Here is a 141,126-nt window from a genome sequence, read left to right on the forward strand (position 1 = left end):
CTTCCTTCGTCATTTTAACATGTCATGTCTTTTCTAAATATTCATGAGAAGTGAAATTTTAAGAGATGGTGGTCCAATGGCGGACCACAAGTGGCACACCACCGGCTATCTGCCTATCGGATTTTGCTATCTTGGAAAATATCTATCTATCAACATTAATTAAACGATCTGTGTATTAACTTCCATATTTGCACACCATGCATTAAATGATTGGGCTATCAACAACTTTAGAACTATCTGCATTCAACTTTAAAAACTATCACCTTTCATTAAACTATGCAACCACCATGTCTATCTTAGCAACACCTTGTCACTCATCTCTGCATTATCTGTTTTAACATTACATTTTACATCACAATTTTTGCATTTTCATGGACACTTCTAGTTTATCTCTAGTTTATTTCTTTTTCACTTTTCTCCCATTCATCCGTGTGCTTTCTCTTGTCCTGCTGCAGATGTTTGTGCGTCTCTTTGTGGATGAGAACCTGGACCGCATGGTGCCCATCTCCAAGCAGCCTAAGGAGAAGATCCAGGCCATCATCGAGTCATGCAGTCGCCAGTTCCCTGAGTTCCAGGAGCGCGCCCGCAAGCGTATACGCACCTACCTCAAGTCCTGCCGCCGCATGAAGAAGAGTGGCTTTGAGGTAAGAAAAAAAATAATGGAGGCACACACACACACACACACACACACACACACACAGACACACACACACACACACACACAGACACACACACACACACACACACACACACACACACACACACACACACACACACACACACACACACACAGGCTTTTCCCCTTGGAACATGAAATTTCGTTGCTCAATCTAAAATTCTCCCTGTTGTTTGAATTCAAAAGATTCTGGATACTGTAGGAAAGACTGTTCTCCATACATTATTGAAATGCACATTTGGGAAGCACACTCCTGCCCTCTAGTGGCAGCCTTGACTTAACTTATGGATTATTTAATGTGTTTATGGTCACTCAGGCAATGGGCTGCATTTCAATGCTCATGCACATTGCTTGGGGGTGGGGTGGTAACTGTAGGCCTATTCGTTTACATATTCACAGATACAGACTAGTACGCTGTTGTACTTTAGGCGGTTGTTGGATTGGTGCATTTCTCATAACCGAATTTAATGTGCATTCCTTTCCCCCACCACTTTGTTTTCCTTGCCATGCTCTCCTCTCCTGTTTTGTCATCACCCCCTCCCCCCCACCCCAGACTCGTCCCACACCTCCCCACCTCACCTCTGCCATGGCTGAGAATATCCTGGCTGCTGCCTGTGAGAATGAGTCACGCAATGCTGCCAAGAGGATGCGACTAGACATCTACCAGACCAATGTAAGTGCATATGCACTGTATGGGAATATGGGCAAATTGCTATGTGGGTGCATACCAGATAAGTGGTGAATGGTTGTGTGTGTGTTTGTGAGTGAGTGAGTGAGTGAGTGTGTGTGTGTGTGTGTGTGTGTGTGTGTGTGTGTGTGTGTGTGTGTGTGTGTGTGTGTGTGTGTGTGTGTGTGTGTCTGTGTCTGTGTCTGTGTCTGTGTGTGTGTGTGTGTGTGTGTGAGTGCGTGCGTGCATGTGCGTGCGTGCATGCCTGCTTGTAGGATTGTGCGCCTACTTTTGTAACCCTCGGCTGTTTTGTGTCGACTTTTGAAGTCGCCCTGACAGCATATTTAAAGTCCCTCCTTTCTCTCTGTCTCTCCCCCCCTCAGGACGAGCAGATCTCCATAGATAAGCCCAGCTCCAGGGACCCGGCCGCTCTGGCCCACTCAGGCTTTGCTCTGGCCGCCTCTGCCTACTCCCAGGACCAGCTCTACACCAACGGTGGGCTCAATTACAGTTTCCGTGGTTACGGGGCCCTTGGTGGCAGCCTGCAGAACAGCGGCACAACACAGAGCAATGGTGATTGGCTGTTACTCCGCCTGGTCGAGGGAATGAGAGGGTTTGTTTGACGAGGAGGGGGAGCAAGAGTATGTGTGTGTGTGTGTGTGTGTGTGTGTGTGTGTGTCTGTGCATCCATCCATGCACACAAGTGTGTGTGTCTAATGCATGTGTCCTTACAAAAGCGAAAGAGTGTGTGTATGTATCTGTGTGTGAATGTGTGTATAGGTAGGTAGTTGGCCGTAGTCCCATATCCTGACAAACATCAAGTCTGAGATGTAGCGCCGTAGCAGATCTTCTAATTTCGATAGAGCTGCTCTTTCCCTGATGTAGCGGATCTCTCCCTGAATCCCTCTCGTTCCCTCTTGTTCCCTCCCAGGACCTCCCTCAACCCTGAAGCCTCAGCTTTATAGACAGTCTCATTTAGCTACTGTGAAGCTAATACTGCGTTTAATACTGAAATGTCCTGCACTCTCTTGCTTTCAAGCCTTTTTGTTGTTTACTCACTCTTGCTTTCTCTTATTTCCCCCATCTTTCTCTCCCTCCCTCTCTCTCTCTCTCTCTCTCTCCCCCTCTCTTTCTCTCTTTCCCTCTTTCTCTCTCTCCCCCTCTCTCTCCCTCTCTTTCTCTCTTTCTCTCTCTCTCTCTCTCTCCTAATTTATTTCTCCAGGTCCCACAGATCTAAGTATGAAGTCCCTGGCCTCCAACTCCTCCACCTCCTCCAGTTCCAACAGTCATGGTCAGGGTGGGGGTGGGGGCGGGGCTTCCGCCCAGCTGAGTGCTCCCGAGGTGACGGCCGTGCGACAGCTCATCGCCGGCTACCGCGAGTCTGCCGCCTTCCTGCTTCGCTCCGCCGACGAGCTCGAGAACCTGATCCTCCAGCAGAACTGAGCCCGGGGCGCACCCATACACACTCTCAAACAGACACACACACACACACACACATTATACACGCCGGACCAAACCGAGCCAATTCGTGCCGAACCGAACCACTCCGAACGTGGTGGTGACCTGGTGTCAGCCTGCCTCTCGTTCCACACACACGCACGCACACACACGCTCTGTCTCACTCATTTTTTTTTTTTGCCCGGACGTTTACGTGTGACAGTGACGGAGTCGGAGTGAAGACACACAAGCACACAGATGCACGCGTTCAGAAACAGTCCTCTCTCTCTCTCTCTCTCTCTCTCTCTCTCTCTCTCTCTCTTTCTCTATGTATTCCATCTTTGCCATCACCACGGTCATTGCAAGCCAACTCTTGTTTTCTGGAGAGGAGGGGAAGAGCAAAAAGAAAAAGAAAAGCCTCTCTCCCACCTCGAAGAGAACAGGAAGAGATGATAGGTGAAGAGGATGAGGTGGTACTGTAGGTGAAGAGGAGGAGGTGCTGTTTGGCTTTCACACTCAAAACAAACAGTTTTTTTTTTAAGAAAAAAAAACAAATACTCAGACTGTTCTCGCCACTTCCAGCTCTCTCAGCCTCTCGTTGCTTTGGTTCCCTGCTGGGCTCAGAGGTGGATGTGCAGCTCCTCGCTCGTGGACCTATGCATTGCACTCAGCACCGTTACGATAGAAACACAAGCCGACCCCCCCCCCCCACACACACACACACACATACACACGCTCGGTCTTCTGACAATCCCGTGGCATCTCATTGGACCAGACCATCGCCTTGTACGTGTAGCACAGCTGCTGTCCTCCCCAGATCACTACCGCGAAATGACACATCTCGTAGACAGGGCCGAGATAGCTGTTCCAGACCCAGATCCTCAGATGTAAAGGGGGAAATAGAGGCAGGGTGGAAGGCTCAACAACAAACCTGTGAAATCAACAGAAAGAAAAAACAGATGGTGTGGATACAGCCAGGGTGAGATGTAGTGCAGGTTTCAGCAGTCTGTCTTCTGTCATAAAGACTTAAATGTAGCTCTAGATTGATTCCATAGCCCTTTAACTCATCATTGCATCCATCGTCATCCTCTAATGATGTTTTGGGTGACGGGTCTTGATTCATGCCTCATTCTCAGTCGTCTTTTTGTTTTGTATAGTTTATCACTTTTGAATTCATGCATTGAACTTTTCTCTGTTGTTTTCTGGACTCTGCTGCTACCAACCTGAACAGCTGGCACATTTGGACCACAAGCCTCTTAACCTACGAATGCCAGAGACATTTACAAACAAAAGACCAAGATAAAAAAAAACAAAAAACAAGAAAAGTGCAAAACGGACAGAACAGCTGGCTCACTCTCTGTGCCACTACTTCAGGACTTTGGACTTTGAAACTCTTGTCTCTTTGGGGCAGGACTTTTTCCCGGCTGTAAGGATTCCGGTAAGGACTGTAATTGTGACCACTCCCCCCCCCCCCCCCCACACACACTCACCTCGGATGCCATCTGTCATTGGACTTGATTGCAGGCATGCAAGGCCTCACAGAGAAGCTTCCCAGATGGCGTGTGACTCTAAAGGGGAAACCAGCAGAGTCATCGGCCTGTACAAGGCTTTGCAGTTCAAGTGCCCGGCCCTCTTAGGTTAACTGCTGCCATAAGTCAAACTCTCTTTCTCTCTCTCTCTCTTTCTCTCTCTCTCTGTCAGTCACACCCAAAATGCCATAACTGAAGAAATGCCGTATTTTTTTGCAGATTGTAGCGTAGGCCTGAAGGATTTTCTTAGGTTAACGGATACTACTCCATTAGAGCCTTTTGTATTGTTTAGTACCATTGAAGCCAGAAGAATGAGACGTCAGACGTGGCAATGCTCCACACCGGGGCTTGCCAATAGTAAGCCTAGATGTAGTTTCGTGTTGATGGGTCACAAGCGCCCAAGTGCCATGTTCATAACCACCATCCTTACTGCCTGTATCTCACCAACTGTTCACGGTCACCCACTACTTAAAGACCTACTACTTTTTTTTGCTGTTGCTACAGTCATATTTTTTTTTATGGCTGTTGTTACCATTCAGCACTTCAGCGCAATTGTTTCCAGTTATTTGTCAGTGGTCACAGACTAAACACATAGCACATTTTGCAGAGGGTTCCCCTGGCATGACACATTGCACACTATTCTGTTTCTGTGGTAAGAAGCCACGTGTCCCTTTTTGATGGGGGGATTTAAGGATGCGTATACTCTGGGATATGGGACAGGGAAGAGAAATGGGAATTATGACAGTGCTCACTAGTGAAAGCCATGGTCTTTGACCACTCTGTAACACAAAGTACATTTACAATTTAGCTAATCTAATCAACAGGAGCTGACAATGCTATTGAAGTAGACGTGCAATCCAGATGATAATCAACAGAGATTTGGCGGATGCTGAATGAACATTCCTTTCACATACACCAAACTCGAAACATGCACACATGCCTACATTTAGCATGGTAGCTGTACCCATAAACACACACACACACACACACACAGACACAATTAGTTGGATTGTGACTGACTGTTAGTATATAGCTAGACTGTCCCATTCCAAGTTAGTTGGTCAGTTTGGCTGTAAGAGTTTATATGCAAAAGGAGCTATGCTAATGGACCAGCTGCAGCAAGTTTAGTGTCATAGTACCTGACACTTCCACCCCACCATCCCAGACAGAGTACAGTACTCTCATAAACCACTGTGAAACTCAACCCCTCGTGAGAGCATCTTATTTCTTAGATGGAAATCGGACAAATCATCCCACAACTACAAATGACTACAGCTCCCATGATACATTGCAATGTATATACATGCATTGCATTTATATTCTTGTGTTGCGAAAGCTGCTTCTTCTCCTGACCTCATGACTGAGTCACTTTCATTAGCAAAAAAAAAAAAAGAAACAAAGAAAGAATTTTGGGATTAATCAGTTGGATGGAGTTAAATGCACGCATTGGTTAACAATAAAACAGATATTGTTTTATTTTAAGTGATGAAAGAACCAAATGTGAATCTCCAGATTACCATTCGGTAGTGCCACAGCACCACGCTACCCAGACAGTGACTCGAGTGAGAGCAGTCCCTGATAGGCATGGTAGCTCATTGCAATGTTGGACCCAGACGAGGTCTATGTAGACTTCCATTACTACTTTCGTATGCCAGGCGTTATTCTTTGTCATGGTGGAGTTTCTAACAGTGCTCCGGTAACAGTCTCATTTCTCCTGTTGGTTTGCACATACTCGGACCACATCGCAGCACAGCACACCCCACATGTGAGGGGGGGAAAAAAACGACAACAAAAATCAACAAAAAACAAAGCAAAAGACAATCCTGGAATATGAGTCATTTTATGACAGTTGAAATTCCCAGGTAACAGCTAGATAAATTAGAGGTCTTTCTGAGTCTATGTAAGGTAGTGTGTCGGTGAGGATTTGTAATAGAAGGGGACAAACAGCATATTTAATGACAGAGGGTGGGGTGGGTTCTTGTCGGCAGAGCACTCATCACTGAATAGATGTAGACGTGTATCTGATTTCTAGCTCTATTTTTGTTATCGATGTTTGCCATTGTTATTAATGAGACATTTTGGTTATCTTGTATTTGTTGTGTAAAGTATAAAGTGGTCTTTTCCAAGCTTTTTGTACATCACTGACATATTCATGATTTGCCCTGTGCGTCCACAGTCAGCATTCAAGGACTGAGACTCAATGGCAATCACCTTGGCCACTACTTTATCATGCAGTTCAATCTGACCCTATACAGTAGAAATTCTTAGATATAATTTAAAAACGGCATTACTCATTGTTTGGTTTAACACTAAAATGGGAAGATGTGACATTAAATTATGTGTCTGCTAAAGCTAAACAAACTGTTCCAAATGCCACCATAAGGACAGTAGGCCTATGTCCAGTAGAGGGTAACATGGTTTATTTTGTTTCACAACAAAGTTGTGATGCCATCATTTAAAACAACCTCCTACTTTGGTGAATTATTACATATAACAGCAAATTTGTCATTTTTTTCCCAGTGTTTCCTCTGTAATGTCTATGGCCAGGATGATTACCAATGAGCATTTGTGTAGAGAAGGGCACCAAGGGCTTAATCTCTGAAAACTTGAACCCAGGGAAAGTGTTCATTTGGTCACACCATTACACGTCTCTCAATCAGCCTCACGAGGCACATCAATGTTACTGTGTGTGTATGTTTGCCGTGGTGAGTCCAATAGAACACTCTCTGGTCCCTGAGTGTCTTCTTGTTTAGTATTTCATTTCACATTTTAGTTCAATTGCCAGTGAGATTCACATTTTAAATGACAGATGTAATGTAATTTTTTATTTTTTTTAAATAGAGGTTAAGCCCTGGGTGTCCGTGAGTTGCATTTCACATCCAAGGTGCAACTCAGAATTTTAAAAAGCTTAAAATGAAGAGAGGAAAAAAAGATGTTAAAACAATTTTTTTTTCAATTGCCGCCTAATGCAGCAGCAGTCGAATATGGTTCTAACCATTGCCTGTGTTATGTTTTGTTTTCTTTTTTGTGGTGCTTTGTATAATTATTATGATTAATTATTATTATTATTGTTAATGTTATTATTTTGTTTGTTTCTACTTCTGTACCTTCTAGGAACAGCAGACCTATGCTCAGTTTCTCTTTGTATACCCATGTGAAGCTTTGTATTTTTTCCTTCTGGTTTTTGACTCAGTGAAAGTGTGATGTTTACATGTACAGATTTTAAACTAATTTTTCCTCCACTCCATGCCCGCCTCCCCCTCCCCCCTTTCGCTACCTTCCTCTCTCTTACCCAGCCCAGATAACTGTAATCAGACTCCAATCCCATGCTTTGAAAGGAAAGAGGGCTTCTTTTTAGATGCAGAGAAGTCACATTCATGTTATTTGAACTGCATTTGAGGCCCTTGCACTCTATAGTCAGTAATATTTTTGCACAAAAAAAAGCACAGCTGTGCTCAATGCTTTTCATGACTAAAAGTATACGTCTCTTCTAAAACCTCTCACAACCTCCTGAACCATCTGTAATCCATCGCCTTGTGATGGAGGCTGTCACTACTTTGGTCGAGTATGTCAACAGACAACCACACCGACAAGCCTGGCCCTTTTTTTGGGAATGTGGTGAAAGTGTATGGCTTTAACCCAGGAGACCTGAGTTTAGGGCGCACGGGGGTGGTTGCCATCTGCCTTTACCACACGCTGTCTCTGAAGTGCTGTAACAAACAAATCAAACCCAATACCAACTCCCGTAGATGTTTTACCTCCTCAACCTTAAGGAGGAATGAAAAATCATCCTACTTTCTAGCGCCTTATGTTGTAATTCTCACAGCGAGATATAGCATTTAGGGTACAACTAAAGGCTTTGCAGACCAGGGGAGGGGGGCAAAGGATGCAGAAATCACACCTGGAGCCTGTGCAAGGGCCTTTTACATTAGACTCAGCGATTTCTGGCTTCCAACCTTGGGATGATGGCTTCAGACTGGGGGACTAGAGAGAGAAGGAGCTTCACATGGTGTCAAAGTGCACTATTCATACCTCTGCCCAACAATGCAAACAAGACACTTGTTAAAGACGGTTAAGCTAAGGTGGCCATCCAAGATTTAAAAAAAAAAAAAAAAGTTTGTAGTTTTGACAATTCTTTCAGTATAGTGTTTGGCATATTGTGGACTTTTTGTGTGTTTTTGGGATTCTGATGTTTAATGGAAACGCCTTCAAAGGATCATTGTCTCTCTCTTTCTGCATGTCAGACCAAAGCTTTTTCCTGGGTTTGTAGATGCCGCGGCAGAGGCATGTCCTGGGGTGCGCTTTGACCTCTTGTAAAAGCTCCTTAGTGATGTAAAAGCCATTTCCCTCCCTCGGATAGTCTTAACAGGGGAACACAAGAACCTCAGGAAATGTTGAATCTCTGAGTTTGTTTTATATCGAGGCACATTTGTCTTGACTTAACAGTCCACGTTCTCTCTCGGATTCCATGTCATTTGTATTGGATTTACTATTGTTCCTTTTTTATATTTATTATTGTGATTTAAAAGTGAAACATTTTTTTCCAGTACTTGTGGCTGAATATTTTAATTCTTTAGAAAAGTGTTGATAAATATAAATATATATAAATATAAATATATGTGATGCGAAAAATGGCGGGAAGATTCATGTCTGTTTGTTCCATGTAAAGAAGAAGAAAAAAAAACAAAACAAAAAGAGGCTGAAAAATGGTCTGCCTCCTACATATCACTTTAAATGAGAGACTCCTACCCTTTCTGAGGTGACACTTTGACTTTTCAGTGTGATGTCGACGCTACAGTAAACTTGTTGGTTTCCCAACAGCCGCAGCATTGCTAGGTTCTTTCCTTGTGAGGTGTCTGTCACAAAGCTGAGTAAATGAATAAAACAGTGCCCTGAGATATCCAATGGAAACATGCTTCCACCTGCGTTTTTTTCTGCGTGTGTGTGTGTGTGTGTGTGTGTGTGTGTGTGTGTGTGTGTGTGTGTGTGTGTGTGTGTGTGTGTGTGTGTGTGTTTAGGGGATGATTTTTGGTGTGTACAAAGTCTGTCTATAATCTCACATGTCATTAAGATAGTATATTTATGATATACATTATTAGTTTCTGCTTGTTAGTCTAATACATTGTAATTATACATCTAGACATAACATTAAGTAAAGACATTTGGATTTAATAAGATTAACTAAGTATTTGGGTACAAACACTTTAGTTCACTTTCATCATAGGGGTTTGATTTGTTTTAAGAGAATTTATATAATTTGTTTTTCCTCAATGAATTTCCATCAGCGATTCCTGGGACACTGAAAGACTGGGCTGCATGAAACTGTATGGGCATGTAGCTCCACAAGGATATGGGACTGTTGTTGGATCGTTTAGATCCATCGCTCACCCGCTGCACCGGGACCCCAGAAAGGAGGGTAGAGGGGAGACACTTTTCTATGAATATCTCGAGAACCGTAGGGCCTTGGATAACCAACCTTTTTTTTGTATGTTGGTCTTAAGGGGCCATGTCAACCCATCCCCTATCCCCTATTTGAGGTATAGCACACCTGGTTAAAAAATTAAAAGCAAAAACGAGGCATTGTAATCACAGGTATCTTTGGCTGACATGTTCAAAACTGCACAAAATTATATTAAAAAAAATAAATAAAAAAAAAGATCAGCTACACACACAGACAAAAATACACACACACATACATGCACACACACAAATAAAGACACACACACACACACACACCTCCACCCCCCCCTCCCCACACACACACACACACACACACACACATGCATGCAAGCAGGCGCGCGCGCACACACACACACACACACACACACACCCACACACACACCCCATTACCACCACCCCACAAACAAACACACGCTATGCACCCATTCATTTACACAAACATTTGAGTAGGATATAGACATCAATTGGCAAGCGTGATTTATTTTTGTCTAGAGAGAGTGCAGATTTGGACAGCGGTCATGTTTTGTACCGCTCTGCAGTAGCCTACATGTTTTGTGAGGGTTAGACTATTGCTAAATGAGACGTAGTTGGCTACATTGGTCCGAAGTGAAGAGGACTAGTGAAGACAGTAGCCTATGGTACATGCCCTCAGTCTATTTATAACTTGCCAGGTTCATTTCCTGGTTTCAGTGATGTTACGCTTACCTATCGCATGGATTCCACCCCTGTCCGCCTTTTAAGAGACGCCCGGCACTTGTCAGTTGACACCTCCGAGTCTGTCAATCCAGGAGAGTGCGTGTGGACCATGCACTAGCAATATGCCTTTTAACTTGACAACAATACGTGATTTTTGTTCAAATTGTCCTCCCTGGAAACATAAAAAAGACGGAGAAAACGGAGACAACCCTGAGGCAAATGGCAGAGACAACAACAGTTTTGCATGTTCAGAGTCAGAGTATGGAGAGGAAGACGCCGAGGAAGAGCCTGAACCCATTAAGTATTTCCCTCACAACTCCACAAAGCAAGTGAAGCCGCTGCCACTGCCACCATCGGATGATACTGTAGGCATCTACAAGGCGCTGTGGCCATTCGATGCGCGGGCAGGGGAGGAATTGTCTTTTGAGACGAACGACTTGTTCAGAGTTACAGAGCGGTCGGGGGACTGGTGGAAAGCGGAGAAACTCGTCAATGGACAGGTGGTGGCCAGCGGTGTTGTACCCTATAATTATCTTGTTAAAGGAGAGACATTAGAATCTCAGCCGTGAGTAAATTCTGTTTCAATTTAGTTCTAGTGTGGTTATTTTTTTACGACACGATAGGCCAATGACTATTATAAGTGGTGTTGTTTTTCCTTAAAAAGTCAAATATGGGGTATGTCCAAATCACTCAGAATTTTGCACAATTGAATGACTATCTGTATGGACCATCCAAAACTGATTACGCTATTCATGCCCATATTCGCCATCGAGGATACGAGGTCCTTTTTCCACGCAGTCTTCGGATAGCCTTACATTATGAGAGAAAAAAAGATATACAGCTCATTATCAAGACTGTCCTGATACAGCATCTGCAGCTGACAATGCAAATTGATGTAATAAATATGTGTCTATTGGGCGTTGGTAATAATTTGGTAGTCATAAGGTTAGCAAATAATGAAAGTCTGACTACACAGCTATATGCAGACTAGTGGTTATTAATTATGGACAGAGGGAATAAAATCTTCTCTTCCCTCTGTGAATTAGGAATTCACAGGAATTGTGTCAGGAACACAGAGTTCTTGGGAAAGATACAATAAAAATGTGCAGCATCAGAAGTGCCCAAGAGCGTCTATAGCCTTCATCATTCTCAAATTAAAGAAATGTAGAACCATCAACAGTTTGCCCAACCAAACAGAATAATTGAGGCTGAAGAGCCAACACAAGAGAACCTTACAGATGGGCAACTATCGGTGCTTGACTGTGTCGGGGATTGGTCAGGAGAGAGGGAACGATGGCTGCAGAAAGATATAGAGCAATCATGAGTGAAAACCTCCAGCTGCTCAGCATGGGGTGAATGTTTACATTTCAACAAGACACCAACCTGAAGCATCTGGAGAGGCCTGGAAATGGCTACACCTATGCAGTTCAAGTTGGTTGAGCTTGAATGATTCAGCCAAGAAAAGAAAAGAGTGCTAAACTTTTTATTGGGGCTGTTATTACTCACAAAAGTGCTTTAGCCAACTATTAAGTGAAGGATCCGAATACTAATTGAGAAAGAAACACTTTTTGTTATTGCGTGTGTATTTTGTGTGTATTTTGTTATTGTAGAGTATTGCCTGCAGATTAAAAAAAATTACAATGTAGAACATTTCAGAATTTACAATATTTTGCAATTGCTAAGGTGAAGTTAAATCCTCAAGAGGACGGCTTCATTGTCACATAATGTTTAATCACTGTAACTTTGACTAGTTTAAACTTGTGATGTATTTCCCAGGTGGTATTTTGGAAAGCTAAGTCGGTTTGAGACCCAAAACCTCCTTATCACTTCTACAAATCCTGAAGGTGCATTCCTGGTACGACGCAGTGAGAAGGATGATGTGGGATATGTCTTATCTGGTACTTTGGACTTTCCACTTCATAAAGCATAAGAGTATACAGTAAACAGTCAATGGCTTTCCAGCAAATGTCAGTAATGAGTAACAAAAGGGGCTCTTTGTAGATCTTATCAGACATTATCAAACTACCGTAAACTGTTAATATTGCTCTACATTTACAGTAAACGTGCGTGGATCAGCGCATTTTATTGTCATGCAATATGTCCTTTCATGTCTTCTGTGACCCTGATTACAGTATCATGATACAGCAACCACTGACCTTTTGCTTTTGAATCATTATAGCATCAATTAGATCAATTAGGCCTCCTTTGAGCCTCACTTCTCAGTCTAGGCCTGTAGATCTTGCCCATTCACACGTGTAGCAGTCATGTTTTTTTGTTTTGTTTTTTGCACCCTTGCAGTGAAGGCTGATGATAAGGCGAAGCATTTCCAGATCTTGCAGGGAGGGGGAGGGTTCTATGTGGTGGCCAATCGGGTGTTCCCAGATGTGGCGGCCCTGGTGACGCACTACAGAAGCAACTTGCTGTCCACCATCCAGATTACAGAGGCCTGTGTCCGGGTAAGACTGTGTGTGTGTGTGTGTGTGTGTGTAGTCCCTTTCCCACATGAGCTAGACATCCGGATGTCAAACGGAAATCAAACGGGTGGCTGTATGTGGGAACACAAAACTTGTGTATTTTCTTACACGGAACTCACCCTACTAGCCCCCTAACACTACTTCTAGTTACCCGGCTGCGCTTACGTGGGAACGTGTGTGTGTGTGTGTGTGTGTTTAGATGTGTTTGTGTGTGTGTGTGTCTGTGGCGGAGGGGGTGGGGGGCATATTAGGCCTTGATTGTGGCTGTGGTTGAACATTGTGGTTGAATGTTAGTCTTGACATCAACCTGCAACCTGCAGTAAGGGAGCACATACAGTAACATGGAGGCTGCTGTAATGAAAAAGATGAGGTCAGATGCAACATTGGCCCTCATTTCTTTACTGATAGCCATCTGTCATGAAGGGAAGGATAGCAACAGAACTGGTGACTTTGCCACTAGCACTCGAGCAATAGCTATAAACAGGTCAGGAATACCGTACATTCTGGGAAAAACAATGCCTTCTGTAAACATCAATGAGTCATGATTACGAAAGGCAGATTTAATCAGAAATCTCTTTCCTCATGTCTCACATGTACTGTAAGTCGTCACAGTATCATGTTGTGTATGTTGACAGATGAAGCCAGAGCCACAGGATCTTTCCCATATAACAGTGGAGAACTGGGAACGTCCCAAGACCGAGTTCACTCTTGGAGAGATGCTGGGCTCAGGTCACTTTGCTGAAGTGTACCGTGGAAAGTGGAAAGATGTTGCCAATGTTGCTATCAAGGTCCTGAAGAAAAATGGTATGTCAGTTGTATGGATATACTGTGTGTGTGAATTTGCTTAAATGTGTATGTGTGTGTGTGTGTGTGTGTGTGTGTGTGTGTGTGTGTGTGTGTGTGTGTGTTTGTGTGGTACATCTGAAGTGCATAACACAGATTTTACATGTCATAATTGTGACTTGTCAATTCTTTACCACTTCTTGTCTAATCTGCACAGATCATATGACTTGAGTCTGAGATTAAATTGAGTAGTTATATTAGATGTGGGAGCACTACATTGTGATTAGTAAAGAGAGAGTATGTGAGAGCGCAGTATGCTGATGACAAGACACCATGTGTGTCATTTTTTCCATGTTTGTTGAAACCTGACCGGGAGTAATGCAGACTTTCCAGTCCCCCCTGTCTTTCAGTAGCTCCTACTAACCAACCTACTATTACTCCTACTATAACCAACATCATTCAATGTCATCTTTCTTCATGCTTGCTTGAGATATGTGGGTGGATGAAATACTTCTTTTTCAAGCACAGACCGTAAAGTTGAGGTTGGAAGGTACAGAATCTCATAAAAGGTCTAGTTGTAGTTATCTTGGGGTATAAAAGACATTGAAACAGAACTTACTATGGAATGAGTTTTGTGTCAAGTTCAAATCAGTTTGTATTTTCTGACTGTATATACTTTGATATATCAATTTCATGATTTCAAATGTCTATATGAAACTCACAGTGATAACAAGAAGCACTGAAGATATAAATATGAATGAGTTGCCTTCAACCCATCTTATATCAGATACACCGAAACTGACACCATTGGCTACAACTGTGCTAAATAGATTTTATATTTTACCACACTGATAACATAAATATAGACTTGATGCGTTGAAGAGCTCAGATGAATAGAACTTCTCTGACTTGTCTTGATCTCCTGCTCTCCTCCTGCTTTCTTTCTCGGTTGTGTGTCAGATGACCTGGACCACCGTGAGTTCCATCTGGAGGCACAGATTCTGAAGAAGCTCCGCCACAAGCACCTCATCTCACTCTTTGCCATCAGCACCGAAGCCATGCCCTTCTACATCATCACCGAGCTCATGGCGAAGGGCAACCTGCAGCTCTTCCTCAGAGGTAGTTGCCCCCCTCCTCCTTCCTTTAACCCCTTTAAGCTTCAGTGCTATCTTGTGTCAGTGGGATGTGGCACTGTTTGCCATGATGTCCACTGATCCAATTTAGAGTCCAGTTGTTCAGTTTCTGGTTGTATGCTCAGTTTCCGGTTTTATCCATTCAGGACGGTGTGAGGGGTGCAAAGACATTCTGATGGCACTGACAAGTTACCATAAACTACATAAACTAGTTAGCCTGGGTTTTCCCATACTGCCTTGCGCGGTGATTTCAATCCCGCTGCTAAGCCAGTCTGGAAACTAACGCCCAAATGTTCGCCTGATGTTGGCGAACCAATCACAGAACATCCGAGAAGTTTCCGTTGCCCTCTTGCGTCTACATTCGACGCCAAAGGATTTACGGCAGCCCTTAGCGTTGCATACAAACGAGTTGGGTGAGCTATGCGCATTTGATAGACATCCGTGGCGCCCAATGAACGGATCTCTACCATGTAGCAGATCTAACTTGATCTAACTGCAATTGGGAACACATCTTGAACATCCACGCGTTAGATAGAAAAAGAGGTTTCAAAACAGGTTCCAGCTAGCTTGCCATTAATGATATCTATAGGTGGGCCGCAGAAGATTTTCAGAATTGAAATTGGGCCTCAGCAGATCTAAATTTGGGAACCTCTGACGTATAGTTCAACTTCTCTGTAAGTATTTAAGAATTGATTTTGGTAACATTTGACTGGGTGTAATCATTCAGGTATCTCTGTCTCTGTTGCAGATCCAGAGGGACAGAATATGGACTTACTCTCCCTGACGGACATGGCCATTCAGGTGTCCGATGGCATGGCCTACCTCGAGTCAGAGAGCAGCATCCACCGTGACCTGGCCGCGCGGAACGTTCTGGTGGGAGAGGGAAACATCTGCAAAGTGGCAGACTTCGGCCTCGCTCGAGTCATCAAGGTCGTCCGACGGACAAACTTTCAGTCGCTCTTTTTGTTTCTTTGTTGCATAAAATAAAAGCACTATATATTTATGTTAAACCTATACATTTAGTGTTAAACCTGTACAATGAATTACCTTTTTTATCTCAACATTTGACCTCAGGAGCCATTTTATGTTTCGGATGACAAGACCATCCCGTATAAGTGGACTGCTCCGGAAGCCATCAGCCACGGAAAATTCTCGCACAAATCAGATGTCTGGTCGTTTGGAATACTGCTCTTTGAAATCTTCACTTATGGAGGCCATCCATACCCAAGTAATTGTTTGCACCAGCATGGTAGTGTAGCTGTATGCATGTGTCTGATACGTATTTCAGTACAGTAGTGTTGGGAGTTATTTTTGTTGACAGACATGGACACAGACAGAGAGATAGAAAGATATATATATAGATGGATACTGTAGATAGATAGATAGATAGATAATACATGATACAGGACATAAGCCCAACACTTCAGCTCTGTTGTTTGTGTCTTGCAGCTTATTCAAACCATCAGATATTCGAGCTCATCACCAGCGGATATCGGATGCCACGCCCATCCAAATGTTCAAGGCCCATTTATGACATCATGCAGAAATGCTGGGGCTGGTCACCAGAGGAACGACCCAAATTTAAGGAGCTCCGATCCGATTTGCAGTCCACACGTTCCTACGATGAGTGAATCCCATAGAGCTGTGTTGACGATCCGGAGGCAGTAGGGGGCAGTGATGAGTTAGAGACAGAGCAGGATGCAGACACAGCTCGGGAGCAACCACACGGTGGCAGCAGTTGGAGACGGGACACAAGTGAGTTTAAGAACTGGGGTGGTGGTGCCATGTGGGCTCTGTGGCAGAAACATACGTGACATCAACTTGTCAAACGACTGTGGCACATTCCTTTCAGTGGACTGAAGATGATGTGACATGTAGTGCTCTTTGGATCTGCTTGAGAATGCCTCTGGAACATGTGAACAATGTTTTTCCGGAAACATAATGTGACTTGAATTAGTTCTGAATTAGTATTACCAGAATGTGTTAAGAATTATTATTATATATATTATATAATGATTTTATTGTGATTATCATTACAGTGATCTTCTTTTCACTACCTTTTAATTGAGAACCCTCTGAATAAGTCATAAGTGTTTATACTGCTTGTGTAATATATTAACAGAAGGTAGGCCACCTTTGAGCCACTGCTGTCTGAAATGGGGCCTTGATAATGAATGAATTGATTTTATAGCTGTCATTATTGTATGTGCTTTTCCTCTTCATTCAGTCTGATTTCCTGCCAATGGCACACATTATTACAGTGCCAGTGCCACACATTATAAACAACCTCAGAAAATAGCTGTACTTGTAAACAAGTAAAGTACGTGCTGTGTATTTGCTGTTGTGGGCCCAGATTTGGTGTGGAGTGTCCCAGGTGATGTTTTTGCCAACGCCCTCCTCCCGCTAACAAACAGGGGAATACCTAGACCACTGACACTGCCATGTTCTCATCTGGGGGTCATGCTTGCGTGCAGTGCTGCCAGTCTCAGATGCTTCTGGCAAACGTGAGGGAAGAACCTGATATGTTGCCCTGTGGTTGAGGCTCAAGACATTTCCCAATCGCTTGGATCGAATGGGTTTTTCCACTCTTCACCACAAGGCTGCAGTGGCCTGCTTTGGCAACAGGGTGTCACTAGAGAGGAGTCTTTATCCAATCCAAGCAAATAGCTCAATCCAGAGCCTGGCACATGTCATTGCCCCTAGCTCATGTTCCAATTATAGTTAAAACAAGAAGATTAAAAAGAAATGACAGCTTAAGATAGATAGATGTAGATAGATACTGTTTCAACAAGATAAAGCTTGTGTTTCACACTTGACACTATGATGACATGACAAGAATAAAGCATACTGCTATAATTGCAAAGCCTTGTAGTACCCTTGGCCTAGTATTAGCACAATAATTGTGAATGCTGATAGTGATTTATAACAAAGTGTACAAATAGTGAATCTTGACGCAGATTGATAACAAAGTCCTTGAAACCATCTACAATTACAATGTTGCTTGTGAAATGTTTTAGCATGGCCCATTTCATCATTTCTTTTTACTATTGAGATGTTGTCATGCAGACCTGCCTCTCTTTCTCTCATTGCTCTGCTGGCTCACACGCACAGTCCCAGAACCAGATGGTCACATGACCATGCTTTGTGCATGCCCCCTATGCATGCTGCACCAAAAATAGACCCTCGGCTGGGCTGTTGCTTTTAATACAGCGGGCAGCCAGATAAACCCGTCTCAGCACCTCGCCAGAAATGGAACGGTGTAAATGTTACTTTTCGACTTTAATTGGCTTAGGTTACTTCCAGTAATATTCTCCCTTGGCTCCATCTCCTCCCTGACCACTGACCAGCAAGTAACCAGACACTTGGAGGAGTCCAGCTTGGGAAAGGTTAAGAGTAAGGCTTAGGAGTTGGGTAACCTTTTTTCAAACCAGGAGGCCCTGGGTCTTCCTCACAGGCCGGTAGGAGAGTGAGTATATGTTTTGAGAGCTCCCACAGGCAAGGAGAGTGAGTATAATGTTTTGTGAGCTCTCGCTGCGGCGTGAGTTAAATATGTCACAGTGCCACAACGGGGCAACAGAAGACAGCAGCCGCCACGATGTTGGCACCCCCCCCCCCACCATCCCCCTGGCCCCCAAAATTTGCCCCAGATTCCTCATTTACCCCCATGGCCCCGATGAAGCGTTGTGGAAAACGACTCTGCGGGGGGAAGAAATGCATCTCGGGGCTTGTCTGAGATCACCAACCAGAGAGCTACTGTACTGTAGTAGTAATGAGAGAGACAGGGCTAGTGGGCTACTACAGTAGTTTCTAACTTATGTTGAACATCCAGGGGCTTACGAATGTGGCAGTCCACCAGAGATTTCTATCTATCTATCTATCTATCTATCTATCTATCTGTCTATCTATCCATCTATCTATCTATCTATCTATCTATCTATCTATCTAGATTTGTCCCTGTATGCCCGATGACCAACACACCACTGGACACACTGCACCTGCTGGTGCGTTCTGGAAGAGCGTTCAGTCCGTAGGATGGGAAGAGGGGGAAATGGACACGAGTCTGATGAGTCACCCGGTTATGTCAGTCATAGCTACTTACTCTGACACACACACCTTGGTCATAAGCTGACAGCTCTTTTAATATTGTTCAGTGGGTCAAATAGGGTCACCGTGTTCCTCTTATCTCAATATTTCAATTGATATCTTTTTCATAACATATATCTACTAAAAGTCTCATCCTGTAAGTAGACAAAACAGAAGAAAATACAAAGTGTATTGATAGTGATTAGAATAGTTCATGACAGCAAGTTATTCCCTAAAACTCTTAAGCCCTAAAAAAAGCTTTCACCTTTCACACGGTTACGTGGAGTTGTTGTCAAAATCCGGGAATTTCTCCCCGTTTCCCTTCATTCAGAGTCATTGGGTGCGCCTCACCGAGACAGACGGGGACTTCTCCAGCCTGCCGTGCAGGTTTGACTAGAATACCTGTACCAATCAGAGCCCTCAATTTTTTTTTGTCATATAGGCCTAGACAGGGACTCTGAGGTTACCCTGTATAAAGGTGAACACGTGTTTTAAGGTTGGCGAAGCAGTGTGAATGTGTGTGTGTGTGTGTGTGTGTGTGTGTGTGTGTGTGTGTGTGTGTGTATGAGAGAGAAAGAGAATGTTGGAGATATGAGAGCTGTTTTTCACCTGTTGCCAAGCAGCAATAAACAGGATAGACAAACACACAAATAGTTCAACATCAAAAGGTGTTGAGCAAAGTTGATTATTGCTGTTGTTTTTTTTTGTTAAATCATAATGTGATGCTTCTTGTCACAGTGAAAGAATATTGATACAGTGACCAACAAATTCCTGTTCTGATAACTGTTAGCTTTCATTGGCTGCCAGACTTTGTTTTGACTGCAGCCCATTCAAATACTCTTGAGAATATATTGTTGTAGTCCAGGTGCTGTTTTTTTTCAGTTGATGTATACTCACATGATCCTGGCACTCTCAGTAGGCTACAAGGAACCACATTTGTCAGGAACTTAGAGTTAAACGTGGACTTAAAGCTTGGTGCTTCATGTCTGACTCTTTTGCTTTGAACATCAAAATAGATTAATAACAGCTGAAATAGTTACATAAATGAAAGTGAGAAAACATGAATATGAATATTGCATTTCAGTCATTAAGAGGTTGTTGCTCTTCCATGCAGTCAGTACATGCTTCTTCTGGGTGAGAGGTGATGGAGGTGCTTTCATCTGCACATTTTAACAACCAGGAGATCACTCTTCCCAAATAAGAACACATATCTAGCATGCAGATAGGGGAGGCCACTCACATTCACACATTCACATGCCCAGGGCATCACCGTGCCACGTGGCACTGCCACAACGTGACCGAGTAACCCCTTAGGATGCCACCCAAAACACACGTGCGACGTGCATGTTAAGACCCCCCCACCCCCACCCCAGTTTCACCGGAATGCCTTGCTGAGTGGATGCTGAGAATAGGAGCTGTTCTGATACATGTGAAACACAAGGTAGCATTAGTGAGCAATGGGTAGACATTGGCAAAAATAAGGAATACTCTAAAGGAATTGAGATTACACCCATGACCAGTTGCCAGTTAATTTCCTGTAAGCTATTGTTATTCAGACTACCCCCTATATGGCCCCCAATAGAAGATAGATTTTGATCTCCTCAGTAAGATTGTGTGAATTTGGTGACATTAACCAGAGAGTAGTTATAAGCTATATGTATGATGTGGACACCAGAGTTAACCTACTGTATTTGCTGATCTCCCCTCATGTTTTGAAGAAATAGAGGATAATGAGGGAGAGCATGTCATTGATTTAGGAGTTTAGTTCACAGAACTGCTGTGTAACAGGGGTGTGGACTTTGTCTCATCACACACTTAAATATAGCCCAAATATGTAGTTTTATTCAGTTCAAGTATTTGGAGCAACATGTAAGGCACTTGTGTGTGTTGTAGTCCATCGGAAAGAGAAGTGGACATTGGACAGTGAAGGGTTAAGCGAGGGTCGGTGGACATTTGTCCTCTCTTTGACCTCTCTTATACGAGGAAAAAATGCATTTGCCCTTTCAAATGACCTTCCACCCTCTGAATATGGTGCTACCTCTTGCATCATAATGGAAAGTATCTGAGACTGAACACTAAGTGTCTCTTGGTGGGCTTTGGCATGGAAGTCTTTTGAATTATTTGGCCTCCCATTCAACGGCATATTGCCCTTCATTTAAGAGCAGCAGGATGTGCCACTGGTCTCTGCTCTTCATTTTTCGAGACTGGGCCTGCAGTAGGAAAACCATAACGGTTCACCTGAAATGTATCACAATGTGCTCCCGATCAACAAACAAACTAGTGGGAACAGTTTGCACATCAGCCTCTTATCTGAAAGCACAGCATAGCCCTAGGTTGCACAACCAGGGATTATGTGTTTGAGACTGAAAGGGAAGGAAGATTGGGGTGAGGGCCTAGCAGTGGAAATAATAACAGATTAAGGAGATATAAATGTGTGAACGAGAGAACACAAACGGCCCTGAGTCTGTTGCAATGCCGTTCTTCCTGATCTAATCATTGTATCTAGGAATCTTGTGAAATAGATGTTCTAGCATGTGCTATGGAAACTTGTCCACTAAAGCTGTCAAAGGTTGTTTGTTTTTTAGTGGAACATTTTGATACAAAATTCAGCATTTCTTCTGGCTTTTGCCGAATATGTCTCATGTAAAGCAAGTCCTCAATCAACTGGTAACAAAATAGTTACAAAATAGTACTGGGAGTTAACAATAGCAATATCATGATGTTCACTGTAGGTAGCAAAGACTTCAAATTTGTAAATCCTGAGGATATGGTGTTAACTGTTAAGATGTGACACAGCACTGGCAAAGACGGGTTTTTTTTATTTGTTCACTGTTGAATTAATTATTGTATAGTTTTTATTTGTATGCCAAATAGCATAGCATAGCATAGCATGTACTTTTCTTCCCTCTGCCATATATTTCCCTCTTCCTCTCTGGTGGAAAGACCTTACACACTGACCTCCCTCCATTCACCCACCTCGCCTCCCAGCTATTTGCTCCTGGCTGTCTCACCAGCAGGTGTGGTGTTATATAAAGGGTATTAGTGACTAGTTTGGCTCTCATCTTAGCTAACTAGGTATTTCAATCATGTCCAGGAGCTTTAAAGCCACGCACTATCCGCTCAATCAAACAGATGGGTGAAGGCTAGTGGAAAACAAAGCTGACGTTAGTCAGTGTCTCCAGCTGGCAGAATAAGGGGCCACTCTGTACAATTAGATTGTTTTGTCTGTGTCATTGTAGCACACAGGTGATAGCGAAATAAAGTAGATCAACAACAACTTAATTAAGTAGATCAACAACAGCTTAATTGAACCATTACGGATATAGGAATCATTTGTCTAAATTTATTATATTATTAGTGTGTATTATACTTACAGGAGTAATAGTACTGTTCACATTACTGTCTGTGCTCCACTCAGTAGAATGTTAATAAAATATGCTAAATGTATTGACTTTATTAGCCTATAGTGTATAGTTAAACCTTCAGAGTTGTTTAATTTTTTATATATTATCAGTGTGTATTATACAGGAATAATAGTACTGTTCACATTACTGTCTGTATTGACTTTATTACAGCTAGTGTATAGTTAAACCTTCAGAGTTAATACAAATGAAACATGGTTATAACCAGTGTAAAAATAAGCAGATTGGCATATGTTGTATTTGACTGGACCTGGATCTGCCATGTCTGCAGATCCAATATCTAATATTTGTAATGGTAGCTTTAGAGGTGTGAATAAAATAGACTATAAGCAAATTCTGACTTTCCTAATTAAATGATAAGGCCTATAATCAGAGAAATCAATGTCGAAACCTGGCCACTCTGGTTATTGCTTTGACTAGACTAGAAGGTTTTGAAAAGACAACATGGTAAGCAGGAATAAGCTTCAAAAGCAACTTTATTCAATGCAAACATGATGACAATGTGAGCACAGTAACACATTATGCTCTACAGGCTTCAAGCCACAAAATGACAACTTTTTTGGCCTCTTTCACATTTTAATAGTAATTACAAAACCAAGGAAAAATACTTACAAATAGTTTTACAATAGTCTATCTACAGAGTAAAAAAAGCAAATATTTAAAACAGAGCCACCATCGCCTGTATCTTCCGGAGATGGCATCTGGGGGTTGACGGATGGGTAAGGTTAGGAGTACCAAGGGTCAAGCTTGGGGATCAGGGTGAACTGGCAAGAACAGGAGCAGGGTGTGTTAGGAGTTCCGGCCCGGGTGGTGTGGGGAGGGGTAGGGGTGGTGGTGTTTGGGTGGTGGGCTCACGGGGAGGGGGAAGTTCCTGCCTCCGCCTTCCCAGAGTCGCTGGTCTCGCTGGTCTGCCTCTTCAGCACCATCTCCCTGGCTATGCAGGTCACCTGCCCATTGGATACGGTGTAGGTCCCGTTCCTGTACACCATCAAGGAAAGACAAATGATCTATTAACTTGCATTACACTGTTGTTACATACAGTAGTAACTACCACTAGAGTCATGGTATTATCTGGCTGGCACCCTTTCAACATTCATTTTAGACTAGAGTCAGGCTCTCTAGAGGTTTCCATAGTATTTACGTGTTGACTTACATCTTTGAGTCGACAGCGTTGGGCATTCCAGGCTGGCCCTTTGCAAAGAAGAAGGAAGACCACCAGTGGCCTGAGTCCTGCCTGGTTACACCTGAAACAAGAAATGCAAATAAGTTAACGTACAGAAACTTTAGTAAAATCAAAATGGTAGTGCGCTAATTAGAAATCCATAATTTCAGTAGTCTGTATACTTTCAGTAATATGTAGCTTAGCATTGACTTTGCTGTCACTCTTACCTGGTGGGTGAGGAATGACCTCCCCTGAATACTCCGAACTGCTACAGGAACTGTTGCTAGATGTTGATCCTATGCGCCCTGTGAAAATGTATGAAAAATATGCATGAGAATGTGTACAAATTCAGTCTTAATAATATCTGTAACTCAATCCCATTATAATGTCACTTCTAGATATTACAGGGTAATCAAAATGATGTGAAGTAACGGATAACTGTTGCTGACTCATACTCACTACGGTAGTAGTCATGGGTGGCGATGAGAGATCCGCTGGATGGAATTGCTGCCATTTTTTCTGCAACTTTTACGTCAACCTCGCAAAGATGGAAAGCTGTAGGCAAAAATAGAGTGACCCACATCAGTGTTGGGAAATGACAGCAAAGAGATACAGACATGAGGTAACGGCTAGACATTTGAAGTCTTTCAGGCAGACAAGGAAAGGTTGCAACAGCGTTGAAACTCACGTCAGAGGATATAAGACTTTAACATGAGTTTTATTTGCAGTAGGCTAATTTAATCAGTCTTCAGAGCAGGGATAATGCAAAGCTTTATTGATTCATCATCACTAGAGCAGACTGGCATTAACAAGGCTTCTATCAACATTCTTTCAGCTTTGTAGGTAAGAAAAGGATTACAGCACAGAGTTGTATCTCTTTTGTAAGGAGCCACCATATCAGGTTAGTCTGCAACATTCAAGAGTTGGAGGCCCTTGAGAGGATGGGGTTTTGTGAATGCTTTAAGGGCACCGGGCCGCTATGGCCTCTGCCTTCTCCACATTCCTACAGAACCTGAGTTCTAGTTTTATGTGCAGACAGCTGGAGCAGGAGAAGGATTCTATTTTCCCTTCAGACTTCTGCCAACAGCTTAGGAGCCAGTTACTGCCAGGGCATGGGTGCGTGGGTGCGTGCGTGCGTGTGTGCGTGCACATGCATGCACAAGCTCCTATCATTAGGTACAGTATAGGCCTATTGAGCAAAACCAACTACTGTGCATAATACATTGCAGTATGAACCACCCCTACATGACAAGAGTATTTGGGGCTCCAACAATACCCTTGACATTTTACAAGCATTAACAGTAAAGACAATTTCATGATAAGTATAAATATCCCTCAAGGCACAAATTCTCCAAAGCCGTCTACTTCAGAAACAGTGGCTTCCATTTTTTTCCCCCATCAATTTTCCCCGTGCCTTTTCAATTGAATTGGGAAAATGTAGTGAGTGCTTTTGCATGGCCAATTGTCATTGAGGAGAGGGACAGGAAAGCGCCGGTGTCATACCAGATTGAGGCGGACTTTTAATACCGTGCGCGCGGGAAGGCTAATACCCGTTTGTGCCACATAGCGCACCTCTCAGGGATAAACCGACAGCTCTCACATCTACAGGGAAGTAGCATGCGCATGAAAGCCAAACCGCCTTAAAACAGCTAGATATCACACTGCCCACAGTTGGCTGGAAGGGGCGCACTTTCGCACGTGCCACGAACATTAAAAGTCGTTGGCACAACTGGGCACACACGTGACGCTTGCGAAGCAGAGACGGTACCTGTGATGCCAAGGAGGACGAGACGACGGCAGTTGACACAAGCAGGCATACTGAGGCCATGATTGCATTCGGATGCTTACCTCACAACAACCTTTTTCTGGTAGAGAACGTGTCAATTAACCTTGATATACTTCTTCGTCTAATGATATTCATACTATGATAAAGAACTGAAAAAGAACAAGAGAAAGAAAACAACGCGTATCTTAGTTTTAACCGACGAATCTGCTAAGTTGTTATAAAGAAATCACTGAGCTTCAGAATTTAAGAGAACACCTTCTTCACATAGGCCTAAAAAGTGATACGCCAGTATAAACTATAATCTATAATAACAGTACAGTGCATTTTCATGCACTGTAATAATTACAATAGCCTAGTGATATACGTAAATGCACGGTTCCTTCTTTAGCGATTTGCTTGTCTGTCTCAGTAGGCTACTAGATGAAGCTGTCCAGGTAAGGTCCGCACGAAAACATTTATGGAAAGACCTCTTATTACATTTGTGTAGGCCAGTGCTATGCCCCATAAACAAAGACCTATTGACAACAATTGGTTCTTATAATAACTTTAGCATGGTCCTGCAGGTCCATGCACACGCCAATATTCTAGTAGCCCACACTTGACTCAAATATCTTCCTTACCTTTTAAATGTGGTGAGCGATGATGTGGAAGGAACACCAATTGCGATTCAGGATGACGGTCGGTAGATGAGGCGAGTAAACGCTAAGCGACAGGGCCCATTTGATGAGTTTGTCAGGTGAGACCCGTTAGGTCCTTGTTTAGCTTCAGCCACAAGTTTGACATGGTACAGTGGGATGAACCACTTTATAGCTTAGGTTAACATGACGTCAAGCTACGATCCGCCTCCTGGGAGGCGCTAGGACTAGACAGGCACTGTCGTGTCAGCTTCCATGCACGAAGCTGTTGCCAAACGTGAGGAATGCAGCCAGCTGTCGCTCTGTGTAGGGAGAAAATTCAAGGACAGAGAGAAGCACGTAAACAACCTTTGCATGCAGCCCATGCGTGTTTGACAACATTGTGTCCGAGGCCACTGCTGGGCTGGGCAGGGCTATTTTCATTACCATTCTAAATTGATGGTAGCCTAACCTTTTTATTCATCATGGTTGTGATGAATGGGACTCATTTTCTCAATAAAACATGACCTTAAAGCACTACGAAATACATGGAATATATTTTTGTGTTCTTCGTCACTATGCACATCCCTGGTGGTCTAGTGGTTAGGATTCGGCGCTCTCACCGCCGCGGCCCGGGTTCGATTCCCGGTCAGGGAAGGGTTGTTTTGGTATCGTCCTGTTTAACAACATTGAATATACTTGTGTAAATTGTGTGATGTGTTGGAAATTTGTAAAGAAAGTAAAACGCACATTAAAAAGCTAGAAACAGCGGCACTGTAGCGCAATACATCTCCATTAGCAACAGGCTGCGTAACAACGTTGAAACAGCCAGTGGAACCTTATCGCCACCTATTGACACTTTAAAAAGATCTGTTCTGACTAACACAACTTTGACATAAAAAAAACCTCCCTAATAATTAGGCATATTCTAAATCCGCTTAAATGAGTCACTATACTTTTGTTGTGAAAAGTAATACCACAAAGACACAGGATACTGTTTTCTATCCTTTATTGAAGTCACCAAAAGCCAAAAAGCAATAAATATCCATTGTAACTTGAGTCAAAGTACTGTCAAAAATTAATATGTATACTAGTACTATCATCATTAAAATGTGATCCCCATGGTCATTGATTATGACACAACCCACCGACCTTACATCAGACACTTGACCTGTTTAACTGAGTGATTATGCAAAGTGTAGTTCCCACAAACGCTCCCAAGGCCGCTATTGTAATGTGTATTTCAACTATTCCTTAAAGTTTTGACTGAGAGGTAACGTCACTTTTTTCCCTGACAACAGTCTGATACAGCTTCTCCATAATAACAGAAAAGTCCATCTACACTGAGAAACAAGTTTTAACATAAATTCTGGCAAACATGATCTTGCCACCTTCAAAAGAAAAGAAAAGCCCTATGTGCATTTAGACATTTAAGTCACTGTGACTAGGTTTTTGCATAGAATAATAAACCATCCTGCTCTTCTGACATCACAGTGGGAGCTTCATGCACAGATTTTAAATGAGTGTAAAACAAATTGTTAAATGAGCCCTGTAGCAGCTTCCAAACAATGTAGTAATCACTAGTGTTTTTAAAGAACATTTGGTTCAAGACCACAAAGTGGCTTGCAAACTACACATAGCCCTTTTTACTGTCAAGCAATCCAAGTCATAAATGAGACACTGTACATTCAAGATAAACAAGTAACACTGTCTACAGGGGCTACAAATGTCGATTGCTGCGGCAGGTCAGTTGTAAGTGTGTAAGCAGTCTGGTCGTTTTAAAATGCCCTTGAAGACTGATCCTGGTATTCCAGATATTCCAGCAATTATATCCTTCAAAACAGTCTGAGGTCGGTACAAAGTCTAATAACATTCATCACTAAACATACAAGCCAAAAAGCAGACAGGGTAGATTGTAAAACTACATATATAAGAAGGGCCAATGTTCCTTTCCTAATATAAACGGAAACACAAACTGATACTAAATGTGAGTAAATGCCAGACTAACTCCAATGTTAATTTGCGGTTAAACAACCAGAATTCAGATTTCTTTCACAGAATATTCTTGTGACTGACAAAGAGGGTCATCCAGGATGTTCTTGGATTATTTTAGACATTAGGTTTGGACAACATATTTGAACTTCTGCTGCAAAATCTTAGCGTAGATTTCATATCATTAAGGCGGTGCAGCATTAAAAGTGAACTGTACAGAAATAAACAAAAAATAAATATATCTCTAAAGATGAGTTTATCCAAGACTCTAGAGATCTAGAGTTCAGTTGTGCTTGTCCCTTTTCCGTACACACATTTATTTGTACATTCACAACAGCTGGTTTAAGGAGTGCAGTTAAGAGGTTATCGAGGGGTGTTTTCACTGGAGGGCTTGATACCATCAGAGATCCTTCACCATGTCACCGGGCACAGGCTAGCTTTTTCTTTATCAGGAGTGAGAGAGAGCTGGGTCCTGGTTACTTCTGTGGAATGACAGAACAAACATTTACAGGAAATAAGCAAACAGTTCCTGGGTGGCTAGCGTACAACATGCCCTATATACTGTAGCTGTACGCCCCCCAAAACATCACAGTTTTTGAAAGACGAATTGCTGTACAGTATGCTTTTCCTCGTAATGTGTTTTTTTTTTTTTTTGTCAAGAAAAGCAAAAAGCAAGACATGGCAAACACTCTGGAATCCAATTCATGTCCAACTATTAAATTCTGACAGAAATGTGTCCCATGAGCACAGGAACGCTGATAACATTTTCTTTCCACTGGTGTTGTTGAAGAATGGCGTTAATGCACTGATAACAATCCAAATATGCCAATAGCAAGGTCATACACCACTAGGCAAGCTGTGGTGTATTAGAAGTAGAGGGGTAAATCGAAGACATGGCCAAGCTGAAGCAAGTCAGAGAAGACAGAGATAAGAAAGGCATCTCACCCTCAGGCTTCCCACCCGTTCCTCAAAGGACCTGAACGAGGGTGAGCTCCTGCGAAGAGCAAAGGGCGCACGTATGACAACTCTCTCTGTTTCTTTGGCAGTTACAGACACAGGCTAACAAACTAGCGCAGCCTTTCTTCAAATCAGACTGAACATCACATTCTCACTTTTCTCTACAGAATACAGTGTACGTGTAAATATATTACAAACTCATTAATTGCCCTAATAAATCTAGCAAAGAGCCTGTAATATGACAACATATAGTATAGTATAGAGCGATATAGTATAGTTCATAGTTTACTTCTGTTGTGAGTCTAAGTGAGATACTGTATGTTGTACAGGCAGTTGTGCGCACGGGTGATAGTGTTGTACGATAATGCTTTACCTCATCGATGGCATACTTAAGGAGTGATGCACGGAGTAACCAAGTCTTCAGTGCGGAGGAAGGCAGACAGAGGCAGCGTTAAGGCAAGCAGACGAGGTTAGAGCCCACAGGCACAGACAGTGGAAGACAGAGAGAGCAGAAGCCATGCAGCACATTCAGATCAATCAACAAAGCCTGACGAATCCCAATTCCCAATGTGAGGAAGAAGGCGTTAAGTTATGTTTAAAGCATTTGAAAGCATGGAAACAACTTCTGAGTGCATACTTTAGAGGAAAAGAGTTTTAGGGGTGTAATAAACCGCTGGAGTCTGTCTTTATGGGAGGTCCCACCGGCACTGTGGCAGGAGTAAGAAACATTATGCAATTCAGATCGATTTGGGCTTCCTCTCTCTTCAATGGGGACCGTCTCAAAAAGTTCAGCACAGTCAAGGTTCTATCTCCTTGCTACTGTGAACCATTTTTGTGTTAGCTACAGCAAGAGATGCATGGATAAAACCCCATGGAAGCACACAAAACTGTGCGGTTGAACTATCAGTATCGCCTGATAAACACCATCAAAAAAATGACCAAATGTGGTGGCCTGGTAAGCGAGAGATACAGTGGGTGGACAGTATGCACATATCAAAAATACCAATGAGCGACTAATGATCAGCTAACTAACAACAAATGAGAATGGAACACTGGGTGGCTGACTCCATTTTCTGTTTATGACCTCAAATCATGAACTTCAGGAAAAACTTGAAGCACAAATAGTGCACCACAACCCAGTAAAAGGCGAGTCACTATCGTTAGAAAGTATATCTTTGGTTAGACCAAACTAATTCACCAAGTTAATCCCTAATGACTGCACTGTGAGACAGACCCCTTGTGTAGAATGTACAGTTTCATAATGGCCACAGACAGACCACAGACCACACAATACAGATTCTTAAATACCATGCAACAAGTACTTCAGATCCAGTCTACAAAGATACAACAGTGTATTCCTAACAGTGGATTTGGTCAAACTCAACTAAACCCCTGTATTGTTTGCTGAACCGCCACACTGTCTTACCTAGGGGTGTTATTAAATGGCAGAGCCCTGGAGAGCCATCAGGCAGCATTAAAGGAAGGAAACATGGCAGTGAGTGAGAAAGAACATTTGTCACAAGGTTAAATGAAGACAAACAATGACACACACATACACACACGGGGACACACATGTGGACATGTGGGGTTGCCTGGGAGAGCAGAGGCAAACACACAACTGGTTCTGGAACACTGTGTATTAAGCCTAGCGTCATTGCATAAGCCTTAGTGCTCTTATAGTAGTGCTCACAATCCTCTCAGTGAACCAAAACAGAGATGCATAATAGAGCTGTGTGTTTGGTATTCTACTTCAATAAGAAGTGCCATATTTAGTTTATTTTCTCTCTTCATAGTAACAGTCTCTATCAGTTAAGTTTACTGTCTGAAGAGTTGAAGGACACGGAGCTGGACTGACCTACCAAAGCAGACAGGTCAAGGTGACATAATTCCCCACAATTCATCATTTATGTCATGTTAGAACATCATGTGTCATCTCCCCCAGACAAACCTAACTCACAGGCAAGATTCAGCGCCTTTGTGTCAAAGACAATATTATGATAATCAGAGCTTTCTTTAGCTTCACTAGCTTTCTTATCTTTAACAGTCCTGATAACTGTAATAGCTGTCTTTTTTTGTTACTGATCGCAGTCTTTGAAGATGATTAGTCATGAAACTGATATTGATTGTATCCAGGTAAACAAACCAATTTAGCAACATAAAAAAATCGTTTGGAAGGCTATACCCCCACCTCCTGGTTAGCAGAGCTCAATCACAGAGAACAGCACACACAGACATTAGTAGTATTAGGAGTACATCGGAGATTATAGCCTCTATAAAAAAATTACTTCATTAATATGCAGAGCCCATGACCCAAGGTGGAAAAGCGGTGACATTTGGAAAGACTGAGCGTTTAGATATGCTGAAGTCTCACCTCATGGTCCCAATTCTCTGGCTGATGGCTGCGCCCATGCTGGAAAAGGCTGCGGAGGTCACCTGGCCTGCCTGGGAGAGAGTCTCCTGGGTCTTCTTATACCTGCACAGTGGGAAACCACAGCGGCCAGACGCCAAGCAGGGGAGGCAGAAGACGAGGGGGATGAGGTGCACAGAGAAAGAGAGGGAGGAGAAACCAAGAGGGGAAAAAAAGACACAAACTTGATTTGTTTCTGTGAAGACTCGTAGCATTTTTTTTTTAAGTGTGACAGTGGTGTCTGCATCACAGTCAGTAGCGTTTTGTCCCATTCTGTATGAGGGAGTTGTGGTAGAATATCATAGTTGAAAATAACCTATGAAAGGCCTGTTTCATTCTAAATGAGTTGGGTTTGCACTTTGCACGACAGCTTCAGAACAGCTTGATTTTCATTGTAGTGCCCACATTAACAGGCAAGCTGTTCATGAAAATCTGTAAAGATCCATCCAGTGTGATACAGGCCTTAGGATAGAGGAACTTTTGTTGGCTCTCCTCTCGTACATTTGTACACATACTGTAACACAGGTGTTCACAGACGCTTTCTGTACACTGGTGTTCAATAACATCCTTATCAGAGAGCAGACAGAAAGGGAGAGGGTTAATGTGTTACCAAGAGGGGGAAAGTTGGGTTTCCAAGAAATCACATACTTTGTTTTGACATACTCTGCAAGAGCAACTTCTGAAACAACAGATCACCAAACCATCATCTTGGCAATACTGAGTAAAATCTAATTCTCTCATCACTGACAAAAAAGCAAATGTTTCAAAAGCCTAAACATTCAACTGAATTAACTAATCACTTTCCTCAATGACTCCTGAATGAATCACCCTCAGTCACACAAACAAAGCACTCATCTTCCCTCCCTGCGGTCCAAACACACATGGGTATCTTGCCCACGATGGGCTTAGTGGTTATAAATAAAGTACAGCACTTTGAGACTGCACAGCTTCAGTGAAAGTTGTAAACAGGCATGTGTAGACACACACTCACTAGAATCCTGCTTAGAACTTTTTTAGCATGGACTTCCCTGTCTCTGTGTGTGTGTGTGTGTGTGTGTGTGTGTGTTCCCTCCCTGGATACAGTTACGGTCTCCACGCTAATGTCATTACCTGTGTGCCTGGGCTATGCTAATCACAGTGCCCTGATCCAGGTTAACCTGCCAATCCAATCAGCTGTTCCCTCACTCTGTGCTCTCCCATGTGAGAGGAGGGAGGAGTGGTGCCACCATCAGGCCACCCCAGCTACCCATCCCGTCAGTCCTGTCCTCCCAGCCTGCCCTCCACAAGCCCTCTTGCGCTCACTCGAGTTACCCCAGTGGCTGAACACACCCAGCCCAGTAGGGAGCGGGGCAGGGGGGGGGCCTCGGGTTTCAGGTGGAGGGAACCGGTGTTCTCCCCTGTGCTGTACTAGAAAGCACATGCTAAGAAGCATGTAGGGGGATTAGGCATTTATGGCTCCTCGAGGGCAGAAGACTCACACACAGACTTAGTCATGAAGAGACTCGTTGCACAAACAGAGAGTTTCTCTGTGATCACATGGGCAAGCTCAGACGGGGGCAATCACAATGTCAAATAATATGTGTAGCTGATTTTGCTCAGAAGGTGCAATTGGATGATAACTTGGATGGTTATATCCTCCCTCCCTTTCTTTGCTTTTCTTTTCTTCTTCAATATTTCCTCATCTAAGGCCTATTATGCCAATTTCACTGCTCTGCCAAGCACACAAAGCCTGATACACCTGCCTCTAATTTCTTTAATTTCTAAGGTGAAACGCATGGGATCTGAGCATCTTGGACAGCGCTATATAAAATGTATGATCTATTATTATTATTAGTAGTAGTAGTGGTAGTAGTATTAGTAGTAGTAGTAGTATTAGTAGTAGTAGTAGTAGTATTATTAGTAGAGTTAGACACAGGAATAGTTCAGGTCCATTGTTTCAAGTTCTGACATTCAATATGCTAAAGTACAGGTCTCTTTACTAATGCACTAATTCAAAACCATCAGTACACCTACTAGTAATGTCAAAAACAAGTACAGTATAATTAAACTAATAGGGTTTATACTCAAAGAGAAGGTTAGCCTCAGATCTGAAACTAGTTCCTAGCTGCTGTAGTGTAGCCCTTTTCTGTTAGCATGTTAACCTCCACCCAAATGATGGCAGGGGAAATGAGAAGAACTCTAAACTAATACTGAAATAAAAACAACAACTAGCAGACAGATGAATCAAAACTCACGCGTCAGATCGGCTTATGTCGTCCAGAGTGGCAGAGGCTGTAAGGTAACTACAGACACACACAGATAGCACATTACAAGAGAAATGTCCTCCCACAAACACAGGCAGGGAATGGGTGTATGGACATAAACATTTACATGGGATTGTGGGAGGATAGAGAGAGGAAATCCTTGTTATGCTCTCTTATGTGTGCAATTCACTGTGCTAAACTGATACTACAGTACATACAGCATGACAAGGGAGAGCTACTGGAACAAAATAATGACTTCCCTTCCCTGGACAATTGCAAACTTGAGCTACTAATACATATATGCTGGCGTCAAGACGAAATATTATTCATGAGAGCAGGGCGAGCAAGCATGGATGGTGGCGCATAAATATTTTTGAGCCAATTAGGGGGAAAGATGGCAAAGGACTTTTCGTTCACTGTCCTGTGTGATGCACCATTATTCAAAATCCCATCATGCAAAAGTCTGTGCTTGCTCATAAAAGAGAGGTCTAGAGGGATATTAAGAATTGAAATACATAATTTCACTACTAAATCTTTTATAAATAGGACAGCTGGAGGAAAGTTTGTTGAATGCCATCAGTCAGCTAACATCTGTTCAGCACCTTGAAACAAGTTCAGCAGACAGCCAGCCTGATTGGTCAGGGGCATGATGTCAAGCCAGCAACACTTGAATTATTCTTGAATTTCCCCTTGGGGATCAATAAAGTATCAATCTATCATCTATCTATCTGGTGCCATTCTTAGGACAAGATTGGCTCAGATCTGACCATTGTCACCACACTCTCTTTCCACAGCACACTCATTATGTTTAAACAGTCGTCTGTGTTCTGGCCATGTGATGTGTGTGTATCCAAGGAGGAGGATCTTGACAAACTTAGTAGACCAGTTCCCGCACATGGTTTATCCTGTGTATCTTAATTGCAGCAGATGCAATGGTAACAGCCTGCTCACATTACATCACTCTGACATGCATGTGTCCAAGTGGCTCTACTCTGCTAAAGGAACGTCTGATCTAAGCCAACTTTAAACATTAGGGGGAAACGATACACGAATGAATTTAGCCAGCTAAATCTTTCTTTAATAGCAAATATTGGTAAATGTCCCTGTCCACATATTTTGGATGCATTAAATAATGGAATAGTACATTAGAAATACACAGGAACGGACTCCATGAACCAGACAGCAGTTAGGCGTTCAGTTGACTGTCCAGATTCACCAGAGTCTTTGTTTTAAGGGTGTGTCATGCAAGACAATACTGATGGTGGTAAACTGAGAATCTGTTGTAACTGAAAAGTCAGGTACTGTACACCAGCTGACTGCTGCTCTGTGCTTCAAGTGCTGCTGCTCTATATCAAGGGTTCTCAACCTTTTTGGGTCGAAGGCACACCAAAGGGCAAACTGAAACACCAAAGCACACCAACTTATGGTTACTGATTATAAATTATGTGACGTAGGCACAATAGGTATATGCTCGCACATCATGCTGACTGAGCTTTTTGATTAAGAAGTTGTGTCATGGATACATTTTAAAAAAAAAAACGTCATGAGCCTGTATGAAAACACGTTGGGCTCCTCAAAATTCCTTGGCATACTAGTTGAGAACCAATGCTCTATATAAGCATAGAGCAATGGAATGTGCCATTTCTGCTTTTGGCATATTTTACCATAGGCTCACCCTACAATCATTTTTTGTATGAGATTTAGCTGGTCAAATCCAAATAAGCACAAGTTGTGTATGCAACAAACAATAGAGGTCTTAAAGAAACACAGGTTCTGAGAAATACACTTATTTGCTGTCTACCCTAGAGTCAGAGAATTGGACACATAACCTTCTCCTGTCTGCTTAATTTAGCTAAATGCTAGTTATAAGTAAACTGATCTAACCAATTTCCAGTGAATGATGCTAAACTAGGCTAACGGTGTAAGACTGGATTATTGAATGCACAGAGAAGAGAAGGATATGGATCATCTTATCTGAGTCTGGGGTAGATGGCAAATAATATGATTTCCCAAAAAGTTGAGGTGGTCCTTTAAGAAAAGGGAGCTAAGCTGAAGTTAAAAGAAACGAAAATGGTGACTCACACATTTGAGTGGGTAATGCTTTCATTCCACTGTCCAAGTTTCTCTTTGGTTTGCACATAGCTAGAAATAAAAACCAAAACTACTTATTCTACAACTATGGTGGATATGGGAATTATTTTGTCTCTTAATTGCATCAGTTAACCAATTTAGAATTTATTTCTGATAATTTGAGAAACCTAAAAGATTGACCTTCCTAAAACCAGCCTCTCAATTGCCATGTACAATTGTTAACTTAAACTTGGTGTACAGCATGTTTGATGATATGTGACTTTACAAAGACAAATACAGTATACATAATAAAAGCAAGCATGTACTTAAGACATGTGACATAACACATATTCATATGTACATATCCTTAGGAGAGGCAAAGAATACTAGACATTTGTCAAGCAGTATGGACCCTAGACACTCCCCTACTATGGGAGGGACAGATCTGAGAGGAGAAGAACTCACGCATTGGAGGACTGGACATCCTGCCATCCCTTTGAGATGTTCTGTTTGATCTCATTGAGCGGACTGATGCCCAGTTGTCTCTTGATGTCTCCAGCGTGCCTCTCCTTGGCAGCCAACACCTGCCTTAAAGTCTGGATCTCATCCTCCACCTGCGACAGAGCAAGAGTGAGCCCCCCACAGTTACCCAAGGTAAGACTAGGCCGCCATCCTTATTTGTAGTGCACCAGCTCATGTCAACTGGAATCACTAGAAACTGTCTGTACAGTCTTTGAACACTGTATAAAAGCGATCCCTCTTAACACATCTGGGAGTCTACAGTATTGACATCCAGTACATACATGTAAACTTTCGCAGGGATGGAAACTACACCATACATCACATCCCATAATATCACCTTAGATAGTTCCACTCTCAACTCATCTGCTTCCTCTTCAGTGAGACCAGGGGGCAGGGTTCCACCCTCCATTGATCCAGTGGCACCCTCCATTGATCCAGCCATCCTGGCACTTCCAAACCCTTTCAACACAGAACATCAATTGTTTTTGGGAACATAGCCTACCATTCACAATCAACTTCAATCAAATCTCAGAGATGAACTGTCTAACAACGCAATTGCAACATCTGTCTATACTGCACCACCTGTTTTTACTTGTATATAACATTGCACTTTCTGTTTTTCTGCATTTCGTTCTTTGTACTTGTACTCTGCACAATGACAATAAAGTTGAACCTAATCTAATCTCATCTAAACAGTGATGACGGTACGCTGGAAGTTGAGCATTAGGCCTCCTTTCACTTTTGAATCACTTGAATTGTAATACATTTTATGTGTAACTTTCCATGCATACCAATAAGACTATTACTCGTTTCAAACCCATTAACGTGAATTGTTTTCCAACCAATATTAAAACGAGTTTGACAGTATATGTCTAACAAGTCAGCGTATTCGGCAGTCATCAAAAACGTACATACATGCCCTATTAAAGAACAGATGCAACAAAATTAATAGATAAAAAAATGCTGACTTCACTCGCTTTAACGTTGACTTGAGAACTAATATCGACTGTTTTTTTTTTTATTATCGAACGAAACCTCACTGCCTGCGTGATTTGAGTGTTTGTGAAGTCATTTTAATGTTAATGTTAATGTTCGACACTGACAACGTGAAAAGACAATAGAGAGTAAAAAATAGGAGAAGACACATGTTAATATTTTTCATTTACAAAGCTTACGTTAACTTACCTAGCAAGCTAACCGCGACAGCAGTCGCAGCAGCACCAGTTGCGTCAGCTACTTTCGAACGTAGCTATTTCGAATTTAGCGATTACTAGCTAACTAACGCGATATTCTAAAAATACTACCATTTAAACCACGACGAAAAGCCAAATAATATTAAACACCAAACGATGTATAACAATATATTGACAATAGATATTATGTTATGCAACGATAAATGTCGGCAAGCCAGCTAGCCAACGTCAAATCAAGTCGGCTAGGCAACTTAACCATAACGTACACATTATACCACCTAAAGTTAGCGAAGTTTCACTACTTTGAAGTCTTACCATTATTAACAGAATCCATACTTAGAGGGGTATCACCGAAACACTTGTCCCGAAGAGAAGGGGCTGTTACCGATTCAGTAAAACTGAAACAAGCCCGTGAATGAATATACAGACCTCACTGGAATGTTTACCTCTAACGTTGCCCGATTCAATTTAGAAAGCTGTCATCACTACGCGCCACTTTTCCGGAACACGATGATGACGTTTTAAAAAAACATCAGGATCTGTCATGGTGTCGGTGGACCTTTACTGATGGCATTTTGAAATGAAATAACAGAAGACATCTAGGAAAGGGTAATTATTCTATCTTTCTCGACAAGATTGCATCAAAAAAGCCGATCATGTTGCGATGGATTCTTGGTGGTCGTGAAGCACAGGGTGTAGTGGAGAAAAACTCCGTGCTGTTCAGTGGGGAAGAACAACCCAGAAACTGTTTCACGGAGCTGCAGGTCTTGAAAGGACACTTTGACATTGTTAGATATGTGGTGCAAATTGATGATATCAGATTTGCATCTGCCGGAGATGATGGTCTGGTGTTGGTGTGGAATGTGGAGACAGGAGAGCGACTGCTGGAGCTGAGAGGGCACACTCAGCAAATCACTGCAATGGTGACATACACCATCTCCCAAGAGGAAGCAACACACACGTTTCTTATCACAGCCTCATCTGACCGATCAGTCAGTCGTTGGGATCCAGACACTGGACATCGTGTTCAGACAGTATCTGACCTACAGTCTTCAATCAAGTGCCTCTTGGTGCTGGAGTGGAACAACATGTGGCTCTCTGGAGGAAATGACTTGTGTGTTTGGAATAAAGGTTTCCAGCTGCTTAGTAAGACCGAACATCACAGCGACACAGGAGTCACTGCCATGGTGGAGCTGCCCAGGAACTATGTAGCAGCTGCAGTCGATAGGGAGATAATCATTTATGAACTCAAGGCTTCATCCACAGGGTCAGATGTGTCAATCACAGCATTCCGACACTTGGCCAACCATCAGGACAGCATCAGAGCCCTTATCAATGTCAGTGATAAGCTATTTGCTAGTGGCTCTCATATGGGTGAACTCATCATATGGGATTCTATTGAATGGACCATTCATGCTGATGAAGTGATTGTTTTGGAGGAATTTCATTACGATGGGCCAGAGATCAGGCTGGGCTCCCAGAAACAGAGTGACATGTCCATCCAGCAACTTGTGTCTGATGGAGAGCTTGTTGTTGCAGCAGTGGGTAGCGCACTTTATGTTTATGATATCCAAAAAAAGTGTGTAGTGGCATACAGAAAGGTGGCCCATGATTCTGACATCTTACACATTAAGCTGCTATCTCCAAGCAAGCTGATATCTTGCTCAGAAGATGGAAATGTGAAGATATGGGAACTTCAGGACCTCCCACTCGCCGCAGAGCCTGCCTCAGCAGGCTTCTTTGGAATGTGGTCCTTCGGCCGGTCCAACAAGCAAGGTCCATCTCCAAAAAAGGTTCTGGAAGACCCAGGCCTCAAGACCCTGGAGTTCATGGGTGATTTAATAGGCCATTCTGGAGCTGTGCAGATGTTTCTGAACTTTGGCAAGAGAGGCTTGGTGACATGCTCCTCTGACCACTTGCTGATCATTTGGAGGGATGGGGAAATGCAGTCCCACTTGCGTAGTCTGGAGCTATTCCAGAAACTAGAAGATAATCAGGGTCTGTATTAAATAGAATTTCACAGACCACAACCAGCTCTCATAGTCTTGACCTTATCAGCATAAATCACTCCCTAGATTAATGTGCGCTCTCTTTGCAAAGAGACAAATTTGGTTAGCCTATGCCATGCATTTTTCATTTCTTTATGGACATATTTTATTATATTATTTGGTTTTACTTGTGTGTTGTATGCAGTGCCATAAATATACAAACATGCAGAAATTAATTTATGAAATGTTGGTAATTGTGATTTGTGCCTGAAGTTCATTTGAATATTGTAAATCAGTCTGATGTTATGGTAAAATATAATGATCGTCTGTATGCATTTTATTAACTGTTGAATCTAGAACTGAGTTGTGTTTAGATGGATTGCATTGTCTTCTCTATTGAATGAATGTTTAAATGAATGTATTAAATCTTATAATCAAAATGGTATTAAAACAATGAGATGCTACAGTCAATTCACATGTATGATTATTCCCCTTTTTATACACTTTCAAACTCACTTGTTATTGATTTCACTATAGGCTACACTGACAAGTGAGTGTTGCATATAACCCTACAAACAGACGTTCATAACAGGACTGGCATACACTATTAAAATGATGAGATTCAATGTTGTCGCAAGCAGTGATCATCAGGATCCAAGGACAATTACTTAGAGATTTAAAAACAAAAATGCAATATCCACAAATAAAGCCATCCAAAACCGCAGGTCAAAATCCCAGTTTTAAGCAGTTCTTGAAATATTTGAAAATATAGCCCTTATGTAAATAAAATGATAAAAGATAACAAAAAAAAAAAAAACACATCAAAAGCAATTATTCTGATGGAGGCCCAATAAGTAGGCCTAATACTCATCTCACTTTTAATATGTGTGGTCCTTGCTTTTAAATTGATGGAGTGGTAGGGAGGTTTATTGTTGTTTTGTTCGTTTCAGACAGACTTGTAGCTCTTGGATCATTCATCTTATTCCTATTCCAGCAACTTACTCTGACTGTTTATGACCTAGCTATGATTTGAAAAACAGTGGGATGATCATGATAAAAAAAAAAAAAACTATTCTGTGTACTAAAAATCATGTATGCTATTGGCAAACAACAAAACAAACTTGATATTCTATGGGTTAGGAGGGGTCCATGCACCCATCTCTCTTATATTTTCCCCACCACTGGGTACTGGTCAGAAAGTGGTCTTTGGGAATGAGTTAATTAGTTAATATTATATTATAACTGATTCCCAATGATGAGTTAATTTCTTAACATATTTTTTCTTCAACTCTGGGACCAGGGCTACAAGAACACATGTCTAGTAGTGGGAGGAGGGTGCTTGTGGACCTCTCCTAGCTAGCCCAGAGACAACAACATCTACAGTATAACAGCTACAACATCTGTTTCATTTGTTATTCATAGCATTCTGACCAAAGATACTGACATTAAAAACCTCCCACAGGAAGAGATACTGTCAGATTTGAAATGATAATTTTCTAGCTGGTCAGTCAGATGAAATAGCATCTATTATAGCATAAATATAATAGAATAATATCATACAGTGATCAGGCTCAAAACACAAAAACAATGTTGTGTTTACATCAATACATTCCCTAGCCTATAATTATGTCTCACTCATGGTCTGAAAACAATCTTGGTTCAGTGAACCATCCGGTCCCATTTCTCTTTTGTCGTCATTTGTGATGTCTAGATCTGACAGATTGACAGACATGGTGACACGACATGTCCCAGAGGTGCTCAGTGGTTCATATGGGATTTAATTTTTACACTGCGTACTAATACTATAAAACTATACCCACCTCTTAGCAAAGACACACCATCCTGATCTTGGGTTGAAGGCTTTTGTATATCTCCGGTTTTGGTAAGTGCACAAAGCTGCAGAATTTTGTAGATATATTAATAATTTGACACAATTGCATTTATTCATCACTCAACATCAGTCATATTTGAACATCTTTTGTGTCATTTATTATGTACCAAAGTGTGTAGATTTTGTAATATAGACATGGTTTCAGGTGTTCAAAAAGGTGTACTTCACATTAGTGTTCATTTTTAACCTTTTCATAGCTAGTTTGTGGCAAACATGAGAAAGGCCATCACCCCTCGACTTGTGTATGGTATTCTACTCTGTTCCTACTTGCCATGGAGTTACTGCCACCCAGTGGACATCTTAAGTTCCTGCAGCAGGAGACTACGTCCCACTTTGTGCCCCGGTGGTGGCTGTAAGCTGAACGGAGTGGCAGGAAATCCTTTCCCTGGACCATCGGAAGATGAACTGGCTTTTACCGGTGAGCTTCCATCGCTGCCAACTGCCAAAAGCCCAAGCGAGGAGGAATCAGATCTCCAGAGTTTATTTGCAGAGGGACAGCAAGGGGGGGATGCAGATTCACGGCTGAGGAGGATCGCACCGGCTGGAAGACCAACCTCACTGGATCTGACGTTCCATCTCTTGAGAGAGCTGATGGAAACATCCAGATCAGAGAAAATGTCACAGAAGGCGCAAATGAACAAAAAACTACTCCACACTCTTGGTAAATAAATCTTGAACAGATAGAAAGCTGATGATTATTTTAAAAGAAAACATTTATAGATTGCCGTAAATTTGTTTATAGCTCCATGCACTGTAATTCCATTCAGCTTGAAGAAATATTGGATACTGAATTGTTTAATGCTGTGAAAATGCTGTCTTCTTATTCCAAAATCATGTTGACTTGAAATAATCAAATTATCTTGATAGTAATAAAGTTTTCAATCCAGTGGGTATCCTTACTAAAGACAACACTGATATAATAGCATTTCAGTAACACTTCTTTTTGATTTAAAGAAAACAACACACCATATTTTTAAATGTTCAGAAACATTTATTTTACAACAGCAAATCAGATAAATGTTTTTTTTCTCTTCCAGACATACAATAACCATGCTACAACATAAAGGTCTGTTATTATACCTCATATTTCAGTGTATGTACATGAGACCTTAACCATTAGACCATGGGTAGCATAGCTTCGCCACATCCAAATTACATACAATTTGAAGCTAGGACAGTTCATCAGACAAAATAAGATAATAAAATAAAAAAACGCATCAACTTACCATATCACTATTATTACACTAAGCACTGTCTTCGTTTTGAAGACTCTTTTTTTTACTCTAAAGAATCTTTTTCCTGACTTTTTCTTCAGTACAATAGACTTCTTTTTTACACATTGCATTCAACTCAAAACAAGTTGCATTTTTCCAACATATTGATAAAGAAGCTGTAGTAGCTGTCAGATGTTTCGGGGGGAAAGTGTGTGAAATGCAACGTTAGGGACCACAGGGGCCAAAACGACCGCTGAGAGCAAGTAGTTAAGAGCAGAAGAAGAGAGAAAGGCAAGGAGGCAGAGGAGGAATGCTCACAAACTCATTGTAAACAGTTCAAACTCACATTATTGGCATTTCACAAACAACAAAAAAGAAGAGTACGTATGGCTGAATATGGCTGGTTTTGGTGGTCAACCACAATAATGTCCAACACTGGACGCAATCAACAGGTAAAATGAACAAACAGGAAATCAGAAAATGACCAGAATCTGCTTGTGGCGACTATCATTTTTATAAAAGAACTACATTATAGCTTTTGAGAGCGATATTACAACATAAACATGTGACAACTGAATGGCTGAGAATTAAATGACTTGCGGATAACTGCGGCTCAGTGTTTACATTTATGCGATCAATATTTTTATTGATAATTAAATTACATATTGAAACATTTGTTATTGTTCACTGGAGGAGCTGCCAGTGGTTGACACTCACTGTAATCACTTATGATCTGATTATGAGGAGGCTGCCCCTCTGTACTCAATAGCATAATGGGGACCTACCCCACGGTATGTAGGAATTCCACTTCACAAACATGAAAACAACACCAACAATTAATTATACACCCTATAAAATGTCATGATTGTATCAACATGATGATGAAACAAAAAAAAAATAGAACACAAAATATGAAAAAATAAATAGTACTTATTGTGGTCTGATGACACAAAACATGTGGCATGGTGTAAAAAGATATCAGAAAGGGGTCCTTGGCTGCAGACATTTAAAATCAGATAATTTTTCATAGAGACAAAAAATAATTCAAATGAACTGCTGTCAACACAAGAGGAAGTGATAAGAATGTTCTGTTCCATTACGTCAAATCAGTGCCCAATCTAAACACATTACACTGTTAATCTATGTTGGGAGAGGACACACAGCACAACAGGCCATTTTGAGTTTCAGTCTTAAGACGTCTCTTTAGATATCATGAGGCTGTGAATATCCTCACCTTTCTGTAAAGTAAATCGTCTAATAATCAGTTCATATATTTCCACCAAATCTAAGTACAACGGTTACTTAAACATCACCACAATTAAAGAATGAGTACACCAACAGTGCAAAAACCACAGGTGAATGTCATTTTGACACATGTAACCGAACCATCCATTTTTAAGAACACACCCCTCGCCTGTTCTTGATCAGATAAACTATTCCCATGAAACAGATGCACAGATTACAAGACCTGTCCTTAACCAATGATGCTCTAATGTTCTCAACCTTGAGTAGAAATGACTCCAATAATTATATCCTTATACAGTATATTAAACTTTGAAGGTATCTCTTCAGACACTGGTGGTAATTGATTTTAAATGTATGATACAGCACTATATGGTAAACAGCCTTTGTCACACACAGAGGATGGCGTATTGTTGCAAGCTTCCATCCAGTGGTTGTCAGGGCGTCAATCAACCAGAGGTGTAGCACTCGTAAGGACAAACAATCACAATCACTACAAACAGGAACTCACTTATAAATATGAATGGAAAAAATCCAAACAATTACAAAGTAAAAATGAGCAAAATATACATACTATACAGACACATCCCTCATGTGTGTATACTGTATATCTTTACATATAACATTTTTTTTATTATTATTTTCTTATGCATATTCCTCAACACTCGGGAGAGAGGTGTGGAGGAGGGAAGGAATGACACAAACACACATGGTTTTCCTCCGGATTCAGAGACAACGAGAGTTAACATGACTGCAAGAGGGAGCCAGAATCATGTAAGACCAGTCAGACAACTGCATGCCATAAAACACCCACGGCATAAGGTCATGGCCACCTAACCTGCCAAACAGCATCACTGCAATTTGGGTCTCCTGTTCCTGGCACCCCTGTGTCACAACACGACAATATGATCTCATGGTTGGCTAGAGCTCCGTAAAGATCCGTCTATCGCCACACTATCATACACTGCATCTTCCGCAAGAAGGTGTTGTCTTACAGTAGCCGTCCTAAGGTCTCTCTGGTGTTCTAAGTATTGTAGTGTAAAAATACGACAGAATGCATGAACAAAAGTTAAGGGCGGTTTCAAACAGAGCTGAGTGTTCTTCCAACCCAGTTGATTTTGCAGGCAAGTTTACAATAAGAAGTGTCAACGACTGGATAAAACATGTGAATGACAAGCAGTGTTTTGGCATTAATTGGCATAATGAAGTGTGTGTGTGTGTGTGTGTGTGTGTGTGTGTGTGTGTGTGTGTGTGTGTGTGTGTGTGTGTGTGTGTGTGTGTGTGTGTGTGTTTGTGTTTGTGTATGTCTGTGTTTTGTGTGTTCTGTGGTTTGTCTCCCAGGAAGGTGTTGTTGAAAGCTTGGGGCATGTGAGGGAAGAGATGGCATGCAGCTTTGGGCATAAACAAACAAACAAACAAACAAACCAACAAACCAACAAACAAACCAACAAACAAACTAACAAAAGGACCAGTTTCCTCTTCAGATCCCAAACCTCCCTGAGCCCCACACACACCTCACAAACAACTACGCCCAGTAAGACGGAGCCTGGCGCACGGCCTACTGCACTCGCAGAACGACACAACATGAGCATATGCGGTGAGTGAAAAACACACACGCCTTCATAAACACCTACGACTAGAGAAAACATACGTGAGAAAGACCCTACCTAATGAGCACACAGCACATGCTACAGGACACCAGGACTGGGGAGGAGGGGTGGTGGTGTTGGGAAGGCAAAATCAGGATCAAAAGGCCTAAAATGAAGTGGCAGCAAACAATAGGAGAGCAAAAATCATTTCTTCCCTTTTTTGCTACACTGATGGGGGTAATGTGCCACTCAAGGACAGATGGAGGTGGGAATGGATTGGCGGACGGGGACAGAGCAGGGCAGGGCAGGAATGGAGTGGAGTGAGGTGGGGTGGGGTGGGGCTGGATGTCTTTAAAAAGTTCAGGTTGCATGCCACCGTCAGTGGCACGTTCAATGTTGTTCGGACGAATCGTTCCTCGAGCTCATCATCACTCAAGTGGAGCTGGGAGGAGGGGGGACCATGTGTGGTAGGCTGGAGATGGAGGGCGCGTTAGTTAAAACCGGTGTCGGTCCGGTAGGTGGAGTGGTGACCGTCGGACGTCAGCTGGGTGGTCTCTGTGGCTGAGGGCTGCATCACGATGGGCTCACCGCCGCCACCCTCTGTTGGAGAAGAATGCACACCCCCTAGGGTTAACCCAATCAGCAAGTCCCAAACCCGACACGTGGCCAATCGCGCGCTTCTTTTGCTAGCTCGGTCTTATCTCTTACCTCGCTCATCTGACTGCAGCTGAGCCTCCAGGTCCTCGGGAGAGACGTAGAACTCGGGGTCCTGGCCCTCAGGGGGTCTGGGTTTACACTTCCCGCAGCAGCAGTTACAGCAGCAGCACAGGCAGCAGCAGAAGTAGCAGCCTGTGGCAACTCCGCAGAGCACAAACAACGCCTGCAGAGGGCGCCAGAAAGAGGGCGCAGAAAAAAAGCACAGAAGAGAAAACGGATTGGAGGTGACACAACAGCAGAAGGCCTCAAATAAATAAATGAAGATCATATCACATAACATCATATCACAGCAATGTCATGGAGGGAAAAAAACAGAAATGTGAAATCCCATCAGGATGTGCAATATTGTTCTGCTCTAAAATGTCCCATTCTTCCTGCCGCCCTTCTGTGGCCTTACCTTGGCCCACCAGCTGGACAGGACGAAGTAGGTGTTGACGTTCTCCTCTCCAAACTGCTCGGCCACGTAGAGCCCCAGAGAGCCGTACTTATCATAGATGTTGCGCTTGGTGGCGTCGGTCAGGATAGCATGGGCGCTGTTGATCTCCTTAAACTTATCCGACGCCTCAGGGTTGTCTGGGTTCTTGTCGGGATGGTACTTCAGCGCCAGCTTCCTGCGAGAGCAAGGACCAGTCACCAGTTTCCTTTCTTTTTCCGGAAAACACTGTCATTCTTCAAAGACCCTGACAAAGTCAGCCTAATCTGCATCTTGACATGCTATAGCACTCATGCCATAGTACAACTTGTAATGTTTGAGCATTCAGTGGTAATTCCTGTGCAATCACACAGAAACCTACATGAATGAAGTTTGATCAAATGTCTCTTAATTTTATTTATATAGCAAGTATTTTGACAGAAGATGCCATGTGTGGTCTTGAAGGCAGCATTGACAAGTAGTTAGATGCTTCTTGTAATACTTCAAATACTGTTCAATAAGTTCAAAAAAAAAATCTCTTGAACTTGAATTACTTCCATGAATTTCCCCTTGGGGATCAATCTATCTATCTACACTTGGCAAACCTGCTTGGCAATGTTTTGAAACCTGTTTTTTTACCACCCTAATGATGCCTAGTGTTGTTTATAATAATACAATACATGTAAATCAAAATGCCAGAGTTGTTTGGGGGGTAGTGAAATTTGCAGAGAGCTTTATTAGCATATCGTCATCACAAGTCAGTCTCACCTTCAAGATCCTAATCTCCCAACTGATCCGAAGACAAATGTCACAGCCTCTTCCATACCACTCTTATTACCATATCATTTTGGAATCTTCCAGAATTTTTGTCCTCCCTAGAATGTACTGTATCTCTCCACATCTAAATCAGTTGGGACCAGTGTTTGATACTAGTGGCAAAAGAGTGCATCCAGTCTTGTATGTGGCAGCCAGGCAGCCAGGTTGCTTCTTCCCTCTTTCAAATACCTCAAGACTGATGTTGTGAGACTAGAGGCCTAATCACCATGGCAACACTCATCCTACCACCCCTTGGCACCCAGATTAACACTGGGAATAGGAGCTGATGTCGAGAAACAACCTCTACATTCTAGAGAGCTCTCAGCATTGACTGGAGACAGCAGATAATGTTCTCACATAAAATAAGATTCAAAAAGAGCTTTGTCATATACCCATTATAAACATTTGAAAATTCAAATGGTCATCTTGAATTGATGCCCCCCCCCCCCAACCTGAAACCACTTGCACAGTTTCAAGCCCTGGTTATTTCAAGAGATAAAACCATTGCAATTCTCACAAGAAAAAATCTTTACTAGACATCTTTAGGGTATACAAAACAATGCAAAGCAAGTTTACTGAAACCTACTTCTCCTGCTGGACTAATCTGTTGTTTCCATTCACACCTTTTTTAAAATGGGGGAAAAAAGAAGACCTTAATGGTCAATGTGACCGCAGGAGAAATACAAACTGACCTGTAAGATTTCTTGATGTCATCGGGTGTAGCCAACTTGTCGACGCCCAAGATGTGGTAAAGTGTTTCTCCAGAGGTGGAGAGGGAGCGCTGTCGCTGCTGCTCAGCCATGATGAGAACCTACCTCCTCAACAATCTGTAGGATTGCACACACACACACACACACACACACACATGTACACACGTACACACGTACACACACGCACACACACACACACACGCACACAGAGAGAGAAGAGGAGTATTTTTAATGTTGACAGTAAGGACCAAACTATACAAGCCATCGCTGCAACCAAAACTGTAATGTGACACAAAAAGAAAGGAGATTATTTTTAGGGACAGCAAAAACGTGCCTGCAAAACATGAAAGCTCTGAGAACAATGCAAGTTACCACTTGAACTCAGAATGTACAGTACTTCACAAGATACATACACAAACCAAAGCACCTAAACTGAATCCAGCAGGGCTTGACAAAGCATACTAGGCTACTTAATACTAACAAGGGGCAACTAATAGAGAAGAAGAAGTATGTATTTGGTGAAAATTTAGACAGAGAATCAGTATTCTCAACAGCCCAAGCACAGTAATCACATACAGAGAAAAAAAATGCACATTTAACTAAGACAAGTTAAGACCAAACATCCTGTCTGACCTTCACATACAACTTCATACGGTACACTATAGCCTGGGGATCGACCAGTATGAGTTTTCTGTGGCTGGCGCTGCCGGTGGCCAATATAATGCAGATATTCTTTTTTGTATTATAAAAATGGCCACTGGTCTGGGCTGCACTAACCTTATCTCTGGATCAGTGGTTCAGTCACACACACACACACACAGACAGACACACACACACACACACACACACGGTCACTACAAAACAGGCACAAACAAAAGGAGCTATGATATATGGCTATTGGCTCCGTATATCATAGCGTTGTCTATTTTGAATGATTTGAAGTTATTTATAAATCAATCACCTCTTAATTTCGCACGCTAATGCGAATTAATTTCGATGGCCAATGAACCGGCCTGGTAGACTACATTCAAATGGATAATGAAAAGAGTTGGCATTACGGAAACTCACATTGCATAGCCAAAGCATTTCTAATTATATAGAATGTTGCTGTTTAAGAGACACAGAACAGAAGCAATACTGGTGTGTGTGTGTGTGTGTGTGTGTGTGTGTGTGGGTCTGTGAGAGAACGTGTCTTTCACTGATTAAATAAACCCATTTCTCTTCAGCAAGCATCTACATATCTTGATTATACTCAGTATTGCACTCATGTCCTGCAAAAATGACGGAACAGTTAAAAATTGTGAGGATAAACAATTGGAACACAATAGACAAAGGTTTTTATAAAGATGTTTAATTTCTCAGAGCGCTTAAGAGGTGGATTTCAAGAAGTGGTTCTCTTGATTTCATGTTCATGTTTTGCTGTTGTTGCTTAATGTTTTAGTATTGTCACTATTTTATTTTATTTGTGCCCATTATAAAGTGTTCATCACACAAATTAGGACACTTTTTGACAGAAAACCACTTAGTATTCTGAAGACTAGCCTACTTTACGTGACACTTTTAGAATCTTTGGACGTCAAACACATCAAGAACTCCTACATCAATCTGATGCATGTTCATATAAAATGGGACAGTCAGTTGCAGTCCATTTTTTTTTTCTGTGACTTTGTTTTGCTTTATGTGCCTCATGAACACTTTGATCTGCCGATACTGATTAGCAAATGCCATTAATCGACCTGACTGGCCTGATCAATTGATCAATCACTATAGGCACAAATGCTTGAGCAATCTGAACCTTATGAACCTACAATATTTTTCGCATCATGTTTTTCAACTCGACTCGACTAAGACAAATTATCAGTTCAACAACTGGCCTCTTGGAAAGCAAACTCTAAAATGCATTTGAAGACAGATGGACACACACATAAACACACACACACACACACACCAAACTCACTCATCATCTGAGGCCTACTGCTCATCCAATGTCCCTGTTGTGTCTAACTCACAGGCAAAGACAAATTAACAGATTATGCTCATGGCGTGCGTATGTCTGGACTGCAATGGGGGCAGGTCACCCCCAAAACGCCACATACCCACCCCATCCCCTTTCCGACGGCTGTTTATGTGCATGTGCCAGCAAGGCTGTCACTGCCCCTCCACCCAAACAAAAGGCCAGGGATTAATACAGGCTAATCCCGCACCCGCTAGAGTGCTCTCTGCTCCCAATCGCATTCTATGGGGAGAAGCAGGGTGCCAAGGATGTACAGCCTGTGTGTGTGTGTGTGTGGGGGGGGATCCTTTAGAGTCCCACTGCTGTTGTTGACATATTGAGATGTGATGTGATCTTTCATTTTTGGCAGTTTCTTGTCAAAGGCCATAACTCAAAACTTACCCAAATATATAGTCCATGAAGATTTGAAAAGTCAACAACACAGTTAACATTATAGTCTTTATCACATCCACATTGTTTTCATCATAATGCCTGCCTCGTGACCTAAAAGGACACAACATGACATCCCAAAGACGCTGATTTGCATAAAAAATGAGTGCAAATGATTGCTGGTCCATTTGGCAGGCTTAGCATGGGGGCTTCCCTCTGTGACGAAACATTAAGCACCGTAGAATGAGTCAGACGGAGTTTCTAATTCACTTCTATGGGCGGAATCATCCCCTAATGCAATACACATAATATAGGCAATGTTCCATGTTCCTTACTCCATTACTTGCTGTAGACCACCCCTGCTGATCCCTCTCAATGCCTCTGTATTTCTCTATTCAATACAACTGATGAGCTAGAATACATTTGTGCTTTGAGGATAACTTTGAAATATGTGTTTAATATAAAGACTGTCGAGCCTGATTTACATGCTGAAGCTGTAGGCCTAATTCTTCACTCATCTGTGTATGTTTGGCTATGCCCTGTTGTGGTGGGAATGACATTAAGGGACGGTCCACTTCTAACCAGTCCAGATGGTTGATCATACCACAGAGCCATACCTCACACACATACACCCTGGATGTTCCCCTCATTGATGAAGTGCTCTGCATTTCCAAGATGTCGAGCAGTGATGCTCTGCTTCAGTTTCCATGGAAACGGTCTATAGCCTATTCCGTGGTACTAAAGTTCACTTACATTGTGTCAAGACATTTTTAAAACGTGGCTTTCTAAACCTATGATGATCTCCCTCCTGAAATAAATCAACCAGATCAACTTAAATATAAATAAACCTTTAAACACAATATTCATTACCAATTGTTCAACTGATCAAACTAGTATTGTCATTATGGTCCACATGTGAGCACTTTCCCTTAATAACATTTTTGCTAAGGTGATTCTATATTTCCTCATCTGGAATCAAGGAACTCTGATTCAGCCATTGATAAGGTTAGTTTGAGCAACCTGTTCTGTATAAAGTACCAACTCTATACCATACACTTCTGTTTTGAGTTCATATTAAAAAAAAACATCTCTCTTGTACATTTAGCCTGATACCACCAGACCCAAAATTTCTCTGTCGTTATTCAAAATTTGAACCAGTATCCACAGAGCTGGCCGCTAAATATAGGTATGAACTGAGTGTGCTATAGTTACCGCATGTAACTGAACAGTCTCACCCAGCAACCTACATCCTTCCCATTAGACTCCAAGTCTGGAGGCTGACCATGGGCGGGGGTTCCCCTGCCCCACACAGTAACAGGATAGCAAGCCCATTATAGATCCATGCCATAACACAAGCTCTGAGGTCCCTTTCTGTCCTTCTCTGCATAGATATTCCTGTTCTGAGAAGATCTAAAAATGTGGGTTGTCACTTACTATGAATATGCATGACATATATCCCTGGGTTGCTTAATATTTTAGGTAGGCCAAAGAACTGTTGTTTGGGGTGAAAGTTTGCCATGTACTTTCCACACAAATATTTTTTTTTAAAATGAAGTTCACTTCTTGAGAATGACTTTCAATAAGTGAAATGATCTTCAAGTTATAGTGGCACTTTATGGAAATGTAAAAGAAACTAATGAACCTAAGTGCTCATCTGAAGGAGTACAGAGGTGCTTGGATTTCTCTTAACTTTTAACTATAGAAATACCTCAGCAGCAAAAATAACAGTGACTGGGTTCTAAAAAAATGAAAATGAAATTCAGAATTTCACAAATACCTGGGATTATAAATGTCAGACTACAAAGCTCCATTAGCTACATTCAGCACTAAAGACTGGAAGTGAATGGGCACTAAAGCAAAACCCCTGACTTGAAGATTTAAAATACAACCACCATTTCAGCTAATCAGCAAATGGGACACGGATCAATAGGGTAATTTGAAAGTTTACGCAAGGAGGCACATGTCAGTCAGTTGAAGTGGTAATATGTCACCAAGATATACCAAAGAATACACTACTAAACAAAACTACAGATCAACCATACCACAACACTGTACAGCATAGCATACCTGAAACATTCATTGACTTTTATTAGACTGATAGACTGATTTCTGTTAAAAGAAAGGCTTTCTGTTAAAAGAAAGGACATTTCTTGAATTTCCCCTTGGGGATCAATAAAGTATCTATCTATCTATCTATCTATCTATCTATCTATCTATCTAAAAGATATTTCAGACATAAAGAGTCTGAAGAGAGGGTGTCTGTTTTAGACTATCAAACATATTCTATCTCATCAATATGCTTTTGATTCAGGAACATGTAATGGATTAATGACTCTGTAGGCTAAACAAATGGGAATAAGAAATTTAAAATAGGACAGATGAAGGTGAAGTGTGACAACAGTTGTCAGTTACTGACAAGTGAACAAAGCCCATGCAAAAAAAAATTGCAATGCCTGGCAATGAACTGATGGTGACATCATAATCACCCTATATTTCACACACCACAGGTCCTTCCCATGATTCATCTGTGACTCACCTCCCCTGGTAGGTCTGTGCAGTCTGATTTAACCCCAGCGACAAACTTCATCCACTAAGTGCAGGCAAGTGGCTCTAAACCAATGTACCAAGTGTGCTGTGAGGCAAAATGAGGATTTTTGGAAGAACCCAATACTTTTTTTGTACAGGCTCATGAAATAGGCTAGAGGGGTATTTCAAATGCTCCATTGCTTCGTAATGAAACAAATGTCATGTAGTCAGTGATTTACACCTTTTTTTTTAAATCTGGTCTTTAGCTACCATTCTCAGCATGTTTTCATGAAATGAAGCTGACACCTATCTCACAACTCCTTGGCAAGATCACCATATTTATAAGCCTGCCTGGTTGTGAGGATATGTTCCAAGTGCTAGATTTTTTTTACCTTCTAACTTGCCTGTTGTAAAATATCAGGTCTTGCCACCAATGTGAGGACTCTCACAATTTTAGCAGCACCATTTTCCCTTGTCAAGCGCAGAATAAAATTACCTTCCCCATTCTGTGAATAATGTTATGACTTGCCTTCCTTTTCTGCTCAGCTCATGAACACTGTATGTAGACATAGAAAAATATGGGCGTATGATAATTAACTCCCCTAGTAATAGCCTACAATGTGTGTGACATTCATCATAACTAGTAACTAATATTGGTGTGCCTTGGTTGGAACTTTGGTGTGCCTTACCCTCAAACAGGTAGGCTAGATAACCTGCATTCATTTTTTGTAACATAGCCTATTTTGTTGCACAGCCTGTTGTGTTGAGATTTTGTGTTTTTGTGAAGATGCCATTTAGGAGAGTCATTTAGGGTCACACATCCTGATTGCGAAATATAAATTCAGTTAAGAGACAGTTAGCACGTTAGGCTAGGCTACTGCATGTAAAACAAACAATTTAAGCTACAAGTTACAGTTAGGCTACAGTTATTGTTATACGATTTGCCATTTTTAAAATGGTCGCCATGTCTAATTTTAGACAGCCGCTAAGATTTTGTAGTTCTATGGATGGTTTCACAGTCAGTTGACAGATATGTCGAGCTCTTTCAACAGACAATGGCATAATCGGGAACTGTCCATTCAGCACTACAGTCGTGCCTTGACATAGGGCGCTGAGTGCTTAACATCCTCGAAGACCTCCTGGCTCCTGCTCATAGACTGTGACTTCACGGCCCCATCGCTTCGTTCGTCTCACACTATGCTATATAAGATGCTTAGTAGCCTAGATCTGAGAGCAGCACGTCAAGAATATAGTGTAGGCCAGTATTAAGACATAGGCCTATCTAGAAACGCAGCATGTCATACACTCTGACGTCAGTATTTGTAGTGCAATAAAGCTACGACGGAAATACTAGGAAGTGGGCGAGTCGTACCCTAAACAGAAATGTCGAAACGATTCAAAATACATTAAGATCTTTGCCTTTTTGACTGCGCTTGGGTTCGTACGAGTATGGTTGCATCCATCAAACAGCTATATTGCACAGCATCCACTCAGCCTTAGGATAACGCATCTTAGGCTGGTACACATTGGCCTGCATCCTCACCACAGCATCCAACATGACAGCGATGGTCACCAAATGCGCGCACCGCATTAAAGGATTGTCAAAAAAGGCGTAAGATGTAAGGACATATACTGACTTGTATTGGAGTACATTTGAGTGAGGAACAATAAAAAATGTCTAGTACTAAAAAATGTGGTTGAAGGTAAAACATCGACACAAGCAAATTGTCAGGTAAATCACGACCATCAGATGCGTCTCAAGATATAAAAAAAATCCCCCTCTGCTAACGTTGAGATTTCACCAGGTTGAACCGATGCCGAATCATGAAATAGCCTACTGCAGAGATAAATTAAATGTGCCCAAACGGCATCCTCGTTTCATGATTGTAGTCAATATATAGCCTACAGCATCGTTCGAAAAGGTTGGATTTAGAAGCTCATCTTTAGCCAGCTACCGCATCACCGAGGAGAGCACTAGCAAACCATAAGCATCCATATTGGTTAGCCTGCTAAGGTTAGCGTGATACAGAAGACAGGTCTGGGTAAGTCAGCATTAAATTAAAGGACAAAAAATAGTGAAGAAAAATCCTCGTAGACCTTCACAAGATATTTCTTACCGTTTTGTCGGGCGTGATAGATTTGACTTGCGGTGATGTTTCAGTGCCGTTTGGCTTAGTAATAGCCTATGAGAAACTACGGCTGCATCCCAGTATACGCACACACGTCCAAGGCAAGCAGCTGCAGCAGTAGAATCCTGACCCCTCCTTCCCTACACCGCGTATAGCGTGCGCGTTCACAGCAGTGGGGGTCTCCTCTGTGCGCGTTACCTGCGGTGGTGGTCTCCTCCATCCCTATCAGCGATAGGGATCCCGCAGTCGTGAAATGACCCATTTCTGTTCCTCCTCTTCCCTTGCTGCGTGGACTGACACTAGTTTAACAGAAATCAAATCTGCAGATCTGACTGAATAGTCTATAGGAAGAATCCGACAAGCTGTGAGTGTAAAGCACATGTGCATGGAGGCCTGTTAACCTAACATGAACCTATGTCAGAGGATGGTTACAGAATGTCACATTATTTATGTGAAGCAGTAGGCTTCTAGGCCTACATGACTCATGATTTTTGTAAAAAAAAAAAAAAAAAAAATGGTAATGTACAAGTTAAAGAAATGGAGTGATTAGCAGAGGTGGGACAAAGGCACTGTTGGCAAGTAACATGTAAGTCTCAAGTTCTAGTGAAGTTCTAGTGAAGTCAAGCATTGAAAGAGCACGGTAGCCAGACCATGACTATCAGACCATGAGAAGTAAAAATCCTTGTATATGCCGTGTATGAAAGGAACCAGGCACTGAGCTGCAGTGATGGTTCTCCCATGTTCTCAAAGGAACATTATTCAATCTATAGATGTTCAGTGTGTGATGATTATCTTTAAATAAGAGATCCTGCAGCATGCAAAATTGCGCATTGCAGGTGCAAATGAACTTCAGGCTGCTGAAGTTTGTAAGCCTATGGGCAGGAGATTATATTTTGATAAGATACAAATCAGCAGCCATGGCGTATGTGAAGTTATTACAAGTCAGAGAGGCAGAGCCCCTTGAGGGTGAGTACCCTGGTGCCCTATGCAACCACCTAAATGGACGGTTGCCTATCCCAAACCATATAGCCCATATCCATCTGCATGCACTGCCTGTGAAAATGGAGACCTTACTGCCCTCATCTGACAAAAGAGGGTTATAACAGACCTGTACTTTCGCAGGCTAAAACCAGTCATTGCGCTGTCAGATGGATTGGCAATATATGCAGAACAGTATGGAACATTGATGTCCATAACGGTACAAATAACTCAGAAAATGTGACGACAAATGATTTACAACTACAACTGAGTAGTCTGTTAACAATAAATATGTATTTCAAAAATACATCTGAACTTTAAAAATAATAAAAAATGCAAAATATATATATTTATATGAAAACACTTCACTTTTCCCCCTTTTCTCCATGTCATAACCTTCACATTAGACGCTGGCTTGACAGTATACATTCTCCCTCTGTAAGCACTGCGAGCCATAGTAGTCCATAGTGGCATGTTACTGAACTTAGCGTCCTATAAGTCCAAGCGGCGTGCCTCTCCAAGAAGCAGGAACATTGTGAGACCCACCACATTCACCAGTGTCAGAAGGGAGAACACGTTGGCCCAGGACTGTGTGAGTTCTATGAGGTATCCAGAGAAGTACACCAGCAAGAGACCTAGAAAGAGAAAGTGAGAGTAATGAATGGCACATTCTCTGATTCCTCAATGGGATATTCGGAAAACCAGAACACAAAGTAGATGTTCAATTGACTGGTCTAGTCCTATGACAGAAAGTACTTATGAAAATAATTGGACGGCTCTAAGAAACTTTGTTTCAAGGTGTTTTGAACTAGACCACAACACCTGATTTCACAATACTGTGACCTTTAACATGAGCGGCCAGTTATGATTATGAATCATTAGCCCTATGCTCTGAATCATTGTTTTGAGGCGTACCTGAGAAAGCCCCACAGGTGTTCATAATACCTGTGCAAAAAAAGAAAACAAAATTAATTTCACATCAATTATTACGTTAAAGGTGCTCTAAGCAATGTTGGATAACGTTTTAGCTGAGAAACAGCATATAACATAAATTAGAGCACATTTAAGTAAATAATGCAATACTCTCAAAAGAACTAATGACATGAAACATGGTGCGGAGTCAAAAGACAGACAAAAAGCCAAATAAAACATGAGAAGTGAACAAATGTGCATAACAAAAGATGGAAGACTAACCATACAGTGCTCCAGCACAGGATGGGGCCAGGTCGTGCACGTTCACAGTCACACCACTGTAAAAAAAAACATATTGACTTTATTATTATTACTGTTGGATTAACAACTGTTTAACTTGTTGGTAAACTGCTAGTAAAAGTTGATATTCATTTAAACTATTGTAAGGTTCTGTAAATCACTTTGGACAAAAGTGCCTGCTAAATTCAATAGCCAGATATAACCATAACAGACTCAACAAAAACAAGAAGCATCAAAGCATGAGAACTATGCAGTGAACAAAGACAAAATTATGAATACTGTTTTAGAATAGCACTAAATATGCCTGGGTCATTCCACGTCAAATCAACCAGAGCGCACGCACTTGCGTCTCAAAAAAATCTGAAAAAAACATTTTGTCCATGTTTAGGGTGGAAAATGAAAAAGAAAGATTCGCATAAGACAAGTCAAATTGGTGTTTTTAAAAAGAAGAGGTGATGCAGATTGAAGAAAAAAATATTTTAAAAATCTTTGTATATTCCCACAAGGTGTTAGGGTGCTCTGAATATGAGATCCAAAATTATTTTTCAAACTTGTGAGGTCTGCTGTTCAGTCCCTGATGGATTTTCTTTTCTCTTCATTGCTTTTTCTGAGTGTTTTTACTGATCTCAATAAGGGGGAAAAAATCAAGAGCCTATGTTGAGTAAAAGATGTCTTCTGTAAGCCTAAACACAGCCCAGCCAAGAACTCCAAAAATTTTTTTATCAACTTTGAGGGACTGCTATGACCATGCAGGATCATCCAGACTACTCGTGGTGATCTTATTGCATACTCTTACTGCATACTCTTCCTATTTATGCAAAATGTGAGCCTCCTACAGATTCTTCTTGAGCAATGAGCTTGTGAACTTTGACAAAAAAAAGAGGCAGAACAAGTTTGACACCCCCCTCCCCCCGTAAAACTGGCTGTTACTTGAAAAGTATTGATCTTAGCGCAAAACCATTTTACAGAGTGTGTCTCCTGGGCAACATAGGCACGCATGGTATTTTTTTCAGATTTTTTTGAGACGCAAGTGCGCGCGCTCTGGTTGATTTGACGTGGAATGACCCGTCTGTCCTATTATGTCCTGTAATGCACCTTTCATACAACTTGTTTCTTCCTGGTGCCAAAAATATTATAATATTAATATTATTATTCATATTTGTAGTGGTCTATAAAAAGAGTACGTAAAAGCACTGAAATGTTTTTTTTTTATAAATGATTTCTAGGGTTCTTGCCTGGTGTTGAATGTGCCTAGGCCAACGGTTGCAGAGACCAGGGCAACAGCTGAACCGAAGGAGGGGTTTCTGCATAGCATCAGCATAAACATGCTGCTCATCCCCATAGAACAAAACTGAATATGCCCAAGGAAACAATCATTAGGCATCCATCACATCTAAAGACACACCAGCAATCCTGTATTTAATGTAACCACACATCACAACTGGCAATTCTGAGCAATTACAGTACACTGATGATGACTATACATTTGTATTGGAACACAGAACTTTGACTTGGCTAAGGTTTCCACAGGAATGCAAGATGAAAGTTAATTACGATAGCAAGCTGACAGCAAGCCACAGCATGCAGATCTTCATAGCAGTAAGATATTAATAGCTGAATACTGAAGGAGGCGCACCATATACTGTATTAGAAGAAAGAGATCCCCTCACCATTACATATTATCATAAATAATTATTTTAATGTTACGGTGAAATTCTTACTATTCCTATTTTATACTTCAGTCTGTAGGACCTTTGTTGAGTGATTGCACCACTACAAATAATGTCACAAATAAAACACATGTAGCTCCAAATTATACAATGGGACATTTTTACTTAAACATGTTTCTATAGCCTTAGTATGATCTGGAATATAATAGCAATAGATATTTGTTTGTGCTTATACATACCTGCATTATCTTCCTGACAGTAACTGTTTTATATCCTATGAAACATAAATGGCTATAATGAGGTCACATAGACAATATATTTGTGCAAAATGGATATTCAAAAGCCCATGGAGGATATTCAGAAGCCATGGAGGAATCTCATAGTTTACCATTTTTGATGAGGTAACTCGACAAACTGCCTCCAATCAGAGATGAGACCATGGCAACAAACCAGGGAACCACGTTAAACACCCAACCCTACAACAACAATGTTGAATGGTTTCAGGAAGCGCAAGCCAATACACTTCAGTGAAAGGCTGTATTTGTTGTGTGTATAAATTGTACATGGCTTTAGAAATGACAGAAACAAACTTACCTTAGCATGAGGGTATGTTTCTTTGAAAAAGGTTGGGAGCCAGGATATTAGCGAGTAGTGGGTACTACTGAAGCACAGATGTGCAAAAACCATGGACCTGATGGGAGAAGGGAGGAGGAGGAGGAGGAGGAGGAGGAGCAGGAGGGAAAGATTTGATGGCAGGCGCATGGATGGATGGACAGACAGACAGACAAACAAATATAGGGACGCAAAAAAAAGGAAGAATGACATAAAGCAAGCACAATGTCTAGCGTTTCACTCACAGCACAGAAGGCTCCATGCACAGTTTCAGCCAAAAAGATGCAGATTTCTGTGGGCTCAGCTGGGGCCCATGGTTACATGGCATTTCTGGAACTTCTGGCATTGTGGCTGGTGCTGAAAACAGTCACCACAGACATACACAGAGATGTGTTCAGTATAAACACAAACATTCAGCTCTAAAATGAAATATATAACACATTCTACTGAATTCATAGCTACTTTTATAAGTAATGACTTACAGTAAACTACTCCAAATAATAATTCAGATGCAATATGTTTGCTTTATGTGACTGCTAAACTGAATTCTTAATGTTTGCTGTTTACAGGTGTATGGTTGAATTGTGTCGTTATCAACACTGGAACAGAATTTCTACCTTTCAAAAAGTAGTTCCAAACACTGAAAGCCCACATGGCGGCAAGGAACCCAACTATGGTGAACACAGGCTCCCAGCTATACCATTCCAGAATCAGAGACCCTACTCCACCTACAGACAGCACCCTGACGGCAGACAGAACAACAACATGTCAATATTAACAATGATAATACCTCTCATCCAATCAGATGTGAATAAATAGTTTGACCAGACCTAACTGTTGCATAATTCCAAATATATTGGCATAATAAAAAAAATAGCTACATTTGATTAGCTGTGCAGTCTGTTGGCTTCAATTTACAACACAGCAGCCCTAACATGTTTGTAAAGGGTTCAGTCTCTGAGACAGCTGCATGAATGGATTAAAACATTAGGGTGGTACCAGTATTCCATGCACACTACTACACTACAACTTGGTATTACGTGAATAAGGACTTTTGATTAATCATTTTGGGCTGCATTGTTTGTTAAGGTAAAACAAAAAAAAACTTTGTTGTGAATTTCTATACTAGATGGACCAGTTCTGTGATGAATATGTCATACTGTACATGGTGTATACTGTATAACAACAGAGTATAAAAAGATAATGAATTTGGTGTGTGTGAGGGAGATTATCGAGATTGTCTGAGTGCCTGTTTTGAGAGTGTGAGATGTTTGAGTAGTGTCCCCTCACCCCAGGTGACAACCACAGCCAATGACGCTCATCACGAAACCTCTCTGTCCATCCTCCACTCGCTGAGCACACACACTGGCCAGACATGGGTAGTGCACACCTGTGCCACAGGTAAAACACAACAAGGTTCATTATTAATACCATGGGACTTAAAACAAAGAAACGTTCCAAGTTGTTATATTATCTGTTTTCAAACCTTAAACAGCCTGAATTCAGACGTTACCTGTGAACTTTAAACCCTGATATCATTCAGTTTAAGACAATTTAACCATTTAGTCCAAGTCAATCTGTACACGTTTAAAAGCGTAAAAAAAAGCTTGATAAGTCAGAGGAATCCACTATATGAAGTCTGTTAATTGTCACATTATGAACAGTTCTCCTCAACCATAATGTTTGGATTTTCAGGTCATTGTCATTTCCTCTGTCTGTCTAGGCTGGGTGAACCCTGCCTGACCCGCGGGCGAATTTGGATTTCACCTTGCAGCTCAGGCTGGAAACCTGCACATCTATCTCCCCTGCTTTCTGTCCACAATCTTTGGGTCCAATCACAAACTAGCTTATCCAGAAGACACACCCAGATTGTTGGTCCTCTTTGGTTGAAGGACTATCCAAGCGTATGGAGTCATTTGAACTATATGCCCATTGATCTTGTGCAGTAGAAATAAAGGCCCAAACTTAAAAGATTCAGCTTAGTGATTACACAGTCTGTCTCTTTTGTCATATATTCCTTTACCTTGAAAAAGTCCCATGAGGAATCTGGCCATTGTCATGGTGATCAGGGGACTGATGTTCAGGTGCGCCAAAACTGGCGTAACAGCTGTCATCGACCCCCAAGCTATGGAGGAAATGAATAGAACTCTCTCTCCACCAATCCTGCCAAAGCATGAGTCTCTCATTAGTTCATAATGTGACAGGCAGGCATATGCACATGAAGAGATACCAGGGGTGGTGGTAGCATAGTGGTAAAGGAGCTGGTATAGAGGAGCCAGAAAACTTGAGCGTTCAATTCCTGGCTACACACACACACACACACACATGCGCGCACGAACGCGCGCATACACACGCACACACACACATTGCCATTATAGTAATATAATAATGTCAGTCATTTTGGATAAAAGCATCTGCTAAATGGTTGTTAGTTTAATTTAAAGCTACAGTATCTCAGTAGCTACGGGTATTTAATGGGCAGAACATTGCGTGTTAGAGAAGTTTAAATATGTTTTTCTTTTTTAAGATATCTTAAAACTAAACAAGATATTCTAAAACTTTCAAAGTGAGACCTTGCTATAAACATCAACCACAGAATTTTGATGATATAATTGTTCATTTGCTAAATTAATAGATACAGTTTCTGTTCAAGTGAATGCAGTATTGTTTAAAATGGTAATGAGCTCTTATCCACTTCTCTAAAAATACGCTGGCATAAACAACTAAAACCTTTTCCAGCATGGTCTGACCCCAATCAGGCTTCAAAGTGTAATCAGTCATAATCCCAAGACAAGATACCCACCTGTCACTGACGTGACCTCCAATGATCTGAGTGAAGCAGTAGCCCCAGAAGAAGCCACTCATCACTACACCAGTCTCTGTCTTGCTCCAGCTGAACTCTGTGGCCATGGCGACCGCACACACTGGCATGGCCATCCTGGCGCAGTACAGCAAACAGGTGATGAGGAGAATCATTATGGTCCACGTTTGAGCCTGTGATCTAGAAAATTCCCCCCAAAATAGTGTATATGATTACATAATACAGTAGCAAATGTCTCTGCTGCTACAAGATCAGAACAAAAAGACTGAGGGGGAGCTTCTTTCCTCAAGCCATTTGTATCCTGAACAAGCACAAGACTAAGCTGTGCTTACACACTTATTGCACACTTACACATGGACTGAAGCTGAACTGCAAGCAAAATTTCACTACATGTTTTATGTCAGTACAGTATCTCTGTGTCACAAATCATCCTCTTTGTATCCATCCTTTGTCTTATGACTAAACGATGATCACTTGACTGTCTTTGGAAATAGTTGGACATATAATTAACTAAAATGCTGCAAGACCAGTTCTTGAAAGGTTCTCGACTGGAAAATGAAGATCAGTAAGTCACATCAGAAGCTATCTCTGACTTTTATTTTTCAGAAATTCAGATTTTAAACTCAAAAGTAGTTTGCTAAATGTAGTAGAAAATGTCCAAGAAATATATAGCCGACAATCACAAATCCTTCAGAAAACATCCACTGCATTAACATGAACATACACCTTATAATTACCAAAGGGGAAGCATTTTGCAACAAGCAATAGTACTGAGTAAAATCAGTGAAAGTATACCCTTTCAAATATCTGTGTCTAAGAGTGCGTTTCATTTCCTGTTAAAACTATATAATGAATTACGAATTCTGTTGATTTCTGTTGTCTCCAAGCCCAGTAATCAAGCATAGGTAACATTAAACTGGTATAATAACACCATATATAGCATAGCCTGATTATTTATTGTTCCAATCTTACCTTGGCCATGGTTGAGTTTTGGTTGCTTCACTCCTTACATTGAGATCTAGAATAACATTATTCTTTGGGTCTTCAGAAGACAGCATGGCATTGCTGCTGCCCCACTATACAGTACACGGAGAGAAGCGTCGACTGGTCTCCTGCGCGTTCAAGCAGGCCCGTCAACTCCTCAAACCACTGAAACTATGCGAAGAAGTCTGTCAAGGTTGTGACTCCGCCTCTGCCTCTTTGTGAATAGGTGTCTGTGAACAGCATGTTGGTCAGACTAGTTTTTCCTACTGGCAGACGTCACTCATGCAAATTAACTTGTCCTGATGTTGCCTTATTTAGACCAGATAAACGTGACCAGCTGATGTTATAGACAGCCTTAGAGTCAAATTTACTATGAACCGGTATTTACAAAATTGGGACATGTCGGTTAAATAACTGTTATTATACTGTATACTGATTCTTAGCTAATTCTAGTACAGAACATTTTCCAATTCTTTCTTTTGATAATTTGCATTCAGGAAGTATTCAGTCTCCGTCATTAGGTACTCTCAGTCATGGGTTCAGAGGTCACATGGAGTTCATGTGTAATGCCCAAATGATACAGTCAGTGTGTGTAATACACTGTGTGATATCTCAAAGGGTTTGCTGGATCTCAATCAAACCTGGGTTCCTATCATGCAGTATTTGCACCATATCTCCGATGTGGGGAAACAGCTCTTCATCAACCCTTGCAGATACTCACTATAAAAGTCTAGATGCACATTATAGTCAAGGTAGTCAAGTCAAGATGCAATCACAAACTAAACTTCAACATTGCTCACTAGAATAAATTCTACAGGCCTATTTGACTAGCTAGCAGCCTATTGCATAATGTTAGTATCTGTTAATGCTCCCATCAATTGTTGATGGGAGATCTAATGTTGTAACACCACACTGATACCAATTCTTCATTTACATGCAAGGCTGGTAAAACAGGTTTTATTATGTCCAGGGACTCCATAAGATGTAATAATTAACTCACAGACACATTTGGGGATGCAGATGTGTCTTGGGAGTGACACATTCATCCCTCATAGCCAGGGCTTAATGGATTTTTTTTAATGTGAATATTCACTGTCCAATATAAAACCAGCCTCACCATGGTAAGCGCACACATATTTCCCTTAAAGTTATTATGACCTTCAGACAAAATAAACATTTTGGTTAAAGCATCTGTAAAACACTGTGCTGTGAACAGTGATTAGTCAATATTTCTTAATTTGTTGTCCAGATAAAAAAAAAAAAAAAAAAGAAAAACCTAGTTGTTCATTCCTGAAGATCATGTAAGAAACTGTTCACCAATATTGCATATGGATAGAAGGTGGTTGAGTGAACAAAGTAGCAACGAGGCAATACAAGGACTCAAAAGGTGTGGCTTAGTTTAGGGTGCTGTTGTTTAGGTTTCAATAGCCTACTGTTTATACATAAACACATTGAACAATGGTATTCTGGCCACACAACCCAAAAGGTTAAAATTAGAATAAAGCAGAGAAATATACATGCAAATGCATATTATGCAAATGTTACATGATGCTCAAGTTTCTACATAAAATACAAAATAGTTATGGAATGTCATATGACACAACAACATTAAAAGGGGGTGAAACATTGGGGAAGAACAGGGCCTATGTAACACTTAGGCACTACTGTAAAAATGGAACATATAAACATATCACTCCATCTGTTCATGAATTTGTAAGGACCATTTGGCTATGGCTATGGCCTTGTCGGACATCAGTAGTCACTGCATATCTGGAGATGTTCTGATAGCCTATACCTTTAACATGCTTGCCTATAATTTTATTTCTGATCCCCTCGTGCAAATCTTTCCTTTGATTTCTCTGGTCCATGTTCATTTAGGTGCATGATGATACAAAGTGGCTTTTCTCCATTTAAAAAGGCTGAATGACTGAATACAGGATCAAATACACATGTAATACCAAGTTAGTTGTAAACATCACTCTAATCCAATAATTCATCATCTTTTTAGGCATATACACAAATTTGTCTGAGCCATTTTAGAATAATGTACGCAAGATAAACAAGTGATCTCTGAAACCATGGGGGCGTCATTGTCATGGTCATTATCATTTTTCAGTGTTGTTTGATGATATACTCCTTTACTCAACTGACAAGCACATAAGTACAAATCATGTACTGCTCTTTCTCTCAAAATATCCTTTACTTTCCTGTCAGCTTTTTCAGCCTCTTCCCTCCTGAGGATTGTTTGTAGCGTTTAACCAATTTATCAGAGATATCTCTTAAAATTGCTGAAGACAACTGAATACCGGTATGAAGAACTTTTTTTGTTCTAATTTTCCCTTCATATTCGAAACATCTGGGGGGCCATGTGAAACTGAAAATGTGATCTGACCTGGGACCTTACTTATGTTTGACACCCCTGTGATGCAGCTCACCATGCAATTTAATTGCTATTTCTTCACTCAAGAAAGTTAAGCATTCTTTGAAAAAGCTGTAAGGATACAAATTCAGCCATGACATTCAAGTTTAGTGACATACATGGGTAAGTTAACTCAGTGGTAAAACTCCTAGAAGAGACATGAAATGCAGAGGTGGAAAACAGCTTCAGTGAGTAAAAGTCCGATCATCCTTGTATCAAATATTGGTTCTGGACTTAACACAGGTGATCTCATCAATTAGCTGCTCCAAAGTTCCTTCATTACTGACAAGACAGAGCAACATAATGCATCTCTATGGAAGCAAAATTCGAACAGTTCCTGTCTGCTTAAAGAGACGTGTCGCAAAGTCGTCATAGTGGGGTATTGATCTCTGTCATATTAGCAAGCAGTTAAATTAGAATGTAACGTCCCTTTCTAGGTCTGCTTAAAGGGGGATTTCGCCCCCTTCCCCTTTGCAAAAACAGAACACGGAAATGTTCGAACGTTTGCGCCTCTCACTCCGCTTTAACCCTCTCTGGCTGCTCTACCTAACTGAAGAGTTGTGCTGATTAGAACGAGCCGATTTAAATGAATGATTGGCACAGATATGAGGTAGGACTTTTACTCACTGAAGCTGGAGTTTTCCACCTCTGAGGAAATGAGGCATGTAGGAATATTCGATTAGGAGGCTTAACCACTTACTGTGTGGTCACCAAATTTGTCAACAAACCACACACTTGGAATACCTCACAGGTCCTGAGACAGCTGTTCTATAAATATTCAGTCAGCTCTCTTTAATGAGTGCAGTAATGCAAACAAAGGAATACAGGATCAATTTGGCATTTGTTTACATCATTTTATTAGCCTATATCTGTAAATATCTTCTCAAAAACTTTTCAAAATATGGACTTTGCTTTTGTGGTTTGTGTGTATGCATGAGCAAACCCCTACAATGCAATGGCAGCAAATTTGACAAAGAAAAGACATAGCAGCTGGTTTAAAAATGAAAAAAAAAAGAAATTACAAAGCATTTACAAGGCATTACCGGTTCATAGTAAATAAGGAAAACATACAAATTTAATCACCACATGTATGACTAGAAAAACTGGGATCAACATGACTGCGTATGGAAAGCATTGACCTTTCAGTACTTCCTGATAACTTAAAAACAACCGCATACTGAAAAATTCACACAAGGGCACCCTCCCTATTCAGAGATGAGAGAAAAAAAAGCAGAGAAAATCTTATGTACCACTAGAGACAGAAAGTCTAAATGACAGATCTGACCATAAACTCCATCAAGTGAATTTCAAGTCAGACATGAAGTCAGTCCAGCTCAGCTGTATCACACAAACAAGAACAGCCAAGCAATGCTCAACCCCACCAGTTCACAGTTGAAGAATCTTATGGTCTTTTCTTTGAAATACAAAATAATCCTTAAAGCAATGGACCTAACAAAAAAACACAGGTAAATTTACCTCGGCGTCCATTACAAAGCCTAATTTAGGCATAAGAGCTCACACTGTATGTACAAATGATCCCCCTGCACACTCAATGCAAAACAGTGGTTTAAAAACGGTAAAAATGAACATGATGCTCAAACATAAAACAGTGGTAAATACTGTTAAGTTAACCCAGTAGTGACAATTAAAAAGCCTCAGACTTTGTGTATATGTTATAGTATTACTTCTGTAGTGATAATTAGTTTTGAAATAGAACCATATACAGTTTGTACCTTGGATTATGTAAATTCTCTCAAAAGCATCAACAAAGTGTATATATTTATACATACAGTCTTATAATATATAATATATAGTCCAGTCCATGACTGTTCATAAATAAAAAGAGAAATGAGTGTAGGTGTCCATTTTGTTTTTCATTCTACTTGGGATCTTCAATTGTGCCCTTGCTCAGGTCTGTCATTTTGGGGTATCTCACTTTCTTTTGATCCAGTTCGTTCTGTGCCCAAAGCAGTAACTTCAGCAGCTTCGCCAGTTTTGGTGTTGATTCTCTGTTTTCATAATCCAGTACCGCCTGGTTTACCTCACTCCATACCTGTGGAGACGGTTATTAATATTCAGAATCAGTTTTAAGTCATTTAAATATTTCAACATAGAAAATGCAGTAGTCATAACAAACACACATCACAAACTGAAACACACAACAGAAACGTCCTTAACCCTCACTGCAGGACGGTCACAGAGGCGGCATTGGACCATAAAATCACACAATGATCCTAAGCATATAGCCAAACAGACAAGTCTTTTTAAATCAATTTGTTGGCCTTTTACCGTTTCATGGCTTCTGTTGAGAAACAAATAGTTTGCCACATACAACAAGGGACTGGAATCAAACGGTCAGCTGATCCATCCGTCTGCTTTCACTTCCAATGAAACCTGTTGCAATTGCCAGCAGTTACACATAGCGAAGGACTTCCGAACATGGGCATTGGCGCCGACTAGGCTACCTCAGAGCTCTGGCCTACCTCTGCTGAGCTCGTTCTTTTCATTATGTCAAGTAGAGAGTGCCCAGGCATCAGAGTGTGAAATAGACACTGTGCCATCTATGGGAATGGCGAGCGAGTCAAACTCATTTCAGGACTATAGCTTAAACGCTGTTAAAAAATGGAATCGATAAATTGATTGTAAATTGGTAGAGCTTGAATTGTGATACGAATGTGAATTGATTTCTGCACACCCCCTCCGCATTGATGAACAGCTGGTGACCTCCACACTGCGCAGAATTAATCCACACAAGGTCTCTGGCCCTGACAGGCTTAGAGGGAGGGCGCTAAAGGAATGCTCCACTCAGCTAAGTGGCGTTCTCACCAGGCTGTTCCAACACCTACTGGACTCTGGCTGTGTCCCTGACCAGTGGAGGGAAACCACCATCATTCCCATCCCCAAAAAGGCACCTGCTGAGGCCCTGAAGGACTACAGACCAGTGGCACTAACATCTGTGCTGTGCAAATGCATGGAGAAGGTGGTCTGTAACCTCCTATCAGGCATGGTGTCAGACAAGCTGGACCCATACCAGTTTGCCTACAGGGCAAGACGTGGTGTGGAGGATGCAAGCCTCACACTTTTAGACACTGTCACCAAAAACCTGGACTCAGCACACCCACACACCAGGATTTTATTCATGGACTTTTCCTCAGCTTTTAACACAGTGAGCATCAACAAACTTTTACATCACCTATCAGATCTTCAGGTTCACCCAACACTCACCCTGTGGATAAAGCACTTTCTGCTGGACAGACCACAACAGGTGTCTTTTAATGGGGCTAAATCAACAAAGCTCATTTTAAACTCTGGACTCCCCCAAGGCTGTGTTTTATCCCCAATCCTCTTCTCAGTGTACACTAATAGCATTCAGTGTAACAGTGAAGGTATGGCACTTTTTAAATATGCAGATGACATTGCCTTGGTTGCACACATGTCCCACACTGATGCCCTAGCCCGATACCAGCAGGCAGTGGACAACCTGTCTGAAACTTTTGTTGAGCTCTCCTTAGAGCTCAACATTGCAAAAACAAAGGAGCTATGCTGTGGGGGCAGAGACAAGGCATCACCTCTGTTCCAGCCACTTAACATCCAGGGTCAGCTAGTGGAGCAAGTGCAGGTATTCAAGTACCTGGGCACAGAAATAGACACTTCCCTGTCCTTTTCACAACACACCAATACAATATTCAAGAAAGCACAACAACGTCTTCATCTGCTCAGGAAACTCAGGACATTTCAGGTCAGCAAGGACGTACTAACTTTGGTCTACCGCTCCCTCATTGAATCAGTTCTCACTTTCAACATATCTTCCTGGTACAACCAACTCACCATCAAGCACAAAACAAGACTCTCCCGGATAGTAAACCATGCTGCCAAAATAACTGGTTCCCCCCACACCCCCCTATCTGAGCTGTACAGTCGCTCAGTGATCAGGAAAGCCAACCTGATCACAGCGGACCACTCTCACCCCCTCCATCACTCCTTCCAGCTACTACCATCAGGCAGGCGTTTCAATGTACCACTGGCCCGGAAGAATATTTATAAGAAATCCTTCATCCCTTCTGCAATAACCATACTGAACAACAAAAAATGATTACCACAGCTGATACCTCAACACCCCATGTCTTGTCCTTATATGTCTGTGTGAATGTTTATTTGTGATTGGAGCCTTGTCAAAGAAAATTTTCTTTAACCCTTGTGTAACAGACAATAAAGTACTATCTAATCTAATCTAATCTAATCTAAAACGTGTCTTTTTCTGATTCCGTGTTTCTACCACAGTGTCTTGCAGCTTGTCAAACATATTGATAGAGTGAATCATTTTGTTCTTAACTCTTCAGTATGTGTGTGTGGTCTTGTGCGAGTATGTCTGTATGTACAGGAATGTGTGCGCACCGGTATATATGTGTAGCTGTACAAACTTGTGTGTACTGCCAATGTGTGTGTGTGTGTGTGTGTGTATACAGTATGTGTGAATATGTGGACATGTATGTGCCTGTGTGTGTTTGTGTACACTGTATGTATATGTCCGCATGTGTGTCCAAAAGCAGTGATTATATCGCTTACGGATGTGCACGCAAGTTACTTAAGATGTCGAATTCCATAAACTTTGAGCCTTTGAATCACAAGATAGTGGCACATGCATGTCTTAAGATAGTACGGACACAATTTCATGAAATTTGGCATCTAAAGAATAAGGCAGGGATGCAGCATATCAAATCTCATGTAAAACCTTTATATCAGAATATATTGGCACGCAAATGTATTGGGGTTTGATTGATTCCTGGTGGCATTTTTGTTAAGAATGCAGAATGTGACAACGTACAATTCCAGTGATTTTTCTCATACATAGATCTGTCATAGAAATAGAGGTCACAAAGTACTGTCGATACAAAAAACAAAACAAAACAAAAAAACTGAAAATCGGTTCTACCTAGCTCAAGTTGCTGCAACCAACAGCTAGAGTTGTCAGACAGCTACAGTGCTACACTCATGGAGTATGGTGATGAGCCTCCATGGTCATGCTCCCAAAGTATAGCACTGTATGGTTGTGGTTGATGTGCCTCCTTGAGACCAACATGCCCCAAAATGTTGTAATTTTGGGCACAATGGTTGACAAGTTATTCCATAAAATTTCCTCTCAAGTCCAAACAGACACTCACTCACTCACTCACTCACTCACTCACTCACTCACTCACTCACTCACTCACTCACTCACTCACTCACTCACTCACTCACTCACAAACAGTTCAAGTTCAAACAGACCCCCTACTCTCACTCACTCACTCACTCACTCACTTTCTGCCGCTGCATCATATTGAGAAGGTCTCCAAAGGGCGACTCCTCTGGGTTGTCGAAGGCCAGCAGGGCCAGCGTGCGCTCCATCTCGGTCAGGCACTCGCGGCTCTCCTCCCCCTGCTCCGCCAGCTGGGTCTGGGCAAACTCTAGCGCCGCCTCCGTCTCCCGCAGACGGATCAGCTCGATAAGGTGCTGTTGCTGCGGAGCCGAAGAGTGGCGGAAATGGGAGAGGGGTAGGATTGAAAAAATAAAGACAGGGATAGAAGTCAGAAACCAGAAGAGAGAGGGTGAAAAAGAGGTAAGGGCAGAAGAAAAGAAGAGGAGGTAAATGTAAGATGGAAGATGGAGATAAAAGTGGATATATAAGAGTGAAATGTAATGGAGTGGAGAAAGAAAACAAAAGTTTAGACGAATACCAACTACATTTCTCCATGTTTAAAGTCATTTAGAATGACAAATAACAGCTATACTATGTTTGTCCAAGTTTAAAACATGAAATCTAAAAAAAAAAACGTTTTCACTATGCGGATGATACCCAATTTTATATACCAGTGGCACCTGAAAATTCCTGTTCATTGACCAACCTTTTTCTTTGTCTCAGTGACATTAAGAATTGGATGGCTAACAATTTTTTACAGCTTAATGAAAATAAAACAGAAGTGATCATTTTTGGACCATCAAACTCTGTCAACACTCTTAGCAAGGCGCTTGGCCCTCTGTCTGTTAACCACCACAGTGTTGTTAAAAACCTAGGTGTTTTCCTAGACTCTGCTTTGACTTTTAACAAGCAAGTCAACAGCGTGGTCAAAGGGAGTTTCTTCCAGCTTCGACTAATAGCCAAACTTAAGTCCTGTCTTTCCAACAGTGATTTAGAAGTCCTTATACATGCCTTCATATCATCTAGACTTGATTACTGCAACTCATTGTATGTAGGTTTAACTAAGTCAACCCTGCACAGACTCCAGGTTGTCCAAAATGCTGCAGCAAGATTGCTAACTGGATCTAAGAAACGTGACCACATTACACCTGTGTTGGCTAAACTTCACTGGCTCCCTGTTGAACAAAGAATTAATTATAAAATTCTGCTCTTTGTTTATAAAGCCTTACATGACTTAGCACCTCAATACATCTGTGAATTCCTTACTGTCCTCCTAGACCTCTTCGTTCTTCCTCACAATGTCTTCTTTCTATTCCCTCTGCTTCACTTAAATCCAAAGGTGACAGAGCTTTTTCTGTCTATGCCCCCCAACTCTGGAATAGCCTTCCTGATACTGTCAAATCTTGCCCCACTATTACTAGCTTTAAATCCAACTTAAAGACTTACCTCTTCTCCCTAGCTTTTAACACTCCCTGACCTCTCCACCTCTCCCTCAAATGTTTCCTTTTTGTTTATCTCCACTGTTGTGTTAACTTCTTAACTTTTCTTTAATTTCTTATTTGTTTTTATTTTTAGTTTCTATGTTTCATTAATATTATCATAATGCCCATCCTTTTGCCTACTAATATTGTATTATTATTATTATTGTTATTATTATTGATGATTATTATTATTGTTATTTATTTGTTCTATGTAAAGCACTTAGGTGCAATGCTGTTGCTTTTAAATGTGCTATATAAATAAAATTTGACTTGACTCGACTTGACTTGACTTCATTTTAAGTGTGTGCAAACTAGCACACGCATAAACACATTATAGCGCAATACAGATGCTTTCTGTGTCCTGTGGAGAAGAGTCTTACCTGCAGATGAAAATACAGGTAGCGGTTGGTGTCGAGGAGCTCCGGATGAAGGCTATTGATGAGAGCAATTGCTTCCTGGATCTGACCTTTTAAAATCATCTCACGGATCTTTATCCGTTCATCCAAGGAGTCGAGATCCACGCTTGGCTCAATGCCTGACTCCATACGGAATTTCTCTGCAGCCTCTTTAAAACCCTCTGTGGACAGACATAATATATAAGAGCTGTAGAGTCCTTCTTTCTGTATTCTTTTTTACTGCCCTTCACAACATGGCAAGTAGGCTAGGCCTACTGACTCAGTCATATGTTCACCACAACAGAATGACCAAGATCACTAAATAATTTAATAAATAACACCACGAGTATATTTATAGGCTTGTAAATGTGACTTAGCTACAGGGTTAAGAAAAAAATTGACCATAATATGACGACAGAATGCTGAAAGAGATGACGCACCTGTGACCAAGTAGTTCATGATCAGTCGGTTCATATCGGCTCGCTGGATGTGCACGTTGTTCAGTTTGTCCATCCACTCATCTTTTGAAATATCCTCAGGCTTTTCAGCGTAACTCATCATGAAGAAGCTACAAAACCAGTAACATTAATGTTACGGTAAATCTATAGCAACTGTTTAATGAGGCACAACGAACCACATCGTCAATGTAACCCGGAACAAAATCTACAAAACGACAACAAAGTTTATTTTGACAGAGGATGATGCTTCGGTTTTGTGACCAAATTACATTATTCCAGGAGACTACGGAAGATCATGATGAGCAATCATGTCAGAAATGTAAGTTAGCAAGTTAACATAGCGATAGTTAGCTAAGTAGCTAACGGTAACAGTCTAACCCAGCTACGAATGAGACAAGTTTACCGGCAGATAACTTGTTCTGCGCTGGCGTGCTTATGCCATAAGTTAGTTATTCATTGAAACGGAGTGCAATTCGCCTAAATCAGAACAAGTGTTTATTTTACTACGGACACTTGTCAACATTTTAGGCGCCTTTTAATTTAAAATTACGACAAGCTAACGTTGTCGAAGTCCGCTACCCTTTAGGTGCCAGCTATCCAGTAAATTGAGGCCTCGGTAAAGAGCAAAACATTGAAGCCTGAAGTTGGTCCTTTTTGAGACGCTAATAGACGCTTCAAAACAGAGAAATAAGTGAATAACAATGTTTAGGTCAATGCATGATAAAACATAACGAATTAATACATCATATCGCTTCATTTTAGTGAGAAATTGGCGTGGGTAACAATTATACCATACCTGCTTTTTATAAAATCTTGGTTGCAGCAAGGAATTTGGGCCGCGGTAGGGATCGCGCGATGACTAGACGTCGTGTAATGGTGAACGAGATTTCAGTAGGGCGAAGTGATTGGTCAGAAGAGTGACGTCATCGTTGCTGTGCTAAAACTGATGGGCACGTTCACCGTGGTCAAATGGGTCAAAGCTGCGCAAAGGGCCATGCATTAGGTTCACTGTCGAAAATGCGCAGCAGTTGTGGGATTGTGGCCTTTGTCTGTGATGGCTATTGCCTGTAATGTTGCTGGGTTTCACATATCGTCGTGGAATTAAGTGCAATTATTACTGACATGAATGAAACTGCTGATGAAAAAGCATAAGCTAATGTGTGACCTATAGTCCAGGAGCCCAGTTGTTTAGCATTACATTAGGCCATACTACATCATAATATGTCTAATTGAAAATGAACACGACTTGTCTCTCAAGCACTTATCATGGCTCCCATTTAATCAATCTCATTGTCTGTATCAAAACTGATTTCTGTCATTTTCCAAGTAGCCTAATCTAGGTCTAGTCTAATGGCAGCCTGTGATCCTAGGCCTATTGAGACGATATGTTGGACAACAATATTTCAACACAAAAGGTCACTTTTGTCACAGTAGGCTATAGTCTGTGAGGCTCAACCCTCTATTTATAACCAAATCTGTCAGTGTCACCTCAAATTTAAGCATAACAGATTAATATTCACACTGATAATGGAGCAGTCTTGGGGGTGAGTTTGGGCCAATGGTTGGGGGTGGGGTGAAATGCGTATAAGCTTCTAAAAATCCCCGATATCAACAAAGAGGGGAGTGCAAGGTATTTGTTTAGCTCCAATGATATTCATTTTGATTCACCATATATCCTCTTTATTTTCTTTTGTTTTTGCAAAACAATCATATGACAAAAGGTATTAGAAAAATCAGTGGATTTGACAGTTGGTGTTAATCCATGAGATTGTTTTTTTTTTTTTTTTTTTTCAAATCTCCAGGTGCTTTTAAAGCATATGGATAAACGACACAAAACAAGGTGACTGAAAACATGTTTTGATGTGTCTGTTTTCCCAATAAAGATTGAAAGATTGATTTAAAAATCCGGATGATCCAATTGTCTTTGTTGTTATGCCTGTCAAGTTATTGTCATTTCTTATGTAGGCCCTATTTTTTGGACACCTTTTTATCTTCTGAAGATTTACTTTTTATGTCGGCTATAGTTTTCTGCCTATATAGGCCTAATAACATTAAATAACAACTCAAATAGTCTAAGTGCAAGTCATGAAGGCCTGGAAGATAAATTATTCCATTATGTGTTTTAACCAGCAGATGCCACTAGAAGCATTTTGTGCGGTGCCACGCCACACTTGATACATTGAACGACTCCATAAACTAAACTAAACAGACAAACAAACAAAAAATCTATTTTTAAATTATCACATCAAAATGGACTCGAGGACAATGTACCAACAACAACAACATTTTTGTGTCAAAAAAGGTTTTAAAAAAAGAGCCTTTATTAACTCACTTACATGCTTGGAGGACCAAAGTTAAGGTTTCAAAGAGCATGCATTTCTAGCAATCTCTCTGAAGAAGATGAGGTGAGTGTGCACAACACAATAGGCTATAAACAAAGTTAAATAAATGAGAAACAAGTCATGGTCAGGTCAAGGTTACTCATGACTAGTGTTTGCTGAAGACTGTCTATTGCCTGTTAATGTGGTCTTTCTACTGTCTATAATTCTGCTGACTACAGAAATAGGCTTAGGTGACGTTTTATTTCATACATATAATACATGAAGTGTATTCTGAAAAAGATCAAGTAAACACATTTGTCATATCGGCCCATTATAGCCTATTTATAGGCCTGAACCCACATGTGTCAGTCATAGCACGGCTGGCAAAAAGTCTTGTAGACTTAATTGCCTTAAGAAGGGGAGTCCTGTCCAAACTGGATTAATGCTCGGTGTCGCATGTTGGTTTCCAAGTAGTTTCTTCATCTCTTCTATAGCCTGCTCTTGCATCAAAATGTAATTTTTCGCCAAGAGTAGCGTGGCGATCTTAGGCAGTCTTCTCACTGTGGGACCGGGAGTGTGCGGGATCACCGACCTCAACTCATCCAGGGCATCATTCAGGTCGTGCATCCGCTTCCGTTCCCGTGCATTGATACTCAGCCGTACAGCTGTGGACTTCCTCGGCCCGTCTTGACACGGTGAATCCCCTGTATCCAATTCCACTTCTCTGTTTTGGACAGTTGACCGGTCGTCAATGCTGTTGTAGTCCACGATGGAACGTTGGTGTGAGCGCACGTTTTCATCACCATGGACAGCGCAATGTCTGGGCCTACAGCCCTTCGGTCGAGATACGTCAATGTTGATAGCTTTCTTGTTCATTGCGACCACGATATAACAATATGGGCCGGCGACTTGTCTTGCCTCCTGTTTTTCCTCGAGAGAATTCATCGGGGTGATATACCCTGCTGGGATTAACTGGTGCCCAATGAGGTGACGAGAGATGAATACGGTCTAATCCACCATATCAAAACATGCTTTTTTTTTTTTGAAGAGCAAAGATTATTTGTTATTTAAGAGATTATAGACATTAAATTAAAAATGACTATTTTTTTGCATTTGGACTGATTGCTTTGTTTTTACTATTTAGATTGTATTGCATTCGACAGATTCAAGTTTAAGGGGGGGGGGGGGGGGGAATTGACATCAACATGTTTCACATACCAGAGAATAATGTGCCAAGCAGACTAGCAGATTTTATTTAAAAATGTGTTATATGAATCTCAGTGCCAAATAGCCTACCTCATACTTTTTTCCGTCAAATCCTCCTAACCTTCTCCTTAGCAGTATTTGTCATGAAAACTTGGCCATTTGCATTTAGGGAAAATACTTGACCAGAGCTACACATTATTCACTCACAATTCACACGCTGCCAGTTCATCACATGCATATTTAGCTTTTTCAATTGAGATACTGTATATAACTTGAGAGACTATACCTTTATCTTTACACTGTATATGCCAGAAATACTCAGGCAGGTTTTGCTCACTACTTCATCCATGTTTCTCTCTTCAAAGCATAATGAAAATTGAGAATGTAAACTAGGGTCACATGAGAAAACATTAGCATGGTTTCCTGATACAGGTGGCTGTGACCTACCCACTGACTGGAACATCATACCCCACTCTTCCCTGCCTCTCCTCTTTCTCTCTCTTTTTCTCTGCTATAACATGTCTCAGTACTGTTAGCACACACCATATTCTGCATGATGGTTTTTTTACTTTTCATGTAAAAAACAGACGGACAGAGCCCTCAGTTGCACACAAATTAGTCCTCATTCACCGCTGCAATTGGATCTCCTTAAATACAGACTTTGTATTGAGGTGAGCTGTAAGCACTGCTGATCGCTGGAGAAAGCGATGATGACACTCTATTAGAAACTCCATCAAAGTGCTTAACATGTTTCTCTGGTGAAGAGGATTCTTCCGCTTATCTGAAATAATGACAAGTTATTACCTGCATTTGTTCAGGTATTTTATGCACACATGCCAGTGCTGCTAGAATCACACAGGCTTCTGTTTAATAACCCAGTTTTTACATTCATTACAGTTTAACATGTACTTATTTAACATATTTTGGGATGCTTTTAGTATACAGTATACAATACTTATAGTAACACTCAGCAATGTGGTGCATTGGCACTGCTAGATGTTATAATACCAGTATACATCATGTATGTGACTATAACGACCAGACATCTAATCATGTGACTAATGATCAGATGCAGACTTAATAGTCTTTGAGCTGAGCTGAGATGAGGTGAGCCAGTGGCCATGTTGCTGTGACCTGACATGTCCAGCGAGGACGGGGGCGCCTTGCTGGGTCACTGAGGTGGACACGAATGCTGCAGTGGCCAGTCGCCTGCTGGAACTTTATCAGAGACATGCAATGTGGCCCAGATTCTGCATCCTGGCCCTCTTTATAATGGTGGATAGAGTACATGCTCTTGTGTCGTAGAACAAGGATGTTACCCTATCATTCATGTAGGCTAGGTAATTGTCATAAAAGCTTGCACAGCACACCAGGTGTTCAAATACCAGTGATATGGATACAGAGCATTTATCTGCTTTATAGGCTACTCCTTGACCCAAACTCACACAGCAACATGAGGCGATTTCCCCAGCTGCAGTGAACCATGCTGTGTAGAACGAGCTGCAGGACTGCTGAAGGAGTATTAATTCAGTGTAATACTTTTCGGAACAACATTTTTCAGTGGTTTCACGAAATCACAGAATCTCACCTCAGACTCGACAATGTGAAGAAGACCTTGACAGAGCTCACCTGCACATCGGAGTATGCAAATGTGCCTCAGTGACATATTGCTTCACTTAGTGAGCCACTGAACCCACATCCCTCTGCATAATTGCCAAATTAATTGCCTTTTCCCTGTCTTTGATTACAAGGTCAGATACCTCATGCTGATACAAGAGATTTCCCTTTCCTCTCTGTCATCTTTTATTCCCTCTGTAACTGTATTATTGTATTGCATGCAACAACAGCATATTTATGAACTGTAAATGTTAAAGGCGTTGACATTTTAAAGTGCTTAATTTAGCTTAAATCGTTGCATTCTTGCACCAACCTACAACAACTGGATATCACTGAATGACATTTTAAAAATCTTCCACATTAGTTAGGAGCATACTGCCTTATCCTGCTAACAGGACCCAGCCATGCGTGCCAATTACAAGCTCACTCTGAATACCAGATAAAACTGCCTGTCCCAGATTTGCAAATCAGTAAAATTAAATTGCTCTTCTCTGCCTTTGGCTATTGTGCAGTTGAATACATTTAAAAGTGAGCTGGCATGTATATTTAATATAAGAATTAGCATATCAAAATCAGAAACAATCATAGGAAATACTAATTTGACACCATGCATGCGCAGAATTGGGACACGATACTGACTTTACTTTCGATACTGACTGCATTTTTGGCTGACAAGTATTCTACAGCTGAAAATGAGGACTCACTTCATTATTCCTATAGAGCCCTAAGCTGTGTTGCAGTGGCACCATATCATCCACAGCACTCTTCTGAATAGATTTTTTTGTGTTCAAAATATTCCTGAATGAAATGACCGACTTTGTTTAGTGAAGCACTCATACTGTAAATTAAGCACTTTAGTAAACTATCCATTCATTTAATGGCAAATGTTCAGAACGTCCTATAACTCTTATTTTTATTATTAGTGCAAAGGAGCTGACAAGCGTCCATAGTGTTGTTTCTCAGCCGTTTATCTTTTGATTAAAGAACACAAAGCAAAGAAATCTGGGCTCACAATTCTATACTGATATTGTGACGGGTACTATATTCAGACTTTTGAATGACAAAGCCTGGGGCCAAATATTACTGCGAACATCAAAACAAATGTTCTCAATTTCATTAACTGAGCTTAGTATTGTCCAAACAAAGCTGGAGTTGTTTTCCACCGTGTATTTGTCTATTCATATATATGTGTTTACCTATACCATTTTTGTAGGCATAGTCAAGATTTAAAAAGTATGCTTTCTTAATTTTGACTGTGTCTACAAAAATGGTACAGGTAAACAATGTATAAATCATTGCACATGCACTAGACAGAAGAAATACTAGATAGAAGAAATTCATTATTCTATAATGACTTTAGCCTTTTAAAATGATTGTTCAATACATAACATTGAAAACTGAGTGATAATGAAATTCACTCTTTGTTCTATGAATTTGTTTGGTCATACATAGGCATAGAATCATATTAGAATAGCCAGAAGTTAGGGACGGGGGTGCAGTTTCAAAATGGGATTGATATACTAATATATGGAAATATAATCAGACAGAAGCGTGGCAGGCACACATCTATCATGCGCCCTACAGATTTCAACACGCCTTCCTGTCAGCCTTTTGTTTGCAATCAATGACCTCTGAACCCCAATCCTACCCTCTAACCTGGAACCTTATGGAGGCTCATCAAACATGGCGGGACACCAGCTGAAGCAGGGCAGACAAATAACTGAAAGCATTGCTTTTTCAGTCCATAGAACTTAGCGAACAAACACATTTGAAGTCCACAGCTAATTCACAGACTATTGTCTAAGACGAGAACGTGCCGTATAGTACGCACACTCCTTTGTACTATACTCTATTTATAGGCCAAGAACCTGGCCAAGGTTTAGGAAAAAGACTGAGATGTGAGCTGTATTAAGAGATTCATTCTAATGGCTTGTGGTTTGGCTAAGTATTTTGCTGATCAGTCAGACCATAAACAGCCACAGCAGTAAGTGGAATGACCTCAGAATAAGCTGATACTTGGTAACTGGTAAGTATTTGTGGGTGTTCACATTGAAGGCTTGCGGTTTGCTGATCGGATCATCAACAGCCACGGCTAAGAGAAATTACCAAAGAATTTGTCAATAGTGGTTGGTAGAGAACCCATCATAAGTGGGGGGTGGATCGGGATGCCAGACACTGTTGAGTCTTCTGGAGGTGTCGCCGGCCTAATTCAACAAAACACCTATGAAGGAAGGTGCCTGCTTGATAACCCTGGAGAAATGCCCTCGAAGACTGTTCTGTTGGTGTTGTTTGCCCACAAATGTTGTTTTGTTGGTGATTGTTTTTGATGGTAAATAGGCTTAGTTGTTGAAATCGCCTATAGGAAATCCCTACCTTTAGCAGTAGGGATATAGCACCAGCCACTGTGACTGGCTAAAGAGTTTATCTATTTGATACACTAATCCTGAGAACTTTGTACAGCTATCTATGGTCTTGTAGGCCTATGGACTTGTATGGAGATAGAGAACCAAGATTTTACTGTCAAAACACTGTCCACTTATATTCCTTGTGCTGTGATTTGGAGGGTGTGAAACAATAACCTCAATATTTTAGTTCAGTGACAGAGTGTTTGTTGTGGAAGAGAGGGGTCTCCAAATTAGTGGTTGGGGGTAAAAAAATAATAAAGATCCCGTTGCCTGGCGACTGGATAGTGGTTGCTATGGTGAATTTGAGCACAGCAGCTGGCCCAATCAGCTGAAACTTGTAGGGGTGAAGCGCATCTTGAACCAGAGATTGAGAAAGATGTGTAAGCATGCAGGAGGAGGAAACAATGGAGAGAAGAGAGAGAGGGGGAGAAAAAGAGACAGATCCAAACACAACATTTAGGAAATTCTTAATAATCGTAATATAATCAATGTTGTGGTTCTGCACTTTTAATGCAGTAACTAATTAGCTGATTTCTAACCTTTATTGACTGAACTGGTCTATGATAAATTGTCCTAAGGTGGGACACCTAAGCTCCAGTGGTTGTGGCTCTTCCCCAAACTTCCCCAAAATAATGGGAAAACCAAAGGGTCCTGTGATCAAAATTGGATGTGGGGCCTTTTCGCATTGTAGCGTATATAGCCTACTACATAAGTCTGAAAAGCAAAACAATTCCCACATTAGGGCCACATATCCACCTATCTGAGCACAGCTTGAACTAGAGTTTATAGTCTGCGAACATTAAATCAAGCTTCAGTAAATATTTGATGGGGTTACGGTGAAACAGAAAACCCATGTATCAGAGAATCCTCTCTCTCTGTTCTTCCTTCTCACATTTGCTTTTTTCCCCCCAATATCTTGCCATTTCCATCAAATCAATCATTCTTTCTCCAGTTCCACTTCCCTCCCTACACCTTTCATCTGCTTTCTGGTCCTCCACAGCAGTCTATCCACCACAATCACATCCTATAAAACGAACCCTGTCTTTGTATTCTGTTTCCCTTCTACAGCAAATTCATAACACATTTACCCTATAGCTATTGCAATTGTGGAAAGTAAGACAATGTGGAGAGTCTCACTAAAATATACAGGACTAAGAATACAGCTCATTGCCAGAGTTGTATCTTATCACAAATGACTTAAAATGATCTACAATTATATACTGCTGTACTGGAAAGTATAGGCCTACAATGTAAATGAAACAACACATTATCACAACATAACACCAAATAAGAAGAAACCATTACATTCACATGCATTATTGAATTATGATTTTGTATGGCTTTTATGTGAAGACTATGAACAAGCCTTTGAGTTTATTGTTTTCTGCTGTTAATTATCTTGTCCATACTGTATTAATATTATTAATATATTACTAATATTACACATATATTTTGGAACATTGTCAGAAAATATTTTGATGTCAAAGAGTATCTCTGCTGACTGAGGTAGGAGGGTTGTTCATTAAGTAGGTCACCCTGCCTTGGGTAAAATGTGCTGCATCTTGAGTTTTCCCGATACAATTTTATCAGGAAAATGTAGCAAAGATGACACCTGACAGAGAATTTGGTCTAGAAATAAAGGTAGCCTAGCAGTGAATGCCAGGATGTTAGCAATGTCCTTTCTTTGATGCAAACCCTGAAAGCAGCAAGAAATAGATCACATTTTTAGACCATTCCTTTAAATTACCTGATACATGGTTTTGGCTTGTTTTAGCATCACACATTAACACATTGAATAAAGATACAGTGCATCAGCAGGATGTTGCTCTTGCGTGTTCTGTTAACATGCAGAATGTTGATGTCATCATGCAGAGTAAAGAAAATATATTTTTTTGATAGATTCAGTCACAGAACGTGCTCTGAACCAGAATGAACCGACTCTTATCATCACCCGTAGGCTACACTTTCAATGTTTTCTTTCTGAGAAAGAGAGTTTATCATGGCTGACCATGTTAGCTAAGTGTATTATGCCCCTAATCCTTAGTATACATAGGCCTATGCAAAATGACTACTATAGTCTAGAATAGTAATTTCTAGATATTTTCATGGTAAGAACATAGCCTAGGCCAAGCCTAACTTGTAAACCAACAATGATTACGCCAAATTGGTCATCTAAATGGCAATGCTCGTTTGAAAGCCCCGTGGAACAATGCCCCTATAATAAAGGACATTACGGTTTTCTTTTCAGCCGATGAAACAATTAGTAAATAACGTCATTTGGCCATTAGAAAGGACAAGTTAACGTTCTTTCACAAAAATAACAATGCCCCTGACTGTAGGTTCTGCATAACTAAGGCAGCTCTTCCCTCTCTGGACGGGCTATTGTGATGCCTACGCCTTGTCATGGAGAAGTCATGGGTGGATGGCCCATGGGGGTAGAGGTTAACCTAAAGGCCGTTGGAAGATATGGCATGATGAAGAGTTCCTCGTTATTGTAATGCAATGAGAGTTCCTCCTTGTAAAAATGATGCACCCTTTGGGGGGTTAGGGGATGGCGGACATGTAACCAAAGTAGGCTACTATAAGCTATGTAGGCTATAGATTGTGATGTCCCCGCGTGACAATTACAGAGGCTTCTTAAAAAATATAACGGCCTGAACTAACTCATTGGCCTACTATTATGGTCATATCAAACAGCGGCACCCTGAAAACAAAAATGTTAAACAGTTGGATTTAAGGAAGGAAATGCTCAGCAATCCATCTTTGCACTTGTTTAGTGCACTGTGAAAATAGGTTGATCTGCCCATCGTGTTAGCGAGACAATATTTTATGTAAGGCTCTCACATTAAAATTGCGTCTCTGTATAAAGCCTGTATCTCTGACCTGGATGCATTCAAAGGCACAGGTGGCGAGTCCTTTATGTGGTAGCCTAATGCTCAAAATGTCAGTTTTGGTGTTTTCAAGGACATCTTGCTGATGAGGATTTGGTGGCAAACGTAAAGGGAGGGGGGACCAGCGGCCCGGGTCATTACGTCACCATGTCCCGATGTAATCTTCTTGCGTTGAGCCCAATCAGCAGAGAAGGGCGAGTGTCTGGGACGAGAGGGAAGAAGCGGCTAATCCCGCAAGTCAGGATCAGAGAGGCCGAAAGGCGAACAGGATGCGAACAGAACTGTAGTCCGAAAATTGTGGGAAAATGGATATTTTCTCGAATAACCTTCGAATGGTGATGTTTATGTCGCCGATGACGCACCGGAGAGCGATTGATGTAGCGGCGTTTATGAAGTGTTAGCGCGTTTGTGTCGCTCTCAGTTAATCCTGAAAATGTTATTGGGATATTATTATTTTGTTCGAAGAAATGTATTCCATCGCCCTTTGTTTGTGGTCTTAGGTGTTGCCTATTCGATTTATTTTTAGGCCGTGCGCTGTCGGCGATACTGTTCAGAAAGCTTGGAGATGATGAAAAGATGCTTGTGTAATATGACCGTGAATGGTTGGATATAGGGTACTGTACGGAATAGAGGCTGCGTTGGTTTTTGCGCTATTGTAGCCTTTGCTAGCGCTGTGGTGATTGTCCTTTGCAGGGAATTCATGTGGTTCCGCGAGGGATTTGTAGGTCATTTTGAAGCGGTCTAGAATAATGTAAACAAACGGATACGAACTAACAATTACGCACCATTATCGGATGCACCGATGTTCAGAGTTTCAAGATGGGTTACCAAAAAAGGCTGGTCTAGATGCTGCAGGTTCACCGTCCATCCGTTTCCGAATTAGCTATTAGAGCAGAGGACTGCTTCTGTGCACCTCATGGAATTTTATACATAGGCTTCTCTATTTCACTGTCCATATAGGCTAAAGCAGACCCGGGAAATTTGGCTTTGGGTTTTGAGTCTGAATTCTGTTGACGGAGCTGTTTTTATTCAGTCCAGTAGCGCGGTATTTTTCTTAGCAAACCGGATTACTAGCGCAATGTTGCCGATAGGCTTACCCAGTGCAGTGCGGCACCCAAGAGACATTTGTGAGTGCGCGCGCGCCACAGTGCGTGCAAATTCTCGTGCATGTGTACGTGCACGTGTGGTGGACGGAGAAAGAGGGACATGGGGTTGCCACTCTGCGTGTTCACGGCGGACCTTGATTTAATATACACACAATTAAGGCACGCGGTGAATGCCAAGAGAGCAGCCCAGTAAACATCTCAACTTAAAAAAGGACAGACAACTTCTGAAGGACATGGAAGCGCGCAGCATCTCCACTGTCGTGTCGTCTGGATGCTAGGGCTCGAACAGCTAACAGTCGTGCTCGCAGTCTCGGTGAATGGCTTTCAAGGGTGCAAAATGAAGGTCTTAACTTGGTGAAATAGGTTCTCTCACACATATTAACTGTTTTGTATGTGACTATAGCCTAGCGTTGGATAACGTTACCTAGTAGCTTGGTTGCTGGTCTGAACTCAGTTTCAAGCAGCGAGGTCTCAGATCTCACCAAATTTATACATCTGCAGCAGCCTAATTTGGGAATGGTGGCAGTCGATGGATGCGTTTGTTGTGTTCGACCTGTTTTATGCAGTCAGCACCCCTTGTTGGAAAGCTGAAACGTATGTAAATTGCGACGTAGGCCAATTGACCGCCATCAAATGTTGCAACGAGAATCAGAAGACTTGGCTAAACATCTCATTGACTTTCTGTGGGGTAGGCTGGAGCTGTGAGTCACTTCTGTTGGGGCAGCATGATCAGAATTCAAATTCAGGACGGTCTCTTATGTAATGAAGAGACTGTCTCCAGCACACCGCCTAGTTGCGCTGCACTGATATGGTGTGAGCACAGCCCCATCAGGTGCAATGCAAAGCTCGTTTTCTCTAACCTATTGGGCTACGATCACACTAGTAATTTTCAGCAATTCAGTCAATATGCATATTAAACATAATAGTGTTCAGCACAGAACTGACCAACGAGGGCGCAAAGCGTTGGTGAGGCTAGGCATAACGCGTTACGAAAGGTCAACAGACAATGTTTCTATTTTCATTCTACATTACGCACACTGAGACCACCATGCTTACAAGAGGACAAACGCACGGGCTCTCTATACTTGATTATGGTGCTACAGTTTTGGACTAGGCTACATAAGAGCTTGCAACTTCCACCTCTCAGGCCTTCATGCATTGAGAATTGGAGGAAATCTGCCAATGCAGGCCTATGCTGCTTGACCTGTCGTTGTCTATCTGGAACATGCTGATTGAATTGTAGGTGATATTGAGAGTGTGGATTCTATCTTATTTGTGTGAACACGACGAATATACCAATAAAAATACAACATTTGTATCAGAAATTGTGTTTTCTTTTGTCCCTCTATCACTTCTAAATGGATTGGTGATTTTTCTGTTATCCCGCAAAGCGAACAGTAGCCTATGCTTACCTCTGGGTCGAGCACACAAAGGCCTTGCTAAAAACGCACCATGGGCATTTTCAAATTTCAGTAACCGCCAACAACATTAATACTTTTTCCAATCGTGCGTCCATGCCTAACACTTACATAGTCCTGCAGTCACGGACTAATTTTGGATTGGCTAATACATCAGCGACGGCTTCAGCGCACCAACACATAACGGCCGTTTGCAGTCCAGTGACAATCAGCCTAATGAGCTTAAAAGGCAGAAGCTCAAACGACACGAGCTCTGTTCATAGTGTGTGAATGTAGCCTAAGATTAATGTAAGGCTTGGTTTTCCATTTAATTTGTGTACTGAACGCCCCATGACCATTGCTGTAAAGAATAATTAAAACAAACCGACAGACAGCTCAAAAGGGGGGAAAAAATCTGAAAAGAAAACCATAAAACAGTGACCCTTACACCAGTTACAACATAGAGTATTATTTTAATAATGACCATGATCAAATCTAAGAACGTGATAGATAGTGACCTTCGATACAATGCATATTCATTTCAGGGGTGACTTTAAACTTTGCTTCATAATTTTTTAGTATTTCATATATTCTCATGAATCATTTGTTATATGATTATATAAATCTGATTCCCTCACACAATACACACCCTCTCTTTCACACACAAACACGCACACACAAAACAGCAAGCAGGTCCTAAAAAATCACGCACAGAAACCATATAATCTTTTTTTCTTACTTTTAACGGTAATTCAGTAACATTAATTTTCAGGTTACACGTTTGAGGCGTTCTTCGTTATTATATGTTCCTACGTTAAAGCTTAGCATTATACTGATGATGAGGGGAAGAAAGCAAAGAAATAACTGATTTCTGTTAACAGAGGACAAGAAAAAAAAATACTGTAAGTGATAGGTCTAAACTTGATTTCCAAGCAGTGAATGCTACATTTTCCCCAAATTGACTCACACAAAGAAACAGCGACCTCTGATGGATACAGGTGGAACAGTAAAAAGTTACAATTCTGCTTCAAAAATAAAACAAACAAACAAACAAAAAGATTAGGCAAATGTGACAATCTTATCATGGGGCTAATAACCTTAACTTGAGCGGCACGATTCCTCCTTCCAACCAATCAGGAGAGATGAGGGTGACTTCCCTTGGTGAGGGTGCTGCAGGACGACCTCTTTTCCCTGATAACTTGGTGCTGTTTCATTTGAGGTACTTGATATTAGATTTCACTGTGTTGACCATACACACTAGCTTGAAAATGTTAAGGCTCCAAGCAGGAAAAAAAAACAAATAAAAACAAAACAAAACAAAACAAAAAACAAAAAAACAAAAGAAAAAGTACTGTGACACTGACATGACATTTCTGTTTGTCACCAAAAGTAATAAGCCAAGTGTTACATAATTCAAAAAAATATAGATTTTCTTTTACATCAATACCTTAATGTCACATCGCTCTTTGTCCCTTCTCTGTGGGTTGCACAATAACGTTCTGGCCTTGCTTAAATCAACACATCTCATATTCATCCGAATGGACAACAAAAAGGTAGCACACAAACAGGTCTTCTTTTTTGACTGTACAAAATAAAACTGGCCAAGTACAATTGTGGTCAAACCCCTGCTGGGCTCGATCACCGTCACCCAAACGTTCAACCCCTTCCACAGACTACGACACAAAAGCATTTACATGACCAAAACACTCACACGTCATAGGCTTGACAATCGCTGAATTGCACTCATTGACTTTCATGAGCAATGTGCTGACAGAACAAAAAGACAACGTGCAGATATTGGTCAACATTAAGGATGAGCAGAAGGGTGGATGAAAATCATACTCAATGATAGAAAAAGAGAGAAAAAAAATGATAAAGTAATTTGATAGGCGATGGCTGACGTTGCCCCCCCTGACACGGCCTATGACGGGGGAGGTGGGTGGGTGGGTTTGGGAGGGGGGGGGGGGCAGGAGAAAGAGGCTTAAGTTCGATGCTGGCTGAAGTCACCAGAATTAAATAGAAAAACAAAAAGATTGTTTGTTTTTTTCAATAATGTTGTTTGTTTTTATAATTTCTTCTTTCATGTCCTCTTAAATTCCAATTTCAAAATGTCAGTCCTAAAACAACCGTTGATCAAGCTATGGGGTGCAGTCTTCTATTGTTTACTTCGATTTTGGCGTTCCTGAAAACAAAAAAGGGAAATGAGAGGAGACAACATGAGTAGAGCAACAATGGGTTGTCAAAGTCAGCTGCATAGTCTGCAGTCATCACTCCAACACAAAAAGATCACAGTTCACTTCAAGTCAAATCACCAAAAATGATGACCATGGGTGCCTCTCATGTAAAGGTTATACGTCCTCCCTCGCTCCTCGGGCCTCGATCCTCACTGATCTACATAAAGAAAGATAGACGAAGGGATAGACTATCGTTGTTGCCGCCCCATCATTCTTTATGTAGATCAGTGAGGATCGAGGCCCGAGGAGCGAGGGAGGACGTATAAACTTTACATGAGAGGCACCTCTAGGGTGAGAAAAGTATTCTAAGGACTCTCAGAACAGAGGGTACAGCAAGTTGTACAGGATCTTTAGGGCAAAGAAAGATCAACCTAGTTTTCAGCAATCATTTGGATGCTATATGCTCAGGATATGCTCAGAAACGTAGGATAAGAGATTTATTCCAGGATTTATTCCAGTGTTAAATTAAATATAAACATGCACATACAAGTCAACACATTGCTCTCACAATCAACTCTACAGGCACAATGTTTAATATTGCTGATGTTGATGGCATACCTGATCCAGTCGGGAGCGATTCTGAATGGGAGCAGGCTCATAGGTCTGTCACAGAAAGACAAACACAGTTATTCATTCGATAGGGCACAAGTGCTACACCACCACATACACACTTTGAGCCAGTTCTACAGAACAAAAAAAGTAGGGCACTACAGGTATTAAACAACTCCAACTTTTTTTTTTACATTTTGCCATTGGTGCAGCAAAAAGTAAGAAAGCTACAGTAGCAGTGCATTTCATAATTAACAGACACAATAATGAGGTAATTGTAAAGGTTGATGGGAAATTAACTAGAGCTACAAGTGACAATGGTTCCTGACTGGGCCAGTTACTGTGGTCTAAAATACCCTTTGATGCACATTAATAAGGTCTGTAGTGAGTTACATTTATCAAGGCCATAAGCTTCAAGGATCACAATCAGCATCCAAATGATGAGAGTGCCCGGGCATGTCCTAACAACACATTTGCTGCAACATAGGTCATAAATATCACCTACAGTTAGCATTAGCAAGCCCCATGCACAGCAGCCCAACAGCAGTGTGTTGTTAACCATATATAAGCTATACACGATATACACAAGCATACATGAGACAGTGCACCCAAGATGTGAGGAAAGATATTCTATGAGTACTCTACTTATTTGTTCAGTACACAGATACCTGTACTGACACAGGTGCACACCACATTCAGTGAGATTGAATTTCAAATGAATAACCACAGTCCATGTCAGTCTGTCTCTAGGTGTATACAGTGGGTATAGTAAGTATTCACACCCATGCTAAAGTTGACTAAAAAGAGGAATATAAAATCATCTTTTGAGAATTGATTGTAATGCCTTAATTCAAAAAATGAGCAAAAATCAAACCGCTAAGGACACTAATTTTCTTTGTGATTGAAGAATGTATCGTAAATAGATAAATGTTCTTCCTTAAATACAGGTTGCATAAGTATTCAACCCCTATGTTAAATTCCCATAGGAGCAGGAGGAGTTTTTATATGTTTTTATTTTTAAAGTCCAGCTATTTCATGGATCCAGGATAATATGCATCCTGATAAAGTTCCCTTGGCCTTTGGAATTAAAATAGCCCCACATCATCACATACCCTTCACCATAGATAGAGATTGGCATGGTGCTTTTTACAGTTAGCCAATTAGCCTGTTTGATGCTCATTGAGCTCAATGCAAATTAAACAGGCTAATAGGCTAACTGGAAAAAGCACCATGCCAATCTCTATCTATGGTGAAGGGTATGTGATGATGTGGGGCTATTTTAATTCCAAAGGCCAAGGGAACTTTATCAGGATGCATATTATCCTGGATCCATGAAATAGCTGGCCTTTAAAAATAAAAACATATAAAAACTCCTCCTGCTCCTATGGGAATTTAACATAGGGGTTGAATACTTATGCAACCTGTATTTAAGGAAGAACATTTATCTATTTACGATACATTCTTCAATCACAAAGAAAATTAGTGTCCTTAGCAGTTTGATTTTTACTAATTTTTTGAATTAAGGCATTACAATCAATTCTCAAAAGATGATTTTATATTCCTCTTTTTAGTCAACTTTAGCATGGGTGTGAATACTTACTATACCCACTGTATGACCCTTAGCCAGCCATTTCAATATTTACAAACTTAGTCATCAACTAGGGAAATCTTTCATCAATAACCATTACAAATGAAAAGAATGAACAGTCTTTGAACTCGCACCAACATGACGAACGATGGTCAAATGTCAAAAGTGTCACGGAAAACTGGAATGTCACACACATTAGCCGAGCATGCAGGGCATACAGTAGCTGTTATTTAATGAAAGGATGTAGTCTACACATGCTAAAAATAATTTACTACACAGTTCTAAATATAGCAATACACACACAAGATAAAACAACAGGAAATTGAAAGCAGATATTGTGCAGTCCAAGCCTGTAGCATACCCTATGTCCTTCACCATACACAATTAAACTGAAGCAGTTTAAAACAGGTACTGATAGATTCCTCCATCAGCAGCCTGGAGACCTATTTAAATAATTTATGACTCCAAAAAAACCCAACAACAAAACTATATGTGCCTTTTTGTAAAGTGAGACATCAGGCATCATTTCTTATTATATATTTGAAGTTATTTGAAAATATTAAATTCATACATTATTATTATTATGAGAATTATTATTATAACAAGGTCGTTCCCGGTAATACCATTTTGTATAGAACCAGAGCAGATAATACCATGATCTGGTGGAGAAGAGCATTCTAGAAGGGTTAGAATCTGTCCCTGGATGAGTTCTAATTTAGAATATTGGTCCTGACATTTCTGAATGTGCTGTAACTAATCTCTTATGATCTAGCATATAGCATGTACAAATGTGCAGCATTACATCTGCAAATACATGGCATTAAACATTATTTTCAAAAGATAGCAGAAATGTTACTTCCTCCTGTGGTCAAACAACAATCTTAGATTCTCTACATGATTACAATACACTTTATGACACTTGGATTGGGTGACTCCCTCGTAAATGACAAGACTGTGCTTGTGTGCACTGGGGTTATCAGAGAATGAATGTGTGCGCATAATTATGTCTACTGAAGTTATATATCTGAAGGAGCTGAATTGGCATTCTGTAGTGGCATAATTATTAACTCCTGTCTGTCTGTCTGTGTGTGTGTGTGAGTGAATGAGAGATAAGTCTCTTTATGCACACATCACAAGCTGAATTTACCTTTTTGACCACCTCCTCTTCCTCCTGCCTCTTCTCGTAGTGCGAGAAGTCGTCAAAGATGGAGGTGGTGTGTTTGTAGGTGGCGATGATCTTGAGCACCTGCTTGGCCTTCTCCAGGGGCACCTCCTGCGTGTCGCGCGAGTTGGTCACCGGCTTGTTGTCGTTGTTCTCCAGCCGGATGTGCCGGAGCTGGCTGTTGGGCACGTCCTTGACGAACAGCCAGTCCACGTCGAACTTGCCCTTCCACTTGTCCTGGGCCCAGACGCCTGCGCTCGTGCCGTAGTCCACGGGCGAGCGCATCTCGGCCACGCCGCAGAAGTGCCCGCTGCCGTTGACGCTAAAGAGCAGGTAGACGGGGCCCTTGCCGTTGACGGCGCGGAAGGCCGCGTCCAGCCGCTTGTTGCCGTGCTCCGTGCTGCACCAGATGGAGTACTTGATGGAGCGGTGGATGTCGTCCTCCGAGTAGCTCTTGATGATGAACACGCGGCCGGTCTTCAGGTTCCAGTCGAAGTCCTTGGGGTTGTAGCTGTGGGCGGCGCGCAGCTTCTCCAACACCGGGTGCGACTCCAGGCCGGGTCCCGAGCCGGGGGGTCCGCCGCCGCCGCCGTTCCCCACGCCGCCGCCCCCGCTGGACGAGCCGCTGCTGTCCATGCTGCCGCCGCTGTAGCCGGGGTTACGGTTGCGCGGGGCGACCCAGCGGGTCTGCGGCGGCGGGATGGGGTTGTGGTTCTGGTAGGGCTGGGGCGGGGGTGGACCCTGCAGCGCCATCTGCTGGGCGAGCGACTGGTTGGAGGGCATGGGCTGCTGGGGAGGCGGGGGCATGCTGTGGTGGGGGGGCAGGTGACCGTGGGAGTGGAGCTGCGGCTGCTGCTGGTGTTGGTGGTGGGGGGGCAAGGGGGAGGCCACTTTGGTCACGGGCCCCTTGTTGTCCCAAGTCCCGATGTCCATGTTGTGTTTGATGGGCGGCGGTGGGAGGGCGCCTCCGGCCATGGGCATGCCGGGCTTGGCCTTCACCTTCAGCTGCTGCGGCTTGGCCGGCTTGCTGGCGATGGCCGCCCAGGAGGTGGGCTTGGGCGGCGGCATGCCGATGGGGGTGCCCCCGTTGCCGGTGGCGACCGCCGCGGCCACAGCCCCGCCGCCGATCACCGAGCCGACCGTCTTGACGCCCGAGCCACCGCCCGTGACGTCGCCGCCGATCTTCAATCCCACCATGCCCTGCTCCAGGCTGTTCATGCCCGGCGCCTTGTTCAGTGTGTCACTGTGGAACCCCGTCTGCCCGTCCGGCACCAGGGTGCCGCCCAGGGAGCTGGGGGGGTAGCTGTAACTGCCCCCATACGCAGAGCTCTGAGTCTGCTGCCCCTGGGAGCCGCTAGTGCCCCAGGCCGAGAAGGCGGGGTTCTCGGGGAAAAAGTTAAAGCGGTGGGGGTAGATGCTGCTGCCCAGACCCCCCGGCTGTCCAAAAACGGTGTCGTGCATGAAGTGGTGGTCGCCATTGCTGAGGGGGGCATAGGGGGCAAGATAGGGGATGGGGGGATCCCCACCAGTTGACCACGGGGCCTCGCTCAAAGGGTAGGGGAAACCGATGGAGGGTGCATAGTAGCTGGACAGGTAGGGGTCGGTCATGGATTGATAGCTGTTGTTCTGAGAAATGAAAACAACATTTCAACATTGTGTTAATCGTCAGAGACTATGCATGGACTGTAGGGATGTAAGGATTAATCGATTAGTCGTAATTGAAAATGCAAGAAAGGCAGTTGAAGAAACTTTGGGAAACACTTTTTGGACCATTTTCTACCATTTGAATTGATCAAACACCTAATCCATGAATTGAGCAAATAGTTGATGGATGGATTGACTATGAAAATAATCTTTAGTTGCAGCCCTGATGGACTGTTATGCTGGCAGCAGGGAAACAATGGGTACTACAGGTCACTAACTATTTGGCTCTCAAAATTCCTTCTCCTTTAAGAACTTGGCCAGCAAACTGATAAACCATAAAGCATTACTCACCATAAACAACATCACATACCCAAATATGGTCAGTTAAGCTTTCTGTGTACACACCAAATAAAGAGTGACTAACAACCCTAATGCATCTTTCTGTTCATATCCAAAACCACATTCTGGCTCATGCCATGCCATGCTCCTTTCATCTCATTTCCTACAAGGGTGCAGGTGAATGCATCGATATACTTAAAAGGAAAGATTATATAGAGAGATTACTCCAATCCAATACTATCTACTAGGGTCCTCCTGAATAGATTCACTGAAGGGTAACAGTCAATATACCATTACGCATCAAAGGTAAATAAATGTCACAGGGCATGAATAGAAAACACAAACAGCGTGGTCCTAAGTGTATTCCCCCTGACTTACTCTTCCGCACCATAAGCCAACAGGTGCGGGTGGTTAACCTTGTGACGTGTCTCCTGTTAATCCATGCGCCGCCAAGCCATGCATCCCTCAGCGATTATATCACCATAACTTTATAGCCTTGAGGGTTATGAGGGTTAAGTCCACATTACAAAGATTTGGCTGAAATATCAGGTCAACCTTAACCCACTTGCTAAAAAACAAAAAGCTTGTCAGAGTGGTATCCGTCAAAATAGGGCTTCCATATGTACTGATGTGATGTGCAGGCTGTTGGCTTTGTGCTGGTTCTTAAAACCGTAATCAGGTCTGGTACCCCTCCTCCCAATCATCATATCTCCAGTGGTTTCTTTAGGGAGAGACGCTTAACTAATGCAATTCCCACATTAATGCTCACTAGTCCTTGTATGCTCTGAGCAAATGGGAAGAGAGCATGATATGGTGGCAAGCAACTAGGCCATCATGATCACTCATCAATCAACACAACCAAATCAAAGAATCACTACACAGCTGGACAGCAGACAACCAGTCAACAAGACCAAAATAGTGGCACACACTTGCAATCAATTAATGATTGTGTCTTCGCTAACATATTGCCATTCCTTGAAATATCTGGCGATTTTACTTCAAGGTATTTCTTCCCTCTGAAGCAATTATCCACAAGTTTTGCATAAATTCAAAAAAGGCCACTTGTTTCTCGTCCAGCAGGCGTCTGGCCTCTGCTGGGTAGTAAAACCCTCTTCCATATCTCCAGACTGGTGACATTTACGACTCCCACGTTCCATAAATATCAATCACCCATCCATGCCCAGCTTTGCTACACTTACAGAATGATTCTCATTTAGCAAAATAATGCTTTCAAGCCTACTGTCAGTGATTTCTGTTTAGAGCGTGTGATAGCTGGGTGTGGAGTCCATTGGGTCATGATATTAGAAATAAATCTCCATTCGCTCCTGCCATTTTTCGTTACACTTGCTAATGAATAACTTGCTTAGCATCATTTGAGCAATAGCTTTGCTAATGAGCTGGAGAACGCTGCTTAATGGAGATTTTTGTTTCTATCTGTCTTGGTAAAACACTCAAAAAAATCCATCTTAGAATAAGTTGCCTCTACCAATACATTAAAAATTGATGGGTGGTTGGTATCAAAACTGATCCTCAATTATCATACTTCAATAAACAACTCAGCTCTGATAATGACTGACTAGGACACAGGCAGGCAAAAAACAAAACATCGTCAAAACTGAAATAGGCTATAGATTCATCACCATGGATCTTTGAAATAATATCCTAGTACAGCTCCTCGAACGGATATGAAATATAGCGTTTACAGTTTTTTCTACAAGTTTTATGAGAAGGACAGGATGTTTTGAAGGTAGGGGGAAAACAAAATATCTTACCTGATTGGACTGGCTAGTGAGGTATGGTTCAAAGTCGTTGTCATGAACAGTTTCCTTCTGGTGTAGCGAGCCATTTTGCACTGAAACAGGAAAAACTGAGTGATAGGAGTTATTTATCAATCAACACATCAAACACACATATGCAGACACAGTCCAACTCTTCCACTCACTCACTCTGTCACTGTCACGCCACACACACACACACACACACACACACACACACACTAAGCATTTATATAAAAAGTCCTCACTCACACCATCTGCGGATTTCTCACACCCCTCACAGACATATCACCCTTCTTATATTTATAACGGCATCTTTGAGGATCGCATACAATATCTTTGAGCAATCTATGGGTTCCTGTCATAGCATATTACACTACCTGTACCCTACATAGACTTGAGAGGATGTGATTCAGAGGTCGTTGATAAAGAAACAAGTGTGACACATTTCACCTCACTGCTTTGAGTCACAAATGCAGGCCTGAGTGTCTGCTGGGGTCCTATTAAATGACTGGTAAAAATAAATGTTTGTGTGTAGCTGTCAAAAGCATTTTACTGACAAGTTGTCTTGAATTGTGCCTAAAAATCACATCTCTCACAGGAATCACACGAAAGTGATTACACAGAAGTTACATGTCCATCAGCCTTTGACATGAAAAACATTGTCAGCCTAACCCATGCTGTTGAAGACCTTCGAAATGAATAGATTTAGTGATGCTTCTGGTACTAAATGGCAACTAACTAACTGTGTGTACAACGAATCATATCGAAGGGTAATCCTTGGAAGAACGAGTATGATGATTAGCTAGAAGACCCTACGTTAAATTCCTTTTGCCTCCTTCAGATGCACCAAATACAGTGAGTGTTCGTTGTCAATCCACATAGTGCTAACCATATTAGACAACCACAATAAACATGTTGAACGTGTGATGTTATAATGACCTGACTAACAGCAAATAGGTGCTGTGACATTTGCGTTAGTTATGCAAATTCTTAGATCTTACCTTTAGCATCTTGTCCCTTTGATGTCTGCGTTCCGTTGATGAACACCGCAAAAGCAGATGGAAAAAGAAAAAGAGAGAGAGGCAGTGACGTGATTGCTTATAAGCTAGATACTTCAACCAATATACAATATTGTTACACAAAAAGCACAGGTTGACGTTATGCGGCATGGGTTCGGCAAATTGATATCGTTTTTAGCAATCAATGTCTTCTACGTACATCAATAAAGCTAACGTAACCTAGCAAATGTTGTCGCTGGCTAACCTTAGTTTTGCTCTAGATTCGTGAGGCAGTTAGCAAACTAACCAGATTCCTGACATTACATCCTCAGATATTGTGACACTAATAAAATACAAATTATGCTAAATTAACGACATTGCTAACTATATAGCGTTATCTGGTTAGCTAATCATGTCCTTTGGTTAGGGCTTGCAAGAGCCAATAGTGCGTCGCTAGCTATTAAGCTAACCTGAACTTAAACCGAACCATGCATCTTCAACGAAAATGTTAATAATGTAACTGTTCTACAGGGGACATTATATGCCACCTAACTGATTCTTTGAGCGTGAATGGTTGTAATAGTGGAAAATAATATTCATGTGGTGCACTCTACAGTAAGAATTCTGGTTGGACACGCCATAGGCATCGAAATATATGCTCCACGGAGAGCGGCTATTAGCTTGTAAGCTAACTCCTGAGCTAGGTGGCAATAGCTTGCTAAGTTAATGTTAACGTTACATCTCCGCACAGGCAGCAAGGATTGGACGCACATTCCCTGCTCCTTCTAGAGGCCTTCTGTGCTCTACAGAATTCTTCCGGTAAATCCTTCCAAACTTACCTGAGGGTCAATGCTGGTGGTAGACATAATTCATCAAGAAACAATCCGGATTCGTATGAAACCTTGAAACTAGCTAGCTTGTCAATGTCTTCCGAAAAATCCGTGTTTCCTTCAGATCCCAGTACAGTAGCAAGCTAGCTAGCTAGCTATGTTTTTTTTACTGCACGAATCCCCAACACAAGTTCCACTGCAAGATTCAGCTAATCCAGTCCTCTGGTCTTTTCTAAATTCCAGCTTGAAGGTGAGGTGTTACTTTCAAATGTTCCGTTTAAAGATATAAACAATTTATATCCCTTAATGTCTTCTTTTTACTGTTTTTTTCCTTCTCCAACAAACCCCCAGTTATTGTGCAGCCCAGTTCACTTCCCCCCAATGGCAGCTTCATCCGGGTCTGTTCATTGAAGATTGACGTCAGCAGTACCGGTGGTTGACCATGCTTAGTGTAAGATCAAAGTTACAGAAATTGTGAGCACACATTGTGGACTCTCACTATGTTGATTGAGCCATACTTTTAAACACAAGGTTGCGTGTGTTTGCATTATCATTCAGGCCTATGCAATTGTAGTAGCTTGAGTGAAACAGAGTTGTGCTAGTCCTGGAGCTCATAATCACCAGAGAGGCCTAAAAAGTTTGCACAGATAGGCCTACAGATAACATAACTGACTATTGATTATTATATCCATATATGTATGTATAGTTATAAAAACATAAAAAATAAATGTTCTCTTTACCCATAAGCTAACATACTTTATGAAGGGCTAAGTTGTTCTTGAAAATAGGCTGTGACAGGAGCATGGTTAAGATCTTGAGTGATGGTCGGAAAAATATTGGAGATGTCTAACCCACATAAAATATACATTTTTAATTACTGACATCCTTGCTGTCTTTTCGTTTATTGGCTACATCTCTCTCTCTCTCTCTCTCTCTGTGTTGATGGGTTTAGGTCTAGACGTGTGCATCTCCAAATCTATCACCATTCCCTAAACAAGTAAGTCAGGTCAGGTGATGTGACGTGACTTTCAGACTAATGAACAATCAACATTCAAGGACAATGTTCTATTTTAGGTTTTGGTCAATGCTCACTTAACCACTGTGATGGTAATATTATTTGACTTGTAGGATATTGTGTGTTCTGTTCTGATCTCATTAATATTATCCATATCTGCATTAAGTTGAAGAGGTGATACATTTCAGCAGAACAGATTTTACCATTATGTTCAAAATGATGACACCACATTGCTACCAACATTAAATACCTTTTTGTCCTTGGATTATACAAGGCTTGGATTTTTTATAAGCACAGTCACTTCAGGCAGTCGAATTTCACAGTCACAAATATATTCAGATTGAAGTTGTGCAGGGGTTTTTACAAGCTTAAGACTTGCTCACCTTCTTAAATTCGCTTCACTTCACAGCGTTGACAGATTACTCCATTGGTGAGCTGTTTTAATAATGCGGTTAGGGCATAAGTTGCAAAGAGGAGCATTTTTCAGTGTTCGACCAGAAGATTTTAGCATGCTGTATATGAGGACTGTAGATACGGCTTCATAAAAAAAATATGGTAGCTTACCCTAGCCCAGAGAGAGTGTTGTGCTAATACGTTGACAACCTCATGTGCATTGACAGTTGTATTGTACAGTTTTTTTAATGCTGCCGGTAGCTTTGCAATGGCAGCAGTGTCATGTGATAATTGATAATAATACATCACATTACCATGAAGGTTACCATGTCAAGTGTTTGATTATTTTGAATGTGGTGTCCCCATGGCCATATTAAAAGGGGGCACTTGTGACATCAACATTTGGTTTATTTGCATTTTCCTTTAAAACACAAAACATGAATATCACAGTACGTTTTCATCATCAAACATATTACAAGAACAGTGTGGATTACATACAATCAGTACACATATTTCAAGGACATTAATAACCCTCTCTTGCCATATAGGATGTTGAAATTGTATGTGAAAGAACTCCATTATTCTATTCTTCAGATGGTGATAAGACGAGTGTGACTGGATCATAGACTGGAGAAATCCATTTACTTTACCTCTATCCTTACAAGACACACACATAATGTTATTCCATCATATAGAATACCGGTAGATTATTTAATTCTTTTATTTCATAAGCCCTGACTTCCAGGTAAAGACTAAACACAGTAACTGATCTTTTCTTTGGAACCAGTATGTTTGTTTGGGAAATGTAAAATGTGGTAATTTGCCTTTTGGCACAGCACTATCATACAAAATATTTTCACAAGCTGTCACTAGGTGGCAGTGTTGAACACACCATAGGGTTCACTATACCATACGCCACTTTCACAAGTGATCATTCACATGGTGCTATTTACAACATATACTGTGTGTTCTAATGTGTCACCCACACAAAAGTCACTATTATAGACGACAGACACACGCACACGCGCGTGCGTGCACACACACACACACACACACACACACACGCATACGTACAGAAACACAGACACGACACACTCGTACCAAAATGTTGTGTGTTCATTAATTATCAAAAGATACATGCCGTTTAAGTAGCTGGCCTACTTACTGAGTCTAACATTGGGAATCCCACCTTGACAGAGGCGTCTGGCTGAGTTCTCATCCAAGTGACCTGGGACCAGAGGCTCTAGCTATGGCTCTTTGTCATCTTTCAGTGTATGACTCACGCTCCCATTGAGAGGCCAAGAGGCTAAGCCTCGGGAGCCAGATTTGGGAGCGGAGCTGTAAAATGGCTTAATGTGAAAATGCCATAGTAGATCAGGAGCTGAGAGGGGCATCCTTCCTTGTATTCTGCCACTGCCACCATCAGAGATAACTCAGAACATGCAGCAAAAAACTTTAAAGTCTGCCTTCGGGGCATTTTTTTTTATTGCATCTGCATGCATTTTGTGGCTCAATTTTGGGCAATTGAAAACCCTTGAGTGCTGGATGAATTTGAACTCGCAGTCCGATGCAAAAGTATTACCCTGCCAAGAATGCTGGCATCAACATCTCTATTTTATGTACCGGGTGAATGTGTGTGAAGAAAGGAGCGAGTGATCTCCATATGTTGTCTCGTCTGCCTTAAAGTCACTTATATGCTGAGCAATGTGTCTTTTTTCACTGTAATCCCTTTTAATCAGTCTGTCCTGTCGGTGTTGTTCTTGAAAGGCTGACTGATGCCTCATTTGTAGAGATCTAAAAGAAAGATAGAAAAAAATAAACGTGGAATATCAAAAGACAATTCGATTTAAATGCAAGACCAAGTTGTGTGTGCAGGGACAGTCGGAGTACAGTACTTACACTGTAAGTGAGTATTAAAGAAAGAGATGGGATGCTTTCTCATTGCCATGCAAGACAGGGAACTGATCAAATCCACCAATGAAATCAACTGAAAGCCAAAAGCAAATGCAGGGGAAATACAAAACCGATGAGACAAAAAGGCAACATGGCTGACATAAGGGCGATGTTAAGGAAGTGAAATGATAAATCTTCAGCCTCATGTATTATGTATCAAAGTGTTTTACAAAGAAGGGAGACAGAGGCAAGCATGTGAAGTGACTGTGTTTGGGGGAAACAGATAGAAACGGACAGACAGACAGAACAGAAATACGAATTCAAGGACAGGGAGATGTGGGAGAGGGAGCGAGCAAATGAAGACAAGGTCACTTACAGGTGTCCTCCTCCTCATTGAAGACACTGATCACGTAGCAGGCGTATACAAATCCCAGAAGCTGCACACAGACACAGACACACACACACACACACCAGTAGACCAAAAGTAATGTAGCATCACCATGGAAACTGCTCTCTGAGTCTCGTATATACAAGACATACAGGTGTATTCGCTTTCAAATAGAGCACATGTTGACATGAATACACACCTAAACCATGTCTATGCACTGTGTGCTTGGAATACAAATGCATTGTACATACCGCTCCTATGCTGTGCATGTATTTGGAGTGCTTTTGGGATACAAACTGCCCTACTTAAAGGCATGTGTCTGTGTGTGTACTGTATGTGTATGTATCTATCTCATCATGTATTAGGATTTACATTGAAGCGTAATGTGTGAGTATTTGGGTGCAGGCCTTAATCTCTCTAAATTAGCATACTGGATGTTCTGAAATTATCAGATATTTCTGAAGCCTTCAAATATAATTATGTTTTTGTAACCTTCAACAGTTCAGTTCACACCTGTATTTTGGCACAGTGCCAAAGTGAGATCTTTAAAGGCGCAGTCAGCGATCGTGCTTGATGTCGTGTTTACATTTCTTAGCATACACTTTTGTCCAAAACAACATACACTATATTTTAACCAAGGGCCAAACAAAACACACCACAGATGTAGCTCATCCCTCCCTTCAGGATTCCAAAAGAAAATCCAAACAGAGTTTAGTTTTTGATTGGGGCAGGCTGCCCCCACATTTTGTATGTTGTTGGTTTGTTTCCTGTTTCTGGAGCCCAGGCTGCCTAGAGACTTTTTACAGTGTACTCACAGGATGTGCAGCTAGTGGATTGTGATGAGATGAATGTGACAAAAAAAAAAAATGATCGGCTCGAAATTGCATATGATTGCAAACTGCACCTTTAAAGACCTTCTCCAGCCATCATTAAAAGAAATCTGCCCATGGTATGTATCTCTATACCTTCTGCCTCACCTCAGATGTGGGGAGCTAGCTAATATAGCTAGTGTATACAGTACAACATCTCCATGTCTGTATGCCATTATGTGCTTAAATTCCCCTTTGCCCCCATGTACTTACAGAGATGAAAAGCTGCAGGGCACTGTGCAGCACCTCTATGTACTGATACTCCAGCATGCAACCCAGAGATGAGATTAGTGCCGGGCTCTCCAGACTCTGCCACCTAGTGGCGGGAAGGTCTCTGTCATCACATCCCGGGGCATTCTCCTTCCACCAGGAGGAATGAGAGGACACTCCCAGAGAGAGGTAGTTACTGTCCTGAAATGACACGGTAAGTAATAGTGAATAGTGAGTGGAGGGAAGGGGTGATTGTCGTGGTCATCACTCATCTCAAACTCACGGTGCAAAAATACTGCAGAAGTAAACAAACCATGACGTTAAATATCATTTATAGTCATTAATCAAAATAATTAAGTAGTATTTTTGGGTCACTTTATTGGATAGGACAATGACGAGTATCAAAGAAGCGAGTAGCAAGGAAGCAAGTGAAAGTGAGAGAAAAGAGATGGGACGAGGAAATGGCCGTGGGTCAGACTTGCACCTGGGTCGCTGTGGACACTTGAGGTACCAATGCTGATGCTTGTGCCTTATCTCCACCATGCAGTTAAATATCTGATTGGTAACTGGATTGTGGTTTGTTTTAACATGTGGGAGTGGAGAGTAAAACTGCCCACCTGTATGGAGCTTAATTCGGTTACTATCACTCCCCTCAACTATAACATACAAGCTTTTTTTTTTTCTTTTTCAACTATAACATACGAGTCTTATGACTATGGTTTTAGAGTTAGGAGTCGAAGGCCAAGACCTGGGAAATAAATAGCCTAAACTTTTACGGATTTTCAGTTTTTCAAGTTAAATTTGGTTTCTTGACAGCTACCCTCTTTACAGTCTTGGGTAAAATGTGGCTACTAATTAATTTCAGAGGTGTCAGTCAAGTGTATTTCAGTAAGATGATCGTGACAAAACAGCAGGTCACATAAACAGTTCCGTTAACTATGGCCTCTCTTAATATTTTCTCCTATAGCCTTGACATATTTGCAGTGCCTTCTTCACTGACTAGCCCCTTGCTATTTTTCTATAATAATGTCGTTGATGTAGTCATTAACTGTTATTGGTTTATCTATCCTGCTCACTCTCTACTTCTACACGGAGCACTGAGGCCATATCTAGGTCAGGCGAAGCTCATTCATAAAACCCATCAGGTCAACAGATGATGCATGCTACCAGCTGTTACCCCACTATTTGGTGGGTGGGGCTTTTAAGCTGTTGGGTATGGCTAGGAAACAGGTGCATGGGGGTGGGAGGTGGGGGGGGGGGGTCAGATGACAGAGGGAGAGGAGAGAATGAGAGGGAGAGAGGGAGAGAGAGAGGCGGACAGGCTGAAGCAGGGGAAGGAAGGGTAAAGAAAAGTAGCCATGATGATAAGTAAAGAAAGCAGGCAAATGAGAAAAATTAGCAAAAGGTTGATTTGTTTTTTAGTAATGAATCAACATTGTTGTTGTTCAAATTGATGGACAATATGTTGTAAATTCTAGAAGGTAATACGGATGCACTTTCTTACCTTGGAAAGGCCGCCAAGGTCAAGGTAGAGGCAACACACAAATATGTTCCAGCCCACCCAAAGCACAGTCCAAGTTAGGTACTGGGGGATGAAAACAACAGAATTTGTTCGCATAATTCACAAGGAGCATAGGAAGAATAAGTCAAGGTTGTTAGATGTTGTGTGACTCTGAGGTAATTCCAATAGAATCTAAGGTTCTTTCTGTAAAAGATTTCCTCTCAGAAAAAAATAATATAAAAGCTAACCCATTATAAGGATGCATGAGGTCAGTCCACTTAAAGCAACACTAAAGCACTTTTCCTCTGTCGCACACTCGCTATCTGTTTATCCAGCAAATAACAGACAAGGTTGAATATGTTGCATGATTTTATGAAAGTATGATGTATTGCGACATCGAAGCAAGTCAAATTTGTAGTTTCTGATGTCTCATTTCATCGAACTACAGATACACTACCCCATCTCGTAAAGTTACATAGTGCGGTTATCGCAGATAGAGGGCCGCGAAGTGAAAGCAGAAGTGCCGTTCACCCTGTTACGAGTTGATGAACTGCTGAAATGATTTTGTAAACATTTTTTTACGGTACGAAAAACTCTTTAGTGTTGCTTTAACAGACCCTTCTTAAAATGACAAAAAAATGTCCACGGGTTTCAAGTATGTAAATTAACACATCCTCATTCAGGTATATTTTCTGAAAACCACACATTGTTTTCCAAAATCATTTGAAGGTTGCTTAACCCTACTGTGTGTAGTGTATTGCTAGTAAATGAAAACAAAGCAACATGCTTGTTGCAATTCACTACTATTTTTGAAGGAATGGATTCAGGCAATATAAAAATGGAATAATTTCTCATGGTAACTGCCACTACTGAATTCTTCTACGCTCTGAAGAAAAGCCCTGTCCCCTATATGCACCCTGCTTCATAAATTAGACATAAGAACAGCGAATCACAGCCTGAATCCTTTTTACGGCATTGTGTTGTGCTCACGGAACAACATTTTCTTCTTTGAGTAACTGCATACATCTTCACCAAACACTGAAGGAACTATTGTTGTACTGTCCCTAGCTAGTCAATCATATTATTCTTTTGAAAACCATTCAAACATTGGTGCCCAAAGTATTATACGTATATAGAGAGGATCTACAACACATCTGTTAAAATTGTTTTTCTAGCTGCACCATAGTCTGGCAGCTCAATGCATATATTATTAATAAGTTCAAATGAATGATGAGATGGTACTCACGAGCACAACATAGCGAGGCCTGTACTGAATGGTACCGAACAAGCCCAGGATGACCACAACAATGTGCAAGAAATTCACCAGGATTGGAGCCCATTGGTAACCCAGGAAATCAAACACCTGTCTCTCCAGTGCTGTTAACTGGAGATGAAAGAGGGGAGAGAGAGATCAAATGAGAGAGAGAGGGAGGGAGGGAGGGAGAGAGAGAGGAGGTGGAACATGTTAGCGACAAACTGTGCCGTGCTCATGAATTTACCACTATTCATTTGCTCAAACCACATTCCTATGGCCGACAATGCCCCAGTGGCCGAAAACTATCAACATGCTATGACAGACCCCGGCACCTTTGACCTGAGGACAAAGATAACAGAGACTCCACCTCCTGAGAGAGGCAACAAAACCTCTGCCTCTTATTTTTTTTTTTCACATACAAGGTTCTCACTCCGGGTTGCCAAGGTAACGGACCCAAGGGGGAACAATGCATGTCAGAGAGCGCCCTGACCGGGGAGATGAGCGTTCTCCTGTGAGGTCGTCTCTGCTCAATCAGTCAGAGGGGGCGGGACAGGGTGTGGGAATGGGTGGGTGGGAGGGCTGGATGGTGGGGTGGGGGGGGGACACCTCCTTCAGCCTGCCTTTCATGATGCACTATGCAGCATGGTGATAAAATCAGTCTCCCGGCCGCTGCCTGGTTACCACCCTTCCCCCTCGAATAAAGGCACCCCCTTCCCCCACTCCATACCCCACTTCCCTCCCATCCTCTCTCCATAACACTATGGCTGCTTTGCATCACACAGTCAGAAGCTTTGCCTCTGATCAAAAATTCACAGGCAGGGCCTTTTCTCTCACGCTCCAAATGCTGAGGCATATCCACATTCACTCCGGTTTGGCTCTGCATTCCTTGATGTAGGGTGGTGATTGGAGAGGCAGTGCTGTGCTGTGCTCTTGGCTAATGGTGTCAGGAGTCAAGGTGAAGAGTTGACTCAATACCGGATCCTATATTCCATTATCATTTAACATCTTCAGGCGTCATTTTGTCAGTTTCCTATTATGGGCTCTGAACTTATGGATGGCAAGATGGCTGTGACCATGGCCATGGTAGCTTTGAGTGAAAGACACTGATTCATATCAGAAACAAAATCATCAGTGAAAAATGCAAAATCTCTCATTGAAACATTTTCAACATTGCCATGACTGCTCTCCTCTTCCATTCACTAAAAACAAAGTCAGCAATTAGAAACGGCTCAACCAAATTCTGTATGCAGCACAATCAAGATGAGTTTTGGTTCATTTTAAGAGGAATCTTGTTCCACAGATTCTCCCTGGGTTCACAGAGGAATACAGATCAGAGCAAAAATGATCTATGAAATTGACATTGACACACTGGTGCATGCTGGGACACATGGCGTGTACACTTGTTTGTATAATCTTTTAGTAGAGAAAATGTCAACCTGTGTAATACGCCTGGGTCCATCATAATAATTATTTGTAAACTGTTGCAGCAACCCACATTGTTCCCTGAGTACTTTAATATGTAGTTAATATGTCTGTTAATAACAGCAACTACATGTATGCTGACAAGAGGAGAAAGAGAAATTGACAAGAGAGAGAGAAATTGACTGGATGCATGAGATTAAGTTAGTAATTTAACAATCATATGGAAAATGGCATATCCTTATAGTTTCCACTGGAATTATTGAGCGGGACGATTTGACTTATTTGGCAGGACGATTCCGGATTATGTCAAAAGTGTAGCCTACACTATCCTCACTATACACCTACTTTTCTACTCTTGTGAATGAATGCATACTTGTTCAAGTATTTATAACTCAAACTCAGTTATTCAACTAATAACATGGGAGAAAACAAACTAAATGTGTATGCAACAACCAGTTGAAATCATATTAGTTTAGAATTTAAAGTACAAAAATAAAGAACAAAGTTATGTTATCATGTCTCTTTAGAAACTATGAGTTTGCATTACCACATTTCGTTGAATTTGTTTATCACCAATCTTTCGGATAACACCAGCCTAGTTGATCATAACAAGCCTACAGTGTTATTTGAGATTATAAAGACTTCATATGATTGGCTATAGACCTCTTTTAGCATCTTAAAGAAAAATAGTGTTATAAGTAGTGGTCAATTAACTTAATATCAGCCCTTTATGTAGACCTATGTTTGAGACAAATCTTGAGAATAGACTTACCAGTTGCAGAGTGCAAAGGAATATGAGCATGCATCGTCCGGAACAGCAACCCATTCTCTCTTCAAAAAGCGCTCGGCGAGAAATGAAATGTGAAATGCACCTTTTTTCCCCAGAAATAATCAAATTAGTTGATCATGCTCAATCACAATTAAGCTGTATTTTCCTGAGTATTTGCGAACAGCTATGGTTCACCGAACGTAGACTACACAACAACACAACACAACACAACACCCCACAACACGATGTCAGCGAGGGGAAGGGGTGGGCTAGCGTGGCGGGCAGATGCAATGACTAGTGAAGTAGGCTAATGTTAGCCGTCTTGAGGTGCAGAAGGGGAGGAGCTGGGCCGTACACACCCCGTTGTGCCAGCGACTGACAACAGCAGGAGGGGCTGTCAAGGATGACCGCACACATATGGGTCCACACCATAACCTTAGATGTCTTTATCATTCCTCACTGATAAAATCTGGCAAAGTCAAAAGTCTGTAGCCTAAGTAGCATTACTTCCTCGAATAGAAGAACAAAGTTTTACACTGCCTTTTGAACATAAGCTCGGACAACTCCACTCCCTGCTTGATGGCATGTCTTATGCTTCATTGTTAGAAAGTGTTCAAGAAAATTAGTGTAGCCTACAAAAAAGAAAGACAGACAGAGGAGAGAGAGCAATCTGTTCAGAGTACATAGTATATAGCCCACCTTTTTTTTAATTGTTCTTTTTTTTATTATTACAATCACAATATAGTTCTTTTAATTACTGTATGATGTAGACTAGCAATTGGCAATAGCCTACATCTGAATCCCCCTTCATCCATTCATTCTTCTCAGTATACACACCAGTGTTACCCAGCAGTTGCACTGGTTTTGAGAGGTATAATCAAGCGTTTCTGTAGGCCTGTGCACAAAAACAAGGCATAAACAAGGTCTGAAAACAAGGCATAACACTACAGTATGTGTGTACACTTACAAACAATTAAGACCGTGTGTGTTGCTCTTCTTTCTTTCCTTGGGAAAACATGTAGCCTACAGTATACTGCTGAACCATGCAGTTAGTTTGTGGCTTTAAATGATGTTTTTTTGTTGGAACAGACTAACACTCCTTTTAGCCAAAAGAAATCCATCCCTCTACTGCTATACCTATCACAAATTAAACATAAGTGAAATGCAAGACAATGAAAGTCATAGCTTCAAACAGAAACTGTTGGGGAGTAACAACATGGATTGACAGACATTTCTGACTGAAATTTCAAATATTCAAATTTCTACTATATTCTCTACAACCCACTTATAAATGAAAACCCATGTCAATGTCATCAAGTGTTGAGGATGAAAGTACTCAGAAAACCAAGCAAACTAAATAGACAAACTTGGTAGGCCTATTACATGGGACAACAAACCACAAACTAGGTATTACATGGGACACAATTATTATCAGGCTCAACTTCATTAATCCTTTCCTAAATCCAATATCAGACAAATGAGATTAACAGAGTATAGCTGAACAATGACTTTTTGTGTGATGTAGGTGCCACTTCTCCAGCATGAGCACTATACACACATCTACTTCTACTAACTACATTTAAATTCAACACATTATGCTAGTTTGATATTAACATATCCTTCCATATTTATTAAGCCAGCTATGCCCTAGGCTTTGTGTAGGCTAATAATTCTCTGTAATGTGATGAATGTACTTCTGTGTAGATATATCTTATGCATGCCTTTGTTCTATTATCTTTACAAATAACAAATGGTGGGGTTAAAAAAGAATGAGTGCCAAATGCATGCAGAGCTATAGCCGAGCGACAAATAGACTGGCATGCCACATTAGGGTGGGTCTTGATGGGTCATCTGAAGTTGAGTCATATTAGTTATCGAGGGAGAGGACATTTGCCACCTTCATGCCAAGGGTGAAGTGTCTCTAGGGTAGTGACCCACAGATACCATGGCCACATCAGTGGATTTTCTCATATTCCCGAAGTGGATGGGTTTTCCATGGCTGACCTCTGTGTTTGGGGGAGCTGTGATGAATGTTTTACACATTTCAAGAGCAGGCGAGGAGGACATGACATTTTTCATCTCATCTCATCACAAAACCATAGCAGCTGCTCTCAATTCACACCTTCTTCCACCCTTCTTCTTTTTCAATTCTGATGTTAATCATTGTGGAATTTCCCCCTTTTTTTCCGTCTGGAAGTGTGCGTGTGTGTGTGTCGTTTTTTGTTTAAAAATGATATGTATGAGTATGAATCTGTGAGTGCACTTGGGACTGAGAGCACTTGGGAAAAGTTACAGATGAGAACAAGATCATCTCTGGAAGTGAACTTTTATGTAGAGGTCTTCTTCAATTGATGTAAGTTGTAGAGGGAGACATGTGAAATAGAGTTTATGTGAAAAATGTCACCATATATTGCCTCTGCACTGCTGTTCCTAAGGCTTTTGTGAGAGCGATCTGGCATGTGATAGAGTGTGACAGCTGTTTGGGCATTGTGAAGCCCCAGGAACGTGAGTCTCTTTGTGACTTTGAGAAACTGCTGAAGGTCTTTTTGGAACTTCCTTGGCAGAAATGTTCAAATATTCATGATGATCCGCTTCCTGTCACTTTGCATGGGTTGTTTGTGGTGGGTGTGGAATATAATGAATCTGGAATTGAATGAGTCTGCCTTCCTTGAGTTTAAAGAGCTGCAATCTTATCCATTCATAATAGCTGATGGTAGTGGAGCTTTAATGGCATGGGAACATAAAAACAAACATGGCCTCATCTCAGAGAATTGAGAGTGACGGAATAAATGAAACTTCAATCAAGAATAAAAATGTAACCTATTCAACTGCTTGGATTAATAACCTTTTAAAACCTTTTTTGATAATGCAATGGAGTGTAATATTGGGTCATATTAAGTATATGCTTATAAGGTATATTCTTACAATCATTACCCATAGATGTAAAGTCACACAAATTGAATTCTAAAATAATATGAATACGGTACCTATCTCTCTGTCTCTCTGTATGTGTGTGTGTGTACGCATGTGCGCCTCTCTGTAGGTGAATTTCTCTGTATGTCCGTGTGTATGTGTTGCACATGCTTACATCTGATCTGAGTGTCTGAATCTAAATGTGTGTGTGTGTGTGTGTGTGTGTGTGTGGACAGTGATGACTCTATCTGCCTACATGTATGTGTATCCATGTGTCTGCAGTCATATGTATGTGTGTGTGTGTGTGTGTGTGTGTGTGTGTGTGTGTGTGTGTGTGTGTGTGTGTTTGCTCCTGTAAGGGCATGCTCTACATAACTGCTCCAGATGGGTGCTGTCAGAGAGAAGCCCCTGAGCGCTGAGTGTGTGTCTGACTCTCCCTGGCCTTCTGGAGGGTCCTCACCTCACACACACCAACAGTCACACAAACACACATTCACACGACATGCGCACACACTCATGCTCCCTCCCTACCCAACCCTTACACACAGTCACACACCAACACACACTCACAGATAGATAGACAGACATACGGTCACACACTTGATGGTATTTTTGATACCACAGATGAATGGAGACCCAGTCAGACCAATGGTAGTAAAAATCAGGAATAGTTTCCTGAGGACTTTTATTTACAAAGATGCACATCAAACTTTAAGGAGACAGCACAGATCCACCTGATTTATCTAGACAAAGAGATAGAGGTTTAGAGAAGGTTTACGTATCCTCTCAGGCTGAAGGGAGATATAGTGTTGGTCATCCCTGTTTACGTGGATGGACGTACTGAATCAAACTCGAATTAGATATAGGCAGGGACAGTAAAGGAATGGAATGAAATGACAACAGTCATCTCTCATATGTGGAAGAACACATTACAGAAATTTTAGGACATAAACCACTTGAATATAAAAATCACAAGTTCCAATTCCAATACGCTGGCTAACACACAAAGACACATGGATATGATACACACACACACACACACACACACACACACACACACTCATCCAGGCATACACAAACATACAAATGCATGCCTTCCATACACTGACATAGTGGTCACACACAGTCACAGACTTGTGCAAATACACACTCGCACATATGCAAAAGGGTCATCACTGTCACCACACTGTTGAGACTAAAATGCTTTTCCCTCCCCCAGTACAGCCTTCTGTGCAAGCACATTTACCTAATCAATTAGAAGGTCTGTCAACATCCATGTGTGTGTGTGTGTGTGTGTGTGTGTGTGTGTGTGTGTGTGTGTGTGTGTGTGTGTGTGTGTGTGTGTGTGTGTGTGTGAGAGAGAGAGGTCTTAAATACACAAAATGAAATTAGGCCTAGCCTATCAATCATGTCCTTATAGCTAAACAATTTCTAAGGTCAAGTAGTCTACAAGTAGCCTACTGTGTCTTCAGTATGCCTGCATATGATAATATATGACAATATATTTAAGGACACTTGATGACTCAGATTGAACTGAATTGTGGGTTGGTTTTGGATTTATCTACAAATAATCCATCATAACATTAAGTGAAAATGTACCTTTTCAACGTTTCTCTATGTGTCTTATGTCGGTCACTACAGGATATAGCCTACCCTGCTCATAAATTGTGAATATAACACATATATTCAAAACTCTGAGCTATTTCTACATATATGCCGCCACTTTTTTATATTTTAGGTTTGGATTTAGAAAACTCTACATCAGTGAATCATGCATTGGGATTACAACCTAATACCATTGATGCCTTACTACATGACCTGCATTCTTATACACTGCTTAGGTCTTCCAGTAGGTGGCGCTAAATACAAATAACAAGTGACAAGAATCGAGGGGCTTTGCTCTCTGTCACATGGTAGGCTACTGCCACCGATGCGAAGGAACAGCCGGGGAGAGAGAGAGGGGGGGAGCGAGAGAGAGAAAGAGAGAGAGAGGGGAGAGAGAGACCGGGAAGCAAATCTGACAGTTTAATATTGAGAACAAGCGGCAACAAGAAATAACTGAAGTGCCAGTCTGCCGCTGCGCCCTGCAAGGGAGCCGTGCGCACAGAGAAGGATGCGAGCATTCGGAGGTGATAAAGGGGATGCCAAATGCCATGCTGCATTCATGCTCTCTGTCACATACCATTTCCAACTTAGCGCCCATAATTGATTATGCGTGCGGAGTCTGCGGGGTCCGACCGGGAGCCAGAAATTCAGCCGCAGAGAAGCCCGGCGAGGTGGATACTGCGTGGCGTCGCGCCCCTTGAATCTCTTAACTGAGTGAGTACGACCTCCTGGCGCAATGTTCTGCCTCAAGCATGTTCTCCTTCTCTTCCTGTAAAATCCAGATGTACCTCTCCCATGTCGCATCAATTGCAACTGGATTTGGAAAATGGGGTCGCCCATACGTTAAGGTTATCCTCTAGCCTATACCCTAGATTTCTTTACAATCTGTCGTCTGGTTTATGTGAATCCTAATGAATTGCTTTTATCCATTATGAATGGGGAAAGATAGCCCAGATGCCAACGATTAATTTTTACTCTGTCATACGTTTAAGACAGCAGACACGTGTGCAACAGCCACAATGTATCCGCAGTCCCCTTTGTGATTCGACGGTTAATTAGCCGATTCATCAGAGAACTTTGATGTAATTGCAGACGAGGAAAATGGAAATTGACGCCTTCGCAGTCAATTTAAACAAATGCTACTTAGTATTCCGGTCAATACTATGAATCATGGGGCCAATCAACTATACACCGACACCTTTAATGGTCGTGTATTTCCTGAAGAAAGAAATGGGGGAAATCCTTTGGCGTACGCGTTGATAGCTGACCTCCGAGAGGCGTCTGCACTGCGCGTACATTTTACTTTGATCTTGCCAGATTATTTTCGGAGTGCTATGATGATTGGTGGGACAATACCCAAGGGAGCAACGAATTACTCATATTGAATATAGGGTTGACCGCGCTTAGCTGCTGCACAAGCGGAAAGGCATAACGCTGAAAAATACCAAATACTAGTATAATCCACACTTGTTTTGATGACATTTCATTGCATGCGTCTGATCTGCGTTATCGCTCGCGTAGATGAGGCGTTGACAGCCGCTGTCAGCGTCTGTGTTGTGTGTTTGGTGTGATTTTTGTCTCTAACCTGTTGTATGCGGGTGATTGAATCGCCGCAGTCCTAACTGTAAGGGTTGTTTATGAGAGGAAAATGCCAAACGTGCGCAAAGGTGGAGCGCTGGTGTGCAGCAACGGTTCAGGAATTAGGGGGTGGGGGCGATTAAAGGTGTGAGACATGATGAGAGGTGCATGACCCCCTTAACAAGATTCGTATGTATCTGCTGCTGTTGTGTGTGTGTGTGTGTGTGTGTGTGTGTGTATGTGTGTGTGTGTGTGTGTGTGTGTGTGTGCGTGTGTGCGTGTGTGCGTGTGTGCGTGTGTGCGTGTGCGTGTGCGTGTGCGTGTGTGTGTGTGTGTGTGGTGGGTGGGTGTGAGCGCTGTGGCGTAGAATTATTCGTAGAAATACGGTTGCAGACGCGTACCTTAGGTCAGTGCCGATCAGTCAGACAACCGATCTGGTGGAAACAAATGCACAGATGTTCAAATGTATGCGAAATGCTTAGGCACGATCACGATGTTATTGCTAACGTTGTCCATTTCTTACACACACACACACACACACACACACACACACACACACACACACACACACACACACACACACACACACACACACACACACACACACACACACACACACACACACACACCAAAACAGGGATGCTCCCAGGGAAGTCATTGCTAACGTGTGTATAATGATTAGATGTATCAATGGGCATCAAATGAGATGATTGTGTATGTGTTTTGGGGGGTGGCACTTTGTGTGAACTGGCTCACAGACTGTGAAATAGGTCATCCACTCACATGTGCTTCAGTTTGATTGACCAAATTGAGGTAGACTTGTTATTATTCTTCACATACAGAAGGACAATAAGAGAGGACTTGTCAATGTTCAGCTAGAAACAGGGAGAGTATATGCATACTGACAAATGGTCAAAAAAGAGCAAGGCTTTATGTTTGGATGTCTGGGACATGGCCAGTCTGAACCATGGTCTGTAATATGCCTTGCAAACACACACACATACACACACACACACACACACACACACACACACACACACACACACACACACACACTGCATGCAGAGGTAATTTCTGCAAGACACGAAAGCAGGGATCTACCAATTACCCATTATTGATGAACTCTCTCATCATTGCCTGTACTGAACCAGGGGGTTGTTGTGTCATATTGGCTAGTGGCTGTTGATTTACTGGCACAAGAGACCCGTGGTGCTATTTAGGACAAAACCTATAGTATTCCATCACATTCAAGGCAAGAGAGGCAGACTATGGATATTGGAGAACTTTCCGGATGCCCTGTCTCCCTTCACCATAGAGAAAAATCCTCAGCATATTTGCAGGATTGACCTGTATTGATCAGTATTATTCCTTATGTAATGTGAGATATATTGATTACTTTCAGAGGGGCTTGCGTCTGCCTTAAAGCTACTGCATGTAGTGTTCACTGCCAAATGATGCTGTAATTAGCTCTTGTGGGTCCATCTCCGTTCTTCTATCTGCAATTATAATTGCCAGGCGAAGACCATGCCTTTTGGAATGGTCCCGATTGGTTAGTAAAAATTGAAAAAAAAAAAAGTTGAAAATGGTATTTGCTTGTTAAAAGAGACCAATTTGTTTTTGCACCATAGCTTGTTAGAACACAGTTTGTGATAGCAAAAAGCAGCTTACAATTTTGCAAGACTGTAATAGCACAACTTGTACAAACGGCCTTGTCTGTACAAAGCCATGCACAAGAAAACGATGCTGATTCTTGTACGACTGTGCCACGGTTGTCCCTGAAAACTCCATTTTGGTCAGTGTGTCTCCAGAGAGTGCCATGTCTGCACCAATATACTATGGATATCCAACCGCTGCTCTATTTTCTAGTCGTCCTCTCTTACTGTTGCCATCCGTGTGCCAGGGCATGCATGGCCATATGTTCAAATGACAGTGGGGAAGTATTGACCTTAGATGTCCTCTGCCCCTTTAATTAGGCCAAATTGATTTGATCACTGTAGATAACCAGCAAAGTCAATGGTGATAATTATGTACCACACATGCCATCAAAGAGGGGTCTGTTATACTTCTGACATGGTATGGTTCTAATGAAGCCAGAGTGCCTCAGGTAAGAAGTGCATGGCCTCGGTGCTGCCTCGTATGAAGATTGGGTTTTTGTAGGTCTGCTGTTTGCAGGGTTTTATAGGTCACTGTGAAGCCAGGATGCCAGACCTCTGCTGTTCTTCCATCCCATGGGTAGATGGCACCAACAGGCGTGCAAAATCACAGAGGAAATGTGCAATCTGGAAATAAGCAAAATCTGCAGTTTGGAAGCTAGTTCTGCCTGTCCTATTGTGCCATTTTAATATCAACCAATCAAATATTTAGACAGTCAGGTCCAGGGTTCACAATACTCCAATGGGGAATTGAGCAGCAAATCAGTAACCTTTATTACTTGGTTCTATCTTATCATCTTGATAATGATGCATTGTCCTGTAATAGTTGTCTTCATTCCTCCCCAACCAGATTTTAGAATTCCCCACACAAACTTGAACCCCCTACTGGAAATTCCATTTCACTTCAGCAGTTGGTGCCCCAGATATTTTCCAGGTTTGAAATCCACCAGTGGAGTCGCCCGCCCACCCATCCCTGCACATAAGCGCAACCGTAACCTCATCTTCACCTGTTTTCCTCGGCACCGGTTGCCCAAATGAGTAAATATTAACCCCTGCCCCGTCGCCAGATTCCCGTGCCCACCACCAGCGTCTGTTGGGTGGCGATAAGAAACCTGGGAGGGGAAAAAAAGCTCCATTTAAAAGTTCTCTCCTCGCCTAAGAACAGTTCTCTGGTCAGAGAGCTGAATCACACACCCCCACTTTAGAATTCATCACGCTTTGCTTCACTCGACAATGATGATGAATATGCCATGTTGTTCTCTCACCGACCATGCCTGTATTGGTGAGGAGAGGAGATATCACTGGAGCTGAGCGCGAGAGGGAGAGAGAGAGGGATAGAGAGGGGGAGAGAGAGAAAGAACGAGAGAGGTCGCAAGAAACTCTAATTGTGTTTCCCTCTAAGAAAGATGCCGCACAGTATATTGTTTCTCTCACTGGCTCGTGAATGTGACATGTGCTGGATGTGTGGCATTTGGGGAAGTGGTTTTGCAGAGACTTAGTCATATTATACAGTATGTTATTGTCTGCATCCATCCAGTATTATTAGTGTAGGAGTAAACACTGTTTGAAACCAAAATCAGAGTGATCAGAAGATCATTCTGTCAATCTTCATATTTTCAATCAGTATGTTTCTTTGTTAATGTTTAATCTACTGTATGTTGAATATGTTGGTCTGTCTGCATGTTTTGAGCTGGTTTGCTCTGTATGATAAGCATTTAGCTTTGCTAATGGCTTTCCTTTGGCCATATCTTAGCTGCACAGGTCAATTTCTAATGATGGGGAAATGAAGTCATAGAGAAAGGTCCTTTGATCACCGCTCTTATTAAAGACAATTGATCTTATTTAATTTAATTTATTTGATAAGGCATATACCGTCCACAAAGACTTATTTTGAAAAAACCAACAAAGGCATTAAAAATACCCTTGCACCATGGACCAACAGGTATAGCATATTACATGAACAAAAAGCAAATAGCAGATGGAACATTATTAATAACTTCAAGACCAGACTTGTTATAGTCAACCAGGAAATGCATATTGTTTTCTGTGAAAGGAATAGGTTCAATATTAGAGAAATGGAAGAATGAGTCACTTTCCGTTTCACTCACTGATATCGGAAAAAGCATCAGTAAGTATGATAAAGCTTGTGTCTAATTTTGAATCCTGAAAATTCTGTTGAAAACATATTCTTTTTTCATAAAGTCATAAAATATTAGTCGTTTCTCACATACTGACATGAAAGAGTCTGGTACCTCTTCTCTTACCCCCCCCCCCCCCCCCCCTCCCCACACACACACTCACACACACACTCACACACACACACACACACACACACACACTTTCTCCCTCTGATGTTTGAAAAGTCCATCCGGATACTGAAAGAAAGGAAGAAGAAAGAGAGGAGGACGTTTGGAGAGAGGAAGAGGGAGGGAGAGAGGGAGAGTCATGTCTTGGGGGGTTCGGGTGTGTTGGGGGGGGGGGGGGCTGCATGCGTGCGTGCGTGCCAGTTCCTCCCGTGGAAAGTAGGGCTTTGCGGTAATTAAAGCCATGCTAGTCAGTCAGTCCCCCATGTCTCTGTGTCTCTCCTTCTTTCTCTTCGAGCTGTAATTGGCAGAAAAGGGGGAGTGGGTGTCTGCTCCGACGTGATCTGCAAGTGGAAGCATTGCAAAAGCCAGAAGAGAATGGCCGGCTTTTGGTCATACATTATACAAGTAACTTAGAATGCACAAAAGACTTATTTTGGCTCATGCAATTTAGACTGCAATTTATACACCACTCACTCTTTTTTTTGTTTCATTAGGTTTAAATTGGAGAAGTGTGAAGTATGTGAGCAACTTGCCAAGCAATCAGGCATAATGTAGATTGTAGACAAAGATGCCTTAGTCCATGAGTTCATACAGCACATAGACATATAGACGAACAGTAGGTCCTCCAGATGTTAATTATGGCCACCAGGGTGCAGTATTCACACCGCTGAGTGAGAGACAATCCAGGACTCCTCTGGGGATATTTGTGGTCCTAAGGGAAGAGAAGAGGGCTTCCTGCTCTTCTGCCACATCAGTCCTTCACAACAACAGTGACTTGATGGTTATGGATTCTTTCCATCAAGCCATTGACTCCAACACATGGGTTGCTGTGGTTAATGGAAATCTAAGTACCAAGCACCATTTTTATATGCTCTGTATTTGGACTTAATGACCAAATAGCACAGATTATTCTTTATAAATAGACTTGGGTGAGATTTTCTGTTGGTATTCTTTACATCGTTTACATAGTAGCCTAATATGGCAATGGTTTGAAATAGACTTGCCATGGCGGTGAGACCTTTGACATCATGTAAAGGGTATTTCAAATGAACATATTTCATCTGAAGTTGAATGTCTCTTAGGATGCTGTAATAGAGTTCTCTGCCCTTTTTGAATTTCAATCCCAGAGATCAGATGAATTTCTCTAGTCCTAATCAAATGTTATTACACTAAGTCTGATAAGAAACAACAGTCAATAATAGCCTTTTAATGAAAACATGAAGATAAAATGATATCAGTAGTCAATTTAATGTTTGTTGACAGGTGGAAACCTTACCAAGGACATGAAAGTGATACCTGTAGGTGGCTTCTTATGGGAAGTGGTGTTATTGTGAAGAGCGGAAAACAGGAAACAGGGTCAACATTGTTGGAGAGTTGCTCAATATTTATCTGTTTACTTTTGAGAAACCCAGCCAGTGGAGAGGGCTAGGAGGAGGCTGATGTTTGAGGGATGGCTTGCTTGCGATGCGCCTGGACTCGGGCCAAGAGACAACAACATAGTCATTGAGTCTCCTCTTGCTTAACCATGCTAGCGCCTCTGTTGCGCTGAGGGACTACCCACACAATACACTGATGACCTGAGTAAGGGGTAATGTTTGCATCGGCCTGTGTCATGTTTGTGCTCATGTTTGTTGCCGAACTCGCCGGGCGACTCGGGAGCAGCAGCGAGGTCAGAGGTTCAGTTTCGAGGGAGCAAACGCTTTGATAAAAAAAAAGGGCCTGCCCTCGTTGCACTGCAACTTGCTGAAGATCAAAGATTCTGCTTTGGGAATAGTGGGAGCATGATTGTCTACACTCAGCACAGACTCAATGGTTACTCATAGACGGGAGATATTAGCTTGTAATTGCTTCTTATGTTATTTTGAGACGGGAAAGACTGTATCTGTGTCCCATCATATTGGCTAAATGTAAAACTGAGAAATCGCGTATCACAACAATAATACTCAGTAATTATTCTCACTTCATCAGAAACCGTCCCGCATGATTTTGTGACATTCCATTTCTTATAAGCACTATAATGTGGGCGTTATCATATAAGCGCCCCATTCAGACACATATGACCTGTTCGTCTTCATCTTAAATCTAAAGGGCCTGGCGAAGAATTCTTCTCTGGTGGGTGGGAGGATGTGTGTGTGTGTGAGTTTGACATTAAAGTTGACTTGTGGTGAGACAGACCCATGCATTCAGAATTCAGATATGGTGATAACGAGACATCGCTGCCTTTGAATGCAGGAAGAGCTCCGTGTGCTCAGACGCCGCTGACCTTTTCAACTACACGGGCCAAAAGGCTTGTGCGTGTGTGTGTGTGTGTGTGTATGTGTATGTATGTGTGTGTGTGGGGGGGTGTATGTGTGTGTGTGCGTGTGTGTGTGTGTGTGTGTGTATGTGTGTGTGTGTGTGCGTGTGTGTGTGTGTGTGTGTGTGTGTGTGTGTGTGTGTGTGTGTGTGCACGTGCGTGCGTGCGTGGGTGGGTGGGGGGGTGTACGTGTGTGTGTGTGTGTGTGAGAGAGAGAGAGGGAGAGAGAGAGGGAGGGGAAGGAAGGGGGGCCGAGATAAAGAGAGGGAGAAAGGAAGTGATAGATGAGAGGAAGGCTGGCTCCTTAAGCTCAGTTTGTGTTTGGAAATGACAGGTGAGCTTTTCTGAACCCTGGCGTCTAATCCCTCCTCCGCGGCTCCCTTTTGCACTCGTCTTGTCAGGTAGTCCTGCCCGGAGAAGAGGCAGAGCGCCGGGATCTGGCAGGCGAAAGTTCACAAGTAATTGAACTTCTTTTCTTGTGCTGGATTTGGGAAACAGGGGATTAACCAACAGGGTGAGAGATGGCCAATGACTGCACTGCCGGGGTAGGGGTGTGTGTGTGTGTGTGTGTGTGTGTGCGTGTGTGTGTGTGGGGGTGGGGGGTTCAGGGGGAAAGGGCCTTCATTTTGTAGAGGAGACAGCCAGAGGTACTCAGGTAGCTGGTTGGACTGATCGCTGCGTGCTCTGGCCAGTTGGCAGGCAGAGAGAAGGAGTAAGCGCGAGAGAAAGAGAGAAAGGGAGAGAGAGAGGGAGAGAAAGATTGCTTTGAAGATGGGGATGGCAGGGTAGTGCTGAGGCATCAGTCTCATTTAGAGGGGAGGTTGGGGAGAGCGGACGGGTGGGCGGGGGGGTGGGAGGGGGGGCAGGACAGGGCGGTGGTGATGGTGCTGGGGGATGAGCAGAGAGAGAGGGACTCCAGGATGACACAGACAGAATTGGTGGAGGGAAGCAGCAGCAGTAATATACGGGAGACTGAAACGGAGAGAGAGAGAGAGAGAGGCCTGACTGATGGAGTCTGAGAGGCTGGCGCATACCAAGGCCCAGGTGGGCAGGTGCTGGCAGGTGAGGGGCTGGACGGTGAGGAGAAGGATGGAGGGGAGTGGACACAGATGGACAGGTGGGCATGGAGGTGGAGGAGGACACTCAGACACTCTCATAGATACATACACCACAATATGCACACAACTGACAAAGTTCACCTTGATTTCCCTGATGAATATATTTACATACAGTATATTGTACAGAAACTACACTAAACATCCAATGGGGAACTGCCGCTTGGTTTCTAAGATGTATACTGTAGGTGCACCAGAGATTCTGAACATGAGACAGAGTCTGCACATTGGCACTTCTTTGGCAGAACTCAAGTCGTACGTGGGTATTATTGGGTAATACTGGTGCATGGCCATAACCATTTATCTTCAGATGCCAGATCTTCAAAGACAGCTCTCATGCTGTCTGATATTGAGATTTGTGAGTTTTGTGATTCTATAATATCCTCCCTGTGAGACCCATTTTCTGCTGGCAGTCTCTAGACACAAGCCAGGACTCAGTGACTTTTTAATGTCTTTTTTGCGAGTTAAGACTTTGAAGTATACAATAAAAGCGAACCGTTTTACTGGTTCTGCTGTACTGCTTTGAAAGTAGTCACAAAACAATCAAAGGCAATGCAAAACCTGTGCAATTTGAGTGTTTATTGTTATGAGGTCTAAGGATTCATTTTATGCACCACAGGCTGAGATGTTGGCTCTGCATAACCAGTCAGACCCTCCGAATCTCATATTTCTTTTTGTGGGCAGATGTAATCCTTTTGACCTACAACTCGGGTACCCAATATTCCATCAGTATCTGAGAAGAGTTCTCCAGTTGCCTATGTGTGTGTGTGTGTGTGTGTGTGTGTGTGTGGACAGGAGAGATCGAGGGAGCGAGAGAAGGAGAGAGAGTGCAAGAGAGAGAGAGACTCCTGCTGCCTTTACTGGTAGTAATTTAGGGTTTCTCAGCGAGTGGACATCATGATGGAGAGCACCTCCAGCTCTCCTGCTGACTCGCCGTAATTGGCTGTTTAACTGCTGGTCTCAGGGCCAGGGCCAATCACGTGCTGACAGTCAGAGGTCTCCTCTAAGGCTCATTTAACATCTTATCTAGATAGCTTCAGCATTGCTCTAGCATGAAAACACTTTCCAGTGACAAACAAACATATTTGCTGTGCTAGTTGGAGATGTGTTACATGACAACTGAACATTTAAAAATGTAAAAACAAGAAAAAATAAAAAAAATAATTCACTATTTCCTAGATCTAGACGTCATTAAAGATGAAATTCTGGTGAACATGTCAGGAGTGTGAAATTAGTTGCGGTCTCTGAACTGATTCACCCAGTTCATTTATTCACCAAGATGGTCTCATAAATGGAGGTAGTGAGTTAACTTTAATTTATTTTCAAAAAGCACTTGGTTGGATACCACTCTCCACCATGGGAGTAATGATTTATTAATCAAATTGTATCAATATTTAGTAGCAAAAGATAAAATGCTTAAGTGAAGAGCCAGTTGGTTGCACCACTGTGTTAAGAGCACTTTACAAGGGTCCAAGTAGCTCAAGGTTTTTTAGACCCTAGTATGATTTTCTTGGCGAGGTAGAATCACAACATGCTGTTGCTGTACCATTTGAAGAACATCTAGAAAATCTCATCCATGGAAATGTTACAAATGCTCACTCTGCAAGTGAATTATACACATCAGAAACATCTGTGGAATTTGCCATCATCCTCATAGCTATTTAACTATAAAAACAATGCCAGCTCTTGTCACTGAGCATATTAGCAAGTCACTAGCTAAACAAAGCCCCTGTTTTCCACTGTTTTTTTGTACCCATCCACACCTTGAAATTCTGTCCTGCTGAGTGAATCATTAGGCTCTCAGTGTCTCTCCAGGCTGAAATGGTCTCCGTGTACTGGTGCCATTTCACTGTGTGTCCCATTTCACTAATCCCCCCCCCAAACACAGAAACCCACTTTGTCCCCATGGCCACTCCAGACAATCATCTAAGCTGGAACTAATGGCGGTGAACGTCGGCGAGATCTCCCAGGGTGATTCCTACACGTTGCTCCAGGCATCCATGAATTGAATATGTGTGTTGTGTGTCCCTATTCCTGTTGTCTGCATGTCGGGTAGGCTGTCGCTGTGTTGTTGCTGCTGCAGAGAAAGCTGCCAGTTGAGTTTCTCTATGCCTTAGCAGAGCTGATCCAGTGGCCTATGAAAGACTCACTTATCTATCAAAAGATCTCTTATTGCAGCTGAAAAGAACGCAGACGCAGTGAGTGAGAGAGAGAGAGCCATTGTCAGAAACAGTAGATTCAGCTCAGAACTGTGAACTGTGGAGCCATGTGCTGTGTGCATGTATGAATGTTGTAAATGAATAGAGACGTTGGCCTGGCTGGTTGTGTGTGTCTCTGCTACCTATCGCTGAATGGTGCTCATCATACCTCATGATGTGTTCAGCAGCTGCTGTGAACCGATAAACTATTACGGCTAATTAAAGGGAGGTGAAATTCCTCCACGGCTGATGCGGCAGTAAGTGTCGTGACCAGGATTTACGTTAGTGTCAGGGAACTGGCATCTGGCAAAATGAGGATTTAAGAAAAAACAACACATATCTCGAAAATATCTCTTAAAAGAACAGACTATTGGCCAATAGGTTATGGGCAGAGAAATATATGTTGTTTTTAGGTCTGTTTATGCATGTTTTCTGTCAAGTTTCATATGTTGTACATTTTTAAATCCTCAGTACTAATGTATTTTGAAATGTCATTTGTGTAATATGTTACCCGCAGACTTCCATCCATCACAAATCCGTGTGAAATTACATTATTCAGCTGGCATCTGTCAGAACCAGACATCATCCAGGGATACCTCTGAGAGGTACAATATCAGGACCTAGCCAGTGATGCAATAAAGCAGAGTGTTTAGATTAGCCTTCACTTCAGCTGCCAGGGCCAAGACTTCTGGATCAGCTAGGTGACAATATCCTCTCAGACATTAAAAAAAGATGCCACTTCATATTTTCTCGCTGCCTCTCTTGGTTATAGGCAATATAAACAGCACCGTGTAGACACGTAGAATAAACTTAATAAACTGTTTGTCATAAGAGCAAGATAAAGCAAACTGTCCTCAAGCTGTTATGGTGAAGTGTGGAATTACATGTGAAAATGGGACAACAAATTTGAAACAAGTGGTGGGGAAATGGACAAGAGAAGTTAGCAGAGTATTGAACAAGAAGAAGTTGCGATTTGCAGCCGAGTAGCCTATTTCACTAGGTACACATGTTCAACTGCTTATCATCACAGACATCTACTGGTAGCAACTCAATGCATTTAAAGCAGGTAGACATATCCAAGACAACCTGCTGAAGTTTAAAACGAGCATCAGAATGGGGGATGAAAGGTGATTTAAGTGACTTTGAATGTGGCATGGTTGTTGGTGCCAGACAGGCTGGTCTGTATTCCAGAAACCGCTGATCTACTGGGATTTTCACAAATAACCATAAGGTTCACGGAAGAAAACAAAACAAAGTTATCTTGGTGACGATGCCTTGTTTATGCCAGAGGTTAGAGAAAAATGGCTTGACTGGTTCGAGCTGATAGAAAGGCAGCAGTAACTCAAATAACCACAGCTAAAGTATGCAGAGGAGCATCTTTGAATGCGCCACACGTTGAACCTTGAAGTAGATGAGCTACGGCAGCAGAAGACCACACTGGGTTCCACTCCTGACAGCTAAAAAAAAAGGAAAGTGAGGCAAAAATGTGCACAGGCTCAAGAATATTGTACAACAGAAGATTGCAAAAATGTTGCTTGGACTGATAAGTGTCCATCTCCTCTGCAACATTTGGATGACTGCGTCAGAATTTGACGTAAACAACATGAAATCATGAAACCATCCTGCTTTGTATTAGTGGTTCAGGCTGGGGGCGGTATATTGTGTTATGTTGTGGGGAAATATTTTCTTGGGCCCCCTATAGTACCAACTGAGCACCATTTAAAAGCCAAAACCTACATGAGTGTTGTTGATCCTGCCAATCCATTTATGACCACAGTGAACCCATCTTCCAATGGCTATTTCCAGCAGAGTGACACAATGTGTCACAAATTTTAAATAATCTCAAATTAGTTTCTTGAACATGACAAAAGAGGCTCCACAGTCACCAGATCACAATCCAATGGAGCACCTTTGTTTGAGGTGGAATGGGAGATTTGCATCACGTGCAGCCGACAAATGTGCAGAAACTGCATGATGCTATCCTGTCAAAATGGACTAAAATCTCCAGCACCTTGTTGAATCTGTGCCATGAATAATTAAGGCGGTGTTTGAAGGCAAAAGGGGTCCAAGCCGTTACTAACAAGACACACCTAATAAAGTGCAGAAAAGATCATTATGGATAGAAGATATTTCACAGAATCTCAGTTGCCTGGCTGTAATTTGAATAGACACCTTAGCATAAGAAATATTGTTGTAAATATCACTTCAGGCAAAGGCAAGGAGTGGCAGCAATTCATGTAAGACCTCCTGTTCTTGTCGGATGAAGTCTATCTTAAAGGAATAGTTCGGAATTTTGGACATAGGACCTTATTTCCAACTTAGTCGGGGTGATATAGATCGGTGAAGACCATTTTCAGTGAATTTCTGCCCTTCCTTGAGTTGCAGCGTTCATCTCGTGCTAACCTAGGTGCCGAGATAACGCAAGTCAACGGTAACATCCAGCCCGCCACTGAAAACACTCCACAGAACACCCGAAACAAATAAATGATAACGTCAGACTATCAATGCACATGCCTGTGTTGATAGAACAATGTTAGAAATAAAACTAACCTTGCATCGCATTGCAATAGCCTACTTTGTTCCCTGTATGGCAGTGGCGGATTGATATTAAGAGTCCCTCAAAATGTAATAAATCATTGAGTTGCAAGGTTAGTTTTATTTCTAAAATTATTCTATCAACACGGACACGTATATCGATAGTCTGACGTTTTATTTGACTTGTCTCGGGTGTGCGGTGGAGTGAGTGAGACTGTTGTTGATGTCAGACTGATGTTACCGTAGAAATGTGTTAGCTAAGAACCAGCGTTAGCAAAGGGGGACGCTGCAACTGAAGAAAGGGGTTAAACGCGATAAAAACGGTCTCCACCGACCTATATCACCTCGGTAAAGTTGGAAATGAGGTCCTATGTCCAAAATTCCGAACTATTCCTTTAAGCAAAGTGTGATGACAACATTGTGATAAGAGAGACACTAATATGGATTCATTAGGTCGGATGGGAGTCCTGTTGTTCTTTGCCCCAGTGTTCCCCCTAGAGTCTGAGCACAAGCATAAGTGGATTGCTGTGAGTTTTGCTGAAGGCAACAGTGTTGCTGTCACTGGAACAAAATGGATGTTTTCTTCTGGGGGTTTTGTGCCAGCTTCCAGTGGTTCATTTTGTCAGGGAGATATGTCTTTTTTGTTTTCCATCGTAGTCTCATTTACACACTGTACTACAGGTGTCATCTTTTGAGGATAACACATGTTAGTCAGTGCAATTGTATTTTGGTCAATCTCTGAAGTTGTCTCTGAAACTCAGTCCCATATTGATTGACAGCCAATCAATCTAGCAAATGTTCCTCCGATTAAATCTCTAAGAGGAATCTTGGCTTCACGTTGTGCCCAAAAAATGCCCTTTAGCTGATCTAAAATCGCTCTAAAATATGACCTCTTGAGGCTCAATTGCTTTAAGTGTTCCGCACAGACTACGACAGGTCAAGAAAAAGGCAGACGGACATATGGAATAAGTGTTGTTTAGATGCGTGGTCTATTGACAGAGCATATGTAGGGACTGTGTGGTTTGTATTTGTGTAATATCCAGCATTCCACATTAAATGGCACTTACCCCTGATGCAGACTCTTTGGATGACTATGTAAAGGTTAATGGCTGATCCAATAAAATATCATGGGAACCTTGCACTGTATCGCCACCATGGCAGTTGCATACACTGTTTAAATAAAGGGCCAAATGTCTTCCAGTCAGGAATTAAACCTCTTCAGCACATGCTTGAGCTGGGAAAGACTTTCCTTATATTTGCATCTGGAGCCTGAAGGGAGGGTTCAGACTGCATTTCTACAGAGAGCAACCGTTGGTTAGATCAAGACTTCACAGTAATGATACAAGTGAAGAGCATATTCGTTTTGTCCTTGTTTTAAAGGCTCAGGAAGTAGATGAATGCAAACGGTAGTATGTTCATTGTTTCCAAGGAAACATACTTACATTCCATAGCACAACCTTGTACGAGTTAAACTTGGTTGCCCTTTTTGTTGGTACGGTGTTGCTCGTCACTGTCAATTTCAAGGTGCTAGGTGGAGGGTTTTTGTTAAGAACTTTCAAAAAATTATTAGCAACAGAATGTCATAAATGCTGTTTTGCTTAGTTATTCCTTTAGCAGACCCAACAAAACCCATCCAGCTTCCAGAAAAGGAATTAAGGAAGGACACATCTCTTTTAAGGTGTTATTGTTAGAATATAATTAAATTAAGAGACTCCAAAGGGTGGAAAAGTCTCTTTACTAATGAAACAGTAATGGGTATCTACCTCTGACAGACAGTGGTCCTTATGTACACACAGGCACAACAGATTTAAACAAAAATGAAGAGACAACCTTGGTAAGGCACTCTTTGATAAAGATGAGGTGTCAAAACATGTCCGCGGCTTTGCAACCTTAATAAAGATTATTTTTAAAAAGCATTTTTCTTCCCTGGCAATAAAATCCTCACTCAAGAAAAGTTTTATCATATTCCAGAATCTGTTTTGATCAAGCACCCCTGCCCTGAAAAAATAAATAAAAAATAGTTGCGGCAACATAGCATTCATCCTTTCATAGGTCCTTCTTTTTTTTTTTTTTGTCTCTTTGCATCTTGCCGCTCAGTGGCTGTGCCTTTTGCACAGAAGTATTTTTAGCCTGTGCTGTGACTCACTCTCTGCCTTGGATCCTCCTTAAGCAGCTGAGTGCAAAGATTAAAGCACAGCCAAATTGTCATTTACATACAGAGTGTGTTCCTTTGTTTCATACAATGAGAAATTGCCTCTAAATTGAATAAGTGGCACAGATAATAAAGTTTCCCCTCTCAGGTCATGTGTGAGTATGTAGAAATGGATTTACTCTTTGCCGTACGTAAAGAAGTCTAAGCCGATGATTTACTTTTAATGAATAACTCGACCGCACCTCGTTTTGAATATTTATTTACTACAGTATGTAGGCTATCTAGGAGCAGCCATTTGCAATATGAGTTTTTGATGATTGTGAAGATTTGATGTTGTGCTGTTGTTAGTTGATATTTATCCACAGTGCATGTTGCTGAGGGTTGGAATGGATGGGGTGGGGTGGTGTGAGTGGAGGACATAGAGTGTGTGTGTGTTGGGTGGGGGGGTGGGTGTATGAGTCAAATGAATGGTGTGTTGTGGGTGAAAAGTGGGAGTCAGCTGTCTTGTTCCACTGAATCTCCCATAGGGCTTTGCGGTGGAGGTTAATTGTTGTCTTCGGGAACACTCTCAGATATCCCCTATATAACAAGTGCTGTTTGCAGTCCTTGCGTTGGTGTGGGGGTCGGGGATGCCGGCGATTCTGATGCGCCATGTCAGGAGGGCTGGCTGCTGTTTTGGGTGAGAGGGGTCATTAGATCTAATCAAGGGAAATAATCATTTTCACATGTATGTGCTCGTATGCCCTCGTAGCTGCATTGCACAGGTAGCACACCTGATGCACTTGAATCCACAAGAGGCGAAATATCAAAAGCGCCCCCCAGTCCCAAGCGAGCGGATGACGGCTGTAGAAGCCAGAGGAAGAGTGACAGGCGCTGGGCAGCGACCCGGCGCAAAAGGCGGACGGAAGAGATGTAAGATTAATAAAGAGAGATCGGGGGCAGGGCGCTCCCCCTCCTCCTCTGGCACGGCCGCCTGTTTATTCACAGCTCAGCGCTGGCAAGAGAGAGGAGATGGATGAGGCTCTGTTTATTTATGACACCTCGTGGAGTATGTACACTGACTCAATGAAGCCTGATCTGATATGTATTTTGTTTTATTTATGTCCTATTTTTTTTTCCCCCTCTAATGACTGGGTCCTCTCCAAAGGGAGCTGGGCCAGAGAATTTCAGATGATTTCAACTCACCCGCTCTCCTCCCCCTCTCCCCCCCATGCTGTTTTTCTCTCCCTCTCTTTCTCCCTTCTTCTCTCTCTCCCTTTTTCTTTCTTTTCAGATCTTGCGACCGTGCATGCGACCGGATGAAAGTGTGTGTGTGAACGAGCGTGGGAGCAAAAGAGCGAACGAGTGAGAGTGAGAAATATATATACGGAGAGAGAGGAGAAGAGAGAAAGAGAGAGAGAGAGAGAGAGAGTGGGGGAGAGAGAGAGAGAGTGCGGGAGAGAGAGGGGGGAGAGAGAGAACGTGTGTGAGTGTGGCAGCCCTCCCACATGGCCTCCATGCAGGACGGGGTGAACTTCACTGCTCCTCCCTACGGCAAGGTCCTGTTGCTGGGGGCCATCGCAGCCGCCTCAGCCTTCGTCGTCACCATCCTCATCGTCGTTCTCTGTGTGGGATGCCAGAGGTGAGGAATAATCCCCCCCCCCTCCGCCCCAACCCCTCAAAACTCCCCCTGTTCCCCCCCTCTCAGGACCTGGACAACATCGTCATCGTCACCCCCCCCCCCCCCCCTCAAACCTTTGTTGGGGCCGTGGACCTGGCTCCTCCCCTCCCCCACCCCTTTCCTTGACGTCTTCACTATTCCTGTTCTTCAGTCCTTGTGTGGTCATTCTGTGTTCCGTGTATCTGAACAAGCTGCCTTTACGGCATATTGTATTCTGAATGTATCATCCTCATACTGTTCTCTCATAGCGGAAAAAAAAGAAAAAAAGTTGAACTACATTCTCTCTTAATCACATGTGATCTATTTGTGAAGCAGGATGATTTAGAAGGAAGATTTTCTGTCCGGTAACAGTAAGTACCCTCCCTGCCCTGTACAACAGGCCTGACCTCGGCTAATACCCGACTCCGCCGAGGGCCTCTCGTTGGCAAGCCTCAATGTTTAAACCACCGCAGAGACAAAGAGACGGAAAAAAAAGGAGGGGTTTGAGAAATCAAACTTGGCTTTGACACACTGCAGTGTCATGGTGTCATTACACTATCTGAGGATTGATTTGGCCAGAGATGTTGTTCATCATTTACAGTAGGGAGAGTTAATCACAATGATAAACAATACTGGTGTCACGGTTAATGAGGTCCTGACAAGACACCGATTTTTCAAGAGCGGAAAAAACACTACTCATCTCTCTTGTCTCCTTCCCCCTCTGTCGTATCTGTCTTTCCTCTATCTCCCCGCACATTTGTCTCTCCTCCCTCTTACCCAAACTCTTCCTCTCTCCTCTCCAGCAATCAGAAACACCACCAGAGACCCCATTTCAGTAGTCACAGTAGCTGCATTATTTCTGTTTAATTGGAGGATTTGAAACCATTTTTTATAAGTATTACTGGCTATTGGATTGGTAAGGTTTTTAATCCACTATTTTTCGTGCTGTGATATTTAAAAAAAAAAAAAGAAAAACGTTCCTGTTATACTGTACTACAGTGCTGTAACTCAGTCTAATGCTCTGAAACTGACGCTAAGCTTGGTAAGTTGAAAATTGGAATCTCCTCTGGGGTGCACGTACGTAACTGAAACATAAAGTGAAGTTTCTCTCCTGATGTTGCCCACGCACAAATCAGGAACAGCTTGGTCCCCGAAAACATAACCAGCATTTGGGTTCACATAACAGTTTTGAATTAAAAATAAACTTCAAGAGAAGTTTTACAGTGCTCGTTTGGTACTAATTGTCAGAGGGTACTGAAACAAGTCGTTTTCACGACTCTATCGTTGTGGATTATTGGACTTTTTCAAATCACAGTTATTAAGATATTAATCATGTTGGCTGGGTGGTATTTTTAACTGTCTGCCACTGGCAGACAGATGCTCTCTGGGCTATGTATGTGCAATAAACACCACCACCACTTGACAAGCTGTTAAGATCACAAGAAAAGGGCGTCGTTGGGAATGGATGTCTCACAAAGGGCAGACAAACAGCGCAGGCAAAGATCTACCATCTTTGGTGTAGGTGCAGACAGACACCTCAGAGCTAAAGGAGAGATGTTAGCGCCCACACCTCCTACACCAAACATGTAGCTGCTGTCTTGGGTCAGTGAGCCACACCCGCTTACAACTAGGTATCCCCAAAGCAGAGCTGATGACAGATCAAAGGCGCATAGAGTTTCTGTCTTGTTACGGGGGGGGATGAAATACATTTCTAGCATTTTCGTCAGTAAGTGTTGTCAGGTGTCCCCCAATCACACATTTCGAGTCCAACACTCCAGTCCCAGTCTCACGCTGTCGTCTCCAAGTTCTCCTCTTGACATGCTCCTCTTTGTCTCTCAACATTTTGTATGGGCATGCGGTCTGTGATTTTGTCCTAAACCAGTGAAAGTCTTTTACTGATGTATAGAATAAAGAAATAAACCAAAGCAACAGACAAAACAAAGCGGTTGATCTGGCATGACACTTTACAGGAAGGGCAAGACTCACAGTGGCTCCAGCGAGGGCGGAAAGCACCGGCTAATGGACATGGTGAGTACCAAAGATCACCGTCTCTCTCTCCATTCACCACCAACCCCACCTTTGTCAAGATGGCTACTTTCTTTCTTTCAGCATGGCTCTTCAAATATCTTTTGTGTATGGTGTAAATGAGTGTATTTGACATGTTTTTTTAAAAATTATATTCTGAATGCTCCCTTTCTGCTGTTTGTTCTCAGAGTATTCTGAGGCAGTCCAAGCTGCGGTCCATTAGCAAGTCTGACACCAAGCTGCACGAGATGAACAAACTGAACTGCAACGGAAAGAGTATGTACCTCTGACTAGCCCCTGAGATCTGCTAATATGTGTTTTTTGCCTTATAGCCTTAAACAGGATACCAGAGAGGGAATGTTTGACAGTGTGCATAGCATTCAAATGATAATGATAATGTATCTGCAAGCTCACAACTACTAGTTGGGGATCAATAAAGTATCTATCTATCTATCTATCTAGTTGCCTCGAATCTAACATTAGTTGTATATGTTCATGTCAAAGACATGCAGCTCAATGCATTACATTGTTTGATCTGACAGAAGGTTGATCTATGATCACCCCCATGAGTGTCACCTGATATGTTCACCTCAGTCTGACCTCATGACTCGTGAGTAACGCTTCTCCTCTCGGATGGAACCCTCTTCAGAGTCGTCCAAGAAGAACCGCCCGGCCAGCATGGACCTGCTTCTGCTCCCCAGCCGCCGTTCCAACTCGGACCGCCAGCTCCCGCAGATCCCCCCCGGCACTGGTGAGGATGGAGAGCATACATACTCAGAGGTGGGCCGCCGCTCCTCTACCACCCGTTGCCCTGATGACGCCCTCTATGCCATAGTAGGGGGCAGGGCAGGCGAGACCGACACGCCCGCACCGCCGGCGGTCCCGGCCAACACCCCTGCGCCCCCGGACCCGGACGGAGACGGCGTGGACGGAGGGATGCCCGACCCGGAGAACGTGCAGCAGGTGATGGGACCGCCGGGCCCGACGGAGGCGGCCGAGTACGCCTGCATCCGGAAGGTGCGCAAGGTGGACAAGGCGGCGCAGAAGAGGGACAACGGGACGGAGACGGAGGAGGGCCTCGTCCAGCAGAGGCACAGCAGCGGAGACGTGCGCCACGGTGGGCCGCCCTCGCACCCCGCGCCGCCCCCGCCTCACCCGCACAGCCAGAAGATGCCCCGCAAGAACATGGACGCCTTCAACCTGCCCACCTTCCCCAAGGTAAGACGCACGAGCGCTGACCACAAGCGTTTCTGTTTACATGCTGATTTTCCCCTACAGGCATCCCTTTCTCGTAGAGAGAACTGCAGGCTGGAGGTCTGAATCCATGAGTTAATTTTGATCGCGTATTGACTTTTCCCTGTTTTCAATAACAATGAAAGTACCGGATTTACGAGGTGGGATTTGTGTCAGAAAATCTGTTTTTGTGCGCTAGTACCACGTTTACACCGGGATGAAAAGCCAGGGAATTAGGCTCGATCACTGCATGGGTGAAATATCTGACTTTCGTTCTGCCTTGAATGAATAACTGGTGCTGTTTGTGAGTCAGCTTATGACTAATGCAACCAAGTAACCATAAGAGGCTGAACGTGATTAAGATCTACATTAGAGAGAATACAGGTGTGTAGCAAATTTAATCTCTTACTCTGTGCATATGATCAATGCAGTCCTTACTTAGCAGGGAAATGAGGCTAAACCCTCCCTTTAGATGCATACTGATACTGTCATGTAGAATTATCCTCATAGCAATCTCCATCTTCTGAGGTGACGCAATTTCCAGAAATACAGACCTCTCTCACTCACTCTTATCGAGAGCGGTGCAATCTGCAAGGAGCTGTCACTCAAACACGTGAGCTGGCACCCATAACGGCAAGGCTCTGGCTGTTGAGACATGCGAGATGTGTAGCAGCAGATGAAAGCCTGTGTGTGTGACGGCCTAATCTCCCCCATCTTGGAAACGCTGTGTTTAGCACGCCCCATTGCCTGGGCCATGTCCCCCTGCATCTAAATGACTCTGCAGAGCCAGGCAGCTTCCCCGCCTTTTGTTCTCTTTGATGTTAGCCAAACGTGAACCGCGTGTAGCCAAATATTCCTTTTAATTCCGTACCATTCTTACGTTTAGCGTGACAGTGGAGGGGAGTGTAAAACTCAATGAAATGGGATAGGTCATGTTGCCATGGTAATTACGCTCCCTTCAAAGCTGAGAAATCTCATGTTGTCATTGCCATTCAACAGTATTTGCCATATGTGAAGCCTCTTTTGTGATTGTATACATATACAGTGTATGTTTTGTCACTTTTAACCATAAGGTTTAACTGAAATAATGATCGAGTCTTTGCCTGTCTGTGTGTGTACTATGTCTTTCTGTGTGTCTTTATGTGAAATGGTTGTCCCTCGGCATTGACCCAAACCGAGTGCATGTGTTTCTGTGTGTGTGTGTGTGTGTGTGTGTGCGTGCGTGTGTTTTACCCTCTGTCTGTCTGCGGAGCCGTCTGATGTTATGACAGGCCCTCCTCTCCCCATCCCCCCCATCCCCTTAACCCCCCACCGCTCCCCATTCACCCATCTCGCCTCTGTTGGCCTGACTAATGAGAGCTGTCATTTTTACTACAGAGCGCAGGGGCCACGCCAGCCACGCAAACCAACAATGAGCGCAAAAAAAACTCAGAGCGTTTCCTCATCACTCTTGTAAATGCGTTGCTTCACAGTTCCCTCTGAGCAGGATGTAACCGAACGCTGATGGAACCAGAAGTGAAATGTGGACGCCACCAAAATGCTCGTTATTCATGTTCCCCCTGCTGGGAGTGTTGTGTTTGTGACGTGTGTGTGTGTTTACCGAGTCCTTGTCTTTGTACACAGCGGTCGCAGTGTAAGTTGTATCATTATAGCATTATAGCTGTGTGCTGGTATGTACCGCATGTGTGCGTTTGAAATGTACGTATGTACTGTGTGTTTTCATGCCTTTATCTGTGATAAGCAGCCTTGTAAACATGCCTGAACAAATGTAATTGTCCCCCTGATTCTCCACAGTCATGCTGATTATGTTCAAATATCAACATGAGAAGAGTCGTGTCATCAAAGACACTCTCTCATGTGCAAGCAGTTTGTTCTTGTGCTGGTAAGGATTGGAGGTGAGACATTCAGACGATGCCATTTGAAATGAAAGGAGAGCTGCCAGTTAGAGAAAAGCGTCCAAGACCGATCTGTGATCATTCGTTGTCTCAGGTGGACAGGCTTGGCTTTAATTGACTGTGACCAGACCAGAAAAGAAGGTATCCAAAGCTCAGTTTTGGGCTTTGATTGTAACTCAGCACAGAGATTGAAAGACAGTTATCATCGTTACAGATGAAACGGATGACTGCTGGGAACTGGGATGGTGAGGCTCCTGAAGATGAGGTCCCTTTAAGCCACTTCGAGCAGACAGAGCTAGTCGTGTCTGAGGTGATAGGGTCATACAACTCAGATCTCCGAAATAAATTCAATTGAGTACCACCTGTTATAATAGAACAAGACCAGATCACAGCACCACCTGTTATACTTATTACCTGTTACAGCATCAGAGATACTGCTAATAATAACACAACATGCAGAGTGTTGGTGAAAACGTTTGGGTGCAGTGCAAGTCTTCCATTGCTATGCACCTTGAATCTCTGAAGTAAACTCAGTTGTCAAATAACAAATAACAGATCAAGACCAGATCACAGCAGCAGAGATGGCTATAACATGGAAAGTAAGGAGACCATTTGTGTTGGGGAGGAGTAGATGTTAACGGTTCTCTCTTCAGTGGTCCTCATACACATCTCTGTTTCAGTTTTTGTGGAGGAGAGGTGTCCAATTCATATAAGATTTTATAGGACACCATGATGTGGAAAGAGCACATTGTGCAGGTGGTGATTGTCTCCTCTGCCTGTGCTGTTGGTCCATCAGGAAGCAGTGTTCATGGGTAATGGCGAGGAGTATATATGGAAGCCCCCAGATGATGAAGACTTCATGATCCAACACAAACAGATAGGACCAGGACCAGGACTACTGGGCGAGAGCATACAGCCGTCAATAGCTGGGGTGAGCTTGTATAAGAGAGAGTGTGTGTGTGTGTGTGTGTGTGTGTGTGTGTGTGTGTGTGTGTGTGTGTCTGTGGTGGGGTATAGCTGCTTAAACTACTAGCGCTTAAACGAAACACATATTTTAGTAAGTATAACACCGTCAGAGGAATTCAGCACTCACATAAAACCCAAATGGTGTTTTCAGTGGCTGTTGGTTTGCGACAACCTTTACTTGTGAGCACCAGAGTTTATGTCCCCATAGTTTTATAGGGACCCTGATTGTGGGCTAAAATGTCTGTGTGTTAGTAAAAAACCTTCAATGTGTAATTGTTTCATGATCATGTGGGACTAACAGGACCGTGAAACCATTCTCTTGTTGGTCCTCAGATAGCCGACATGTACTCCAAAGTGTGCAAGCCTAGCAAGAAGAAGAGAGCCATGCCTGGGTCCCCCCCGGGCAACACCGGCTACCGGACCTTGGGGCGTGGGGACAGGGATCGCGACCGCGACGGGGGCTTCAGTGTGGTGGTGAAGCCGCAAACGTGGGCCCCCCAGGAGGCCAAGGGGGCCAGAGCGGCCCCTGGCTCCATGGAGGACCATTGCTACGAGGCCATTGGCTCCGAAGAGTGTGACCCGGCCTACGAGGCCATAGAAGGGGGCGGCGCGGGGGCCGGGGCGGGCGCCTGGAAACGCGAGCGACCCCCGCCCTTGCCCAACGCCAGCGCCACCCTCCGGCCAAAGAAGAAGAAGCCCCAGCAGCCCCTGCAGCAGCCGCCGCCGCCGCCTCCGCCACAGCAGACTCCTAAACTGCAGCATCTGCCCGCCAAATCCCTCTTGCTGCCCGGGGAGAACCTGTATGAGAGCATTGGGGACCTGAAGCACAGCTCGGCCACCTCCAGCACCACCACCATCTTCACCTTCAACGATGGCATGGAGATGTACGTTACCGGCTTGTAGGGGTGCTTGTGTGTGTGTGTGTGTATGTGTGTAGGTGTGTGCGTGTGTGTAATGTGTGTGTGTGTGTTTGTGTGGTTGAGTGTGTGGAGCCACCGTACAGTACAATACAGCGCAGAACACATATCTCTGCAGCTCAAGTCACAAGAGACATTAATGCATAAATACAGTACATACACACGACACATGCCCTGCCTCTCAACACTTCAGAAAAGAAAAAAAAAACAGACAAACAAAATTGAGAGAAAAAGAAGAAGTGAGCGCTCCCACAGCACATTGCTCTTCACATAGTCTGTTTACATCCCTGTCTAGCTGATTCTCAAGCCCCTCAACCCCCCCCCCCCCTCCCAACACCCCACCCATCCATAGCCTTAGTGCACAGTATGCGGTGTCTGAGAAGGAAGGTGGCATTCGCATCAGAGTGGATGTAGGGCTGCGATGCCGTGCCATAAAAGCGCATCCCATGCTGTTATTGATCACTTCTGCTAGCATGTCATAAACTGCTCCTCCTCCTAACCCTCGATGGCCCATCTGCTGAGTTTTAGTTTGGTGAACAGTGATGTTTCAGCACCTCGTGAGATGATAACCGGATAATGGCAGTCAGAGGCTTTGGGTTTTTCTAAGTGGAAATTGTTTCAGCGCTCAGAGCCAATCAAATTAAACAGGTCTAAAAGGTTTCTATTGGATTTTCCCCCAAACAGTGATTGATATGTCTGAAACTGTGTCTATCTTGGAGAGCACAAAGCCTCTCTCTCCCATCCTGATTTAGAAGAAAGACGTGAAACACTTGCACACACACACACACACACACGCACACACACACACACGCACACACACACACACACACACACACACACACACACACACAAACACACACAAAAACACACACTGACTGATTTTCGCGTCATCAGCCCCTTGAGGTGGCAGGTGTCACTTTCAAGATTTGCCGAGAGGCTTCCAAAGTCAAAGTAAAATAACGAGCACAACAGTTGGAGAGAAAGTTTACTGAGCAATGTCACCCTGTATCTAAACATAGTCTTTTTGCAGGGAGAATAAGTTGTTGAAATTATGAATCTCCACAGTATTTGTGTATGTGGGAGTAAGACATTTGCTGTGATATCTCAAAAGAGAACCTTTATTGATCAGTACAATGACTACTGAGTTGCTGTTATTAAATAATGACTACTGAAGTGCTGTTATTGAATAATCAGTACTGTCTTTTCTGAGGGTCAAAGCTTTCTAAAAACATTTGTCCCCTATAAGCTATGATCACAGCTTTAATGGAATAGTTGATGATGAAAGAAAATACATTGGACTATCGTTGTAGTGACAATGGTGGTTCCAAAAAAGAACATTTAGAATTTTTGAAAGTACAAAGAAAATGAAATTGCACAAGATGATTGGAGAATTCTTGCACCCCTTAATCCAGTGTTAAGCACAACCCCTCCCTCCTTGTGTAACTTTCTTGTTGGCACTTATTGTAGTTTGTCAAGAACATATGGTATCCCATTTAAAACATTTTAATTGAATTAAATTAAATTAAATTAGAGTAAAGGCAATGCTATAGTTAACAATGCTCAGGGACAGAGTAATACTAAACGATGGAGAATCCTAATTGCACACAAAGTTTAATCTCCTCCAATTAAAAGAAATGAAGTGTTAATAGCTGTATTAATCAATCATGACCCTGGGTGGGAAACGGGACTATATTTTTGCTCTCATGTATTTTTTTGATTTTGTTGGTTGTGTTACACATGACATTGATTGACTGTTGGTGAGTGAGCCACCACTGCCATAAAAGTACAGTTCAGTCCTGTGAGTGTTTTACTTTGTCTATGCTGTTTATGCACTTTGCCTGATGAAAAAGAGCATGCATTAAAAAAGAAAAGCAAACAAAAACTAACAAACGTTTAAAAAAGTGAACAAAAAAAGCACTGTTCTTATGGTACCTGAGAATGGGTTATTTATTGCTGTTGTTGGTTGTTTATTTTTTTTATTTAAATGTCTTTTTTTTATTTTGTTGGAGACAGCACAATGTCATTGTGGACCCAGTACTGATATTAGGTGGCATACAAAAGGACAAGTTTGACTCTTGTCTGTCTGGTTGTAAGGCATGGTTGGTCTTTGTCCATTGGCAGTGTTGGTCTGCGGTGTGATCTCAGAGCAGGACTACTTCCTTGATACTGGATCACAATAATGCTAATCATATCTGAAAAAAAAAACTCATAGCACTGACCAGGAAATGCTTTAGCAGTTGTCTGGTTTATAATGGAAGACAGAAGCATCATGACTTCCTCCTTCAGTGACTCGGTACCTTAAAACTTGTGAAGTACCCCCTGTATAAAATGCTACAAAAATCGCTGAGTGACAGTTTATATATTTCCTGGAGGTCATGAACCTTCATCTTCCAATCTGTATGCAAAGGTGCAAAGGTCCTCATGAACAGTGTTACAGTCCTTATGCTATTCAAATGACACTTAAGTATTTCTGTGTGTCCTGGGAAAAAAGTTAATCATTAAATAAATATATATAAAGCATAGCAACTGGACAAACCTAACTGGACTTAAAAGTACAACAGTGAACTTGGCTAGACCAAATATACACACAAAACTGCATATTTGAGCCCAGTACATGGCAGTTATCATATATGTTAATGCAATGTTGTATATATGTTATAAAAGAGAAAGAAGAAACTACTATCCTAGGTGTTTTTGAGAATATACATTTATTTTTGTTTGTGTTCTTTGGAATGACTTCTGGTGACAAAATTGCAAAATTGCTTTCTCTGTGAGTTGTATTGAGTTTATTTTTTATGTTTTTGTTTTCATTTGATCTTCCCTCCCTCCATTCCCGCTATAATGTGTACTTTGAAGGCAAACTGAGTCAAGTGTGGCAGCTACTGTCATGTGTTTGCAAATCAAACAACAGGGTCGTGTGTACTCAAACCGTGTAATTAAGTGCTAACGTGCAAAAGATTGTAATGTTTTTATATCAAAATTACTATTCATAAAAATGTCGGGTCAAGTTTATACTTTTGTAATAAAGTAGCACTCAAAAAGCACTTCATGTACTCATATGCAGGGTTTTTGATGGGCTTATTCACAAGTTCACTACTGCGGTCTCTGTCAAAAGGGCTCATTTGAGCAGAGGCACTAATCTAAGCCAACTGAGGATACTATTCGGTTTTCTTCTGAATACATTTGTTTATCCAACCGTGTCAATAGGATCATCTGGAAATGTTGGCATAGCCTAACTAGCTTCCCCTTCCACAGACATAAATTTGTAAATGCGTCATAGCCACTTCATAGCCATCTTCCTAAATGGCATGTGTGTGTGGGTTATGGGGGGTGGGGCTTTGTTATGTATTTCTCAATTATCACACATCCAAGGCTGGAATAGTTTCTTGCTTTTCTGTCATGCGGTTTCCAGTCAGGGCTAGTTAGGGGCAATAATGGGCAAGCAGGACAGTGGAAATGATATTTCATTCTGTTGCCAATGTAGGCTACTTCTGATCCACAGCAGGGTAACACTATTACTTAATCTTATCAAAAATATTAAGCTCTTTAGATTCTCCAGATGCAGGTATTTAACAATTTAATTCAACACCAACAATACCACACATGCATGTCATGTTGCAGTTTTAGTGGCGACACTGTTGCCATGACAACTCTTACATTCATCTAAAAGATAGACTTCCTCCCATACTCCTGAAACCACTTCACTCCTTATTATTTTAGATAAGAAACCGCCCAGGCAGTGAATGGAATTGTACTGCATGTTGCTGCTTATGTTCTTATCCTCTATTGTGATGTGATGTGAAGTGTGTGTGTGTGTGTGTGTGTGTGTGTGTGTGTGCGCATGTGTTGTCGGAATGAGGCCTGTGTCTGACTTGGTTGGGGAAAAAAAAAATAGGTCATCCTTAAAACAAAAAGCGTGCAGTCAACATAGCAACCGTCAGCTGAATTTTTATTGGTGGGCTTGTCTCCATAGTAACGGGTTAACCTTGAGGCTGCAGTCACATGGCCGCCGACCCGCTTGCTGTCTAGGAGAATCCAGCATGCATGATAGGTTCAATCACCAAGATGTCAACATGGTGAGGACCATTGGGGAGACAGGGGGGAAACTGTCGGGGGATGCGTCCCTAAAACATTTATACACAGCTCAGGCAGATGTACAGGCACAGGCATGGCCACGTTTGAGGTGTGGCCTTGAAACCAGTCATTCAGTGGCAACAGCATTCACTTGCCAGACACAACACAACAGTTACTCTTGGTGTGCTGTCTTTAGCAATAGTGGCAGGCCATTGTCCTCATTGGGAATTATATTTTGTTAAGTACTACACACCGACATCTTTCTCTTAAAAAAACAAAACAAAAAAAAACATGGAAAATGGTTTTCTAATTGTCTTCTGAGCATACGCTACAAACATATGGCAAGAGCTGCCTGTTAAATTCATAATTAGCTAGTGCCATAGCAACAGGGACATACATTGTCTGGTCTGTGATATAAACACACACACACTGTATATGGAACACATTTCTAGAAGCAATTACTGTGTGCAGATGGGGTAAGCCAATTGAAGTGTGGTATGGTTCGTGGATGAGTGTTTCATCCATTCAAGATGTCCAGAGGGAGAGGCTAATATGTTTTAATAATCACTTATCAGTGATTAAGCAACACAGTCTTATACGGTTGTCTGATGCTTGTAGACAGGACAAAGATAATGTTAGGTAGGGAGATAGGTGTGCAGAAGAGGAATGGCTCAGTATTGCTACAGATTTTTTTTTTATATCTGTGGTTAATTCTGCAGCTACTTCCATTCAGAAGAGCTCCAAGTAACCATGCAAAGCAATCAGCAAATGGAAAAACTGAGAGCACCCTCGCACAAGCCCTCTTAGCAACATATCGCTATACGGCAGCCTTCATCCTGTGCAGTATGGCTCCTGGTCCACTGACAGGTTTCCTAGACTGCTTAGAGGTGTTCCTGGTACTGTCATTGTTTGGTACTGTTGATGTGTTTGTGCAAGGTTACTATCTTACCTGTCCTCACTACAGACGAAGGCCACCTGAGGCTTAAGCTTACATAATGCTGCCTCTAAAGCAGGTGCCACAGGGGTTGTCTCAGTTAATTGCCTCTTTTACTACAATACATTTATAAGGCTGTTCGTAGATTTCACAACAAAGACACATGGTACAGAACAATACAGCC

General features: G+C 42.1%; 11 protein-coding genes and 1 long non-coding RNA gene across 21 annotated transcripts in view; 5 read left to right on the forward strand and 7 right to left on the reverse strand.

The window, feature by feature from the left end:
• nol4la (nucleolar protein 4-like a) overlaps nucleotides 1-3,463 on the forward strand; it is a 41,229-nt gene extending 37,766 nt beyond the window's left edge. The window contains exons 8-11 of the mRNA XM_062541463.1: nucleotides 456-644; nucleotides 1,230-1,349; nucleotides 1,727-1,916; nucleotides 2,566-3,463. Of these exons, the coding sequence (XP_062397447.1) occupies nucleotides 456-644; nucleotides 1,230-1,349; nucleotides 1,727-1,916; nucleotides 2,566-2,786 (720 nt within the window). The 3' untranslated portion in view covers nucleotides 2,787-3,463. The remainder of the gene's footprint in view (nucleotides 1-455; nucleotides 645-1,229; nucleotides 1,350-1,726; nucleotides 1,917-2,565) is intronic.
• A 7,066-nt stretch (nucleotides 3,464-10,529) lies between these two features.
• Nucleotides 10,530-17,050, forward strand: LOC134086897 (protein-tyrosine kinase 6-like). Of its 2 annotated transcripts, none has more exons than XM_062540087.1 (8): nucleotides 10,530-11,030; nucleotides 12,242-12,363; nucleotides 12,764-12,921; nucleotides 13,575-13,743; nucleotides 14,683-14,841; nucleotides 15,604-15,785; nucleotides 15,930-16,083; nucleotides 16,305-17,050. In XM_062540087.1, the coding sequence occupies exons 1-8, from the start codon at nucleotides 10,588-10,590 to the stop codon at nucleotides 16,484-16,486; spliced, it is 1,569 nt and encodes a 522-aa protein (XP_062396071.1). In that variant the 5' UTR covers nucleotides 10,530-10,587; the 3' UTR covers nucleotides 16,487-17,050. The 2 variants fall into 2 exon arrangements, with proteins under 2 accessions (XP_062396071.1, XP_062396072.1); XM_062540088.1 differs by having other exon boundaries at nucleotides 10,841-10,965.
• Nucleotides 17,051-22,818: 5,768 nt separating this feature from the next.
• On the reverse strand, nucleotides 22,819-26,095 carry ppdpfa (pancreatic progenitor cell differentiation and proliferation factor a). Of its 2 annotated transcripts, XM_062541465.1 has the most exons (6): nucleotides 25,929-26,095; nucleotides 25,371-25,457; nucleotides 23,982-24,077; nucleotides 23,750-23,827; nucleotides 23,514-23,604; nucleotides 22,819-23,338 (listed from the first exon to the last, which is right to left on the reverse strand). In XM_062541465.1, the coding sequence occupies exons 3-6, from the start codon at nucleotides 24,034-24,036 to the stop codon at nucleotides 23,212-23,214; spliced, it is 351 nt and encodes a 116-aa protein (XP_062397449.1). In that variant the 5' UTR covers nucleotides 24,037-24,077; nucleotides 25,371-25,457; nucleotides 25,929-26,095; the 3' UTR covers nucleotides 22,819-23,211. The 2 variants fall into 2 exon arrangements, with proteins under 2 accessions (XP_062397449.1, XP_062397448.1); XM_062541464.1 differs by lacking the exon at nucleotides 25,371-25,457.
• An 819-nt stretch (nucleotides 26,096-26,914) lies between these two features.
• tpd52l2a (tpd52 like 2a) lies at nucleotides 26,915-37,782 on the reverse strand. Of its 5 annotated transcripts, XM_062541467.1 has the most exons (9): nucleotides 37,622-37,782; nucleotides 36,451-36,572; nucleotides 36,057-36,205; nucleotides 35,604-35,663; nucleotides 33,513-33,560; nucleotides 31,243-31,344; nucleotides 29,245-29,289; nucleotides 28,860-28,908; nucleotides 26,915-28,396 (listed from the first exon to the last, which is right to left on the reverse strand). In XM_062541467.1, exons 1-9 carry the CDS (start codon nucleotides 37,638-37,640, stop codon nucleotides 28,391-28,393), a joined length of 600 nt encoding a protein of 199 aa, XP_062397451.1. In that variant the 5' UTR covers nucleotides 37,641-37,782; the 3' UTR covers nucleotides 26,915-28,390. The 5 variants fall into 5 exon arrangements, with proteins under 5 accessions (XP_062397451.1, XP_062397452.1, XP_062397453.1 ...); XM_062541468.1 differs by lacking the exon at nucleotides 29,245-29,289 and having other exon boundaries at nucleotides 37,622-37,781; XM_062541469.1 differs by lacking the exon at nucleotides 35,604-35,663 and having other exon boundaries at nucleotides 37,622-37,780.
• Nucleotides 37,783-37,838: 56 nt separating this feature from the next.
• wdr41 (WD repeat domain 41) lies at nucleotides 37,839-39,760 on the forward strand. Its single transcript, XM_062541466.1, has one exon. It carries the CDS (start codon nucleotides 37,963-37,965, stop codon nucleotides 39,313-39,315), a length of 1,353 nt encoding a protein of 450 aa, XP_062397450.1. The 5' UTR covers nucleotides 37,839-37,962; the 3' UTR covers nucleotides 39,316-39,760.
• A 2,395-nt stretch (nucleotides 39,761-42,155) lies between these two features.
• dnajc5aa (DnaJ (Hsp40) homolog, subfamily C, member 5aa) lies at nucleotides 42,156-55,056 on the reverse strand. 2 transcript variants are annotated; one of them, XM_062541475.1, is made up of 5 exons: nucleotides 54,912-55,056; nucleotides 47,868-48,002; nucleotides 46,345-46,558; nucleotides 45,939-46,110; nucleotides 42,156-45,830 (listed from the first exon to the last, which is right to left on the reverse strand). In XM_062541475.1, the coding sequence occupies exons 2-5, from the start codon at nucleotides 47,975-47,977 to the stop codon at nucleotides 45,721-45,723; spliced, it is 606 nt and encodes a 201-aa protein (XP_062397459.1). In that variant the 5' UTR covers nucleotides 47,978-48,002; nucleotides 54,912-55,056; the 3' UTR covers nucleotides 42,156-45,720. The 2 variants fall into 2 exon arrangements, with proteins under 2 accessions (XP_062397459.1, XP_062397458.1); XM_062541474.1 differs by having other exon boundaries at nucleotides 42,156-45,854.
• On the forward strand, nucleotides 44,062-58,964 carry LOC134087763 (uncharacterized). Its single transcript, XR_009939853.1, has 4 exons — nucleotides 44,062-44,111; nucleotides 44,318-44,415; nucleotides 44,983-45,238; nucleotides 58,340-58,964. It is a non-coding gene; the product is annotated as an uncharacterized LOC134087763 (long non-coding RNA).
• On the reverse strand, nucleotides 56,174-63,340 carry LOC134087761 (voltage-gated purine nucleotide uniporter SLC17A9-like). The gene is made up of 13 exons (XM_062541473.1): nucleotides 63,189-63,340; nucleotides 62,199-62,396; nucleotides 61,419-61,558; nucleotides 60,686-60,785; nucleotides 60,013-60,137; nucleotides 59,641-59,752; nucleotides 59,378-59,474; nucleotides 59,172-59,259; nucleotides 59,023-59,057; nucleotides 58,349-58,464; nucleotides 57,096-57,151; nucleotides 56,817-56,846; nucleotides 56,174-56,536 (listed from the first exon to the last, which is right to left on the reverse strand). Exons 1-13 carry the CDS (start codon nucleotides 63,272-63,274, stop codon nucleotides 56,394-56,396), a joined length of 1,326 nt encoding a protein of 441 aa, XP_062397457.1. The 5' UTR covers nucleotides 63,275-63,340; the 3' UTR covers nucleotides 56,174-56,393.
• A 3,119-nt stretch (nucleotides 63,341-66,459) lies between these two features.
• LOC134087764 (glucose-induced degradation protein 8-B homolog) lies at nucleotides 66,460-74,013 on the reverse strand. Of its 2 annotated transcripts, none has more exons than XM_062541477.1 (5): nucleotides 73,926-74,013; nucleotides 73,112-73,239; nucleotides 72,657-72,853; nucleotides 70,918-71,115; nucleotides 66,460-67,672 (listed from the first exon to the last, which is right to left on the reverse strand). In XM_062541477.1, the coding sequence occupies exons 2-5, from the start codon at nucleotides 73,230-73,232 to the stop codon at nucleotides 67,499-67,501; spliced, it is 690 nt and encodes a 229-aa protein (XP_062397461.1). In that variant the 5' UTR covers nucleotides 73,233-73,239; nucleotides 73,926-74,013; the 3' UTR covers nucleotides 66,460-67,498. The 2 variants fall into 2 exon arrangements, with proteins under 2 accessions (XP_062397461.1, XP_062397460.1); XM_062541476.1 differs by having other exon boundaries at nucleotides 73,112-73,334; nucleotides 73,926-73,954.
• A 12,512-nt stretch (nucleotides 74,014-86,525) lies between these two features.
• Nucleotides 86,526-97,611, reverse strand: ythdf1 (YTH N6-methyladenosine RNA binding protein F1). Of its 2 annotated transcripts, none has more exons than XM_062541479.1 (6): nucleotides 97,204-97,611; nucleotides 96,368-96,392; nucleotides 95,361-95,440; nucleotides 91,591-93,231; nucleotides 88,865-88,909; nucleotides 86,526-88,254 (listed from the first exon to the last, which is right to left on the reverse strand). In XM_062541479.1, the coding sequence occupies exons 1-6, from the start codon at nucleotides 97,228-97,230 to the stop codon at nucleotides 88,228-88,230; spliced, it is 1,845 nt and encodes a 614-aa protein (XP_062397463.1). In that variant the 5' UTR covers nucleotides 97,231-97,611; the 3' UTR covers nucleotides 86,526-88,227. The 2 variants fall into 2 exon arrangements, with proteins under 2 accessions (XP_062397463.1, XP_062397462.1); XM_062541478.1 differs by having other exon boundaries at nucleotides 95,361-95,455; nucleotides 97,204-97,610.
• Nucleotides 97,612-100,515: 2,904 nt separating this feature from the next.
• On the reverse strand, nucleotides 100,516-106,973 carry nkain5 (sodium/potassium transporting ATPase interacting 5). Its single transcript, XM_062542027.1, has 6 exons — nucleotides 106,913-106,973; nucleotides 104,710-104,847; nucleotides 103,467-103,547; nucleotides 101,966-102,163; nucleotides 100,872-100,932; nucleotides 100,516-100,589 (listed from the first exon to the last, which is right to left on the reverse strand). The coding sequence occupies exons 1-6, from the start codon at nucleotides 106,964-106,966 to the stop codon at nucleotides 100,516-100,518; spliced, it is 606 nt and encodes a 201-aa protein (XP_062398011.1). The 5' UTR covers nucleotides 106,967-106,973.
• A 5,098-nt stretch (nucleotides 106,974-112,071) lies between these two features.
• On the forward strand, nucleotides 112,072-138,971 carry si:dkey-70p6.1 (uncharacterized protein LOC570575 homolog). Its single transcript, XM_062540089.1, has 7 exons — nucleotides 112,072-112,141; nucleotides 128,533-128,880; nucleotides 130,869-130,926; nucleotides 131,112-131,199; nucleotides 131,573-132,141; nucleotides 134,848-134,982; nucleotides 135,351-138,971. Exons 2-7 carry the CDS (start codon nucleotides 128,747-128,749, stop codon nucleotides 135,918-135,920), a joined length of 1,554 nt encoding a protein of 517 aa, XP_062396073.1. The 5' UTR covers nucleotides 112,072-112,141; nucleotides 128,533-128,746; the 3' UTR covers nucleotides 135,921-138,971.
• Nucleotides 138,972-141,126: the final 2,155 nt, after the last annotated feature.

Source organism: Sardina pilchardus, chromosome 7, assembly GCF_963854185.1.
Source record: "Sardina pilchardus chromosome 7, fSarPil1.1, whole genome shotgun sequence".
NCBI classification, from domain to species: domain Eukaryota; kingdom Metazoa; phylum Chordata; class Actinopteri; order Clupeiformes; family Clupeidae; genus Sardina; species Sardina pilchardus.

What these genes read in the sequence shown, in the direction of transcription:
- LOC134086897 (XM_062540087.1), top strand. Translation starts at nt 10,588, where the DNA reads ATGCCTTTTAACTTGACAACAATACGTGATTTTTGTTCAAATTGTCCT. An exon ending in CAAGGTCCTGAAGAAAAATG is followed by an intron (nt 13,744 to 14,682) that starts GTATGTCAGTTG and finishes GTTGTGTGTCAG; the next exon opens with ATGACCTGGACCACCGTGAG. An exon ending in CCTGCAGCTCTTCCTCAGAG is followed by an intron (nt 14,842 to 15,603) that starts GTAGTTGCCCCC and finishes TCTCTGTTGCAG; the next exon opens with ATCCAGAGGGACAGAATATG.
- ppdpfa (XM_062541464.1), bottom strand. Translation starts at nt 24,036, where the DNA reads ATGGCAGCAATTCCATCCAGCGGATCTCTCATCGCCACCCATGACTAC. An exon ending in CACCCATGACTACTACCGTA is followed by an intron (nt 23,828 to 23,981) that starts GTGAGTATGAGT and finishes ACATTTTCACAG; the next exon opens with GGCGCATAGGATCAACATCT. An exon ending in GGTCATTCCTCACCCACCAG is followed by an intron (nt 23,605 to 23,749) that starts GTAAGAGTGACA and finishes TTCTTGTTTCAG; the next exon opens with GTGTAACCAGGCAGGACTCA.
- tpd52l2a (XM_062541467.1), bottom strand. An exon ending in TGAGAGTGGAACTATCTAAG is followed by an intron (nt 36,206 to 36,450) that starts GTGATATTATGG and finishes GCTCTGTCGCAG; the next exon opens with GTGGAGGATGAGATCCAGAC. An exon ending in GACATAAGCCGATCTGACGC is followed by an intron (nt 31,345 to 33,512) that starts GTGAGTTTTGAT and finishes CCCACTGTGCAG; the next exon opens with GTATAAGAAGACCCAGGAGA.
- wdr41 (XM_062541466.1), top strand. Translation starts at nt 37,963, where the DNA reads ATGTTGCGATGGATTCTTGGTGGTCGTGAAGCACAGGGTGTAGTGGAG.
- dnajc5aa (XM_062541474.1), bottom strand. Translation starts at nt 47,977, where the DNA reads ATGGCTGAGCAGCAGCGACAGCGCTCCCTCTCCACCTCTGGAGAAACA. An exon ending in TGTCCAGCTGGTGGGCCAAG is followed by an intron (nt 46,111 to 46,344) that starts GTAAGGCCACAG and finishes CGCCCTCTGCAG; the next exon opens with GCGTTGTTTGTGCTCTGCGG. An exon ending in GCTGCAGTCAGATGAGCGAG is followed by an intron (nt 45,855 to 45,938) that starts GTAAGAGATAAG and finishes GGTTAACCCTAG; the next exon opens with GGGGTGTGCATTCTTCTCCA.
- LOC134087761 (XM_062541473.1), bottom strand. Translation starts at nt 63,274, where the DNA reads ATGCTGTCTTCTGAAGACCCAAAGAATAATGTTATTCTAGATCTCAAT. An exon ending in CTAGGCACATTCAACACCAG is followed by an intron (nt 57,152 to 58,348) that starts GCAAGAACCCTA and finishes TTTTTTTTACAG; the next exon opens with TGGTGTGACTGTGAACGTGC. An exon ending in CTGTGCTGGAGCACTGTATG is followed by an intron (nt 56,847 to 57,095) that starts GTTAGTCTTCCA and finishes TTTTTTGCACAG; the next exon opens with GTATTATGAACACCTGTGGG.
- LOC134087764 (XM_062541477.1), bottom strand. Translation starts at nt 73,232, where the DNA reads ATGATGAGTTACGCTGAAAAGCCTGAGGATATTTCAAAAGATGAGTGG. An exon ending in ACCTGTATTTTCATCTGCAG is followed by an intron (nt 71,116 to 72,656) that starts GTAAGACTCTTC and finishes TCGGCTCCGCAG; the next exon opens with CAACAGCACCTTATCGAGCT. An exon ending in ATATGATGCAGCGGCAGAAA is followed by an intron (nt 67,673 to 70,917) that starts GTGAGTGAGTGA and finishes CCGTCTCCACAG; the next exon opens with GTATGGAGTGAGGTAAACCA.
- ythdf1 (XM_062541478.1), bottom strand. Translation starts at nt 97,230, where the DNA reads ATGTCTACCACCAGCATTGACCCTCAG. An exon ending in AAAGGGACAAGATGCTAAAG is followed by an intron (nt 95,456 to 96,367) that starts GTAAGATCTAAG and finishes CCTATCACTCAG; the next exon opens with TTTTTCCTGTTTCAGTGCAA. An exon ending in ATCGCTCCCGACTGGATCAG is followed by an intron (nt 88,255 to 88,864) that starts GTATGCCATCAA and finishes TTTTGTTTTCAG; the next exon opens with GAACGCCAAAATCGAAGTAA.
- nkain5 (XM_062542027.1), bottom strand. Translation starts at nt 106,966, where the DNA reads ATGGGTTGCTGTTCCGGACGATGCATGCTCATATTCCTTTGCACTCTG. An exon ending in ACCTTGGCGGCCTTTCCAAG is followed by an intron (nt 102,164 to 103,466) that starts GTAAGAAAGTGC and finishes GTGTCATTTCAG; the next exon opens with GACAGTAACTACCTCTCTCT. An exon ending in CAATGAGGAGGAGGACACCT is followed by an intron (nt 100,590 to 100,871) that starts GTAAGTGACCTT and finishes TTTGGCTTTCAG; the next exon opens with TTGATTTCATTGGTGGATTT.
- si:dkey-70p6.1 (XM_062540089.1), top strand. Translation starts at nt 128,747, where the DNA reads ATGGCCTCCATGCAGGACGGGGTGAACTTCACTGCTCCTCCCTACGGC. An exon ending in CTCTGTGTGGGATGCCAGAG is followed by an intron (nt 128,881 to 130,868) that starts GTGAGGAATAAT and finishes GACACTTTACAG; the next exon opens with GAAGGGCAAGACTCACAGTG. An exon ending in ACCTGCCCACCTTCCCCAAG is followed by an intron (nt 132,142 to 134,847) that starts GTAAGACGCACG and finishes TTGGTCCATCAG; the next exon opens with GAAGCAGTGTTCATGGGTAA.